The 142,271-nt window shown below is 47.1% G+C and overlaps 4 protein-coding genes and 1 long non-coding RNA gene across 10 annotated transcripts; 4 read left to right on the top strand and 1 right to left on the bottom strand.

Annotated features, from left to right (window-relative positions):
* The first annotated feature begins 40,182 nt into the window (after positions 1 to 40,182).
* On the top strand, positions 40,183 to 55,735 carry KCNG1 (potassium voltage-gated channel modifier subfamily G member 1). Of its 3 annotated transcripts, none has more exons than XM_053671261.1 (3): positions 40,183 to 40,343; positions 49,212 to 50,005; positions 54,372 to 55,735. In XM_053671261.1, the coding sequence occupies exons 2-3, from the start codon at positions 49,238 to 49,240 to the stop codon at positions 55,140 to 55,142; spliced, it is 1,539 nt and encodes a 512-aa protein (XP_053527236.1). In that variant the 5' UTR covers positions 40,183 to 40,343; positions 49,212 to 49,237; the 3' UTR covers positions 55,143 to 55,735. The 3 variants fall into 3 exon arrangements, with proteins under 3 accessions (XP_053527236.1, XP_036989551.2, XP_036989552.2); XM_037133656.2 differs by having other exon boundaries at positions 40,183 to 40,371; XM_037133657.2 differs by lacking the exon at positions 40,183 to 40,343 and adding an exon at positions 43,650 to 43,710.
* A 7,599-nt stretch (positions 55,736 to 63,334) lies between these two features.
* On the top strand, positions 63,335 to 64,901 carry LOC128628281 (uncharacterized). Its single transcript, XR_008392607.1, has 3 exons — positions 63,335 to 63,518; positions 63,923 to 63,963; positions 64,598 to 64,901. It is a non-coding gene; the product is annotated as an uncharacterized LOC128628281 (long non-coding RNA).
* An 8,880-nt stretch (positions 64,902 to 73,781) lies between these two features.
* Positions 73,782 to 77,025, bottom strand: MOCS3 (molybdenum cofactor synthesis 3). The gene has a single exon (XM_037167410.2). The coding sequence runs from the start codon at positions 76,796 to 76,798 to the stop codon at positions 75,422 to 75,424; it is 1,377 nt and encodes a 458-aa protein (XP_037023305.2). The 5' UTR covers positions 76,799 to 77,025; the 3' UTR covers positions 73,782 to 75,421.
* Positions 77,026 to 77,054: 29 nt separating this feature from the next.
* DPM1 (dolichyl-phosphate mannosyltransferase subunit 1, catalytic) lies at positions 77,055 to 96,346 on the top strand. Its single transcript, XM_037167421.2, has 9 exons — positions 77,055 to 77,263; positions 79,938 to 80,037; positions 85,510 to 85,543; positions 86,928 to 87,004; positions 87,089 to 87,114; positions 89,775 to 89,870; positions 91,742 to 91,810; positions 94,815 to 94,929; positions 96,002 to 96,346. The coding sequence occupies exons 1-9, from the start codon at positions 77,103 to 77,105 to the stop codon at positions 96,104 to 96,106; spliced, it is 783 nt and encodes a 260-aa protein (XP_037023316.1). The 5' UTR covers positions 77,055 to 77,102; the 3' UTR covers positions 96,107 to 96,346.
* Positions 96,347 to 100,198: 3,852 nt separating this feature from the next.
* ADNP (activity dependent neuroprotector homeobox) lies at positions 100,199 to 131,987 on the top strand. Of its 4 annotated transcripts, XM_037167371.2 has the most exons (6): positions 100,199 to 100,282; positions 102,366 to 102,456; positions 103,329 to 103,411; positions 121,056 to 121,168; positions 122,922 to 123,014; positions 127,844 to 131,987. In XM_037167371.2, exons 2-6 carry the CDS (start codon positions 102,380 to 102,382, stop codon positions 130,952 to 130,954), a joined length of 3,477 nt encoding a protein of 1,158 aa, XP_037023266.2. In that variant the 5' UTR covers positions 100,199 to 100,282; positions 102,366 to 102,379; the 3' UTR covers positions 130,955 to 131,987. The 4 variants fall into 4 exon arrangements, with proteins under 4 accessions (XP_037023266.2, XP_037023276.2, XP_037023285.2 ...); XM_037167381.2 differs by lacking the exons at positions 102,366 to 102,456; positions 103,329 to 103,411 and having other exon boundaries at positions 100,200 to 100,282; XM_037167390.2 differs by lacking the exons at positions 100,199 to 100,282; positions 103,329 to 103,411 and having other exon boundaries at positions 102,367 to 102,456.
* Positions 131,988 to 142,271: the final 10,284 nt, after the last annotated feature.

Below are 142,271 nucleotides of genomic sequence, written 5' to 3'. Positions count from 1 at the left end.
CAAAAAAAGCCTCCAGGAAACATAAATACACCCACAAGCATCGCATACAAATTGAAGAATCTCGGGCCCCAACCAACGATAAATTATTTGGCTCCTTTTTTTCCCTCTACACCCGCCTCCATGGAACAAAGAGAAACTCTGGAAGGTGAGGGAGCTGAACACAAGGCGCATACTGAACAGCCCCAGGAAGGTGAAGCTAACAGAACCAGAAATTATCATGTGAGAAGTGTAATATGGGGAGGGGAGGGGCCAACTGTTCGGCTTCTGAAAAAACGGGAGCTAAAAATACCCCCGCCACATGTCATTTTACAAACTCAAGAGCTGTTTAGACAATACTATGATCAGACTGCCTTTGATACATATTTTCCCCCAGCGATTAAACACAGCCTGATTTTTAAGTACCAAGCAGCTGCCTCCAGGTTTGTCTAAAAAAGCCACCATTTAATTTTGGGTTTTTTTTTTTTTTGATTGGCACAGCAGGGGTTCCCAATCACAGCTCCTTCAGCCCGAGTACCTAGAATCAAATGAAATTTGACTGCGTGAAGGGACAGCTGAAAGGAGGCAGGGAGGTCAGGGAAGGGGTAAGGCTTTAACAAAAGAGGCTTCCGATTACAATAACAGCCTGAGAGGGGCCTCCCCCTCCTTTGCTGCCTTCTTCCAAAAATCAAGCAAGATGAACAGTGGGGGGTGGGATGGGGGTGGGGGAGGTGGCCAAGGTAATAGCTTGAAAAGAGCCTGTGGGCCTGTAAATGATTAAATATTCCCTCTTCACATCGGGAGGGAGAGCAGAATAAATAGCTGGATAAAAGCAGGGGATGCTTTCTGGGACGTGGACAAGGTGTTCGATGAATGTCAGCAAAACACTCCCACTTCAGAGTCTCCCCGTGAACCCGTGGGGCCAGCTGGCTGGGGGAGGGTGTGGCCAGTGTCTCGGGGTTTCTCTGGGGAGAAGGGGCATCCAGCTTTTCTTTCTGGGGTGATGGAAATGTCCTCAAATAAGGTCGTGGTGATGGTTGCCCAACCCTGTGACTAGGTTAGAAATTCATTGTCACACTTTAATAGGTGAATTCTATGTATGTAAATTAAATTTCAACAAAGCCTCTATTAAAAAAAGAAAAGAATAGAGAAAAATCAGGAAATTACTCTGAAGGAAAGAGTTGTTTGTTTTTTTTTCCTTTAAGAAAGCGGGGAGGAGGTTTCTACACAAGGACTCTGGATTTGAATCCTGTCTCTCCTTACTCGTAGCTGTGGGACTTACTCAGCCTCCCTGAACCTCAATTGTCCCGTCTGTGAGGTGGGAACATTAGAAGTGTCCTTACCTCCTCGGGTGCCACTGTGACTACAAGAGATGCTGTTTGTAAGGAGCCTGACCCAAGGGAAGTTCTCTGAGCTCTGCAGGAGGTGGTGAATGAATGACTTCTAAGAGGCTGGCCGTGCAGGCTGGGCCTGGGCAGGTAAGGGGGTGTGAGCCAGCTTTCAGCCCACGGGGCTGGGTAACCCTGTTGTGCAAGCGAGTCTACCAGACCCTTGCACCCTCAGCTGACCAAGAGAGGCAGTGCAGATGATAGCTGACGCTTATTGAGCACATACTATATGAGAAGCATCTCATATGCATTATCCCATTTATATTTATGTCAATCCTAGGAGGCAGGGGCGATTATATCCCCACCTTACAGAAGAGGAAACAGACATCGTTTAGTCATTCACACGAAATCACAGACAGACCAAGAGGCAGAGCTGGTTCAAATCCAGGCAGTCTGGTACTGGAGACAGGCCAGGATGAACTCGGGCAGGCTCTTACCAGTTTGAGGAAGTAAATTGCTAAATTCCAGGAGTTCTGATTATTCATGACCCAAGAACTTTCCAAGCTGGTTATTAAATCATTGGTGGCAGCCATGGTAGAAATCAGCCGTGAGGTCTTTACACCAAGGAAATCTGCAGTTGTTACAAATCTGGACTCTCGCCCAGCCCCCCACCTCACCCCTGCCCGCCGCAGCCAGTTTGCCGGCCCACAGTTACCCACCAAGCTGGGAGGGCACACTCGGCCCCCCTCCCCCGCACATGATGATGGCAAACCCTCACGTTGTCCGGCACGTTAGTGATGGCACTTCTAAATCCAGCAAAATCAACCAAACGAAACTGTGAAATAAGAATTGTTATCTGCTTCGATGATGATGAAAACAGGCTTCAAGAGATGTCGACGACCCCGAGGGCCTGAGTGGACCACAGACGTCCCAAGTTCCAGCCAGGCCCTTATATTCTAAAAGGCAGCAGCCCCTGGAGCAGGGGGCAGGTTGGGTCTGTTTAAAGCGACCCAACATCTCCATGGCAACCGGCAGTAGCTGTCTCTACGGACTTTGGGAAGGGGACCGTCCCCCCTCATTCCACAGAGAGGACTCCACAGGCCCCACGGCTTCCCAGAGGAGTGAGCAAAGGCTTTTCACAGCTTCCACGTGGAGATGATCTGGAGGTAGAATTAAAGTGGCTGTAGATCTCGAAGTGAAACTTCGAAGTGAAGTTTGACAAAACCTGGTACTTTGCATAAAAGAATGGCAATGAATATTTTACAAATGAATGAGCGAGTGAGTGAGTGAATGAAATAGTCCCACTACACTCGGAGACTCACAAACTCAACCTCAGATGTTCAGTTAGAACTGTGTCGTTGAATTCTACCCATGGCCCCAGTGAAGGGCCTGCCTGCATCCATACCGTTTGCCCCACCGTCACTCCTTCCTCTCTGATGCTTGCTTTGGCCAAGGGGACATGCTAGCAAATGTGATACAAGCAGAGACTGAAAAGCATGTGGGTGTTCCCACTCGTCCTCTGGCATGGCTAGGGTGCCAGCTCTGTCCTGGATCGCTGCCACCACCACAAGAACGTGCCCAAACTGTGAGGAGAGAGGAGGCACATGGAGGAAAGCCAGCCCCTCCGGCCAAGGCCATGCTGGACCACCAGCCCCGAGCCGACCCACCTGCTGACCACAGACGTGTGAGTGGCACCGGCTGCAATCAGCACAACCGCCCAGCTTACCTATAAGTGCATGAGAAAGAGTGAAAGGTTGTGTGAAGCCACTTAGTTTTGGGGGTGTCTTGTTAGGCAGCAGTAGCTCCCTGATACATGCTGCCTGCTTTGAGATTCTCAAAAAAACTGAGCGATCCATGCCTGCTTCTTTCTCCCTCTGAATCTGCTGCCTCCTTGAGAATTCTGACGAAATGCTTCTGTGTGGCTTCTCCTCTGAAGAGTCAGGTACAAGGTCATCCCCCAGGGAGGAGAAAAGAGAAATCTGCCTTCAGCTATACGAACAAAGACACTACGAGCATCACCTGTCCCTCAGGGAATACACTCTGCACAGTTGGAAAATAAAAGATTCTTTACACATTCTGAAGGAACACCAGGCTTCGTTTGTAGTCCCACCGTGAAAGATGAGTTTTGCCCGTATCACTGCTGATCTGTCCTCTCTCTATATATACTTCTCGACATGCAGCCTGATTCTCTGCAAGAGTTGGGACATCCTCTAATGCCTCTGATGTCGCTGGTGTTTGGACCTTCCCCTGCAAATGGGCTTTCTTTTCCTGGTATGACATAAAGTCCCAAATACACAGGAACCAGCGCTGGTCAGGATGGATAGGGTCCCAAATGGGATTTTCAGACCCTTTCCCAGTCGAGGCGAAACAAAGAAGCAGCCTCCAGCCTCAAACAGTGGGCCACAGACCAGCAGCACTTGGGAGCTTGTTACGAATGCAGAATCCCAGGCCCCACCCCAGACCAGATGCCCAGGGGATGTGGCGGTACATTCAAGGTTGGCAAGCGCTGCCTGCCCTGAGCACTGGTCCCTGCTTCTCCGTGTGCATCGGAATCTCCCCTGATATCAAGGCCTCTGGGGTGGCCCCACGGGGGCGGGGGCGGGGGTGGTTAAGTGGAACATCAGCCTTTGTCCTCAGTATTCTAAAGAACACTGAACAACGAAATTCCTTCAACTTCCAATGCATGCACACATAGGCACACCATTGCACACACACACGGGCACACTCCTTCATGAGTAGGGCTCACTCATGAGCCCTACTTAAAAGATTTTCTCTTCTGAAGCACAAGGCTTTGGAAGGGTCTTTCAAATGTCGCTGAGACCCATTCATGTGTGAGAAACACTCAGTCTTGCCAGGAGATTAAAGGTTTCAAAGGATTCCCTTCTGATCCCATCAGGATAGCTCCTTGCCTAAAATGCAAGCGTTTTGTGGGAAGTAATCCCTGTGAAATTGTTAACCCACTTTATTAATGGGGGAGGAAAAAATCCCAAAGATATTTTAAACTTTTAAATATCTTTGCAAGCTACTAACAATGAAAACAAAGCATTTTTAAAACAAAAGAGCCCCTGTAGCAGAAATTAACCTCAGACTAAAACACTCTTTAAATTTTAACAATCCTATTTTAAGGTCTTCATAAACCCTGCCAGTCCAGTTAATTTAAATTGCTGGCCACACACCAGCACCCTCCCTGAAGGAACTCATAGCTTCAATCAATCCAGGGAATAGTTTGGAGCACTGTATGTTATTGTTCCTGTGCTGCTTCTTCTGAGACACAATTTCCCAGAAATATCGAAATGTTGAGAGGACAAGACAACTGAAAAACAGACCTAGCTGTGTTTCTCAGTGATTTCTGTCCCCGTTCACAATGACCTTTTCAAGAACGGATCAGTGTGGCTGAAGGTGGCTGTGCTCACACAGCTCCCGGCCTTGAAGATAAAAGACTGTGCGGTGAGTAAGATAAGACTTGGGTTTAGAATGCTTTAGGTAACATGCAAATGTATTCTGATTTTTGTTTCAACTTTCTTCAGAAGGAAAAAATAAATCTCGTTTGAAAGATGTTTTCAAGGTGGAGCTGGTAGCAGATTAATTACAAAAATAAAATGATTGGGAGAGGAAAAACCTTTCTCTCTCTCCCCACCCCCCGCCCCACCCCTCGCCCAAGCTGGCATGAAAGGTGTTTTTAAGGTCCAGCCGTCTAATTTCAGAACACAGAACAAAGGGGCCACTGCAGCAATTTCGAATCACTCACTGGAGGGACAGACGGATGCCTGGATCAAATCCATCTGCCTTTTCTCCAGCTCCACTTCCAAATGTTCTTCTCTAGAAACTTTCTTCCCTCCCTCCCAGTCTATGGGGGCTGACCTCATCTCTGACCCCAAAGATAAGCACCTGCCCCAGGCCTGGCCAATCAGCTCATTTCATTCCTTCAGGTCCCCAGTAATTGTTTCAGGCATGTAACCTAAGTCAGTCCAGGAACCATCAGAGACACTTAGCTGGAAGCCTCTGGAACCTCATGAGAAGCATCTACCTCAGAATGACACCAACACAATAGAAGGTAGAACTGTGCAAGGGAAAGCGACCAGGCTTCACTGAACCCTGGATCCAGCCATACCTGAAGCCTCAAGACTTCTAAACTATGAGTACTACTATACACCCCTACTTTTTTGTTTGTTTGTTTAGCCAGTTTTGTGTTAGATTTCTGTCACTTGCAACCAAAACTACCTATCTGGTTTTAGTAAAACCCCCTCAGGGTTTTCTCAAGGAAGTCAGGAGAAACAGCAAATTCCTGCCCCAGAAAAAGTCTCGAGAGATCATCTAGTCCAGCCCCTTGCATCTGAGCATGTGAGTGGTCAAACGGTTTTTAAATTTCACACCCTTAGTAAAGTTTCCAAGGGACTGAGACTTGGAAACTCACACGAGGACACACTAGGAGATGAAAACGGGAGCTGAACGCTGCAACATACGTCCGTAGGTGGTTTGGGAAGTATCCTTCTGGCTGACAAAAAAATCCACCAACAAAACCAAAATCCTAATATTAGATTTCATGTGCTACCAAGTAAACTTTTTCTCTTATAGAACAAATTGTTTCTATAGAAACTAATGCTTTTCTAGCAACCCAATCCCTAGTAGGGTTGCTATAGGAACAGATTGAGAAAACTGGAGAAACGTAGAAAATGGTAAATGACTGCTGAGCGTCTTTTTTCCCCTGGAAACCCACATGGAGCAAACGCCTTTGACATCTGAATATTTGGGAGCAGCTCCGGGAACACTCAAGAACATGATTCTGACTCGACTGCATTCTCCCTTCCTGGGAAGGGTTTGGTCCCATCACTGAAATTTAATCTAGAATATGGCTGGTTTTACTAAGAACCACAGAGGGGTGCCCTACCCACAGTCCATGGGCCCCATGTGGCCCAGGATGGCTATGAATGCGGCCCAACACAAAATCATGAATTTACTTCAAACCTGTTTTTTGCTCATTCATTTTCATTAGCGTTTGTATATTTAAAGGGTGGCCCAGACAATTCTCCTTCTTCCAGTGCGGCCCAGAGATGCCAGAAGGTTGGGCACCCGTAATGTTTTCAAGGACCAGGGGGTGTAAACACAGGGCTGTGGATGTGAAAGGTGGTCATTAGTGCGGACCACCACACACGTGCTCCGGGCATTGTTTTTTTGCAGAGAAACCCTTCATCTGGAGAAACATCTGAAAGTTCCATTGTACATGGTAAGACCACTGCCTAGGTCTCACGGTGCGAATGACAGACACACAGGTGAAGGCCTTTTCTTTCTTTACCGGAGACTGGGAAAGGAAAATGATCACCGTCCCTTCTCTATGGCTTTGTTTCTGGAATCATCTACTTACAAGTAGGGTATGGCAACTAGCCGATGAAAGAAGAAAATTCTCTCTCAGCTCCCACCAACTTCAAAGCCAGTCGATTAGGGGTAGAGAGAGATTGGAAGCCAAGAGTCATAATCACCAACTGAGAACCACGTGGCCTTGGGTTAGTCATTTCCTTGCTCTGAACTAGTGCATTTATCCCACCCTTCCCCACCCCCCATAAAATGGGGTTAACAGGAGCTGTAGCCTAGAAATCCCAGCAGGTACAGACTAGAGTTGGCAATACCACTTCCCACCGACCTTGTGTGTCTTCTTCTGAAACCAGACAGATCATGCAAATGAGTGAAACTGGCCATGTATGGAAAGCAATAGGGAACAGTGGGGCCTGGGACAAAACCAGGCAGCAGCACACTCCTAGAAAGGAAGCTCAAAGATTTGTAGCATCTTGTCTGCCAGCTACATTCACCCAGGAGTCTGCCAGCTGAAACCCCTGCCTCCACATCCACACTGAGGATCATGGGAGTTGAGCCTTGTCCACAAGTCGGGTTCACACAGATATGCCCCTACAGGGAGCTTCATTGCCAAGGGGTGAGGACCGGTGGCACCACTAAGGAAGATTGGAGGGAAGAGGAAATGTGTTATATGAAGCTAAGCTGGAGCTTCACCCATCTCTGCAGAGTCAGGGTGGCCCAGAGAAACAGGACAGCTACAGAAAGAGATTCAGCCTGAGGGATTGGCTCACGGGTGGCTGAGATCTGTAGGCCCAGGCAACAGGTGGTATAGTTCCAATCCAAACCTGAAGGCCTGAGAACCAGGGGGCCAGTGGAATCAGTTCTGGTTCAAGTCCAAAGAGCCCCAAACCAGGAGCACTATAGTCTAAGAACAGGAGAAGTTCACGCAGAAAGAGCAAACCAGCCTTTCCTCTGCTTTTTGTCCCTTCTGGGTCTCACCAGAGGGGTGCCGCCCACCTCCATTGGAGAAGGTGGTCTTCTTTCTCAGTCTACCGATTACAAGGCTCATTTCGCCCAGGACACCCTCCCCGCTGTGCTCAGAAGTGTTTGCCAGCTGTGCTGGCACCCACTGACCCAGAAAATTAACCTTCGCAAGGCAGTAGGCTCCTCATTGGCCTCCCTGTTCCCACCCTCACCTGCACGGTCAGTTCCCAACACACAGCCCAGAATCCTTTTAAAATGGTCAAGTCATGCCCCTCTTCTGCCCGGAACTCTCCAGGGGTCTCCCGTAGCCTTCGGAATTCAAGCCAAAGTTCTGACCGTGGCTGACAGGCCCTTCTCCACCTGCCCTGACTCTGGCACCCTCCACCCCACCTCCCACTCTCTCCACCAGCTACCCTGCCCCCCTGGGTGTTCTGCAGAAAGACAGAGGCAGGCCCCTGCCTCAGGGCCTTTGCACTCACTGTTCCCTCTGCCTGGACCATTTTCCTTCTAGATGTCCACATGGCTGGCTCCCCAGCAAGGCAGACTTCTGTTCCATTCTCACTGCTTCCTAGTGAAGCCTTCCTTTGGCTACTCACAGGCAGCCACACCCCCCACTCCCAGAACTGAGCCCCCTCCCTGCCTTCGTTCTTCTCCGGACCACCTGTCACTTGCAGACATCTTTACTTGTCTCCCTCCCCCATTAGAAATAAACTCCATGAGAGTAGGGATTTTTGTCTGCTTTGCTTCTTGCTAAATTCCTGATGCCCTGAGCAGCACCTGGCACAGAGTGGGTTCTCCACAACCCTTTGTGGGGTGGCAATTCATAAAGCCAGAGAGCTAAAGAGTGTAGAGGAGAATATGAGAGCACAGGAAAGTGACCAGAGCCCACGCCGGTCCAGTCTCCCAGAGGCCCGTATTCAGGCATCCGGCCATTCATTCAACATGTATGACTGCCCATCATGTACCAGACACAAAATGCTGGAGGCAGGACGTGGCACTGAGCGGAACAGGAAAGACGCCTGCCTCCGTACGGCCCACATTGCAGCCGGGGAAACAGACAATAAACAAGTAACCCTATAGGCAGCTAGAGGCCTGGTAAAGGAAACACGGCACAAGGTGAGGGAGGCGTGGCCAAGAGAGAAAGGAGGTCTGATAGGTAGATCCGGGGGTCCGGACGACTTCTCCGAGGAGGGTGTGCTAGAGCGGAGATCCAACAGGGGGAGGGAACCACTGCATGGGGCACAGTTCACACACCTGCCGGGTTCCCTCCAACCCTTCTGTTTTGACCCCCTCACTTGATCAGAGCCCCACCTGTGCAGGGTGCTTCTCCCCTTTCAGATCTGGATGAAGCACCACACCACAGATGAGGGACCTGGCAGGGGGCATCTGCCTGCCCAGCCCTCTCCTTCTCCCTCTTGATCAAGGTGTTCCCCACCAGAGACAGCCACTGTGTCCTTACTTCTGAGTTGTGTGCCCCTGCCCTGTTTTTCCCTTATTTTGTATAAACCCACACATTTTATCTAGAAAAGCAATGCACACAACCCAAACCTGACATTTCCTGCCCCTGCCTCCCCTGTAGCTAAGCTATGGCCTTGTGACTACAAGTTCGATGTTGTGCAAAAATTTTTAGAATATTCCTTAAAGGGAGCTGCCCTGAGAAATGGACTCTGTCAGTTTCCCTTTCTTCCTACTTAATGCCTGGAAGGCAGACATGATGGTTAATGCTCCAGCAGCCATTTTGGGCCATGAGGCAAACTTGAGGGAGATGCCACAGAAAAATAGTAAGTCCTGGGCCTGGAAGACCCAGGGGTTGCCAAACCGGCCTCAGATTGCTTGCTCTGGACTTCTTCTATGTGAAAGAAAAATATACTTCCATTCACTGAAGGTACTGCTTTTGCGAAATCTAATCCCGACTGATATAGGCCAGGGCTACAGAGTGACTTTCATGGATCTTGGGCACTTCTGCCTTCATGGTCTCCTTCTTCTATAAACAATATTAAGAATTGTATTTTACAACTGTGTTGGCATAAAGACAACTATAATCTGGGCTAGATTCATTACTATGTTTTTATTGTTATCATGTACCTATCTTTCTTCTGATTTTTAAGGAACGAAAATGGAAACATTTGTTTAGGTTCCTAAAAAATTCATGGTTCTAGACCCTGTGCCTGCTGTGCCTAATAGAGACATCCACCTTATCCCGCTGGGCCCTAACAGAACCTGGTGGGCAGGTTCTTCTTGTTTTTCCGATCGGGAAGCTGAAGCCGGAGAGGTCAAGTAACTTGCCCAGAGTTGAATCCTGGTGCAACTCTAAAGTCTAAGCTCTCCACTTTCGACCCTAGGGAAGGAGCTCTTCTTAGCAGCCACGGGCAATTCTTGGCAGAGCTATTTTTATTACTAATGCAAACAGCTCTGACTCCTTAAGAAAATACACCTGTAGATGGTGATAAAGTATATTGGACACAGAGGCCCTACTGGTAGCTGCTTCTTGTTTTACTTCTCAGGATAAACCCAGCCATGAGTCCCATCTCTGCAGGAAATGTTTTAAATCCCCATCTTTTAGGACTGGATTTTCTCATCCAGCTCCACAAAGAAAATAACTGCACTTAGCTTGACAGACTCCACAGTGAAAAGTAAATTATTTTTCTGGAAATGACCCTAAAAATAGCATGGTATGGGTCTGCTTACAGATACCAGAGGCAACAAGACTGAATATGTTAGTTTTAAGGCCGCAAATGTGTTTTGAAACACGGACTCTTCTGCAGCGTTGAGAAGAAAAAAAAATGATTTTTCCAGATAGCACAATAAATCAGGCAGGGAAACAAATTCGCAGTAAAAACAGCGTGAACTTGGAGAGGGTGGCCGGGCACTCAATCCATCTTGGACGCCTCCTCCAACGGGAGCCAAGAAGAAGCCTTTCCTCACCTCATCACCACGTTTATTTCTTCTCACGTCCTCTCAGCACAAGTTCAAAGACAAGGAAGTGTTGGTGAGCAGACCAAAGCACTGCCACACTGTGCAATCCACTGCCACACAGGGAGAGGTGTGCGACGGGTTGGTAGCTATTTCTCTCTAGGCCACGGCATTCGGTTTAGTCACTCAGCCATCCAGACTTTAGTAGATGCCTGCTGAATGCACCGAGCCATATTAGCCACCAAAGCCCCCGATGCATCCCCACCTTTGGAAAGTGGAGTTAGCATTCAAGGAGGGCTTGGACCACACACAGAAGAATCAAGTGCGTGATATTTTCCTAGGCTAGTGGTTAAGAATCAGGATACTGGAGTCAGTAGCCCCAGGTTTAAATGCTGCCTCCACCAATTACCTGCAGGAAAAAAATGGGGCAAATCAACCCAAGTCTCAACCTCCTCCTCTGTAAAATGGGCATAATAAGAGTACCTTTCTTTTAGAAGTAAATGGGAAGATTAAATGAGATGATACATGGAAAGCATTTCATGCACTGCGCATGTTCTCTCGATGTTACCTGCCTGCAAGTGTGTGGTGTGGGGAAAAACTGGGGTGGGCTCCTTCATTTTGGGGGGGGGGGAACCTGTGGGGTGCTGGAATGTTCTGCCTCTCAGTCTGGACCCTGCTTACACAAGCGTGTTCACTTTGTGAAAATTCACTCAGCTACACATTTACGACTGACTTTCTGCAGGGACTTGAATAAGCAGCTCACATCCGACAACAGATGCCTTACCATCAGTTGAAAATTGTGGGAATTTCAGCCATATGAGCCACCTTCTTATCTTTTCACAGGTTTTCTGGAAAGCCCATTTCCTGCACAAATGCCTGCTGTGAGTGAGGTTTCTTCTGAGGGCAGCAAAGAGACAGACTAGAGGCTCGGTCTGAACTGGTGCTGAGTGGACACCGTGAGGGACAGGGACAGCAGGAGAGAGTCAGCCAGGAGGGCCCTCACGACCAATGCGTCAGAAACGAGAGCCTCCTGGGGCTTCTCGGGAGCCTCAGGCAAAGCATCCAACTGCCAGGGCATAAATGGGGTTCGAGACAAACTCTAATGAGACCTTAAGAGTTGGGGACAGGCAGGCACGTGTTGTAGGCTGGGTGCAGCGCTGGTCCACAGACACGTGTTGGGGTGTCTTGGGGGACAGGTAGCATTCATTACCTTCCAGAACAAGGCACAGAGGCAGATTCCAGCTAGACCCTGCATTAAATACCAATCTGCCATTTACCAAATAGAGGACCTTGGGCAAGTACCCATCACCTCCAAGCCTCAGTTTCCCCATCTGTAACTGGGGGATGCCATCTCCCACTAGCAGGTCAGAGCGGCTGCCAGTGTCTGGCATACAGGAGTTGTTGTCCTTGAACTAAATTGAACCTGGAGGCAGACAGCTTGATGGGGCACGGAAAGGCTGTTGAAACAGCTTTGCTCTTTTCCTATATCTGGCAGAAATGTCCACAAGCAAAGACATGACCTTTCAGTTGAGAGTTCCCGGAGAGGAGCTGTTCCCACACATGCAGCACCACTGTCCTCCCCAAGAAGCCGGTGGTGGCGGGGCGTACTTAACACACCGGGGACCCTGGACAGCAGGGGCTACAGTGCACCAGGGTGTGTACTGGAAACGCCAGTATAATTAAGAGGCAGTTCATTTGCAATAATTATGCACTGGTTGGTTAATTCTTTCAAGATGCTAAACAGCCCTTCCCGGGGGCTGCAGTAATTGACTCTGGCATTGCACATGGCCGTCTGGAGACTTCTGCTCGGGCAGCCTGCTGACTCATTGTAACACACAGGCTCGCTTCTCTGGCTCATCAACAGACAGGTGTGAGCAGAAGTGGCAGCGTGGAGATTCTTGTGGGGGGTGGGAAGGTAGAGAGGGCCTGGGAGAGACTCGGATGGGAAGTTCTGTGCCCAGGGGCAGCAACGGAGGGAGGAAGGGGACACCATGCCCCGCCCCTCACTGGGGAGTCGATCCCCAGACTTGCTATCTAAATTACCCAGCAAACATACTTCCTGTTCAGTTCCACACCTTCGTGCCTTTGCACTGGCCCCTCGTTCTCCCTGTGATATCCCACCCGCCTCCTCCATCTGGAAAATTCCTCCTCGCCTAACTGACACGAGCTATCCTGTGTGAAACTTTCCAACCCCTCCCAGAGTCGGCCACTCCCCCTGCACTGCTGCTATGCTCTGGGAATCTCCATTCATTCTTTATCTACAGCGTCAGGCACAAATAACGCCCCTTTTTATTATAAAATCATAAGCATGTAATTCTGTCCCATTAACACCCTCACACTCAAGCACACCCCATGACACTTTAGGCGAAATGTTCAAATTAAAACTATAAATGATTCCACCCGGAGTATTACCCGACCGACCACACTCAGACAGGCCTTAACTTCTGCTGGGCCCTGTATTGACGGGGCCCCTGCTGCACACCAGGCACTGAGCTAGACCCTGAGGTCAGAGAAGCAGAAAGACCAGCCCTGTGCCGTGAAGCCACGGCCTGATGGCCAGAGTCCAAGCAGAAAAGACAGGCACGCCAACCTTGTCAGGGACATGGGGACAAGTGGAAAAGTACGGGAAGCCGGGAAGGCCTGGGAGGAGGGTCTCGCCATAGTCCGGGAGCGGCGACGCCCCCATGGTGTGTGGTCTGCACGAAGGGAGGAGCAGCAGGCGGAGAAAGAGGAAGGGCGAGGGGGCAGGGGAGGAAAGAGAATTCTGAGGTAAAGGAAAGTCATGGTCAAGGCCCATGATGAGGCAGGAGAGACCCTAGTCCTACCCAGAAGAGAAGGAGGCAAGGTGCCTGGTGCTCAAAGTGTGAGGGGGGAAGGAAGGACAAGATGGGGTGGAAGAGGGGCAAAAGGCCGTGTGGCAAATGGTGGAGGGTCTCTGGGGCCAGGAACAGGATCCTATCCTAGAGGCAATGGGAAACCAGGGGGATTTTTTAAATGCAGAGAAGAAAGATGCTAGGAATGGGCATTCGGGGAGGTCATCTGGCTACGGTGTGGAAGTCTGATGGGTGCGGCAGGGGGAGGAGCAGAGGTGGGAGCACAGGTACCAGACCATCCTGGTCATTCACGCAGCCGGGAAAGGGCAATGGCATTGGAGGTGGAGAAAAGTGGGTGGACCTGCTCCAGACAGCAGCTGGACACACTGGGGGGGGGGGGGACGATTCTGCCCCATTCAGAATACAGACCAGCGTCACCTGACCGGTGGGGCCCTGCTGGGGGCAGACACAGCAGCCTGCGGGACAGGGCCCACCCCACCACCACTGGAAAAGTTTAACAAATATCTGTTGAACTGAGTCCTAACCTGAACAAAGGGACAGTGTGTCCACACCAATCAGCCATAGACAACCAAACATCATCAACCTCTCAGGGGCCTTGAATAAAAGGAGATTCACCAGACGCACCGTGTGCCTGGCACTGTGCTTGTGGTCGAGGGAGACAGAGGAGGAGGCCCACGCCTCGGTTCACACCCGAGTGCGGCAGACAGACCAGGACAATAGGAGTGAAAAGGCTGTAACGTCTGTAGCCTGTGGATGAGTCTTTGTGCCAGCCCAGCACAAAGCTTGAGTTTAATAAACAATGCCACCAGTATTTTAAAACCTAACTTGGTAAAATGATACATGGTGTCATAAAGGGGGCTCTTCACAGCCAGGGCGGCATCTGAAGCAGATGGGGTTTGTCAGCCAGAATTTTCAAACCAATTAGATTTATGTCGTGGGATCAGATGACACAGACCACGGCCTGCAAAAATCCGGTGAACTTGGAACCACTACACGTAATGAGCCCCATACACCCTGTTCCTGGCCGCTGGGCTTGCTGACCTCTGAATTCTTTCACAAGGAAGGAGAGGCTACAAGGGTGATGGGGTCCCTGGAGGGCCCCCAGGCCACCTGCCAGGTCTATCTCAGTTCCAAAGGAGCAGCAGAAGCTCAGCCTCCCCACCCCTCCCCACTGCTCCTCCCAAACTCTCTTCAAAACAAACGCCTACTCCCTCCCGGGCCCCATCGGTTCCCACTGGGCGGCCTCACAGTGCCTCCGAAATCAAATGAAGAGGCTTCCACATCTCGGCTCCCACTGTTTCAATTTACTCTTCCAAGTGAGATGCACCAGAGGAGAAAGGCATTAACATTCAGTGGGAATCTGAGCGGCCACTCTCTGCCTCCTGATACCTCATTCAGGTTTTCTGGTGTCAGTTTCCCTCCCCTGGCCCCCACTGGAGTGAGCTCTGCTTCCAACGGTGGTCAAAGATCCCCGCGACCCCTCAACAGAGCATCCCTCGTCACACCTATTACACCCCTCTGACTCCTTTTCTGTTGACTGGTACCTCCTAGCAAAGAAAAGGCCTCTCGGAGGGAGGGAGAGAAAGAAGGGAACTAAGGGGGCGAGTGTCGGGCAGGAGGCAGCCATGTTGGCACAATTCCGCATTTCAGATTTAATAGCCCCTCCGACTAGACGGTGGCATCTTCCCTCCTGTACAGACTCAGGACCGAGCCTCGGAGAAGTGTCTTCTTTCACTGGGATGTAAACACCCAGGTCTGCATTCTGTCTAACACCTGAATTCACTCTCTCTTCCCTTCTCCAGGCTGCCTCTCATGACCAGGGTCTGAACGCATCGCCTCTGATATTTCTCCTGGGACAGACAGAGCACAGATAAGGATCTTCTATTAGGGATTTAACACAGAGAGCAGCAGGTGCAGCTGGTGGCCCAACGAATGAGTACAGGCACCGGAGGGAAAAAATGACCGTAGCAGGATTTTTTGTATTGAGCACCACTGCTTTAGCAAAAACTACAGAATTAACTAAATTATTTCAAACCACCAAACAAACCACCCGGTATATTTTGAATTCCCTAAATCTGTGAACATTACAAGGTTAAGCACTACAATGAGCATGTATGTCAACTAGGACTGGTACAATTTTAAAAAATAAAATAAAGTATAAGCCATACATATTATATAGTTAATATAAATTATTAGCAGATAAAATTGAATACAGCATGACAAAAATGAATTAAGCATTGAATAAAAATAAAAGAAGTTTTCAATTGCGGAATTTTGAAATGCAATATTGTTTGATTCTTCAAATGCATTCATTAAAAATGAAAATATATGTCAATGAAGTCATAGTTGGGTCTCAAGCACTTTATTGTGAAAATTTTTCAGCTGTTGCAAAAACATGTGTGCATCAGAGGAGTGGAGGGGAGTGAGCCAATCCAAATGCTTGTCCTTAACACTGTCGCATTGAAGTAACATTAAGATCTTTTGGAATAACTTATTTCTTTGTGGAGAGTGTCATTTATTACTGGTGGGAGTCTGGAGTGTTTGGGTTAATGCAGTGGGTCCCAGTCCAGCCACCACACAACCGTCTCACAACCACCACATTCCTGTTCTGTGGGGAGTTTTTACCAGTATTTTCTTTGCAACACAAGCTTCGCTGTATCGCACATAAATTTTTTTCATCTCTTGAAGACTGTGCAGGTGAGAAAGATGTCTTCTAAACAACAAATCTTTGGTTCAATGAGAATTGTCAAGGCGATGTAAAACTCTCTTGGAATATCTTAGGATGCAAATAATTCAACTTTCAGACTTCTTGAGATACAAAAATAAATACTACTTTTGAAAAAGTATTTTGGTACTTAGAAATAGCATAGTATACCAGAATGAAAAAAAGAAAAAAAAGACTGCAACCCTTAATCCCGTTGCTAGGCTGTGAGAACAAGCTTAAAGTTAGGATACTGTACTGGTAGGTAAAAGGAGACCTCTTCAAGCAAAATAAGAAAACTCAGAATTAATTTTAGCAACCGCAGATAAAAATAAATGCAAGATCATAAGATGATATTCATGTATTTAACCGTTTGTACTTCTTCAGAACACACTCTTAATTGCTTGTTCTTCTTAATTGCTCACCGCTTCTAAGTATGCAAATATTAATCATTGGAAATAATCGGACATGTTTGTTATTCTTCTAAATATAATCTGTATTGGCAAACAGCACATTTTCCACGGTCAGAGAAAGGCCGGTTGGGTCCAGCCCCACGTTGGGGAAGAACAATCTGAACTGTGTAGATCTCAAGGGGCCGGCCACGCACATCCTGACCAGTGCCTGTCACAGTGCTGTCAAAGAAGGAAAGGCTAGATGTGTTTTGCAAAGACTAATCCAAGTTCTGCCACCATGAGCGAGCTCCTATCGACTGACCCTTCCTAACCCTAATCCTAACTGCAAAGTCAGGGGCAGAGAAACCACCCCCACGAAGGCACTGGGGAGTCAACCAAACCTGGCAGGTTCTAGACCGGAGGTGACATCCAGAAGAAAAAATTGGGGGAGGTTGGTTTCCTAACTCGTTAGGCTTTTTATGTAGCCTGAGGTTGGGACAGTCAGGGCTACATGGGCCGTTAAAACTCTGATTAAAACAAACAGACAAAAAAAAAAAACAAACAAACCCTGCAAACAAATCTTTCTGGCCTAAACAATGAGAAGTCAGAGTGTAGAGCAACCACAGCTACTGAATAGTACGGGGGGAATCCTGAAAGTTAGAGGTGCAAAACCAGAGAAGGCCCCCAAATTCTGTACACGACCTTTCCCCAAATCTTTGTCTAGCCCCTGAATGGCATGGGGAAGAACTCCAAGCAGCCCAGAAAAGGGGAAGGAAAGAAAAAATGAACTGAGATATTCGCTTCCACTCAGAAGACAGGCGTGCAGTTTTAGTTTAATGAAGTTAATTACCTGCTTTAAAAAAAAAATCAACACTCTTTGGGAAAGTTAAAGAATCTAAAGGCTCCATGATATAAAATTTACAATGTCCAAGATATAACAAAATTAGTCATCATACAAAGAAATGAAAAAACGTAACCCAATTTTCAAGTGCTATTATAACTACTCAAAGCTGTGAAGGATAATATGCTTGTGAATAAAAGATGAGCGCATCAGCAGGGAAAGGAAGAGTGCAAAGTAGAAACCAGATAGAAATTCTAGAAGTGGACAATACGCGGTGTGAAATTAAAAGTTCAATGGGCAAGTTTAAGAGCAAATTGGAAATGACAAAGAAAAGAGTAGCTCGCCTTGAAGATGGATCAACAGAACTAAGCCAGGTTGAAGAACAGAGAAAAGAAAAGATTTCTAAATAAAATGAACGAAACCTCTGAAACTTTCAGGACAATATTGAAAGATCTAAGATTAGTCAGACGACAGAGGGTCGGAACACCTAAAGCCAAAGAAGGGATCTCATGGTCACGGGCACAGCAACTAATCTCCCTGCTCTACAGAGAACTTAAAAATAGAGGTGGGGGCCCTGGCTGGTGTAGCTCAGTGGATTGAGCACAGGCCTGTGAAGCAAAGGGTCGCTGGTTGGATTCCCAGTCAGGGCACACTCCTGAATTGCAGGCCAGGTCCCCAGTAGGGAACACACGAGAGGCAACCACACACTGATCGTTCTCCCCCACTCTTTCTCCTTCCCTTCCTCTCTCTCTAAAAATAAATAAATAAAATATTTTAAAAATACAGGCAGGGGCCGGGGGTGAGGACCAAATGCCTGTTAGAAAAATTGGCAAAGGAGATGAAGAGTTAAGAGCAAATAAGTGTAAATGAGGCTTAAACATAAGAAAGATGCTCAACTTTATTCATAATAAGAGAAATGCAAAGTAAAACTATACTGAGACATCATTTCTCTGCAATCCAATTGGCAAATTCAAAAGCTTAACGCCAAATTCTGCCCACAAGACTGTGGGGAAATAGGCACTTGGAATACTGCTGATAGGAGTATTTAATGGTGCAACTCTGGGGGAAGGAAATTTGGCAATGTCTAACAAAATGATAGTGCATTTACTCTTTGCCCCATTGATACCACTGTTTGGGATTTATCCTGCAGACAGGCTCCCTGAATATGAAAATCTATGTATAAGATTATTTACTGCAGCATTATTAGTAATAGCAAAAGATGGGAAAGAATTTAAATGCCCATTCATAAGAAAGTGATTGAATAAAATATAGTACCACCACGCAGTGGAATCTAAGAAGCTATGAAAAAGAAATGAGGAAAATCCATGTAAGCTGGTGTACAGCAATTTCCAGGACCTACCAGGGTAGGGGAAAAGTAATAGGCTTACAGTTATAATACAATCATTAATAAATAATAACACGGGAATAAACTCTGTGTTTCACATAATCACAACTGTCAACCTACTTTTGCCCCACCTTCTACTGTCAAGGAAAAAAGTGCAAAAGAGTAGAGAGAGAGAGAGAGAGTTTGTGTGTGTAATAGTATTTTTGCAAAATGAAGCATAGGAAGAGTAAACTAGACATGAATCAAAACCATTCGCTATATACGTAGATGAGAATGAGGTTAGAGGGATAGAGAGGGGAGGGAAACTGCTCTGAGGATGCCTTTTTGTCGAGTTTAGCTTCTGAACCACTTACTCAGATCAAAAGAGGTGGAAAGCAGCCAGCCCCTACAATTGAATACAAGCAGAAACAAAAACTCTACCTGTATGGCAAATAAATAATGCAAGCCAGCGAGAAAGCCACTGCTGCAGAGAACTTAGCGGCAGCTATTCTCACCGGATACCCTTGGTGCGCAGGACTCGAAGAGCTGCAAAGAAACCCCGAATTCATCTACTAGATTTGTCGTTGAGAATGGAGACAGTGGCACCGTCCTTCTGAAAGTGCTCTGTGAGTGTTGCATGATAGAAAAAATGAAGGAATACATTATTTTTATTGGAAATAATCGGTCCCGCTAGGGGCGAATGAAGATACAAATATGGAAGGGGTGGGGGTGAGGGAGAACTGGTGGTCTCCCTGTGAACTCAGGTGCCACTGTGCCCAGCCCTGCTCCCCACTCAAACGATCCGGAAGTCATAACACGCCAACATCATGAAAGTGCACCCAGCACCCAAATCTTCTTCCTCGCTACTGTGCCCCTACTTCAAAGGACAAATGATTGAGTCCACTGCTGGGGCAACATCTTATTGTATCAGAAAGGAAGGAAGTGCTGGAGACTGATGGAGGTACATTCCAAGGTCAAAGAAGCCGGCTCCGGCTCGACCCTCCACCCACTGACCGAAGCTTGCGGCAGGTGGGGAGAATTCACAAGGCCACGATGATACTAAAAATAAGAAATTTTAAAATGGGGGAGGGGACAGGAGGGTGAAGATCTTCTTTACACAAGAACATTAGCCAATAAAGATAGACTGAATGACATGAATGAATGACGGGATTAGAAGATTGTACCTGCGAATATATTGTAATACTTGATTCAGGCAAGGTTCTTCAACTGATGTTAAGACCCATTGGAGAAAGGCCTCTGGGAACAGAACAGTCACATGGCCTCGCGTGTTAACTTAGAGTGGAGAGATGGAGCAGACACCACCTTAGACATGTGTCCACATGTGGCCTTGCCAATAATGGACCAGGACGGACATCAGGAGTCTCCCAAGGTGATGCAAGGGGAGAAGTAAAACGCATTGCCTGTGTGTTACATTTGCCAGAAAGGTGTATCCGAAGTCTAGTCATAAGGAAATCATCAGAAAAACTCAAGTATTGGACATTCTAGAGGACAACTGTGGGAGCGACTTCTTCGCGAGTCCCTCCAAGTGCCACGGACACAAGTGAATATGGCCGAGTCATGATGAAATCTGTTTGGGGATGGAGGAGTGAGCTGTGGCCAGTTTCTCAGGGGAGACAAAGGCCCCGAGCCCCCTGCTCCATCGCCTTCTATTGGGTTGTAATACACAGGAATACAGGGCGGCAAGGATCAAACAGTAGATAACATTTCAAAGAGGTCTGAGGGTTTCAGTCTGAGTCAGAGTCTGTCAGGAAGAGAGTTGCAGAAACTTTGGGAGACATACTCATTTCCTCTCGGACCCTTATCATATGAATGAAAGCATGCTTAGCAGAGCAGATTTCACAGGTTTATCAGCAAGTCTTTGTGATGCCAGATTTTTCCCCAGGACACGCTCTAGCAAGGCAAGGAGCTGCACCCCTCCCCAACAGGTATTCAGGCTTCAGGGGATTAGAGCCAGGAAGCGCTTCTCCCAGAGAACCTGAGGACTCCGGCTATGTCAAAGCTGGGGGGCGAGAGTCCATTGCTCTTTGTTGCAGACCCCCCCCCAGTCCTTCCATGAAGGCCTCCCAAGTGATCAAGTCTGGCTTAGGTTGCCCCCCACTGTGAGGAGACTTACCTGTCATGGACTTCCGACCAAGCTTTGGTGGCAGGGAGAGGAAACTGAGGTAGCGTTTGCTACCAGAGACAAGCTTTGTCTCCTGCAGCTCGCATTCCAAAGGTCGTCCCTCGCCCTTAGCCACAAGGGGTCGAGATAAAATTCCTAAAACCAGGCAGAACAGTCTACAACAGACAACTGGTTGGTTCTTCAAAAATGTCAGTCTGCCCTGGCTGGTATGGCTCAGTGGATTGAGCGCCAGACTGCAAACCAAATGTTCGCCAGTTCAATTCCCAGTTAGGGCACATGCCTGTGTTGTGGGCCAGGTCCCCAGGAGGGGGCGCTCAAGAAGCAACCATACATCAATGTTTCTCTTCCTCTCTTTCTCCCTCCCTTCCTCTCTCTAAAAGTAAATAAAATCTTTTTTAAAAAATGTCAGTCTACCATGAGATATGGAAAGGACAAAAACTTGGTGGGGCGGAACATTCTAGATTAAAAGACCCTAAGAGACATGACAGCTAAATGCTATGTGTGATCTTTGATTGGACCCTGGATCAAGGAAGAAAAAAAAAAGACAGCTTCAAACATAGAATGAGATACTTGGGAAAATTTGAATATTCGATGTTGCATTCTATCAGGTATTCAATTTTGGAGCGTGATAATGGCCTTGTGGTTATGGGGAAGAATGTCCTTGTTTTGGGGAGACATAGGCTGAAGTATCAGAGGTGAAGAATCATAATGGTTACAATCTCCTTTCAAATAGTTTTTTCAAGAAAAAATCAAAAACTATGGCAAAAGGTCAACTGCCAATCACTTGAAATAAGGATACGAGGATGACTATTATACTACTCTTACTTTTTCGATAGACTTGAGTTGTTTCAAAATAAAAGTTGGGGAAAAGAATGAATCGGGCAGGAAAACCCAGTTATCGGTGTGGATCCAAGGGGCCTCTTTCATCAATAGGTGTGAAGGTTGTTAGAACAGCAACAGGTAAGTCGTTGTGGGCTCTCGTGAAAAAGCAGTCACTCATCCCGTCAGTGGGAAATGCCCTGTTCATTTATCCTGGGGATTGGAGACGTGGGAAAGAAAACAATTTATAATCAAGTGTTGTTGATGAATGAAACTTCCAGCTGTCCTTCCGCAGGCGGAAAGTGAAAAATTCTCAAATCTAATGATCTTACTGATGTTTGGCTTCTGGGAACTCACTTGGTGGAACTTTTCAAAGCCTGTGCCTGTGATGATCTGCCCTCACCCTGGTTCTTGAAACAGGGCACGGCACAACCCGAACCTGCCCCACCTGGCACATAAACACCACCTGTGTCTCTCAGGTGTGGCAAAAGACCGAGGCACAGAGTATACTGTGCTACCACTCGTGTGTATGCCTGCATCGGTGTGTGCTGGTACCCTGGTGCGTGCACCAAATATTTCTGGAAGAAACTAGTGACTGTTTTCTCCAGTGAGAAAAACCAAAGTGCGAAGGTCTTGGCCTTGCCTTTTATCCTGATGCTCTATTTGCGTTTTTTCCATGTGTTCACTGTTCCAAAAAGATTTCTAAATTAATGGTGAAGAAGTGATGGGCAGGTGGATGGAGGAACAACCGATGGATACATGGTTGGGTGGACAGAAAAATGAGTCTATGCAGAACTCTCATTCTAGACATTTGCTCCACAGTGTCCCTACCCCCTCCCACCCTGTGGCCCAGGTACAGTGATCCTTGCTCCCAGCTAATGTACCTGATTCACACCCTGTGTGGGCCTTTAGCGTAAGAGACATAGCTTCTCTCAACTCTGCATCCCTCCTACTTTCCGAGGGCTCTCTCCCTACCCCCTACAGCCTCGAGAACTTTCTCCTAGCCCACTGCACTGCGTTCCTAGCCAAGGGAACTTCATCTGTCAGATTCGAGCATCCAACCACTTTATGTGCAAGGACAGAACGGAATTGCAGCACATTTCTTGGATGGAAATTGCTCAACCTCTAGCGCAGAGAAGAATCCCATTCGCACCCCGGGAAGCCTTCTGATGAGTTTCCGGAGCCCCGAGCCTCCCCTGGACCGCCTGCTGACAGCCTTCTCTCCTTCTCTGCAGCAACGCGCTTTTATAGTGAGTTTGCTCATGTCACACAGCCCCAAGGACCTCATCACTCTGCATGGCCTCTGCGTGGGCAGCGTGCTGACTGCTTTCATCTCCAGCGAAAGGCAGGGAGGACCATGCAGAAGGCTGAGACACCTAGTCCTCTGCTGCCCAGTACTGCCCGGCTGTGGGAATGAGGAAACAACAGCTCCGGGTAAGTGATGCCACCTGGAGGGCTGAGTGCTCAGGATGCCAGCCCCTGGCCACATCACGGGTCATGATCCCACAGGCCTGTGCACGGAAGTGCCAAGGACCACCATGCCTCAACCTTTCAGGAATAAAGAAGAGGTGTAGGGGGTCTCACAGGTGTCCACCCAGATCCCCTTCAGCAGGCGCACCCTCACCCCTATCTACCACGGATGGGTAAGGGCTGGTTAGCACCCTGCCTCTCCAGCGAGTCACCTTCTTCCAGAAGGGAGCCCCACCTCCACTTCAGCAGAGAGCCCATGAGCCACGACTGGTGGGCACAGGCTCCCAACAGCTGGCCCCACTGTTTCCTTCCTACGCACTCCACGGAATCAGGCTGGAGCTCACCTCCAGCACAGAGCACAGCCTCACCAGCTCTTCACCGGCCCCATCTTGCTCCACCTCCCCACCCACGCCCTCACTAAATCCCAGGTCTCAGGCTGTGTCTTCGGGAGCTCCACTAAGAGCCCCTCCCACTACTGGCACCATCGCTGTGATGTGTTGGGTAGCTGACACCTTGATAAAGTTTACGAGCACTGTCCAGTGAACCCTCACCACAGGCCTATGGAAAAGGGGATGATTCTTAACCCCATTTTACAGAGGGCGACCCAAAGGCCTACAGTCCACGGGTGGTGGAACCAACACAACTGTCAGAGCCGGCGGGGGCTAGGGACCCTGGCTGCTCCTGTCACATTTAGGGAAACTGGGGGAACAGGCAGAAGAACGCCTGAGTGTCTGCTCCAGACCGGATTGTCCAGTCCCCCCGCACCCCCACCCCCCGCCACCACAGTGCTCTCCCGGTCACGCCCCACCTCTCAGATGCTAGGCAGAATCACATCTTTGAGCACAAAACAAAACAGAAATCACACACAGCCTCCCCAAGTTGGAGCTTTCATTTCAAAGCTCCCAAAACAGATACTAACCAGGCTGCCGTGTATTTCGTCCCCAGACAGGGAGTCCGCACACCTGGGTCCTGGCTTCGTCACACACGTTTTAACAATCTGACTACCAGCAAGTAATAGTTCGCCTTGTGGAGCACATGCAGACAACAGGCTGCGGTTCTCAGGAGGCCCAAGAGCTGGCGTTCCTGGGAGGAAGCCCGGCCTCCCGGGCAGGCAGAGGGAGGTCCGGGATCATGCTGTCGGGGGTCGCAGGGCTTACCTGCGCCATCCTCCCCCAACTACCCCACCCTGATCCACACTGGCATCAACAGGTTGCTAAGGTGTTGGGGAGCTGCCTCATGCACGCGGGCACCGTGCTGGGCGCTGCACACGCATCACCCCCCTGAATCCTTACGACCACCTGTGTGGTGGGCAGGGCCATCGGACAGGTCAGAACACCCATGCTCAGAAAAGTCAGGGAACTCGCCCACATTCACACAACTGGAAAATGCCGGAACCCGCGCTGGCACCCGGGGCAGGCTGAGTCCCAAGCTCCTCCTCTCCCGTCCCAGCTCTGACCCTGGGCCTGGCCCAGGTCTGCACGATCCTCTGCAGCTGACCTCACTGCACTTTCTAACAAAATGGCCCCGGGAAGCCAAAGAGATGGAGAGAAGCGGTGGGATCACCCGGTCCCTGCAGGATACAATTCTCAGCCTGCAAAGTACGTCCCTTTGCAACCCCACGGCGGAAACAGAGTGGACAGACAGAGCTGAGCCTGTTCACCGGCCTGTCAGCTATTTCCATAGGAAAAGAAAGAGAATAAAGGGAGCAAGGCTATTTTTACCATTTTTTCCTTTTCCGGGAAGGCCATTGGTGGGCACTTCTGCCCTTGCTGGCGATAAAATGTTCCTTTAATTATAGGTTTGGGGCTGAGTCCAGAAAGCTCTTTTCTTCCACTATCGTCAGAAGGAAATGAAAGACGCCAGCCTCCCAGGTGGCTGTCACTTGGGGCCACAGGTGGTCTCAGACGGGCTGCTTGTGTGAGAGAGTGGGCCGTGTATCATGACCGATGCCGCCACAGAGACTGTCCGAGCTGGAATGTTAGTCTTGAGCCTCTGTTACGATCACAGAGAGCAGGGCCAGCGCCAGAGGCCGCCTGTACTTCACCTTGCCTTCCCTGAACCCGCATGCCTCTTCAGAAAAGTATGACGGGAAGGTCACCAAGGCTGTACTTCTTTTTCTGCCTCTGCCCCTTAGCTCAATGCCTGAGAATATTCCCAGGTCTTGCCAGCCTGCCCTGGTCTCTCTGGCCACCAGGCAAGCATAGCCATGATCAACTAGGATCAAGACATTTGACTCGGGAAGATGTGGGCTTCCCCCTTACCCTACATCACCCCCAAACCTTCACAGCTTCCCGTTGCCTTCTTGAAAGGAGCTTGGGGGCTGAGCATGTAGAGCCGCAATGATGCAAACTCTAGAGGCACAGGGGTGGTGATGAGAGAGCTGAGCTGAGGATTACTATTCCAGGTTTGCAAACTTAGCTGTGTGACCTTGACCAGGTCTCTTCACAGGCCTCTCTGTTTCTGTATTAGTTATATATCGCTGTAGTTCAAAGTTACCCCCAAAATTAGAGGCTCAGAACAACATGTGGTTATTATCTCATATTTTCTGTGGGTGATCGATCCAGGTGTGGCTTTACTGGGTCCTCTGCTTGGGGTCTGTCACAGGCTGAGGTCAAGGTGTCAGCTTGGGCTGCAGTCTTATCTGAAGGTTCACATGGGGGAGGAGCCACGTGGAGCTCCCTCCTGTGGTGTGGGCACATTCGGTCCCCCGGGGGTGGTCTTCCTATAGGAGGTGCCCATGAAGCTCAACCTGGAAAGATGGATGGGACTGAGAGAGAAGTGACTGGGAGGAAGGAATGACAAGGCCAAAGGCCAAAAACAAGAAAGTGGGGCTGTGTGCATGTTTGCCAGCAGCCAGATGCAAAAGATAAGGGGGCGGGGCCAAGGTCAAGGTTAAAGAGGTAGGTTAGAATCATATTGTGGAGAACCTCCAACACTGAACTTAGTTCAGATGTTTATCAAAGGGCAACACAGAGTGAAAGAATCCGAGCTGCAATTTTGGAGGAGGATGATCTGACTGCATCATGAGGAATGCATTTGGTTTGGGTGTGAGGCCAAATCAGGGGAAGTAATTGCAATAATCCAGCAACAAGTTCAAGGGGAGCTACAGTAACAGAGAGGTGAACTTCAAATTCCCAGGGAAATCTTTAAACGCATACAGTGCGCCAAAAGTCAGCCAGCGATGAACAGGGCAGCCTGCCCCTCTCCCTGGAGACGTTGCCTCCTGGCCTTGACTCTGTGGGAGAAACTTTCTAGCACCAGCACGCTCTGAAGCCAATTTTCTAGCTGCCTCACACATGGAAGAAACAGCTGGCCCCCTGCTGCGTGATCGCACCTGCACAGAAGCACGCAAAAGGCAGCTCCGTTCCACGCGTGAGCTCTGCCCCCAGACCTTCCCCAGGCCCCAGCTGGGCAAAGGGAAGACTCTTTCCTGTGTAGTAACCAACACGTTTCCATCTGTGACCATGAAGCTAAGCCCTGTTGCCTCCAAAAGTCAGTGTCCCGACTCTAGGCCACCACTAGTCCATATTAATTTCCCAAGACACTCCTCTATATTTTCTTAATTGTGGTACAATACATATAACATAAAATGTATGTCTTAACTATTTTTAACTGTACAGTTCCGTAGTGTTAAGTACATTGACATTTTTAGGCAACCAACCCCCAAAACACTTTTCACCTCTGAAACTCTATGCCCATGAAACGACTCCCCAGTCCCCGCCCCTCTGAGCCCCTGACAACCCGCCTTCCACTTCCCATCTCTGTGAGCAGGTGTGACCGCTCCAGGACCCTCAGAGAGGAGGAACGGTGCCCTATGCACCTTTCCATGTCTGGCTCGTTCCACTGAGCGTACTGTCTTCAAGGTTCATTCACGCTGTAGCACGTGGCAGCATTTCCTCCCTTCCTGAGGCTGACTCATAGTCCATTGCGCATACACACCCCATTTCATTTACCCATTCATTTATCGACGGACACTCAAGTTGCTTCCACCTCTCGGCTAGTGTGAATTAGGCTGCTGTGAGCACATGTGTACAGATATCTGTTCAAGACCCTGCTTTCAGTTCTTTGGGGGAATATATGCAGCCGTCCAGTGGCTGGATCCCGTGATAATTTTGATGTTTAATTTTCCTGAGGATTCACTATTCTGATTCCTCAGCAGCTGCACCATTTTACGTTCACAAGGGTTCCAATTTCTCCAGCAAGTGGTATTTTCTGGGTTTGGAAAGTGGCCTCCAACTGGTTTGGAGGTGGTACCTTGTTGTGGTCGAGAATTGCATTTCCCTAGTGACTGGTGACAACTGAGCGTGTGTTTGTCGTCCATTTGTATAGCTTCTTTGGAGAAAGTCCTTTGCCCATTTTTAATGAGGTTGTTTGGTTTTTGTTGTTTCGTTGTAGGAGCTCTTTATATATTCTAGCTATTAACCCCTTATCAGGTATACAATTTGCAAATATTTTCTCCCATTCCACAGGTTGAGCGCCTGACTACATTCTTCAGGACCACCATCCCCAAGCTGTTTATATCAACCCTTACACATCTCGATCATCTCTGAAGCTGCTCTTTTCTGAGAAGCTCCATCCTAGGTCCAGCTCCTATCATTTCTCATCTCTCCTCCCAAGATAACTGACAGGAATCTGTTGCTCTCAGGCGCTGCTCCAACCTAGCATGGCTTCTACTGATAACCACAAAATAACCTAAGGTCAAGATCATTCCTGAAGCCTGAGTAATTTAGGTGTAGATTTATTCAAGGGCAACTTATTGAAATATACTCTTGAAATTTTATTGTGTGTTGGGCAGGAGGTGGGGGGGGGGTAACTTCTTTGTCAACCACTTGAAAAACATTGGAATCTTGTGCTTAGTTTTGTGGGAAATGGCAGCATGAGGAGTTTTCCAGAACAAGTTTGAGAAAGCAGTGTATAACGTTGACAGAAACAGGCTGGTTCAGTACCATTGATTTTTCAGAAGGTTCATAACCTGCAAAAGTTAAGTAAATCTGAGTGCTGACTGAAGAATACATCACTGTTGACGGGCATTATCGAATTCCTACATTCCTGGTGAAATATGTCAGGGATTATGAAAGAGGAATGTTTCATAAAGTTAATAAGGAGGGGGGGAAACTTTGTTAACCTGAAAACCACGCTACATTTCATGATAATTTTTCTCTAAGTATCATGAACTGCTGAGAAATAATTAGGTGTGATAACCACGTTATTTATGTCTGATTTCTATGTCAGGACCCACTGCGGCACTTACGAATCTCAGGCACTTCTTAGGCTTTTAATTTTTTTCACTACGCACGATTATTTGCTAAGCACAGCACAGGGACAACTGCGGGATGCAAGTGATTTTAGGTGGCACGCGAATGAATAGTTTGCTCTGATTGAGTAACGTTAGGTCGTCTAATATCGCATGTATATTTTGGCTATTTTTTGTTTATGCCAAGTGACGTTGGTTTTCCAGTTATCATAGTCATACAAAGTTTCCTTTTAAAATAAGTCTACTTAACCAAAAACGAGTAAGTTGATGTAAAGAAAGACATTAAGTCAATAGTAGTACAGATATTGTTCTGCTATTACTATAGTCCAGTGACATAGTAAATGAATATGGCAAATTTACGGACAGAATGCAGAAAACTGGCTTGCAAAATACTACTCTGAAATAACAGGGAATCTTGATGAGATCTAGCAACTTCTTGGCTATTGTTTCCTTCTAATCCTGTTCTTTTTCTTTTTTAAATTAAATTTATGGTGGTAACATTGCCTGATAACATTATGTCCTTCTAAAACAATTTCCTATCATTTCCAGTGTCTTAGGATGGCAGGTTCTAATACGTATTTGTCGGCTAATTGAGTAAACAGTTCATTGATAGAAGAAATTTGCCATCTGATCCACAACATCATTCCTTATTAATTCAGTTTACAGGGGCAGTAACAAAGGCATCTACAATACATTGAATATTTAGTACATGCCAGGCACTTAGTCCAATTTGCAAAGAGTCACGATTTGAACAGGGCTGGAATCCTGTGCTGAATTTTGCAGGAAACTGCAGCACGAAGAGATTCCCACAACAAGGAAGAGAAAACAGTTCATAACTTTGACCGTCACAAGGGCTGGTTCAGTAACGCTGATTTTTCCGAAGGTCTATAGCCTGCGAAAGTTGAGTAAATGTGAATCCGAATACAGAGTGAATTGCTACTGAAAGGCGTTATTATTACTATAACTAATAATCAATGTAAGCGTCACTGTGGATTCCCAGGTTGGAATGCTGGAGGGAGAAAGGCGGGGATGCTGCCTGTGAAGGTTTCCTGGTCTCCCCCTGGGACTTGCCCTCCTCACACCCCCTCCGCCACGTGGGCTTCGCTGGCCACAGGCAAGTTCGTCTTGCTCAACTTTACGTTCCGTGTCTGGCACAGAGCACAGGGGATATACGACTTTATTTGGAAACAGAGTCTCTGCAGATGTAACCGAGTTAAGAGGAGGTCACGCCAGATCGGAGTAGGCTCTAAATCTGCCGTCTTTGTACAAGAAGGAAGAAGGATTGAACAGGGACACACAGTGGGCACAGGGAAGAAAGACACGTGCGGACCGAGGCCCAGGTGTGGACATATACATATATATATGCATGCACGTGCACATGCATATACACACATGTACACATGCACCCATACACATGCATACACACATATGTGCATGTTGAGTGACTAATAACGACAAAAATAATGACAATAATTTACCCTCCAGAGTAATACGGGGGGAAGTATTTTCCACAACCTGCACATTCTCAACCTGTCCCTCAAACAGTAGTTCTCAAACAAGCACAGCTTCGCTATCCAGGGGATCTTCGTCATCCTTTCGTATTGGAGTCATTTTTGTTTATTACAACTTTCAGGCATTTACTTCTGGCCGTGCCAGGGCTGCTGCTAAACATCCTATGACGTGCAGAAGACCCCACAACAGAGTCCTCCGATCCAAATGCCAGTAGCTCCCAGGCTGAGAAACCGGCCTACAACAACATACTCAAGTTGGAAGAAACATCTCATACGGCAGGACAAGTGCCCCATTTTACTGATGGGTAAACTGAGGCCTAGAGAAAGAAGCCGTTTGTCCAATCATATGGAACAAGGGGATGGCAGAACTCAGACTAACACTCAGGTTTCCTTTACCCAGGCTGGCATTTGGGCCGCTGAGCCACAGGGCCCCATGGCCGGAAACAAGAACGGATTCGGAGTTGCCAGAGAACAAGAGGGCCTCTTTCCCCACCCCCCACCACAGACATGAGTCTTGAATCACCAAAGCCAGAGACCGACAGCAGGCACCCCGGGCTGGCTGAGAACCGCCTCTAACCCTGCACTTGGTACAACACATGTTCTCAGCATTGAAGGCCAAGTCACAGCAATCACCGGCGTGGTGCCCACCAACCAACTCCACACTGGGCTAGTGGCCCAGATTGCTAAAGAGACGCCCCTCTGCCGCCAAACGCCGTGGCAACGCCAGGCAATGTTCTCTGCTCCCTGGTACCACAGTGCTGCAACCATGGGGGCGTCTCCTACCCACTACAGAATGGCAGATGAGTCCCCAGACAAGGAAAGGAGAGACTGTAGTTGTCGCCAGACTTCCTACAGCATTGCAGGAAGCACAGACCCTGCCTACCTGTGCTTAGCACAGAACCCTGCCTACCTGGGGTGAAGGAAGACACGCTGCCGTCTTCCCTCACCCCAAGAGGGAAGGAGGAGAGAGGAGAGCAGGTCCCTGCTGGACAGACGCAGTAAGCGGAAACCAAGATTTTATCTACAGCCCTGGTTGGGTTGCTCAGTCGGTTGGAGCATCACCCCCATGCACCAAAAGGTTTCACGTTTGATTCCCAATCAGGGCACAGACCTAGGTTGTGTGTTTAATCCCTGGTCACGGCATGTAAGGGAGGCAACTGACCGATGTTTCTCTCTCACATCAATGTTTCCCTCTCTTTAAAAAATCAGTGAGTATACCCTAGGGTGAGGTTTGGGGGGGAAAAGGATTTTACCGGCAGGTCCCCAGCACAAACTGGTTATCTTGCATACTAATGAGTAACAGAGCTACTGTCCCCACCTGGGATCTTCAGAATTTTGTACATTTTTCCAATTTAAGGAGATCGACTGGGTTGAAAACATCGGCCTCTTCCCAGGCCCTCACGGTGACCACTGACCCAGTCTGCACAGACACTTGGAATTTCCGAGTCAACAGTGGAAATGCACTGGCAGCCGACATTGAAACAGCCGGCCCCGTCCGAGGCTCTGCGGTGTGCAAAGCACTTCCTCATCCTGGACCTCGCTGGACCTCCGCAACCACTGAGAGCGGCTGCAGGGCAGGGCACGTATCTGGGCTCAGAGGGCGCAGTGATCTGTCCAAAGTCACACACCTAGAAAGGGGGAGAGCTGAAGTTCAAGGTCAGGCCTTGTGCTGCTCTGCTTTCTCTCCATCACAAACACACTCGTGGAAATGTTGGTGGCCGATGAGAGTCCAGTTCCCTGGGCCACCCCTTGCTCGCCATGATGGCCCCCACCCTAGGGCTCCAAACAAGAGTTTGAAGGCTGCCCCAACTTCAGCTCATTTGCTCCACCCTTCCCTGTGCCCTTGGAGGCTGGCATGTGCCCGTCCCCTTCATCTGATCAGGCCTGGCCAGTGGGAGTCTCGGCAAGATCAGAGGACTGGAGAAGCATGGCCTGGCATCAGGCTGCCTGCGACCCTCAGCTGAAGGTCGTTGGTGCTCTCAGGACAGCTCTCCGTCTCCACAGTCCCTCCTCTGGACTCCGGGACTGCTCCCTCCCCTCATCCCTTCTGATCTAAGACTAGTAACAGCCAATCAAAATATACAGTCCCTCAGGTGATGATAAAAAAACTGGGGAGAAAAACAAAACAGGGAGGAGAGGTCTGGTAGTGGGGGGAGTTGCCTTCTCTGACCATCCTTCCCATACGAGACTCACGTAATTCAAAAGTTGCCACACTGCGTGGATGAGAATTAAAATAATTTCAGCAGAAATGAAAGAAGAAATGGATGCAGTTCTTTTTTTTTTTTTCCCTTCTCATTCACAAGGAAGCGCTTAAAAATAAACGGGAGGCCCCAAGAGGAATGAGGCATCGTCGGCACCATCATGCTGATATGAAAAGAGAACAGAGCACTGCCAGAGGCCCACACTCATCCCAGGGACGGCTCACATAGACATGGAGCCTTTGGGGACCAGACATGAGGGGACCAGGACTAGGATTCGAATGAGCATCAGGAGAGCTCTGGAAGCCAAGTCAGTCCCTGCAGACCACCCACCACCAACCAAGCAACCCCCTGAGCTGTCCGGAGCCAGACAAGGGCCTTCCATCCGCAACTGCTCAGCAGCCCCGCAAGGACCACCCAGCAGGATGACGCCCAGCTAACTGAGCTGCTGTGGGCCAACCCTCTTGTCCACAGTCTCAGATACCTCTGGGGGCCACTCCACGCCACCGTCTTAACATCCAGAGGGCTGCTGGCAGTGTACAGGGGCAACATTTACTCACAGCAGTCCGTAGCTGAAAACCCAAGAACTGGGGTGCGCTTGCGCAACGGAACACTACTCAGCAGTAGAAAGGAACGAACCGCCCGTGATTTCGCCAACTTGAAAGCTCACAGTGAGCACCGAACTGTATGCTGAGCAATGGAAGGCAGACGCAGAAGAGTGCATTTCACTCACTTGAAATTGCGGAAGACACGAAGCTGATCTGTGGCGAAGGAAACAAACAGTGGTCGCCCGGGGACGGCAGGGCGGGGGCTGGGGGCGGGGAGGGAGGAGCTTGGCGGGCAGCAGGAAGGAGCTTGCTGCGGTAACGGAAGGGGTGTGTACCCTGGCAGGTGTATGGGTAACACAGGTGCATGCCTTTATCAAAACTAATCAAACCCAGTACCCTGAAGACCTGTGGGTGTCACTCCGTGGAAAGTGTGTAAAGACTTTGGAAGGAGCTTTTAAAGAGCATGGGCTTTGGAGTCGGGCAGACCAGGCCCCTAGACTTTCAACCAGGTGAACTCGATAGATTTTGCTTTGTGTTTAGGGCAGTTTGAGATGGTTCCTGGCTAATCCGGCCTCTCCCCGTCTCCACATATCCCGCACCTTGCACAGAATATGGCGCACACCTTTAGCTCAGCAAATGGGGCCAGATAAACCACCCAAATGGTGCTGGATGTACGGTCCTTGGGGCATTTTTAGGACTGGACTTTGTTCCCACAAAGAAAACCTTATATAAAGCAAACAAAAGCGATTCCTGAAAACCGCTTCCTTGTTTAAGGGTCATCTGAAGCTCCCAAGACCCACCCGTGACTCTCTGAGAGTCACAGAGAACCTCTGTGTGCCAGGCACTTGAGAGGGAGCCGGGAGACAGACACCTGACTCATCCTCGACCCTATGGGTCTTGCATTCTAGAGGGAGAGACAATAAAAATGCAAATTAAACTCTGAGGATCTGAGGTCACTTCAGATACTGATCAGAGCTGTGAGAACAAGGAAACCAGGGATGTGAGAGAATGTGATGGGGGGCAGGCTTTAGACAGAGGCTTGCAGGGGGGGTGGCTCTCTGAGGAACATCTGCACCAAGACAAAGTGGGAGAAGAAGGAGCCCCGTGAAAGGCTGGCTGAAGCAGCCCAGGTGATTGGTGCACGGGGGCTGAGTCCCTTAAGGCTTGGCCCTCAGATTCTGAAGAGGCAGGCTGGGATAATACAATAAGGCTGGGGCTGAGCCTGACTGTGTTGCCCTGCTGCTCACTTGCTGGGCAATCCCCACCAGCCTCTTGCCCTCTCTGGGCTTGGTTTCCCGATCTGAGAGAAGGTTTGACCACACAGTCTCTTGGAGTCAGTCCAACTGTGATGATCCTGGGGCATTTGACAGGACACTGGCAAAGCACAGGCTGTGCCCTCTCAAGACTCCCAGTCCCAAAGCACAAAAGACCAAGGGGCAGAGTCCCTCCCCCCACCTCCAGCAGTGTCCTCTGGGCAAAGGGGGATGAGGACGGAGGCTCTGAGGCTCTGACAGCTTTGCTGCTGCAAAATGAAGATGTTCTCTCTCCCAGCCCTGTCTGCAGGAATAAAACCAGGTGGCAAAAACCCAGAGTGCTCCGCTTAGCTATCGGCAGCCCTCTGACTGGCTGCAGCCCTGGAAATAAATGGTCCCGTCAGCTGCTGAGGAGGGTGAGCTCGGGATTTCAGATGAAAATGAAATAAGAGGGAACGCAGCCCAGAAGCAATGCAAAGTAACGACGGGACACTAAAATCTTCCACTGCAGCAAGAGTGGCGCGTGGGGGTGCTGACCTCAGGCGTGGGGACACAGGGGATGAGCTCATACCCAGGGCTGGCTGGCGGGCCAGAGCTCCTGGGGTCTGTGGGCTGTCTGAGGGAGCCTGGTCCGGGCTGGCAGGGCCACTGCTTTCTTGCCCCACTCCCACCCTGTCGTCCTGCTACAAAGCCTTACAATCTTGCCTGTCCCCAGATCAAACAGCCTACAGTAGCCAACTGGTGGGGCCTGCCTTGCACCCTGTGCTGAGGACAGAAAGTCTCAAACCTTATACTCCCAGCAGGAGGGCCATAGGCTGCAGTCCCCGAAATGAGACGATGCAGAGAAGACAACCATTTAAAAAACCATCATCTACCGGCAACTCCAGTCCTGCTAAAAGTGAGGTTCAGGGTCATGCAGGGTTGCAATCACAGCTTCTTGTAATTTTGAGCAAATCACTTACCTGTGTCTTGGTTGTCTCTAAAAGGGGGGAGGGGGGTAGTAGTCCTGACCACACCAGGTTATTATGAATTAAACGTAAAAATCTGAGAACAGTAACTGGCACATAGTAAGTACTCTCAATGAGATCGTTTATTTGAATGTTTATAAATTTACTGTTTCATATTCATATTAAACGCATCTCTGTATATACAAGTCAAAAGTAGCATAGTACCAACCAAGTTCAAACACCCACCCGAGTTCATTGATACTAAGAAGCTACAAAAATGGATTCTTAGTAAGCAACCTCCTCACTCTCCCCTCCCACATCTACCCAATAAGCTTCAGCAATGATGCCCAGCCTCTCTCTGGGCCTTGCTAGTGCATAGAGGCTGTTAAAGAAAAAAGTTGAGAGCCAGGGTTAAAATTTCAAATGCTTATAGGAGTCAGGAAGGAAAAGTAGAGGAGTAGAGGGAGCCTAGTGATATGCATTAAGGAATAGTGGGGACTGTGGCAAACTGGAGAACCCAAGCCTCTTCTAATAGAAAAAGTTGCTACCAGCTTTAGCCAATTATACCAGTAGGTTCAGGGTCAGCATATCTTCTAAGTTGTCAAGGGAAGCCAGAAATCCAGATTTTTGAAATTTTCAAATATTGGTACATAATTTGTTATTTTAAAAACATGACAGTTGGAGCAAGATGCATCTGTTCGTACCCTCTAAGTTGAGGGGCAGGGCCTTCCCTGCTGTTAACTGACTGCCAGGCAAGTTTTCTTTCCCTGCAGGAGCCAGAACATTCTGGCTGGGCTGAAGCAACAAGGAACTCTAGACAGAGCTTAATTAAGCTCTGCTCTATTGCCTATTAGTCGGTAAAGGCTCTGGAGAGAAGAGTGAGGGACAGAGCCGCCTGAGGGCTGGAGCAGTGGAGGAAAGGTGGACGACGGAGGTGGGCTTTGAGGGTGTCAGACCGAGGGAGGGGAGGCGTGGAAGGCACTGAAAGCTGCATCTCCGAGCTTGGCCTGGGCAAGTGCGGGTCCAGGAAGGGACCCTGCAGCACTCTCTTCTCAGGAAAGTGCTCCAACGCTGCTCCAGGCTGATGGTGCATGTGGCCTCCCGGGAGAAAGGACAGTGCACACTTCTGTGGATGTGGCATTCGCTGGGCTGGAAGTCCTCCACCCCACGCAGACTTCTGGCAGCTCACGGGTCTGCTGGCCTGCAGGCTTCCTGGTGAGAATGGATATAAGCTCCCTGGGGCTGGACATGCGACTTTTGTGTCCCAAGTGCTTGCTCGGTCCTCAATGAACATGTGTCCCATGATCCAATGAATGAAACCAAAGAACAGAAAGCAAGGCATCAAAGAACAGAGTGCTTGACCACACTTCCAAGACTGAAAATTTCCCCCAAAGCAGGGAGAATGAGCAAGGGCTCCAACGTGCCTGGCATGCTGCAGCCACGAGGACGTGTTTGCACAGAGGAACGCCTCGCATGGCATGCTGGGAAAAGGGCAGGGACATCCCATGATGAGCAGAGTTGGCGAGGCCTAAAGCAGCCCCAAAGTGCCCAGGAAACAATGCACAACCTATCTAGCAGGTGTCCTGGATAGTTCTAGAACTAGAGTCGACTATAACCCCCACCCTGGTAGATGGCACAGCTGAGAGGCTCAAGGCACCAAGGGGACTGTGTCCAGTCACACAGCCAGTCTAGTGGCACAGGCTGGACCATAACCCAGATGTTCTGACTCCCCGCCCAGAGCGCCCTGGACTGGGAGCAAAGCCGGGGCTGGGGTGAGGCACGTGGGGTCCCCAACTGGGATGCACAACTCGAGAAGGTGCCAAAAAGCTCAGTAATCACATTAAGTAACACTGGGTGGAGAATTTGAGATCTTACTCCCTGGCATATGTTGTCAGTTTGGCACAAATAAATGCTTATAAAAATTTTTTTAAAGATAAACAACATTTTGGTGGAATATTTTTAAAATCCAAATCAGTGCAAAACAAATCCACAATGAACAAATTATCAACTTTTAAAATAAAGCTTTAGGTAAAGTTGCGCCCTTGCATGCCTCGGCCTCACCCCCTGCACCCTGATCCCATCCCCAGTCAAGAGTCCCAAAGGGACAGCTGGCTGAGACCTGAAGGAACTAGTTGTGTGGAAGTCCGTGGGAAGATCACAGCAGACAGAAGGACAAAGCTTGCTTGGGGTGTCGGAGGCACAGGGACCAGGCGGAAGGCCTGGAGCAGAGTGACTGCGGGGGAGGCAGTAGGCAGAATCTCCCCATCACTGCCCCAAAGCGACCAGCTTCAACCCTCCCCCCACACACACATGCCCAGTTAGGTTCACCTCCCCCCCACACCAGGAGAGCTAAAGAAGTGGAAAATGCCACCCCACCCCCCTCCCCAGACTGTCCTCCTCACTCTAACCAGGTGTCTCACAACCCCATGCACCTTTTCATCCCAAGGCAGCGGATGGATACAAAAGTGTGGACAGCCCCGGGTAACCCTTCATGCCAGAGAAAAACAACCCAGCACTTTAGGGCTTACTGTGACGGTTGGTTATGAATGGGAAGGAAAGCATATTCTTAACCCTCTGACAGCAACTCCTTTTTAAGGCATTTCCTTGGGCCAGAGACGCCGCATCCTCCGCCTGCCCCTATACTAGGGGCAGCACGATTTTCAGTGACAAGCTCCGGCTTTTAGGTCAGACAGGCCTGGATTCAGGTGCCCCTTTTGCATTTACTGTGTGACCCCAGGTGAGAGGTCAGCAACTCAGGATTCCCTGGGCCTGGTGGTCACTTAAACAACAATGCGAGCTGAGGCGCAAACTATAGGCCGAGGTTGGGGTGAGGAGGGGCATGACCCAGAGCCAGCACCTCACTCCCCCGAGGGGTGTCAGCCAGATCTCCCAATGTTTCTAAAGAAAATAATGTATGTGAAATCTACCAAGTGTTCAAAGGTGGCAACGAATTCAAATTTAAAAGAATTGTTTTTAAGCCAGCAGGGCCAAATGCAACAGGCCTGCGAGCCAGAGTCCACCTGCCGGCCCAGCGCATACCTCTGCCATCTACAAATCGCCCAGCCACACCCCCTCCAACACCCTGTAGGTGTCAGCAGGCGACGGCCAGTCCCATCTGTGCAGAAGATGTTCGCAAGCGCCACCAACATCCACCGGCTCAGGACGGCTTGGGAGGGAGTCCTTCTCGGGCGGAAAACAAAGCTACAAAGAGCAGAGGATCTGGAAGGCTCTAAAGGGAGGGAGGAACCGAAAAGAGAGAATTCCTTAAAAGGATTTAAAAGAATTTTATTGGACATAGTTTAGCACAAGTCAAGGATAAGATCGGGCAGTAATTTAACTCCTGGGCACAGCAAGTGAGTCTGTGCATGTGAGGCGGATGGGGGGAGGGGCGGGGAGGGAGGGGCCCTTTGTGGATGATGGCTTCCACCCAGGGTCTCAGTGTCTTCTGTTCATGGGTCACCCCAGCCTTTGACTCAGGTACAGAACGTTCTAATAGGCCCAGCTCTTGACCATAGGGGTGCTCATAGGCTCCGCTGGCCCTGCACAATAGGTAGCAAGGCTTGGACCCCGCAGTGCATCTGGTAGCTCATGTGGGCTTTGAAGTCAGACGCAGCTGGGTTGAGTTTCAATCCCTGGACCAGCAACATCAGTCTCACCAGGGAACCTGTTAGGAGGGCCCCTCCCCAAACCCACTGAATCAGGGGGTGGGGGGGCAACCACGTGGGTTTCCACAAGCTCTCCAGAGGATTCGGACGCACATCCTCATCTTCTGGTGTTTGGCAAGTTCTAGGTCTCTCTAAGGTGACTGAATGTACCCCCAGAGTCCACCCAGCCATTATTTCGGAAGCCCGGTCTGTCTGTGCCGGGCAGTGTGGAAGATGCTGGGAGGGCAGCGCTCAGCGCTCACCCTGGTGGAGCGTGACGTCCAGTGGAGAGACGGACGACGAGAAAGAAACGTGTATATAATAAGCACAGACTTCAGACGGGAGAAGAAGGCACAGGCCTGATGCTTCACACCGAGCTGTGCGTCTCAGTATCCTCCAGGAAGCACCTGACCACCACAGCCCACAGGGCTGGGACCTCCTGTCCTCCACGCCCTCCCCAGCCCGCCTCCCCAGTGTCCCTGCTGTTGCTCAGCTATGACTCCCTCTCTCCGGCTTCAAGATCATCATCTTTGCTGTCCCATGCATCTGGAAAGCTCTCCCCACACATCTCAAAGATGGTCTTCTCCTTGTCTGGGGCTCAGGCGCCCCCTCACAGGTTAGCTAAGTGGTCTGTCTCCCCTCACCCTGTACCCACCCTTCTCCACCTGTTAGCAGTGTTGCTGGTTCTGCCCCTCTCCCCACAGCAGGTGAGTTCTTGGGGGCAGGTGTGGTCGTCTCCAGGGCACCATGAGCCAGGGTTTGCCGAATGAATGAACACCCCAACCCTATTCCTCTTCACGAAACCCCAGAAAAAGTGGGCACCCACCACTCCAGAGCCTGATCCCCTCCCTTAAGGAGAAGGCCGCGGGCAGGGCCCACAGCCAGCTTTCCTCACGCCCTTTCATGGTTCCCTGTTGGGGAAAGGCGATAGAGACTGGAAGGAAAAGAGGAAAGCAGGGTGCAAGGCAAGGGATGTTAAGAGGCTGGTTCTGCAAAGCCGCCCTCTCAGGTCCAACCCTACCCCCGGTAACAGTGCAACTTCTAACAATTCTGATGCCGCGCGTTGCTCCCCGCCAGCTGCCCGCGCACCGGGTGTAGGACCCCCGGACCCCAGGTCCCACGGACCCCGGGACAGTGGAGCACGCGAACCTGGAGGGAAAGGCACCTAGCCCGGCTGTCCCTAAGACGTCTACGCTGCCAGGCGCCTGTGGTCCCTGGTCCACAATGGCATGAGGGGCCCAAGGGCAACGGTGCACTTGGACTCCAAGGACAAGCACGAGACAGGGCGCACATGGCCCTCAGAAGGCGGAAGCGTGTGGAGCTTGCAGCCCCGGTGCAGTGGAGCGTGGGGACTTTACGTGGCCCTTGGAGACTCTGCAGCAAAGACGCAAGAGGCCCAGGACCTTGGCCGTACTTGAACCGCCAGGGAAGGCACGCACGACCCCAGGAAGCTGGAGAGCCAGTAGCCCCACGCAGCGGAGCGCAAGAACCACCAGGGCCACGGAGCCGAGGGGCGGCGGGGAAGAGCAGCAAGCCGTGGCGGGGGGCGCTGTGCGCTTGCAGGGCCCGGAAGGGGCAGAGCGGAGCACTGCCCTCAGAGGTCCGCGGCCACGAGCTGGACGCCCGGACGACAGGTGCCTGTGTGTTGCTCCCGCTCGGGCTGCGGGCACGGCTGCCTGCCACCGCTCGCTCTCCCCGCCCCGCGCTCAGTCCCCTCCTTCCGTCCCGCCCCCCGTCCGCCTCCCTCTCTCCGCTCTGCTGCCGTTCTGCGCTCCCGGTGCACTAGGAGCCCGGCGGGACCGAGAGGCAGAGGCGGGTGACCCTGGGTCCGAGTGCGGGAGCTGAGCGGGGATCCGGGGCCGAAGTTTGCCCGCGGCGGCGCGGAAGCCCCGGGAGGCCGCCAGCCCCTTCCCTCCTGCGCCCTCGCTTGGGACCCCCCAGCAGCCCGGGCGACGCTGCCCGGCCAACTAGGAGGTGGGGACGCCGCGACGGGCAACTTGAGGTGGGAACTTTGCGCGCTGTAACCTCGCCGGGCGCCACCGAGCCGCTGACTGACCCCCGCGCCTGCGAACTCGGGCTCGGGAGCAGCTCGGGGCTCCCCTAGGTGGACCCCAAAACCTGCAGAGGACGGCGGCTGGGGCGACAGAGGACCTAGGTTCAGGTGCGGGCAGGGTGTGGAGCACTCGCCGCGGTCACAGTGCGGTGCCAGCTTTTGTTTTCCCCCCAGCCGGTCACCCACCGGAGTGTGAAGTAGGGGAGGTGACTGGGGAGGGGAGTCACCCCGGCCGGGGCCGGGGTTTCTCGCTGCCTTGCGGAGGGAGTCGGAGGAGGAGGGTGTGTTGGGGAAGATGGAAGGGGCGTCTGTCCCTCGCCCATTCACTCTATCCGTAGGCATGGATTGGAGCTTCCCACCAATGGGCTTTATTGAGTCATTCATTAACTCAACAAGCTTGTATTGAGTGCCTACTGTGTGCTGGGCCCTGGGGATCCCGGGACAACTCTTTTCACCTGAGGGAAGGTGTGTTGTCACCACCTCAGCCTCAGGGTCCCCATACCCAGGAGGGGCTCAGCCTGGATGGGCTGTGGAGTTTGGGGGTGAGAAAGGAAAAGAGAGCATTTCATTCATTCATCCATGGATTGGACAAAGATTGGCTGAGCACCTACTATGAGCAGCTCACCATGCCAAGAGCCGAATAGTCATTATTTCATTCATTTAACAAACAGTTTTTGAGGCCTGTACTGGGGAGAGAACGTGGAAGGAAAGGGATGGGGTGGGGCCCGGATAAAATGGAAGGCGGCTTGCCGGTTAAAGAGAAGTAAGAATTAAGATCCAGCCCCTCCCCGGAGGAGACCTCAGCCAGTGGGGGTGGCTGCTCTGGCAGCACCGCCCGCCCCACCAGGCGTGTAGGGCAGAAAGTCACTGGATGGACAGGTGTAGGATGGCCCTTCCTTGGTCATCTACTGCCTTCATTCTCCAGGGGAGAAGGGGATCTGGAACAGGTCGTTGGCTAGAAGGAAAGGGTCTTGAAAAGGCTGGGGCAGGGTGGATAGCGAGGAGGGCTGAGATGATCTAGCATTACGGATGAAGGCAGGCGCCCACCCATGGGGTCTGTGGGTTAGTCGTCCATTCAGGAGGCATTTCCTTCAGCACTTGCTGTCCTTGAGCACTTACAGGGTGCCGGGCAGCAAAGTCACCCAAGTGCATGAGACAGATGCGATCCCCCTTCGCTGACACCTTGAGATAAGTGCAGGGGGAGGTGAGAGGAGGAAGCAGGAGCTGCTGTGATTCACTGGGGGAGGGGACACGGGGGAGGCTCCCACCTCTATGAATCTGAGCAGAGGGCTGTCACTGGGGTGTGTTTCATACCCAAGCACATGACAGCAGTCGGAGTCACTCGGGGTCTGGCTCACCGGAGTCTGTCTCCAAGGAAAGTTTGACACTTCAGGAGACCAGCCCTGATGCTGGGGGCCTGGGCAAGGACTTCCCAGGCTCTGCTGGGCCAGAGCTCCACCCTGTGCCCTGGAGCTCTGCAGAGGCCCCTGCTGAGTGGGGACAGGGTCTGCAAGATGGGCTGGGGTGGCCCATGGGGACTGCCCTCAGCAGTTGTTCCACTCCCCGTCACAGCCCTTTCCAGCAGAGATGTCTGCCTTGGGACACACTCCTAACCCATGGGGAGCCATGAATGTGTTGGAAACAAGAGAGTCTTCCCTCCTGCGCTGAGGCTTGAGAACTCAGGGTGCCCTCCCCCACCACCCCCGAGCTGCTTGGGGCAGTTCTGGGAGCCAGACTCTGGCTCCACTGCCACCTTAAATTCTCTGCACCAGACACACACAGCCCGGCTCTGGCAAGAGGTGAGGTAGACGCCCCAGGGAACGGAAGAAGGAGAGCAAGAGAGAGATGTGTTCTGAATGCAGGGCTAAGAGACCGGGAATTAACCCCTCTGGAGCCCCGAAGGGCTGTCCTTTCTCCACAACCCTTTTCTTATATGTGATGAAGAGTCAACATTTCCAGTTGTCAAACATACGGGGGCCTGGGAAGCCACTCTTGGTTGAGTCATTAAACCCAGAAATGGAGCCCCTGAGTGGAAAATGGCAGCTGGAAGAGCCACTCCAAATAAAATTAACAAAAAAGGGAGAGGCAAGAAAGTCTAGCTGCATGCACTCCATCACTGCTGGCCATTTCTATTACAGAGCAGGCTGGGTGAGGGTGCTGCCCATAGGATCCAAACTGTGCCTCCGATTCTCCCCTGCTCTGCAGGGGCCTCACCCCTGCACCTCCCCGGACAGGCAGGCAGGCCCCGTGCTGTCCCTGCTCCCTTGCTCACCTCCCTCCACCATCTCACCCCAGAGACTGCAGCCCTAACTCTTACTAAGGGAAAGGAATTGAGTGTTTAAGCAGGTGTCCCTTTCCTATGTCCCAAGGTCCCCACTTCTCCCCCAAGCCTGCTTCTCCTTTGCTTGCGTGTATGTTCCCAAATTTCACCCTGCAAGGAGGCAAATTGAAAAGGGCTGTCTGGCTCACACCCCAAAACACCTCCTGGTGAAAGGCAAATATGCATTTGGTGTTACTTTGCAGCAGCTGAGTAGGGAAGCCCCAGAGGCTGCCTCTGTCTTTTTTTTTTTTGGGGGGGGGGGGCATGACTCTGACATGTTTACTCTTGTGACAGCAGGTGGGGGGTGGAGGGAAGAGTCCAGCTCCCAGAAAATATACTACCCCCTGCCCAGAATTTGGGCCTCAGCACCGAAGAAGCTGGACTGAGTTCCACCCTGGTTGGGTTATGATGAAGATGGATGATGGATGGCAGGCAGCTAAGAAAGATTCTCCACGTGGGTACAGCATCGCTCAGAGAGATTCAACATGCCAGGAGCTGGGCCAGGCTAATGGCTGAATCCATTCTGATTAACATTTTAATTGGAGATTAATGCAGCCTCACCCAAGTCTGAGTCATCCCAACCAGGAGCCCCAACCCCAGGTGGGACTGGACCAAGGAAGCCGCTCTGTCAGAGGAATGTCTCCAGTTTTTGGAGATAAGAAGTTCAAAATGTGTCTCACTGGGCTAAATTCAAGGGGTCAGCAGGGCCATGGTCCTTCTGGGGGGATCCATTTCTTGGCCTTTTGCAGCTCCTAGAAGCTGCCTGCATCCTTGGCTCCTGGCCCCGAATCACGCCAACCTCTGCTCCCATCATCCCATCCCCTGTGACCCCGACCCTCCCCCCTCCCTTTTATGAAGACCCTTTTGATGACACAGGGCCACCCAGATAATCCCAAGTCACCTGGATCTTCTCTCCATCGCAAGATCCTGAATTTAATCACACCGGCCGAGTCGCTTTGCCATGTAAGGTAATTATTCTCAGTGTCCAGAGGTTAGGGTGTGGACTTTTTGGGGGAACCATTCTTCTGCCGACCATAGGGGCGTGGCTCGTCAGTTTATGTGCCAGGTGGCGAAACTGAGGCTTGGCTATGGAAGGGACTTGACTTCAGGGCCAGGCGAGAGGGAGAGCCAGCCCTGAAGTCCAGTCCCTGGAAGGTGTCTACTCTTTCTCATTCCTCCTCGAAAAAAGGAAATGCAAGGGGAGAATGGGGAGGCAGGCTTGCTGCACAAAAGCCATTCTAACAAACACATGTGTGGGGCACAGCTCCAAGCACCTGCAAGGCTGCTTGGAGCTATGCCCCCTCCCAACTGTCCCAGAGCTCGCCCGTTGAAAACAGAGAGGAGAGACCTGGGTGGTGGTGACATGCATCCCAGAGAAAAGGACCATCTGGCTCACAGCCCCAGGAGACCTCCGGGGAGACAGGGAAATGCAGAGTCAAAGGCATGTGGTTCAGAGCCCCACAGACTTATTAGTCAGATTTTGGCTTCATCACTCATCACCAGAGTTATGAGTTTTCACTTCCTGACACCTCAGTTTCCTCATCTGCAAAACGGGGGAGTTAACGGTAATGCCTGCCTCTTTGGGAAGGGCTTCTGCAGCACCTGGCACTTAGCGGGCAATTCAGGGGGGCTGCGATCGCCGCTCTTACAGTACTCGGACTGTTCAGCTCTCTCCCTGCAGCCTCCCTCCCACTTAGAAAAGGGACAGAGAGCTAAGGATGGGCATAGGACGCAGAGTCCCCTCCTGCTCCCCCCTCTTACCCCGACCAGAGTCACACCCTGACCACAGAGCAGCCTCATGGTGAGGCTGCCACTTGGAACTCCTTACAGTTTAAATGATCATTTGTCTTTGGAAATGGATACTCAGCCCTCAGCCACTGCTTGTGAACATCGCCTTTCTCCCAAGAGGGAGGACAAGAGATTGCGGAGTGTCAGCAGATCTGCTGGCTCACAAAGGGGAACTTGATTGAGACGTTCCCAATGCAGAAGCCTTTCAGTTCTCCAGTGAGGCTCCCCAAACAGGGGACCCACAGAGCCTTCCAGAACCCCAGGGACATCAACAGGGTGGGCAAGGGGCTCCTCTCCAAAGCCCCGAGCAGCTTGTGCGCCCCCAGCTCCTACGGGATCTCTGGACGATCATGGCACCCCTTCTTTCTCTCTTGAGCATAGGGGAGACTTTCTAAGGGACCTGTCGAAATGCCCATTCCGGGGCCCCCCCTCAAGCACTCTGAGTGAGAAGGTCTGGGGAGAGCCCAGAAATCTGTATCCGCTGAGCACCAGAGTGATTCGGGACCTGGCGGCTCGGCTGTTCTTGTGTTCGTTTGTCTTTTTGTTTACTTGGATTAAAGCCCAGACGGAGTTGTGTTAACCACGCTCCCTCCTTCGCTCTCCCTCCTCGGCCTGTGCCGGGCCGCGTCATTCATTGGCCCCTTCATTCCAGTCCCCACTCCCCGTGCTTGTTCCCCTTTCCCTCCGCTCCCCGGCACTGTCCCCGTGGTTGGTACAGATCCTTACGTGTACACGGGTCTCTGTAAGATATGTAATGTTGTGTGTGGTCATTTATATCAAGGGCCAGCGCTATAAACTTCTGTTTCAAAACCCACATGGTTTTGAGACCTTAATGTGTCGCTAAACCTACATCTAGTGCGTTGCTTCTGATTCCTGCACCATCAACAGGACTCCCTAGTCCGTCCCCCAACCCCACCCTTAGACCCTAGGGGACCTAGTTTGACGCGCAGTTGGGGATGCACGACCTTGTACCTTGTATCTCTCGTACATCTGTTTCCCCGGAAGCGGGTCCTGCGTCAAGGGTTTGAGTGCCAATAATTCACAGCCAGCAGTGTCTGCCAAGACCACTGTGAGTCCAGAGCCAGGAGACCTACCCCACAGAGGGGTTCCTGGGTCCCAAGGCACCAGCACCCTCCATGTCCCTCAGCACCCTGGGGGCTTTCCCGAAGGCTGCACCCGGCCACACTCCCTCCAGCAGTGGGCTCCAGGGGTCAGACAAGGCTGGGTTCAAATCCCACTGGGTCAGGTCAGGAAAGGAGTCACCCTTGGCTCTTGGAGGGGAGATGACAGGCAACCCATCTCATAGCTAATAATATAGCAGGTGTCCGTCACGTGTCAGGCATTGGGGCAATCACGTCACCGTGTCATTTGCTTTAGTCTTCACCACAACTCAAGAACGTGGGAGCTATTCACATTCCCACTTTACAGATGAGGAAACCGAGTCTCAGAGGTAGGGACGACTTGCCCAAAGTCACAGTAACTGGCCTGGATCCTAGGTCTCCTGATTTCGGAGCCGGTGGGTTCTTCTGCTTCCCCTGCTTTGGACGGTCAACAAGTTGTCCCTCGAGCTGGCCGCTTCTTCCCAAACATCCATAGACCCTCAGAGGTCATTCAGCCTGATCCACCATGCTCTCAGTGATAGACCTTACCCTGAAGAGAAATGTTAAAAGACAGATTTGTCGTAAGGGTACCAGACTGGGTGAAAAGTGGTGTTATTTTTGCAGAAGCTGGACTTCGGGATGTGTTTGATTTATGACCTTCACCTGAGACTCTGGAGTCTAGAGGATGTGGAGTCGTCGTCCCCCCCCCGCCCCCAAGCCCCACACACCCATCAGACTGGATACAAGGAGAAGCGTGCCTGTTGTGTGTTTAGCAAATTCCGGTGTCTGGCCCTCCGGGTACATGGGGACTGAACAAAGCGCCCTTCTCCCCTCTCCTCCCTACCAACCCGTCCGCTGAGACAGGATAATTCTAGACACCACACGGGACGCGTAGGCTTTAACTCACAACCGACGTGAGTCAGGAGGGAAAGGAAGGAAGGATCCATTGCTCATCGCGGAAGCTTCCTGCTGGAGGGCGAGCGAGCGGGCTGGGAGAAATTCCTCAAGAGAAGAGGGGATTGTGCTGTGGGGCTGGTACGGGGGCTCTCGGGGGCTTGCAGGACCAGAGCAATGTCCCTGGGCCCCATCACTACTCCTGCCAAATAGATCGTTGTTGGTTCCCCTTGATAAAGGTAGAGCAGCAGAGCTGAGAACGGTATCGCTGACGTGAAGTTGCCTGAAAGGGACCCTGTGGCTCCTGCAAGGGGCTGCGGCGGCTTTGCCCAAGGAGATGGGTTGAAATTTTAGGGCAAGTTAAAGACATCCCCAACACTCTAAAATCAAATCATTTTTTAATTTCAAACACAGGTACACCCTAGTTCTCCAAAACCCAACCTGTGAAACCAGTTTTCCCCCAGAGATGAACAAGTGACGGTTTGCTTTTGTAGAAGAGTCGCAGTTAGGAAAGACCCCCTCTCTGATGTGGAAACGCTCCTGGCTGCTGTTGTACACCCTCTCATCCAGACAGGTGTCTGTGTGCAAGTGTGTGTTTTCCTGGAATTTGTCCAGAGCACAGACTGACACTCGAGTACCGGAAATGGGTGTCCATGTGGAACTGATGGATTTTGCTGGTACCACGTGCTTCCATGGGGGACTGGGCCGGGGGAGGGATGGTGCTTTTAAAAAGCGAAGTATCAGACTCTTACTGCTTTTCCTATGGAATGGCTTAATTCTGGAGGGCTCAGCGGCTATAATCTGAGGGTCTCAAACTCAAATGCCTTCAGGGGCCAGGAAGGAAACATGTACCTGAGTAAAGTAGAGTGGGTGTTAGGAAGATAACAAGGAGAGGTGGGGGCGGTGGTGAGTGGCATGTAGGCAAGCCCTGCCTCAAGGGGACAGACATCTCTCTGCTGGAATTTGGGCCAAATATTGCCGGATAGTCCAGTTTTCCAGAGAAACCAAGAATATGAATGCTTACATGAAAGTTCTCCTTTTTGAAATCTGCTCTAAGCCAGGCAAAATATTTGTGAACCAAACCTGGCCTACAGGCTACATTCTGGCCCTGAGGGTTGGGAGGGAAGGAGCCTACGTCAGCTGATATTCTGACCTCAGTTTGTCAGAAGTGCCCTCCCCATGTCAGCCTCACCAGCAGGAAATATACTTATTTAGCAGGTACTTCTTTGAGTTCCCGTGCGGCTGGGCACAGGGATTCAGAGAGGGACCGAAGCCCAGCTCTTCCTCTCAAGGAGCAAGGAGTCCAATGAAGGGGCCAGGCTTGCACACAGATAATGCTAAAACTGGGTGAGAAGTGTGTTGAAGATAAATGCGCCATGAAGAGGGATGGAGGGAACTCCATTTAGCTGGAAAAGCCCAGGAAGGCTTCCTGGAGGAGCGTGATGCCTGTCCTGGCTCACTCCTGTATCCTCAAGATGATGCTTCCCGATCTGTGAATGAATATGGCATTGGTGTCATAATTGCACTTTCCTTCGGATACTGTTATTTATGGCAAATGATATGGGTTTTCTGCTTATGGAAGCTACACCAGGTATTCCTTTAAGATAAATACAAATACTAATCATAATTATTTCTGAGCACCTACTGTGTACCAGGCACTGTATTAAGTGCTCGTAAGCACATAATTTGTTGAAGTATCTTGATAATTCTGTGAAGTAGGTCATGTGGTTGTACCCATTTCACAGATGAGGAAACTAAAGCACATGAATATTGAGTAGCCTGCCCGGCTGGGGCTCCAAAGTCTGAGCTCATACTCACAACACCAGGGCTTTTCCTCCTGGGCACCGTGCCGTGGACCTTGGGGGCCGGATAATTCTTCCCTGTGGGGTCTGGCCTGCACATTGCAGGAATTTTAGAAGCATTGTTGGCATCCACCAGACATGACCATCAAAAATGCCTCCAGAATTGCCTCCTTTCTCAGCTGCATTAATACCGAAGAAAAAGGGGGGCTAACGCACAATAAAGTGTGCGGTAAATGGCAGGACAGCGGTCGCCCGGCAGCCCCACGGGCTTCCAGCTCCACAGGGTCAGGGCTGGTGTCTGGTTCTGGGCTCCGCTGCGAATCCCCAGTGCCCACAGCATTCCTGGTACCCAGTAGCTCTCAGCATATTTATATAAATGAGGTGGGTATGGAAGGACTGTAACATTTAGGGGATGCTGCGGGATGGTGTTGCTATTTTCACCGTGAAGTGAATGTTTTAGTCAGCTTGGGCTGCTGTAACAAAACACTGAATGGGGCGGCTCACAGTTCTGCAGGGGGGACTTCCGCTCTCAGGGCGCCAGCCTGGTCAGGCTCTGGGGAGGACCCCCTTCCTGGCCTGTAGATGGTGCCTGCTGACTATGCCCACACAGGGTCTGTCTGGGGAGAGGGCTCTGGTCCCCCCTCCTCTCCTTGTAAGGATACTAATCCCATCACGGTGGCCCCACCCCATGTAAACCCAATCACCTCCCGGAGGCCCCTGCCACGAACGCGGTCCCATGGGGGTGGGGTGGGGAACAGGTAGGGCTTTTCCCTATGAATTTGGCCGACAGATTTCAGTCCCTAACAGCAAGTATCTGCAGAATTAGCATCATCGGCTGACACACTCAGGACTCACTGAGGGTCTTTCCTCCCTTCTCCCCTCCAGGCCCGAGAGGCATGTGAAGGCCCAAAATGACCCTCCTACCGGGAGACAACTCTGACTACGACTACAGTGCCCTGAGCTGCACGTCGGACGCCTCCTCCCACCCAGCCTTCTTCCCGCAGAGCCAGTCACTCAAGGGCGTCTTCTACCGCCGGGCCCAGCGGCTGCGGCCCCAGGACGAGCCCCGCCAGGGGGGCCTGCCGGACCGGCGGCGCATCATCATCAATGTGGGCGGCATCAAGTACTCGCTGCCCTGGACCACGCTGGAGGAGTTCCCAATGACACGGCTGGGCCAGCTCAAGGCCTGCACCAACTTCGATGACATCCTCAATGTGTGTGATGACTACGATGTCACCTGCAACGAGTTCTTCTTCGACCGCAACCCCGGGGCCTTCGGCACCATCCTGACCTTCCTGCGGGCGGGCAAGCTGCGGCTGCTGCGCGAGATGTGCGCCCTGTCCTTCCAGGAAGAGCTGCTGTACTGGGGCATCGCCGAGGACCACCTGGACGGCTGCTGCAAGCGCCGCTACCTGCAGAAGATGGAGGAGTTCGCCGAGATGGTGGAGCGCGGGGACGAGGAAGACCCGCTGGACAGCGACAGCCGCGACACCGAGGGCCCAGCGGAGGGCGAGGGCCGCCTGAGCCGCTGCATGCGGAGGCTGCGCGATATGGTGGAGAGGCCGCACTCGGGACTGCCGGGCAAGGTGTTCGCCTGCCTGTCGGTGCTCTTTGTCACCGTCACCGCCGTCAACCTCTCCATCAGCACCTTGCCCAGCTTGAGAGAGGAGGAGGAGCAGGTAAGAGCCCCTGACTGTGTGCAAGGAGGCGCGCTGAGGTGGGGGAAGGTCTCTCAGGACAGGAGACAAAGCTGCCTGCTAGGCCACGACCTCCCAGAAGTCCACATCCTTCCCAATGCACACTGTCACCTCCTCCAGGAGGCCTTCCCTGACTGCGCCCGCCGAGTAGCATGCCCAGTCCCTCCGGACATCACCCTTGCATGTGGTCATCCACCTCCACGTTCAAATACGAGCTCTATGCCTGTCCAGGTCTAGATTCTGTGCCTCAGTGTCCAGACCAGTGCCCAGCACCACCGGGCACACCGCCACTCTGCCGAATAAATGAAGGAACGGGTGACTAAACAGATGGCGTGATTTATGATGTGTCTGGCCCCGCGCTGAGCACATGACATGTATCATCGACATTTATTTCACTGACTGAAGTCCTTTCTCAGCCTTCCTAAGTCCTTTGTATAAAAATATCCCAGACGCACTTTCTGGGTCCTGAATGTAACTTTTCTGATAGGCGTGTGCAAGTGCACGGATATTCAAACAGTGAGCGTTTCTCTGTGTTAAATAAGAGAAGGCATGGATTGTGTTTGCTCGGGGGCCCGGCGTGGGGCGTGTGCTCAGCTCTCAGGGGCGTGTGCTCAGCCACTTAGTGGGCGGTTCAGAGGGGCCAGGGGTGGGGCTGCGGCCTGGCATGCCCCCCCCGTCTTTTAGGTGAGTCTTCCAGCAGCCCTGTGTGGAAGGTGTTCTCTCACCCACCTGACAGATGGGGGCACTGAGGCAGAGCAGCTGGCCCAGACCCAGATCTGCGTGAGTCCAGAGTCTGTGTCCTTCAATGTGGAACGACGGGTTCCCAATGGCAGCCCGAGTCCTAGTATACATAGCCCCTGAATGGCAGGTCACTGGCCCCTACTGCACCCCCCAAAATCTTGACGTGGTTGCCAACATTTAAAAGTAAGGTATTTTTCATTTAAAAATTCAAACTCCGCCCTGGCTGGTATAGCTCAGTGGATTGAGTACAGGCTTACAAACCAAAGGGTCGCCAGTTTGACTCCCAGTCAGGGCACATGTCTGGGTTTCAGGCCAGGTCCCCAGTAGGGGGCGCACGAGAGGCACCCATGCATTGATGTTTCTCTCTCTTTCCCTTCCCTGCTCTCTAAAAATAACTAAATAAAAAATCTTTTAAAAAATCAAACTCCCAGCTTCTCTTAAAAATCTGTATGGTTGGGCCTCCTGGCCTGCTCCCCGCCCCCATCCACGCACAGCAACTCTCCGTGGGAGCTGAATCCACAGGACACTTGCTCCCCAGGTCGAACCCCTTCTGTGTGAGACCCTTCCCCCAAGGGGGGTTTCTGGGAGCAAGTTTGAAGACAGATGGGGAGGTTTAGACAGGTACACGTTGTATAGGCATTGGAGAAGTAGATATGGCGGTACAACTGAACCTAAATATCATGCCAGCCAGCACTTATTGAGCGCTGACTGTGTACCCTGTATGGGACCTTAGAGCTACTGACCACGTGCGGGGTTTTCCACACACCAACAGTATGGAAGAAGGAGCAATACTCGTGCATCTATAACCCACAGAGGCTTTCTGGCACGTTTTTATGTGTTGAATTTTAGAAATGAGCATTAAGACAACAGCCGTCAGCAGTAAAGTTAACTGTTCGTAGTCATAAAGGGAAGCGAGGCAGAGAGCAGGACAAGAGTCAGACGGCCTGAAATCTCCCCCACTCTGGCTGTGTATCTGTAGGCAAGTTACTTAACTTCTCTGTGCCTCCGTTGCCTCACCTCCCCCAAAACACTAAGAAAATGCTCATCATTTGAGACCTGTCTGGAAGTACCCAGACTTTGATCAGTATAGATTTCATTTCAGCTCCAGCGTACCCAATGCTGATGTCACCAGGAAAATACAAGTCAAGCCACTGTTTTATCGACCTTTTCCAGGATTCAGTGGCAATACTATTCTCTGACTCCCTTTGGGGGACCAGTGGGGCTCCGTCTCCCCTCCTCCTTGAGCACATGTGTGATTGCCGGCTGCATTCAGGCACCCCAGGGGAGGTAGGGCGACCGAAACAAGGAGCTTCAAGTCCAGTGGGGGGAGGACAGTGACACCCTCTCCCACCAGCCACCACACTGTGACCATAAGCATGAGACACAAGCTGAGAAAGCTGTTGGGAGCTTTCCATCCCAGAAGTCTGGAACCCCAGGGCCCCTCCAAGTAGTCGTCCGCCCCTCCAGCCCCCAACACTTTTCTAGAGAGAGAGAGCTGTCGGAGCAGGACTCAGGGAGCCCAGCTGCGCCCAGGACCACAGGACGCCCCCCCCCTCCGGTGGCACCGTCAGTGCCTTCCTCCTTGCCGAAGGCCCCTTGGAACTTGAGGCCCACGGCCACCCAGTTACGTTCCTCGGAGACCAGCTGACGGCGCACCTGCCGAACGCAGGCGCACGGATGTGTCTGCGAGGTCCGTCATGTGTTTCCTCCGCACTGAATTATCCCAACAGTTAAAACTCAGGGGCTTTCAGAGAAAACTCCAGATTTCCAGCCTCTCTCGAAAGCTTCAAGGAGGCCGTCTCAAGCCTGAATTACCGATTTGGAGGCGGCGATTTGGGGGCATGAGTGATGGCCATGCTCTCCGGCGGCCTCCTCCCCCAACCGCCCCCCTCCCCCATTCCCGTTGCCCGCCGGGCCCTGAGTAGCCACCCCTGTCTGAGCGCCGGCCGGTGCTCTTCCATCCATCCAGGTAGCAAACGAGAACTGATCACCCAACACACACCGGACCTTTTCAGGTGAAAGAACTGCCCCATCCTGTGGGGGCACAGTCTGCTAGGACAGGGAATGGGGGCGGGGGGCAGAGACAGACAATAAACATGTGTGATGCCCCTACCAGTGGGCTCAGTTGGTTGGAGCATCGTCCTATACACCAAAAGGTCGTAGGTTCAATTCCTGATTGGGGCACATGCTTAGGTTGCGGATCTGATCCCCAGTCTGGGCGCACCTGGGAGGCAACCAATCCATCCTTCTCTCTTGCATCAATGATTCCTCTTTTCCTTCTTCTCTTCCTTCCTCTTTGTGTAAAAGCAATGAAAGAAAATGTCCTTGGGTGAGACAAAAAGAAATGAAAAGATGATAAACTCTATGAATAAACAGAGCACTGTAAAGGGAATCAGGTGCAGGACAAAAGGAGGGGCGATTTGACGCATGGGGGTTCAGAAAGGCCCCCCTGGGGTGATACTGAAGCAAAGAGCTGGAGCCAGGAGGGCAGAGCCGTGTGTGTGTGCGGGGAAGAGGGATCCAGCCAGGGGAGAGAAAGTCCAGGACGGGCTAGGGGGTGAGCCCTCGCTGTAGGAGGGGCAGTGAGCAGGCCCACGAGGCTGGAGCAGACAAGGTGGGAGAGGTGGCAGCTCACTATGTGTGGCCTGGGAGACTCATGCTGTCCCTCCGAGTCGTGGAGGTGCTGAGCACGGGTGGCCGGGACCTGACTCCTGCTCAGCGTCGGTCCCTCTGGCTGTGTGTGCAAAATGGATGCGCGGGACAAGGGAGCTCAGGGAGGAGGCGCCCACACGTGTCCAGGCGAGAGGATGGCGGCCAGGCTGGGGCAGGGACATAGCGGGAAGTGGCTTGCTTCTGGAACCACTTTAAATAAAGAGCCAACAGGCCTTCCGGAGGATTACCTGGGAGGTGTTGGGAGGAGGCCAAGTCTCCTGCCCTGTATAGGAGGTGGGGTCGCTAAGAGGGGGAGGCACAGGCGGGCGGGTAAAGTCAGGAGCCCAAAGAAACTGGATCTTCTCTCATTTTTATTGAATTTACTGGGGTGACATTGACTAATTAAAATTATACAGGCTTCAAGTGTACAAACCTATAAATTAGATCTTAATTGTTCCCACCACAAAGAGAAATGCTAATTACGTGGTGTGATAGAGGCTTCGGCTCCGCGGCGGTAACCATGTTGCACTGTGTAGACGGATCTGATCAGCATGCTGATACCTCAAGCTTACACTATGTTCTGTGTTAATTATACCTCAATAATCATAAATTTTAAAATAAGTCAGGAGCTGGTTTAGGACTTGAGGAGTTTGTGACTCCCATCAGATACCCGAGGGGTGACATCAAGAAATGCTCAGCCCAGCCTATCCAGGGTCTGAAGTTCAGGGGCAAGGTCTGGGCTGGAGAGAAAGATGGTTGGCCTTGAGATGGCACCTCAAGCCCTAGTGACCACCCGGGCGTGAGTGTAGCTAGAGAGAGGCCCCAGGGCGGGACAGCACAGACGAGCAGGGTGGCCGTGCCCAGGCCACACTCTCCTCGGGTAGCACAGTGACCCGGTGGGACCGCCGCTGACCTCTCGGGTGACTGACCTCTCCGGTGACTCTCCCCGCCCCAGGGCCAGTGCTCCCGGATGTGCCACAACGTCTTCATCGTGGAGTCGGTGTGCGTGGGCTGGTTCTCCCTCGAGTTCCTCCTGCGGCTCATCCAGGCCCCCAGCAAGTTCGCCTTCCTGCGGAGCCCGCTGACCCTGATTGACCTGGTGGCCATCCTGCCCTACTACATCACCCTGCTGGTGGACGGCGCTGCCTCGGGCCGCCGCAAGTCGGGCGCGGGCAACAGCTACCTGGACAAGGTGGGGCTGGTGCTGCGGGTCCTGCGGGCACTGCGCATCCTGTACGTCATGCGCCTGGCCCGCCACTCCCTGGGGCTGCAGACGCTGGGGCTCACGGCCCGCCGCTGCACCCGCGAGTTCGGGCTCCTGCTGCTCTTCCTCTGCGTGGCCATCGCCCTCTTTGCCCCCCTCCTCTATGTCATCGAGAACGAGATGGCCGACAGCCCGGAATTCACCAGCATCCCCGCCTGCTACTGGTGGGCTGTCATCACCATGACAACTGTGGGCTACGGCGACATGGTACCCAGGAGCACGCCCGGCCAGGTGGTGGCGCTCAGCAGCATCCTCAGCGGCATCCTCCTCATGGCCTTCCCGGTGACCTCCATCTTCCACACCTTCTCCCGCTCCTACCTGGAGCTCAAGCAGGAGCAGGAGAGGGTGATGTTCCGGAGGGCCCAGTTCCTCATCAAAACCAAGTCGCAGCTGAGCGGTATGTCTCAGGACAGTGACATCTTGTTTGGAAGTGCCTCCTCAGACACCAGAGACAAGAACTGAGCCCTGAGGACACCCCACGCTGCCGCCAGGACACCCCCCAGCCCCGCCTGCCCTCTGTGGCCTGAAGCCATCACTGCAGAAGCCTTCAAAGGCACGTGCTGATTCTGAATGTGTCCCTGGCGGAGGACCAACCCAATCCACACCCCAGGGTGTTCACAACACCCACAGAGGGGTGTGGACTGCCCTCCTCGGCCAGCCGAGCTGGCCATGAGCCGAATGCACAGCCATGACGGTCCCCCCCACGCGCCCCAGCCCACCAGCCTGTTTCCCCAGATAAGGAGAGGGCTTATTCTCTCCACCATGTAAATACGCCCAGCAAAGACTCGCTTTATGGCTGTGCCTGGAGAAAAAAGCGCCGACGGCCGCAGCAGCGTGTCTGTCTGTACTGTGGGTCATGTGCAGTTAAAGAAAACCGGTGGCGAGGACTGGGAAGCCTGTCACCACGGGCCCTCTGAGGACAGGAAGTTGCATTTTCCAGCAGAGCCAGCCAACATGGGAACCAGGAGTAAAAGGGCCTGTCTCCTTGGGCCCCTCAGGCCTGGTGGGGCCCCCGTGGGGTTGGAGGGGAAGGGAGGGAGCAGACGCCTCCGGGAAAATTGTCAGTAAATACCGATCTCCCGCTCTCTTGTTTCTCTCTGACTCGTCCCACCTCCGCGCCCCTCGTTCTCCCTTGTCCTTCTCCCCCACCCCCTCCTCCCCCATGTTGCATGGCCTGTGTTCTCGAACTTGCCCCCCGAGGAACCCCTCCCAGCTGAGTGCACGCCAAGGGGCCCGCCAGCACTGCTGACTGCAAAGGTGAAATTGCTTCATGTTCTCTTTAAAACATACTGTGTGTGTTTCATCCTATTCCACATTTATTTGCATATATTTTTTTAAAGCTTTAAGTTTTTTTCCCCATATCTAAATTCAAACCTAGAATGGGGCTGAGGCTTCAGCCACATGGCTCACCGCTGACCTCTAGCACCCAACACAGGGCCTGGCACCTGGTAGGTCCTCAGTAAACATTTGTTGAGTGAATGAATGAATGAATGAATGAAAATGAAGGGAAATAGGAAGAGGGCCAGGAAGTGTAAAGGCATCTGCCTCTAACTTCGGGGGCTGTGCCTTCCGGCACCTCTCTTCTCTGTCTCCGTGGGGGCAGGGTGGGCGCCTCCCAGCACCATATCACAACACACATTCCACAGTGATGCGGAGTGGAAATATCACTTGAGTCACAAGGGCCTCGTTAAAAGCTCCCCTGACACCTGCTTCCGTGAGTCACGCCTGAAAAGTAAGTTCCCCGACTAATTAGCTCTACCTTCCCAGCCGGGGGGCCGTCATAGCGACTGGCACTGTGCTGTCACGGTAACAATACCTTAGATTTACGGAATGACCTTTCTGTCCCCTGCAACGTGGCTGTGAAGGGCAGGAGACCATTGAAAATGCTAAATAGAAAGAAACATGGCAAAAAGGCATAAAATGGAGCCCTTTAAAATTCAAGGGAGTGGAAAGCCAATACCGTTTGGGGTGAAGAAAGATCTAAATGTGGTGAGTAGGGCAGCGCTAGGAAGGGACCCCCCACCCCCCACTGAGAACAGAGGCCATGGCTGTGCAGGAAGAAGCTGGGGTCACCAATAGTCGAGATTTCCAGCATTTTGCAAAGATTCTGATTGGAGCTGGTGACTGAGGCAGAGGCGCGGACTCAGGCACCTCTCAAGGCCTCCCTTGAGGGACAAGGAGGCTCTGGGCACTGACTTGCACAGCCAGAGCAGGGCTGAAGGGCCCTTGGCCCTGATGAAGAATCAGGGGGCCTCAGGACACCTAACTGGCCACTTCTGGGATCATGGCCAGCTGGATGGTGATGGCTTTTCCACGTTTTTTCAATGGAGGAGGTAGAAGGCCCAGCTATAAATCAGATAGAATGAGGACTGTTCTGCTTGACGTGTGGGGCGCAGTCCCTTGGCCTCTCTTCCCACCCTGGCACAGGCGACTGACTCCACAAAACCGAGACAGTGTGTGAAAATCACTGCTCTAAGGAAAACAGCCATCTCCAATTTGTTTTCTATTGGGCTGGTCAAAAACTCCGTTACATTTTTTCCATACGATGGCTCCCGTAGCGCTTAGTTGTCTTGAACTTCATTCAAAACAGTTGTGTTAGATTGTATTGTGACAGCTGTCCTATCAGCATACATTAAAAAAAAACTTATCAAAATTGGTGAATTTTTGTGCAGCATTTTAATACTGAAGATGAAAGTAAATATACAACACTTTGATGTATTATGCTTTATATTTCAAGAAAGGTAAAAACACAACAGAAAGACAAAGAAAAGATTTGTGCAGTGTACGGAGAAGGTGCTGTGACCGATCGAATGTGTCAAATGTGGTTTGCGAAGTTTCCTGGTACTATTGACATTTTGGCCAAATAATTCTTTGCTGTGGGGCTGTCTTATACATTGGGAGATGTTCGGCAGCGCCCCTGGCCTCTACCCACTAGGAGCCAGTAGTGGGAGATGGTCAACACACTCAAACTCTCCAAATCAATGAAATTATTGGTAAAATGAAAAATGTGTCTTTTACTTTACAGAAAAACATAACGGACTCTTTGGCCAACCCAGTATTTTAGGTAACACTCCTCCATCCCTGACTTGTCCCATCACCTCTGTTAAGACTCACAGAGGGGACTTGGGCATGTAGATCCCTGGACTCCATCTCTGAGCCAGGCTGGGACTTTTGACCTTTGGTTCAGAATTTCAGGTGGAAGAAAAAAAAAGAAAACCTCAGTGATCAAGATAAATCATATTTTCATGTAGCATTTTTTTTAAATCAAGGTTAGTGCCTGAAATCCATAATGAACAAAATATCAAAAGTTTATGTGAAGACAGGATCTGCCTTTGTCTTGCCACTTCCTAGTTCTGGCCCTGTCCCGACACCCCGGGCATATCTGCTGAGACAGGGCATCTGCCGGGAAGCGCAGGTGGGGTTTGGCACCTGCCACCCACAGCTGCTGGGCGGGAGCACTCCATCCACGGCAGGGAGCATCCTCAGAACCAGGTCCCTGTTCTCATGGACCCACACCATGATGGGGAGAGAAACAAGTGAATTAAAGAAAGTAATTTCTGACAGTGAGCACAGGGTGACCTGGCAGAGACCGGCAGGCCAGGGGGAGGTGGAGAGCAGCCACTTAAAAGAGCCAGGGAAAGACTTTCTGGGAAGGTGGCATTGAAGGGGACCTGGAGGAGGGGAAGGGGCAGTGACCCAAGCAGAGAGAACAGCCACAAGGAAGGCCCAGAGATGGGGGAAGACCCAGACATTTCTCCAGGTGCCAAAGGAGCACATGGGTAGAGAAACGCATCCCCCCAGGGAGAAAATCCAGATGACCCAAGTAGACACGCTTTGAATAAATATTTCCAGAAACCTACCCTAAAACTGGTGCTATCAACGCAGCTGGGGACAAAACAGACACAAGGGAACTGGACTCAGTCCGTGCCCCAGAGGTGCTGGCAATTTGATGGAGAAGACACAGAATAAAATAGTCCTGCACATGTGAAACGGCAGGGGGCGCACTTGCCTCCTCCTCGGATCCAGTCCCATCCTTTCCTACCTGCATTGTGGCGGGAGCCTCCTCCCTGGTTTCCCTGTGCTCCTGCCTCCCTCTCCATCCATTCTTGCACAGCAGCAGAGGGGCCCTGTTAGAACCCAAATCACTTCATGCTTATCCTCTGCTCATAACACACGCCCCACCCACCCCAAAACTGATGACATCCCATCCCATTCAGTCACAGCCAGAGTCTCCTTCAGCCCCACCTCCCCGACATGGTCTCCTTGCCTCCCCTCCCCTCCCCTTTCAGCTATAGCAACCTCCTCTCATCAGGAAACAGACCATGTACAGTGCCACTCCAGGAGGACGGAATCACTGCTAAGTGGGTAGAAGGCCTATCTCACCTCCTCCCCGCAGCCCTGCATAAAAGATCATATTCCCAGCATCACCCCAATGTATCAGTCAGCTCTCCTGTTTTCTGTATTTCAATGCTTTGACATCTGGGGCCTTGCAGACCCCAAAGAGACTGCCCTTCCCAGGGTTAAAAACACTCAGCAGCAACAGTCAACCAAGGTACCTGGGGGGTGTCTGCAGGGAAGGGAGGAATCCTGCAGAAAAGAAGCAGCCCCTTTCTTCTGTCGCCTCCTGCTACTGGATCTTATTCCATCTGGGGCTGCTGGGCTGGCTCTGAATGAGAGGTCAGGGAGCGGCCCTGTGAACTCCAGCATCTGTCAGGGCCCCTTCAACAGCACAAGGGTCTGCAAGCTGAACTTACCACTCTTGCCAACCAGGCACAGCTGGTCTTAAAAAGAGTCAGCCCACATAGTTCTTCACTGGAACCTCCCCAACGAGGCACATGCTATTCTGTGAAAGTGACAACCTGGAGTAGCAGAAAGTGTTGCAAGTCTCGAACAAACACAATGAGCTTGGGCTGTGGGGCCAAAGCATCTCAAGTATCTCAAGTTCAAGTCCCTGACAAGCCACTTCCTTGGCGGGTGTCAGTGGGCAAGTTGCTGAATCCATCCTCCATTAAAAAAAAAAAGACCACTAACACCCACCATACTGGGGGGACATGGAGAAGAAATGAAATAAAGAATAAAGTACCAAGAACTGGCCCATAGTAAGTGCTCAATAAATAATAGCTGTTGCTATTATTGTTCATTACTCCCCTCACTCAACGGCAGTGACAAAAAGATTTGATAAAACGCATACACGGGATGGGGGGGCAGGCCCTCAGCCTGAGTTTTGTATCGCATGTCAAGGGCCGGTCACACATTTCTCATTGACTGCACAGCAGCAGCTGCTGATGACAAGTGTGTTTTCGCAGGTCCCTACCACAGGCACGCCAGAATCACGACTTGGAGATCTTACTCATTAGCCGTCGGATAATGAATGTGGGGGAACGCACCGCTATGCAGGTACTCGGGGGGTCTGGATTTCGCCCCTGCCCTCCCCTGCGGCCAGTACGTGGCTCCTCTGGTTTCAAGCAGAGCTCTGGCTACTTAAGAAGGCGGACGACCGCCTTCTACTCTGCTGAACAGAGTTTTCCTCATCCAGAAAAAAGGGAGTGATGATAACGCCTTCCTCCACTCGCTGTGTGAGGACCGGAAGAGGATTAAATGAGATAAGGCGGTAAAGTGCCTGGCAAAGAGGAAGATATTTAGTAATAGTTTCCTCCTAAAGCCACTCTGTAAAAATCAAAATGGATATTGCGTCAGGCAGGATTATTATGTCTCCGAATAGCAGAAAACCCAGCTCCAACTCTGTCTTGGAGTGGGGCTTGGGGGAGTGTGAAGAGAGGACGTTCATAGGCTCACGTAACTGAAAAGCTCCAAGGCCAAGTGCAGTCATGGGGAGTCAGCTTCCTTTTATCTTACACTCTCCACCTTGGTGGCTTTTCTCCCTTTCCACTGGCAGTTCTTGGTGACAACAGCTCTTCAGCAGCCCAGCTTCTCATGGTCTCAAGTTCACGTCCAACAGGAAAGCGCAAGATACCTTTTGGTTAGCTCCTGCCAGTTCTGAGATTCATTTTGATTGGAGTAACTTAGACCACATGACCATCATTGAGTCTATAAGTGAGGCTATGAGGAGGCAATGCTCTGATTGGCCGAGCTCTGCTCTACCACGTGGTCTGAGAGGAAAGAATGAAAATAGGCTGAGCCAGCAGTGGCCCTCTAGCGCCCTCTACGGACAAATCTTAACATTGCACTCCGGGCAAAGAAGAGATGCTTAATAAGGAACTGTCCGTTATAAAAGGGCAGGTATCGGAGGGTGAATTTGGAGCTGAGAGGCAGTAAATTGGCAATTGGCATACATCCCCAAGCCTGGAGCCACAGATGCATCTTCCTAGCAAGAGCTGTGGTCAGAGAGAAATGCACAGAGACAGCCTGGGGCAGGAAGGAAACAGGTTAATACGTTTCCCAACCCCATCTTCTGCCAATGCCCCCTTTGCAAACCCAACCGGAAGCCGGGAGGCAGGACGCCCCGGTGATGCGGTCCCTAACAGTCAGCCTCCCTGGGCAGAGGTGGGTCCGGGGAACAAACGGGGTGCTCAGCTCAGTAGGCGCGGTTGCTATCCGCACTGTACAGATAGGATAAGAGGGCACACGTGACCCAGATCCACTGCACTGAACCACCCGGCCCTGGAGCTAGCCTCCATAAGCAGCTGAGAGAGGGAGTAGAGGCAAAGGGGGCGCAGAGGGGGGACGGGATTAGCTAGAACAGAGACTTCTTTAAAAAAGAAAAAGCACTCCTAGATTCCTAGAAGCTCAAATGTCAATGTTGTCCCTTCTAGCAATTTTAAAAACCTGCTTCTACTTGCTCCAGAGAGGGAGAGAAAGAGAAATAACCATTTCAATCTCTCTCCAACAGGAAGACCAGCAAGAGTTCTCATCTTTCTCAGGACTGTCTCTCATTTGCACGTTGAAGCAGGCTGCTGTGGGTGAAAAGTAAGTGGGGAAAAAAGGAGAAGAGAATAATGCAAAATGCAGTTGCACTGCACCCAAGCAAGAGAGACTGAAAAGTTGGAAAGTAAACCCAATAAACGGTGCCTATGTTGGGTGCCGTCTGCCAGTGGTGTGCATGGTTTTAGACAAATATATATTCAGCAGCTGATTTGCACCACAAGCCTGAACCACCCAGTGGAGAGGGGACTGGGTCGTGTTTGCCTCAGGAAACGCAGATGTGCTTTTTGGGTGACTGCAGCCTCTCTCTCCTAGTTCTGGTGAATGGTCCGGTAGCTGGTTTACAGTCTCCTGAGTGCACTCTCAACCCTGGCTACTCAGGCCGTGGTCTGTGGACCAGTGGCACCCACACCCCATGGAAGCCCATTAGAAATGCAGACTTTGTATATAGAATTGCTATAGAAACTTAGTATACTGAAATACAGTTATCAAAATATTTTTAAAACAAATAACTGGTTCATCATAAACACACTTCTTGATTAACCCCATTAATTAACAAGATATAGCAGTGGTTCTAATAATTATCATAATTTGGAGATATCACACATAAACAATATTTTAAGGTATCTTCACGCATAGCCCTGGTGGGTGTCTTCGTTGGTTGGAGCATCATCCCACGCTAAAAGGCTGTAGGTTTGATTCCCAGTCAGGGCATGTACCTAGGTTGCAGGTTCCGTCTGCAGTTGGGGCATGTACAAGAGGCAACTGACCAATGTTTCTCTCTCTCCTTCTCTCTCTCTAAAAATCAATTAAGAAACATATTCTCAGGTGAGAGTTTTAAAAATCTTCATATATATTCAATAAAAGTAATGTAACATGAAAATATCTGGGATTATTTGGGTGATAAGTGATAGTGGAGGGGAGGAGAATGTCCTTTTCCTTCTACCCTCCTCACTTCTAAGGTGAACTCTAACAAGAGACAGAGGAAAAGAGAACAGCATAAAACTTAGTAAAAATGTTAGGGGACACAGGAGCTCTCCCAGGGAGAAAACCCAGAGCAGTGACTCTACCTAAGTGTTTATATTCTTGGTTGAACAAAGATTAGCGATGATGGAAAAATAACTAAAACATATGAGAAGACTAAAGGAAGATGGGTTATTTTCACAAGCCTGTTGGTACAGATTTTCCTTGGCCTCAACCCCATGTCTCTGGTGATAAGAATGTCTCCTTCCCCCGGTACGGGGAGGGCATCTTTCACATGGCAGCCCGAATCCAGCTCGGAGAAGCGTTTTATTTGAGCCACGCATTGTAGGGTGGTTCACTGACATTCTAAAACCTGGAGCTTTTACACAAAAATCTAGATTTCTGGCTTCTTGGCATCACGGGTGCTGCATTCCCACCGGGTAGCTGCCAAGACAGCTTTGGGTGCGCATGCGCTCTCCTGTGCTTGACCCGGAAGAGGCAGACCAGTCACTGCCTGCCTGACCCCCAGCTAGAGTGTTCATTGCTATGCTTCTTATAATAGAAAAACATTTCTCTGTATTTAGGATGCTTACCCCAAGTGGGGAAGTGAGAAATTTACGAAAGGGCACCTGTTTCTCACACCCCCGGCCTTCCCCCCTCCTTTAGGTTTATACAGAAGCAGGAAAGGGGTGGAGGAAGTTTGTGTGCAAATAAGCTTTGAGGTTCCTTGGCCCATAACAGAGGCTACGTTAACGTTCACTGATTTCCCTCCTTTGGAGCCCATATGTACCCAGACAGACTAACGCACCAGAAGCTGGCGTTTGTCAACAGAGTACTTCTCATCTAGATTCAGGCAGTGCTGGGCTCAACCGGAATTGCTGGGTCTGAGGCCGCCACAAACTGCTGTCTGTTCTTTGTCCTCCGGCCCCACCTACTGGTCTTTCCAAGAACTACAACCTGGAGTCAAGTCAGCTCTCCCCACTGCTCTGCTAGGTAAGACATCCAGGTTTGGAAAATTCCCTAAAGGAGGTAAGAACCCTAACATATCCATGTTCTCGCGAAGGATCCCCTCTATCCCTATGTTCGTCTGGATCCTTCCATGATCCGCTGTCTCTAACATCTGTTTTACGTCAGGGGTATGGATTCGGTGGGCGCTCTTCACAATTGTGTTATGGCTTCCATCTCAGGTTAGAAGTCAATCCCAAATTTGGATAACGTAGGCATGAGAAGAATATAAATCATTCCCATATATTCACGCCTGGCTACTTGTCACTCTTCAGTCCTCAAATTTAAATGTCATGCAACCTGCCATTCTCCCCGCCACCCCACCCAGTCCCTCCTACCACATTACCAGGGCTGATTTCCTTTGCAGCTAATAAATATTATTTATTGTTTAGGTATTTTCTACCTGTTCATCACCTGTTGACTCCAATAGAAGGTAAGAGTCCTTCTATTTTGGTAGAGTGTGAGCCTCACTACCACCCTTTAGGACTAACAGTGTTGTTATAAACACCCTTTTCTATGTTAAGACAGTGCTTTCTCATGGTATAAAATTAAGATCTTTACCCCAGCAATTCCACATCTACAAAGTTAACCTACATTCATTAGTAGGGATGTGTACTCAGGTATTCATTACAGCATATACAAATTCATGTTTGGACAGTGGGACCTTGGTTCTGCAACTTAATTTGTCCCGGAGGGCTGTTGGAGAAGCAATTTGTTTGAAGACCGAATCTCCTCCGTTTGGTGCCTCAGAGACACGTGACTGATCAGACAGGTGTCGGCATGAAAGGATTGCAGCATTGAAAACCAAAGTTCTGCTCGACAATTAAGACATATTTTCCATGAACAACTTGGTCTAGAACCAGATTGTTTAAGATAGGAGGCCTGTGAGAACCGAGATTTGACTGTAGCAGAAAACGGACTAGAAACTAGATGGGGGTCCCTATCCTAGTATCCGTAGACTCCCAGAGTGTCCGTGGATGGAACTGTATTTCCATTGAATTGGGTTCCCTGTGTTCCTGTGCATTTTACTTTATGCACATAAAAACCTATTATTTTTCCCCCCTCAGAAGTCCATGGATTCCTGCAGCCTGCCACACGGAACTACGGGACCAAAAGAGAACTCTTTCATCAAAAGCGACTAGTTCATTGGATCATGGTGCATGTATACAGTGCAACTTTAACTGAGCTGTCAGGAAGGGTTAGGTTTATGTTCATGTGCTGATCTGGAACAATCTCAGACGTGCCCCGCTAAGTGAAAAAAGCCAGGTATGGGATGGTGTGGAGAGCATGGGTGCTGTGTATGTGAGAGGAGGAGATGCTGTTGCATCTTTGCCTGGGCCCCTTCTCAGGAGGGAGGCGCAAGAGGAGGAAAATCAGGGTTGCTCTGGGGCAGGGAGAGCAGGGAACCTGGGGGGCTGCGGTTGGGGTGGGGAAGATCCTTACTTTTTACTCTTTGGGGATTATTTAGACACCTTAAAAGCATGTGTAAACATCTTATTTCTAAATTCAAGTGGGAAAGTTTAAATAAATCTAAAGTGGAATGCTTAAAGCCACAGTTAGTAGGGTCTCATTACATTTGTTGGGAGAAAGACAACTAAATATATGAAAAGTGACTACATACTTACTTTAAAAAAAAAGATGTACAAGATCAAGGTCATGGTCCACCTGCTCAGAATCCTCTCTCAGACAAGGGCCCAGGCGACACCAGGAGAGCAGGGCGGTCGCAAGGCGGCCTGAGAGGCCCCCAGCCTCTGTGCTCTTCCTCGGACACCATGCTGTGGGGCCCACGGCACATGCCTCTCTTCCTACCATCCTTGAACCTGTATTTTGTCTCGGAAAATATGGAATAGCAGAACCTCAAAAAATTTACCTTTTAAAAAAATGGGGGACTTCCATCAAGATGGAGGCATAGGTGGAAATACCTTGCGTCTGCGCACAACCAAATCTAAAAACAATAAAGTTTTAACAACAATAAACACAACCAAACCACACAGAAAATTGACAATACAGAGTCTGAAGACAACAAAATGCTCAGCTAAACCGGTAGGAGGGGCGAAGCCAGCAGAGGAGCGGGTTGACCAAAAAGATCCCCAACCAGGGTGGTGCGCAAGCAGCCGACGGTGTGGATCCCAGGTGTGGGCTAGCTACAGGCGGACACAGGGAAGAGGCATGTCTGGCTGTCTGCAGTTGGTGGAGCATTTGCAAGCAGATAAACCAGTGAAAAGGCGAGCATTGAGACTGCACGGCACAGGGCTTCGGGCTCGCACATTTCTGCTCAGATAAACAGGCAGGGGCAAGTGGTGAGGCGGACCCGGCGAGCGGAGAGGACCGCCATTGCTCCCTCTCTGACCCCACCCCCACACATAGCGTCACAAACCAGTGACCTGGGTAGCCCCACCCTGGTGAACACTTAAGACTCTGCTCCTCATACATAACAGGCACAAACACATCAAAACATGGCTCAAGAACAACTCAGAGCCCCAGAGCCCCAGAGCCAATAAATCTAAGTGATGAAGAAATAGCAAAACTTTCAGATGCATAGTTCAAAACACTGGTGATCAGGATGCTCACAGAACTGGTCGATTTTAGCCACAAACTAGAGGAACATATGAAGGCTAAACTAATTGAAATGAATGGAAATGCACAGGAAAGCAATAGTGATGGAAAGGAAACTGGGACTCAAATCAAGGGAGCAGACCAGAAGGAAGGAAAAAATGACCAAACAGAAAAGAATGAAGAAACAAGAATTCAAAAAAATGAGGAGAGGCTAAGGAACCTCCAGGACATCTTTAAACATTCCAACATCTGAATTATAGGGGTACCAAAAGGGGAAGAGGAACAGTCACGAGTGGAAACCTTATTTGAACAAATAATAAAAGAGAACTTCCCCAATCTGGCAAAGGAAATAGACTTCCAGGAAATCCAGGAAGCTCAGAGAGTCCTAAAGAAGTTGGACCCAAGAAGGAACACACCAAGGCACATCATAATTACATCAGCCAAGATTAAAATGAAGGAGAGAATCCCAGAAGCAGCAAGAGACAAGGGGACAGTCACCTACAAAGGAGTTCCCATCAGACTGTCAGCGGATTTCTCAAAAGAGACCTTACAGGCAAGAAGGGGCTAGAAAGAGGTATTCCAAGTCATGAAATCCAAAGACCTACAACCAAGATTGCTCTGTCCAGCGAAGCTTTCATTTAGAATGGAAGGGCAGACAAAGTGCTTCTCAGATAAGATCAAATTCAAGGAGTTCATCATCACCAAGCCCTTATTATATGAAATGTTAAAGGGACTTATCTAAGAATAAGATAAAAAAGATGAACAGTGAAAGGACAGCAAACTCACAGTTACTAACAACCACACCTAAAACAAAACAAAAGCAAATTAAGAGGACAGCTAGATCAGGAGTGAACCATAGAAATGAAGATCACATGGAGGGTTAGCAACAGGGGAGTGGGAGAAGGAGAAGGGGGGAGAAGGTATAGAAAATAAGTAGCATAGACCACAGATAGAAAATAGACAGGGGGGAGGACAAGAATAGTAGGGGAAATACAGAATCTAAAGAACTTGAGACATATGGTCATGAACTAAAGGGGGGGAATGGTGGGGGAGGGGTGTGCAGGGTAGAGGGGAACGAAGGGGAGGGAATAGAAATGTAATGGCATAATCAATAAAATAATAAAAATAAAATAATTATAGTAAAAAAAACCATAACGTTAAGTTTGCTCTGTGAACCACTTCTCTGTGTGTAGTTAATGTTAAGTGCATTCATGTCACTTTTCACCTGGCAGGACGGAACAACTACACCCATCTCCCATCCCCACCCCCCACCCGTCCCTGGCAACTTCCATTCAACCTCGTGTTTCTGTGGTTTTGACCACCCCAGACACCTCAGATCAACACCTTGAACACTTGCCACAGGGCAGGACAGCTCACTTCTGCCTCCACTTGGTTATCGTTAAAGGACTAATAGTAATAGTGCTCACCTCGTAATGCATGTGAGTTAAATGAGGCCATACTTGTAATGCTGTTAGAACAATGCCTGGCTCCCAGGAAGTGCTATATAAAAAAATTGCTATTGTGGTGATGGTTGAAATGGATTTATTTCATGTATATTAGGGGGAAAGAATTGAACCAGTACAGAAAAAAAATCTATGGTTTAGTGGGTAGTGTTGCTAAAAATATAAGACTAAAGTGTGTTTTTAATTTTTAAAAGTTGATTTAAAGAATGTTACTTTTTTATTTCGTAGGTTGGCACTCAATCCACTAAGCCACATCAGCCACTGCAGAATGTTACTTTTTAAAAAAATGCAAGTATGCACACAAGCTTTTTAAAGGGATCTAGCGCCCCCTCCTGGTAGCAGAATGTAGCTGTCGGGCTGACCCTGTGTTTCTGCAGCAGAAAATCAGAAAAGCTGATGAGGTCAGCCTTCTTCAGAGACTGAAGACAGGATGCTCCAAGGGCCATCCCAGAGAAATGTGGCCTCGCAGTGTCGAAGTGGCTTACCATGTGCCCACCCACCATGCCACTGTTGTTCACGACAACTCACCGCTCAAATGCGGCCCAGGTTGAAAGGTGACCCAGACTCAGCTAGCTGCCCTGCCCCTTCTCCAGGATCCCCCTCTGGCTTCTCGGTATGACTCTGCCTGGGCAGCCTGGTTTCCTCCTGGAAATGTCTTCAGGCTTGAGGAAGCCCACGGGAAAGCCCACCAGGAGGTCTTGGGGGGCGGGGGTGGGGTGAGAGGTCTAGCCCCAGCTCCACCTCCAGCCACGGCACACCAGAAGGAAAGACTCACCTTACTGCACTTACACTCTTTGTACACCAGTACATTTTGTCTGTAATGGACCCATAGGGCAAATTACTCGCCATGCCCTCTGCTCTGACCTTGTTGGGTCCTGTCACCTCCCTCTGCCCCCAACTCCAGCCACCCTGACCTCTGTCCTCAAATGCACTGAGCTTATCCCCCGCCTCAGAGCCTTGGCCCCTCCACCCAGATTTTCACACGGCTGGTCCACCTGGTGCCATCGATCCTGATGGCCCTGCTAACATTGGTCCCCAGCTGGCTGGCCCTCAACCCTTCACACCACCATTTTGTTTTACTCCCTACCTGACATTCTCAGTGGTGCCATCGTCTTTCTTCTCTTCCCTGCTCATCATCTGTTTTTGCACCAGCTGTGAGCTCCGAGGCATTAGGTGCCCGTCTGCCTGGCTCACTCAGCTCTCCAGCCCTGCTTCAGTGTTCACTGAGTACTGGCTCAATGAATGAACGAACATGAACATGAGCATCACTCCCACTTTACAAACCCAGGGTAACTCAGAGAAGTGGGGTGACTTGCCGGGTAGACAGAGGTCTCCCCGAAGGCCATGCCTTTGCCTACGCCACACTGCTCGGGGCTGGTGTGGCCACAGTGCAGGATGGTGCAGGCATCTCCAGTGAAGCTGCTTTTCCTCTTGTGTGTGTGCAGAGGGGGATCATCTCCGACTCTGGTGACATCACATGGAGGAGATTTAGTCATCGGGTTGGCTCACGGGCCAGCACCGTGGTGCAATCCCTTGGCCCATGATTCATCCCCACTGACATTTTCAAAGAATGTGTAGACACAGTATCAATGGAACTTCTCACTCACAAGGAAGAGTAATAGGTTACTCATTCCCTCGGTCACCAAATTAGCAAGCGAACTGCCTCCAAGAGATCTGGACAAAAGGGGACCCTTATGCATCTTCAAAACTCAGACACATCACACAGATGTTTTTTAAACAGTCACCAACAATTCCAAACCCTTATTCAGACCATATGATGGTTGCCAGAGTGATTTGGTCAATCATTTGACAAATATTTATTGAGCATCTACTGTGTTCTAGGCACTAGGATACAGCAGGGAGCCAAACAGACGCAAGTCCCCGCCCTCCTAGAGCAGATGTTCTAGTGATGGAGACAGACAGTAAACAAATAAACAAGGAAAATGGTCTGCCAGACAGTGATTCCCCATGTAGAAAAATGAAGCATAGAAGCCTGGGAGGAGATGCAATTTTAAATTGCATTTAAAATTTTTTTAATTGTTTAAATTAAATACTTAGGAAAGGCCTTCCTGAAAAAGTGGCATTTGGGCAGAGCAGAAGGCATAGCCTATGCAAAGGCCCTGAGGCACATGTCTCATGTGTGGGAGACTCAGCAGTGAGACCGAGTAGCTGGGGCCAAGTGAGCAGGAGAGAGCGTAGGAGACCAGGTGTAGAAATCGGAGGGCAGTTTGGTTGTTACTCTGAATGAGATGTGGGAGCCAGGGGAGGGGTTTGAGCATCGGTGCAATAGAACACCACCTATGTGTTAACAGATTCCCCCTGGGTGCTGTGGAATAACAGATGGAGGTGTGCCAGGGAGGAGCAGGGAGAGCAGGATGTGAAGATGCATTCTAGAAGCAGTGTGCTTGGCCCAGAGGGGGTGAGAAATGGGCACGTTCGGGTATATTTTGAAGGCAGAGCCTACAGCGTTTGATGCCAGATGGGATGTGGAAACAGGAGGCAAGGAGGAGACAAGGGTGATTCCAAGGTTGTGGCCTCAGCACTGGGAAGGATGGTGATGCTGTTTCAGAGCCAAGGTCTACTGGAGGAAGGGCAGGTTTGGGAAGGAGGGTTTGGGAGCAGATCAGTGTCACAGAGCAAACTTATCTGGGTTCATATAGATCAAGATGATCCCCAAACAGCCCCTGCCCAAAGCGGAACTTGGTCCAGAACCGGGGATGATGCTCAGTTTAAGCACTTTGCAAGCAGCAGAGAAAACAGCTCAGAGGGTGTGCACAACTCCCGCTGGAGTAAGACGACAGGAAAACACAGGCTGCCAGAGAAAAGGGAAGAGCTGAGAGCTGAGCACGAAGCCTCCAGCTCGAGGAAGGAGGCCCCAGCCCTCTCTGTTCTCACAGAATCCAGGACCCAAGCTCAGGGTCCCCTGGATTCATCAGCCCCTCCCTCCTGGGATTCGACCACAAAACCACAAAGGAGGAGCCTTCGAATCCTCGGCTTCTAATGAATGTCCGGCTCCCTGGGGAAGGATCTCAGTGAATGTGGAGGGGGGACAAGAAGGGCAAAGCCCCCAAACAGCCCAAAGTGTCTCGAAACCTGACAGTCTTCTCTCAGTCCTAATGGCAGCTGTCCTGATGGCGTCTCTCACTTTGCCCAGCGCTGTGCCTCGGAGGTGGACTACCAAGCCTGTGAGCAGCGCCTGAGGACAAACATATTCAATTGCTCCAATTACCCCCTGCTCCTGGCGACAGCAGGCAGTTTCTGGGCGGTTTTTAATAAAAACAAGTAGGCCTGGTGCCAGGGGAAGTGAGAACCACAGCCGCTGTCAACTGTCAGCTTGTCCCAGCTGATCAGAATGAGTGGCAGTGGCAGATGTGCCCTGTGGACCCAGTGACATGGGACCGAGATGTCTGCAGAAGTCTGGACATACAGTCAGAGATCCCAAGATGGGACTAACCAGGAGGCCTGTGGGTGCAGTAATCCCAGTGACAAAGAAAGATGGTCCACCTGGGAGGGGAAGGATGACAAGTGACCAAGCAGAGTCCCAGTTTAGGGCCTTGAGTGGCTGGACTTACATCTGGGTAGTGGATCTCATTTGTTTCTGGCTGCCTGGCATCTGCCTCCACTCCTGGCCATAGGAAGTGGATTTGCATTTGGAGAATTGTATTCATCACATCATTTTATTATGTATTTTTGATGCTTTGGCATCTGGGGGCCCTGCGGGCTCTGGAGGGGCCACCCCTCCCTGAATTACCAATTCCTAGAGATGGTAAACAACAAACCCTGGAAGGCACTTCTCATCTGCAAACCAACCAATCTACAGCCCATGGCCCAGCCTCCTCCTTTGCTGGCTCTCTAAACCGGGCCCCTATCCACCTGCCCTAATCACACTGGGCCAGGTACCAGGCAACTGGGGTCAGCCTCAGGTCGCAGAGCCTCTGAGGCCATTTATCCAGCCCATCCTAAGCCTGCTTTCCGTGCCTCCCGATATAAAACCAACTTTTCAGTAGCAGTCGTCTCCTGATCCCCTGGCCTCACCATTCCTGAGTAATAATAAAACCTGCCTCTTAAAACCAGAACTGCAGATTCCTCACTTATAGTCCGTGGGACAGAGTTGCACCCAGCCCAGCGGTGGGCATGTGACCAGACCTGGCCAATCAGAGTGTCCCATCCCTGCTCTCCAGAGTTAACTGCATGGTGACTCCACTTTTGAATAATAAAGCCTGTATTATGTTCTCCGGGACAAATAAATGTCCAGAGTCCTTGTAAAGTCCAGAAGAATTAAAGGCTGAGCTCAAATCCACTTGCCCTTACGAGCTGTGAGATCAAAGCAGTCGGGGCCCCTTTTGTCCCGGGAGCACAGGTAACCTTATGACCTAACGCCTGCTGCGCCATATTGGGCGACAAGACTGGCCCTCGTTGGGGATGGGAGAAGAAACAGGGGATTTCCTTTCAGTGAGGAGTACCAGGTGGGCTTTCTGTTGATTTAGAGAATGTGTTTTTCCCATCCCTGCTGAGCCAGTCGGTCTGGAAGGATCCACAAGGAGTCCTGGCTGATATTGGGGTTCAAGAAGGCATACCCAGGACTAGCCTGAAGGACAGCTGTTCCCTTTGGGGACCACCCACCCCAGTTGTCCACAGGCTTAACGGTTCTGCTTTAGAGACAAGGGGACCAAAGGAGGGATGAGGACACCTATTCCCCACTCTTCCTGTTTCCTTGGTTCAGTGCTTCTCAACCTTGGCTGCAGGGGGAAGTCACATGGGGTCCCAGGGTTGCCTGATTTAGCAACTAAAAAATACAAGACTCCCACTCATTTGGCATTTCAGATAAATAATGTAACATAAGCATGCCCCATGCAATTGTTGGGACATACCTGGTCTGAAAAATGTATTTGTTTTTCTGAAATACAAAGTTAACTGGACATCTTTGTAGTTTATCTGAAAACCCTAGGAGGAGCTTTAAAAAACAAACAACAAAAAATAAACAAAAAACAATCAATGCCAGGCCCCTGAAATTCTGGCTTCATTGGGGCTGGAGTGCTGCCTGGGGACAGGGCTCTTCTAAGTCCCCCAGGTGACTTCCTCAGCAGCCAGTGGAGACCACTGCGCTGGGGTGACAGTGTTTGTCCTCAGACCCACCCTTGTCCTCTCACCCTCTCCAGGGAAGATGACCGAGTTGGGGAGGAGGAACTGGGATATAAATAAACCATGACCCCTTGCTGCCTCCTCTTTGTGAGATTGGTGGGGGCGTACTCTGATGAATGGCAGGCCAGATCCTGCAGGCTGGGGTGGTCAGGTTCATGGGGGTGGAGACAGCATATTATTGTACCTAAACACAGTCCCCAAGTGGCTTCCTTAGAAAGGTGGGATTTTCACTCGTCTAAATCCTGTGTCTCTTTCTCACTTGGTTTTGAACCTCTGCAGAGAACAAAGAGGTGTTATGAAATGACCCCCTAAGGCCCCAAGTATGTTACTTCCTCTCCTCCTCCTGGGTGTGGCTCATTCATACTCATTGTCCCTCTCAGCTCACAGGGCCTTTCCTCTGGGAAGCCTTTCCCAGACCAAGGCAGGTCCCTGGCTGTATGTTTTCATAAAACCCCTGATTTTTCTTTCTGGCCCGTATCAAAATTGTCATTGACTGAAACAGGATTCTGCAACCTTGACACAACTGAGACAGGGTCGAATATTTGTTGTGAGTCTGTCCTGTGCCTTGCAGAATTTTCAGCATGACCCTGGTCTCTACCCATGAGATGCCAGTATCTTGCTCCCCTGCCCATCCCAGCTGTGGCAACTGCATGGTCTCAGACATCAATTAACTATCCCACACACTGTCACTGTGTTCAGGGCCCCATACCATACAAGGGGCGGTGCAAATTACCTGGCTGATTCTGGCTGATATTGATGTGAAAAAGAAAACATCAACATATGCGCCCCAATTGGGGATCCAACCCACAACCTAGGCTATGTGCCCTGACTGGGGATTGAACCCACCACTTTCAGTGCACAGGAGGGTGCTCCAACCCACTGAGCAACTCAGTCAGGGCCTGTATCTCCTTCTCTTAATGGTTCTTTCCCAGTACTACATGAGCTTTGGGATCAAAGACCTACCTACTCACTGCTGCACTCCTCAGTGAAGACAAAGCCCTGAAAAAATACTTGAAGACAACAGGAAGGGAGGGGGAGGCTGGAGCCCTGCAGCTACCCAAGCTGAGAACAGAAGGGGAGTATAACCTCTGCCGCCCTGTGTGAGCCGCTCTATTCAATAGCCTTCCTTCCTGAGGCTGCTGAACATTCCTCCCCATGGCTCAAGCGTGAGGGGCAAGTGTGCCCTGTGTGGTCTGTCTTTCTCATGGCCCTCCATATGCCAAGTCAGCTGGATAAAGCCTTAATCCCCAGATGTAAGAGGATAAGGCCCCAGGGGGAGAGTTTTAAAGCTTAATTTCTGAGCTCCGTCCGTTCAGCGCAGGCCTTCACTTTACATTAATTCTGGCCAATTTACCTCATGCTCCCATCCCAAAACCTGAGTCCGCGAGGCTGCAATTCTTAGAGACCGATGAGCTGAGGACCACAGGCCCTAGCTAGGCAGGTACAACGAACACTAGGAAAAAGATGTTTATGGTGAATCTACTTAAAATGGCCAGGGTGGTTCAGTTAGTTGGGTGTCCTCCCGCAAAGAACTGGCTAAGGTCACCAGTTTGATTCCCAGTCAAGCACAGGCCTAAGTTGAGGGCACACACAAGAAGGTACATAAGGAAACTGATCAATGCTTCTCTCCCTTTCTCCCTCCCTTCTCTCTCTAAAAATAAATACACTCTTTTTAAAAAAAATAATAAAAAATAAAATGGAGACCCAAACTTCAGAGAGAATAGTGGAGAGGAAAAATGTTTGCAAACTGGTAAGTAAATCTGACATGTAGAGGGTTTTGCCTGGCCCACAGTGCTTTTTAACTTTCTTTAAACAGCTGTAGCCACAGATGCAAAGGTATTTCACATTTACATCTGTGATTTCTGGCTGTAGGTAAGCCTGCATGCAAAAGTCAGCTGGAGAGTGGAGGCGCCCTTTGACAAGGCATTTCCTCTTCAATTAACCACTGCTACATACATACCAAATTTTTACTTTTGATTTTGTTGTAGATATTGGAAATTGGGCAAAGTAGCTGCCATTTCATGGAAATGTTGTTTATATCAGATTGGATAGGGAAGGACAGGAGGAGGGCAGAAGGTTGGAACTTGGACTTGAAGATTCCAAAGCAAGCCAAACCATAATACACAGTTTAGAAAATGTTATCAATACAACATAAGGTGGACCCTGAAGCCAACTTTAAGAAAATAATCAGAAGTTTATAAAAGAAACTGACATACTATGAAAGTGGCTTCTATTCTTGCTAACCTGTAAATTCTTCACTTTGGATATGAATTCACAATATTTAATATATAACCACTTTCCAGGTCATTAAAACAATGTACCCCTTAACACTTTTTTCTCTAGTATATATTCTACCACTTGAAGTGGAAATAAGATCCAAAGAACATCTTTAGTAAACAATAAATTGATCTTAAGTGTGCCATCTGTGATCAATTCAGTAAGACTAAGGTTACAACTTAACTGCAGGCATAACAGACCATTTTGAGAGCTTTTGAATGGGGGGGGTGGGTGGGAAAAAGCAGGACCGGCAAATGATCAGCAGATTAAAACACAAAATCCTGTCCCTTACAATGCAGCTCACAAGTTCAAGACGCCCTCCAAGTGCTGCAAGCACAGTACTCATCCTGCAGTTGTAGATTAACAACTACATCATCCAATAAATCGCCATGATCTTAAAGGTGATGTGACAACTCGCACCCTTCTCAGGTTAGACTACGTCTACCAGCCCCCTCAGTACTGCGGAAATGTCCCGTCGATTTTGGCGGCCCAGGCCATGAGCCCCCCCACCACATCCTGAACTGTCAGGGAGCCTAACTCTTGGACTGCTGTCAATGTCTGCAGGATCTTCACAGCTTTCTGGGATTCATTGCCCAGCTTGCAAATCACATAAATGGGGAGCGCTGCTCCTTCCTGTGTGTCTTGCTTCCCTTTCTGGATTGCTTCCCCTAAGAGTCTCAGGCTCTCCGCATCCCTCCGTTCCAAATGTTTCAAAGGGATGTGCAGGGCATGGGGCAAACGACAAATGTCCACTTCCACTTGGGGCCTGACATCCAGCAACACGTGGGGTGACCCAGAATCCAGAAGCCGCTTATAGTCGGTGACAGAAACTCGCTCCTCTGGGCTCAGCAACTGCAGGCAGCGGCACTTATCGGTGGCTGAGGAGCCACAGAAGGCTTCGTAGTCCTGCAGGTCAGTCACAGTGGGCTGCTCCCCGCAGGCCGCACAGTCGGGCCTGCGGCTCCGCAGCTGAATACAGCGGAAACGTCCTCTGAGAGCGTCAAAGAGCATCAGTCGGCCACTGTAGGAGGGGCCCAGGCCTGCGGCGATCTTCAACACTTCCAGCGCCTGCAGGCAGCCCAGGACCCCAGTGACTACACCGAGCACCCCGCCATCCGCACAGTTGGTCACCGTGTCCGCTGGAGGTGGCTGGGGGAACACGCAGCGATAGCAAGGCCCTCCGTCGTAGTGGTACACTGTGATTTGGCCCTCGAAGCGCAGGGCGCTGGCGGATACGAGAGGTCGGCCGGCCAGCACGCAGGCGTCGTTAACGAGGTACCGAGTGGGCGCGTTGTCAGAGCAGTCAGCGACCACGTCATAGCGGCGGACCAGGTCCAGAGCCGTGGCGGGCGTCAGAGCCTGAGCGTACGGAATGCACTCCACTGCCGAATTGAGACTGCGCAGCGAGGCGGCGGCCGAGAAGACCTTGGCCTGGCCGGCCAGTGCCTCCCCGTGCAGCACCTGACGAGGCAGGTTGCTCATTTCTACCACGTCGTAGTCCACGAGGCCAAGGCGGCCCACGCCGGCCGCTGCCAGGTACTGCGCCAGCGGGCAGCCGAGCCCACCACAGCCCACGACTAGTACGGAGGCAGCGGTGAGCCGCAGCTGCCCCTGCACGCCGAGCTCGGGCAGCACGAGCTGCCGGCTGTAGCGCAGAATCTCATCCCGGGTCAGGGCGGCCTTCGGCGGCAGGGGCGACACGGGAGTCGGCCGCTCTGGCTCTTCCTCCGCCAGAAGAGCCGCCGCCAGTCTCTGCTTCAGGGAACTCAGTTCCTTCTCCCGCCGGGCGACTTCAGCCTGCAACGCCCGGACCTCCGCTTTGGCAGCCATAGCGCCCTCTTCCCGTAGAGGTCTCGAATGGCATTTCCGTTTCCGGTTTACCGTCTCCTAGCGACTGCAGTAAACTAGACAATTTTACGGAGCTTTGGAAAAGCTGGCAAAATAGATACCTATTTCCAGAAACAACCTGTAGGTTCAACTTTAGAGATTCACAAGATCTGATCTCTCCAACGGAACTATACAGAGGCCTTAGGAGAGGGAGCACTCACCCGGACAGGCCCGCCCCCTGGTCCCCAATTTGGCACTGTCCCACTCGTCGCGTCATTCCGCTTCCGACGTCTTGCGCAGTTCCGCCATGGCCTCCAAAGAAGCCCGGCGTACCCCTCCGAAGTCTCGGCGGCGGCCTGAGGGGCGCGACCCGCGACAGGACAAGTACTCGGTACTATTGCCCACCTACAACGAGCGCGAGAACCTGCCGCTCATCGTATGGCTGCTGGTGAAAAGCTTCACGGAGAGGTAGCATGCCCTGCCCGGGGAAGGAGATGAGCTGGCTTCCCGGCCTGGTGGCCTGCCGGCAGTTGGCTGCGCTAGGCGGCCCTGCGGGGTCGGTCTGCGGCTGCGGGGGGAAGTCGTGGGGAGGGGGCCACTCTGCGGGGGACGCCGAGGCGGATTCTTCAGGGGTTCAGTCCGTGTCTCGGTTCTCCTTGCTGCCCTTGGGTTTTGCGAGACAGCCTTTTATCTTTAATGTACACTGCCCCCCCCCCCCATCGGTCACTGCCTTTTTTTCAAAAGGACTGATTCCTTCACCGAGGGCGAGGCTGTGAGCCTGACCTCACTCCGCCGTCTAGGTGGTCGGGATCGGCGGCGGGAGCCGGGAGTCTGAGCGAATGCACGCACTCCCGCCCGGGTGCCCAGTGCTTATGTAAGCATGAGGTTGGGTGTCTGCTGCTGGGCCGGCAGAAGGGCAGCTTCGCTGATCATTGGGGATGTTGTTGTGGTCGTTAGAACCTGGGGCCTGCAGTTTGAATTTGAAAGCGTTTATACAAAAAAAAAAAGGACTTTGGTAAATTTTGGTGTCGGTGCAAAGCAACTCGTTTCTATGATTACAAGGGTGGGACTGTGTTGTAGAAATTGTGATGATCCCATGTCATCAGCACCTACAAACTTAGCAAATTATTTTGAAAGCTAAGTAATATTCCATATGGAATATTTTATCTAACTGGGTCGTGTCAACGAACACAGATTCTTTTCAAAGATTTTTTTTTTTACTTCTGCTTCACAAATGAGAATGGGGACTTTGTTCACACCAGTTTCCCGCATTTTGAAAAGTGCTCGACACATAGCGAGTGCTCCTCTATTAGGTGAATGTTGCAACAAGCACTCGTACTGTTCCTGGCACATTGGGATGAAGTCTTCGCGGTGATATTGTTGGATCAACAGTGGTGTGCTAGAAGTTGATAGTTATTGCCAAATTGTTCTTAAAAAACGATTGTGCCAGTTTACGACTCCGCAGCGCTCTTCAGAGAGTGCCTGTTACCCTACAGCCAGTCAACCTGAGTATCCGGAAACTTCCATCATTTGAAATGCTAGTTGGTGAAAAGTATTGCTGGGTTTTTTATTTTTTCAGCTGCACCATTATATTATTTTACTTTATTTTTCAATTACAGTTTATACTCAGTTATTTTTGTATTAGTTTCAGGTTTATATCATAGTGGTTAAGAAATAAACATTGCCATTCTGGGGTTTTTTGTTGTTTTTTTTTAATGAGATAACTATCTTAACATAGAAAGCTCTTCAAATTTTTTATTCATCTCTTTTTATATTATCTTTTTATTTTGATTTCTACAAGCTCTTTCCAACTTAGAGAAATTGTCATGTAGCTGGTCTTGCTCCTGTTTGTTTTCTGATTATACAGTATTTTTGCTTCATTTTAACATTTTTGTAGTGCAGTTTATCTTTTTATAGTCTGGGTGGATTTTTTAAATCAAAATGAAGATTAAGGAAGGAACAACTGTTTTCTTGTCAGATGCAGTCACATTACCTTATTGATGTCTGATCGGCTTGATGCCTTTAAGCAACCTCACCCTCTGGTGGTAAGGGTGCTTTGAAGTGGGAAAGAATGATTTTGCTTACGAAGTATAGCTCTTTCATCACAACAACTAGAATCCACATCTTACATGTTCTGGCATGTAAAGCACACGCCCAAATGTAAGGCACAGCTGGGAAGCTGGAGTCACCCTACCTTCTGGTAGAGAATAGATAGGCTGAGTTTTGCTTTCTGGCAGGTTCGCTGGGGCTGACTTTCTTAAGCCTTCGGCGGAGTGTGTTTTCTGGTTGCACCTTCCTTGCATGTTTCCTGAAGTAGGACCAAGAAGAAACAGAATGTTGTGTGGGAGAGAGTTTGGCTGTACCTCGTTTTCTTTCCGCTTAAGTTTCCCAATAAGGTTAACAAAAAATGTTTTTTTCAGGGAGTAGGGGCAGGCATGCCAGTGTCTCAGGGACATCCAAGTATGGGCTTGTTCGTAGAATAGAAACTATGTGGTAAAGAAGATGGAGAACAGCAGAGAGATGCTAATTTGGAAGCATATTGAACTCTCGTAGTTCTGTACCACTTCTTTTTACTTGATAGTGTGGGATAATGGGTACAATGATTTGAAATAGTGGTGTCAAAGGTTGTACTCTTCTAAAGTGGGGTTTTTTAAGGGTGAAATTAAGTTGGATTTGCTCCTGATTGTGTTCTTTAAATCATTTGGGAATTAAAAAGAATAATCACTCAGAGCTGCTCAGTCATTTTGAGTTGTCTTTTAAGGATACTTTTGAAATAGCATAAATAAGGTTATTACTAAGATTCCACAGTTCTATTTCCAAAGCAAGTAAAACTTCATATGATATCCAGTCATATATATTACATATATAAATCACTAGGTTTTTTTTTTTAACTGAAAAGTGTGGTTTCCATCAGAATATTTTAACATCTTAGGACTTTATAATAGCATTTCCAGCAACATGCTGAGTTTGGAGGTGACATACTGAATATTTGACATTTCATTTGTTAGTTGACGTTTTCCTTGATGATTAATATGGAAATATATTTCCACTACTGGTTAAGAATTAGTAGTTTTAAAATTAATTTTTTAATTTGACAGTACTGGATTCAAACAATGCAAATTCCATTTGTTTTTCATTTTAGTGAAATCAACTATGAAATTATCATCATAGACGACGGAAGCCCAGATGGAACAAGGGACGTTGCCGAGCAGTTGGAGAAGATCTATGGTTCAGACAAAATTGTAAGTCACGTGAATTTTTTTCCGTCTTGCAGTCTCGGTTTTTTGTAGGGGAAGGATGAGAGATGAACGGTGCTCAAGTTCAGTCCTGAACGGTCCAGGAAGACAAAGAGCAACTTAGACAGTTGGGGTTTCGGTGCATTTCCGTTGTGCTTGAGGTTTCACATCTTTCTGATGTGTTGGGTCAGTAGTGGTAGAGCAAAATAGTCTTGGGATGAACTGTTTTTATGACTCATCCTGCAGACAAATTTTCTGGAAGGACGAAATTAAAGCATGACATTGACTTGACAAGGTAATAGAATGAGGCTGCGGTTGGTGTGTGTCTTGGTCTTTCCTGCTGCTCCCTTTTTCGGGGTGGCCTCGTGCTTTTGGGAGCAAATACTGCCTGCAGGTGAAAGCTTGTAACAGAGGAAAGTGGCTCTTTTCCTGGGGACTAGGAATGGCTTTTCAGGGGACTTGGAATTTTTATGTTTATTTTTACTGGTAGAATAGTCTTGTGGGAGTAGGTTGACTTTCTGAGTCTTAAACTTTAGATTTTTCCACCACCTCGACGCCTGTTCTTCTTTGGGAGTAAGTTAGGCAGATGTAGTGTTCATTTTATAATAGTTTCATTCCCTTGGTTTCATTATATATGTGGCTTCATATGTACATGAGTACCTAAATATGGCTTCTTATATATGTGAATACATGTATGTATGTGTTTTTAGTCACTGGCTTGGATTTTAATATGTTTGAGAATATTAGTGAGCTTGACTTCAGCTCATTCTTGGGCCAAAGCATACAGTTAAGTCCATGTCTAATTAGAAGACACATTTGAAGCGTACGGCATTGTGACTCACATAGACCAGAGTTGCTCAGCCTTGGCACTGTGGACATTTGGGGCCCAGCGTTCCTTGCTCTGAGAGGCTGTTCTCTGTGTTGTGGGATGTTTGGCATCAACGCTGGTCTCTAGCCACCCTCCTTCCTGGAGCGGCAACCAAGAATGTCTCAGGACTTTCTCAGATGTCCCCTTAGGGGCAAAATTGTCCCCTCCTCCCAACAAAGAACCAGGGGGTAGACATAAAGAAGTCTCTTGGAGAACCTTTATTGATATTTGCATTTCAAGAAATGGCACTTGCATCATAAAAAATAGTCACTGGGTCCCAGCATTCTTGATTAGTCTAAATTAATTTGTTTCATGGGAGGAGATCTTGGTTGGTGGGAAGAGTTGAGGGAGCTGTGTTTCTGGTTACATGCGTGGCAAACCTGTCCTGTAGCCAGGACTCTTGGTCTCTCACAGATCGGTCACTCCTCCAGCCTCCCCAGTACCTTCCGCTGAGGAGGGAGGACAAAGGGAGGTGACAACTGGCAGATTTTCAGCCTTCCAGCAGTGACTTCAGTGATGGTTCATGGTTTTGGCAACAGTTCCCTGGCTTCTCCTTCAGAGCCTCTGGGCCACGGCCAGTGGGGCACGCTTGTCACCCACAGAGTGCTCTGAAGCTGCATGCTGCTGTTTAATCTGGGGGCATCAGCCTGGCCATATTTTGAATATTTATGTCATAGAAGCTTAGCCTTGAGATATAATTGATTGATGAATTAGTAGGGACTGCCCACTAAATTGACCTTCGCAAATTCTAAAACAACATTTTTATTTGCCCCATCATTTTCCCCATCAACCCAATAAAATTCAAATGAATAAGGAAAAAATTTGCATTTACTGTGGTGATTTTCCTATAGTACCAGGGCAATTCCCTATTCACTCATTATTTTATTACTCTTTATTTTTTAAGGTTTTTTACTTATTTATTTTTAGAGAGGGGAAGGGAGGGGAAAAGAGGGAGAGAAACATCCATGTGTGGTTGCCTATTGCATGCCCCCTACTGGGGACCTGGCCCACAACCCAGACATGTGCCCTGACTGGGAATTGAACCAGTGACTCTTTGGTGCACAGGCCAGCACTCAGTGCACTGAGCCACACCTGCCAGGGCTGACCTTTGAATCACTTAAACTGGAAACCGTTTTTTCAGGGTGAGGCCTTGCCAGGGCTGGCACTTACTTGCTTTTAAGTGACTCATGCGTGTTTAGTTGAGGGGAAAGATGGATAAAAATGATTATTTTTCTCAGATAAAGTGGTTCAGCCCAGATACTTGTCAGCTAGCCTGTCAAACTAGTTAAAATGAATGTTTCAGGAAAAAGCCAAGGCAGATTTTTTAAAAATAAAACAAACAAACTCTGTAATGAGGAAACAGACAAGAGGGCTAATTCACTTCCCGAGACTGCACGGCTAACTCATAAAGGGCAGAGGTGGGACTGTAGAAAAATCAGGAATATATGATCTGAACTGCTAACCGGGGTACAGGGCAGGGAGACCTGGGACTGTGGAGGGCTCCACCCTCTCCGTGTTGAATGCCTCCGTTGTGTGGGGTTCGCTTCACCCCCCGACCTGAAGTCAGCAGCAGCCAGCAGTTCTGTGCAAATTACTCTGCTGATACCACTCAGGCACTAAGGGCCGAAAAGACAAAGGGACAAAGAATGCAATAGCACCAGGGGCCGTAACCGGCTGGTGGTCGGGCACTGTCCCCGGTTTGATGCTCATCTCAGTTGTCGTCCTGGCCGTCACCAAGAAAAGTAAGGAACAGAGGCCGTCACTGACTAGAAGGCTGTGCTGTGCTTCTTAAGGGCTGTGAGGTCGGTCATAGGCCACAGCACGAAGGAACAAGAAGACGGACCTGGTTTTTGCTCGCATCTGCGTCCGTACAGTACGATGTGTTCATTACTTTAGAAACATCAAACATAACTGTATAGGATTGAGAGGTCTAAGTTATTACAATAAAATATTTTGGTCATCCCCAAGTACCAAATTTTCTCTAACAAAAATATCAAGTGTACAAATATAGATAATTCATGAAACAAAAAACACACACAGCCAAAAAGTTGGTGTGGGGGTGTGGGGTTCAACGATAAGGACTGCAAAGGAGGAGCAGAGCACAGTTGGGCTTGGGGAAGGCCCCAGTGCCTGCGGGGGGAAAACTGGGAAACCAGGGACCGCGCCTCCAGGGTGGCCTCTCCTCCCCTGGCCTTTCCTCTGCAGAGTGAACGTCTAGGCTTCAGTTTTTTCAGCTCCAGGCCCAGAAAAGCGGCGAAACCAGGTAGGCCATGCCAGGACCAACAGCAGTGACTAAAGACCCCTGCCCGGTCACCGACCAGTCAGCAGAGACCATGACCCTGAAAAGGCACACCTGGAGAACTGATGCTTATGCTGCTGAGACTTCCCCTAAGATTCCCACCTTCGAGAGAGAGAAAAGCCTCGAGACAAAGAACCCAGCGCGAGCCTTCTCTCTCAGGGGAGCAGCCCACGCCGTTTTCTTTTCCTCCTTCTGCCCCCACAGGCAGGTGTCTCCTAAACTCTAAGGCACAGGTGGCAAACACAAGGCCCACTGTCCAAATCCTGCCCTCCACCTTGTTTTATCTGTTTCTACCCGGCGGCAGAGCTGAGCTCCTTGCCCCTAATTAAGGAATAGTTCCATTTATACAGTCCTAACATTACATTCGGCCCTTTGAAGGCAACCGCAAGGCTGATGTGGCCCCCAGTGGAAATGAGTTTTGACACCCCTGCTCTAATTGTCCCAGGCTAATCCCCTGAACGCATCCCCAAAGCCCCCTTTTCTCTGACTTCCAAGTGTGCTAATAAGGCAGCCCAGCCTTATGCTGCTTCTTTTACTCGAAGCCCCTCCTTGTTTCACGGTCCCCAGCTTTAATGAACGCATCCTCCTAGTCACCCGGACTCACGTTGTGAAATCCTTCCTACATGGAGTCAAGAACCCACGCGCTACAGTCGGCCAGAGGCAGACCAGCTCAGGGTCAGGCCCCGTCCGGTAACAATCGCTGCTCCTTCTCACAACAGCTGGGCCAGGCCAGGTGGGCTCTGCTGTGAGTGTCCACTGCCTGGGCCACACAGCGCACTAGCAGGGTGGCTCCGGGGGTGGCGGCCCAGGAAGGAGAGGAACCGAGGGGCTGAAGGTGAAGCACACTAAATGAAGCAATCTGAACTTGTCATTACACAAGAAATGAACAAGCGCATTCCTGGTATACAGTGTAAATGGCACCGATGAAACCGAGATGGACCAGGAGCAGCTTTCCTGGGGAAGCGTCGCAGTGCCTCCCGGGGTGAAGCCCAGCAGCGGTCGGCGCATGCTGCCGTTCTGCGTGGGTGTGCGTGTGTCCCCCTCTTAGAGCTAGGTGTCGTGCTCGTGTTTATGCTTTTAAATATGAACGTAGCCTTTCCGTACCGTGGTTACTTTCTAGTGTCCAGGAGACTTTTTGTCACCGAAAGGCCTCATTCTTTTAGCTGCCCCGTAGTCCTGTCGTATGCAACATACCTGACAGTTTGTGAACTTCCAAATGTTCTAAACCTTGTAAATAATAAAATTATTTTTTATTTGAAGCACAAACTTTCCCAGCTGAAACATAGGGTTATGGGAAATCTAAGGTGAACTTTAAAAGTTTGGCTTTTTCAGGGCCAAGATCAGAGGGGCTCAGTATTTTGTCACTGTGACAAAGTCAAGTAAAATCTGACATACCTTGTTTGACTCTGCTCAGTGAATTGTGATTACAGGGGATTGACTGTCTTGCTGTCCAGCAGGAATATATTTTATCTATATTTCTTCCTCTTCTCCCCCCAAGGCCTAGAGCAGCGTACGTGTAGTACAAAAATTTATCCAGGGTGACTGGGACTGAAAAGACTTTGTTTAGAGATCCGTGGTCTGGGGCACCCGCTTGTACACTAGCAAAGGATGAGAAAAGTGGTGTTGGGTCTGCCCGAGCTGTTCATCCCAGAACCTTACAACAGAGTCGAAAGCTTGGTGTTCTACCCTTTCAAGAGTTTTCAGATAAAAAGAAACATCAACTAAGTTAGGGTTTATATATAAAATAAAAAATGTAGGAAGACTAAGTAATTGAAAAAACTGTAAGAAAAGAGAACCTACAACCTTCTCGCCATTGGCGCATAGAGAATGAGATGGGATCATTGAAGCATGAAGTTGGGATAAGTTGTTGGAGGAAGAACGATACAGACATTTAAAATCACAGAGGGGATCAAAAAAGCAAACCGGGCCACCGAATGTTCCAAAAACGCATAGAGTAAGTGAGACCCGCAGTTTTCCTGGGAGGGCATTAATAATGTTCACAATGATAAATCAACGTAAAAACATTGTTTACAGAGTTTCCTGGATAGCACCAAAAAAATTTCTCTGTAAATTTGGCTTTTATTTTGAGGTTGAGCTGAAAAAAAGTTGCTTTCCCTTAAAAGCTGTTAAACTAATTTGATTACTAAATGCTTTTTTTAGTTTGGCAAACAAATGTTAAATATACTCTGCTCTAAGGTCTAAGAAATGCAGCTATATTTCTGTTAAAATGAATAGCACTTATATGAATAAAAAAATAATTTTAATAGACTTTTTATCATTTGTACCAAAATGTTGTTTCTTATCCTTACAGCTTCTGAGGCCCCGGGAGAAAAAGTTGGGACTAGGTGAGCCTCTCACCCCTTACACCTGCCTCTTGCCTGGGGAAGTTTGTTCAGCGTTTTCCTATTTTGGAGCAGGACGGAAATAACAGCAACCTCCTTTGATGGTTCTCAGTGATCTTAATGACATTTCAGTGGCTTGAGTTGCCCATATCAGTCAAGGCCTACTCGGGAAAACACTGTATGTAACCTTTGCAGCATGGAGAACTTAACCCAGAGAATCTGGTTACATGGGTGAAGGGACTGCTGAGAAGCCAAACAAAACAGTGAGGCTACTCAGACATTACCCAAAGATGGAGCAACAATAGGAGGTGTTGGTTTTAGAATCCAGGAACCAACCCAGGCTGCCCAGAGGGAGCTAGAATTGATGGTGCTGGGCTACCTGGCGGGAGTTGGAGCCATTGAGGATACACAGTCAGCGCTGGGAGGCAGAGCAAGAGAGGGAGGCTACCCAGACGTTCCCCTCCTCCCCCTCCCCCTCCCATAGCTATATGGAAGCCAGCTGACAAGAGAGCCTGGGAAAGAAATGCCCTGCGATGCTGGGAAATGTTAAGTTGTAAGTCTTAAAAGGGTATTCTTATGTATTAAAGAGAGAGCTTTTCTAGCTTTTAAACATAAAGAAAATCTCAACTGAGCTGATCCATTCTGAGACAACCTAAAGGCCCTTATTTCTGTTGTTAGTCACAGTTGCTTATGTTGAGAATTGGTATAATTTTACTGAAAAACGGGGAGCACAGGGGAAGCACAGTTCTGAAAATGTGGATGTCTGGTGTCCTGACATCTGTTAGGTAGCTGGCCTCATCAGATGTTCTGAATACCCCCATGCCTGAGTCCAGAAGGTCGTTTGGGATTGAAGGAATTTGGACACAGCCATGGACGTGACCAAGGATTACTAATAAGTCCGAGGTGTTTTCAGAAAGCTGCTACGGTCACTTCTGAACACAATAAGGCAGAAGAAGTCAGTCTTGCTAGTGAGACACTGAGGGGCTGGGGTCAGAGCGTGCAGAAATAAGTAATTGATAGCTGTGCCTTTGGCCCCCAGTAGCAGAGCAGGGCTCTAGTGCTCCAGGCTGCCCCTGGGGTAGAAGATACTGACAGGGTGGGTAGCGTCCGTGGAAATGGGCAGGAGAGATGGGGAGAGCGGAAGTGGGGACACTTGGTAGGGAGAGATCATCAGAAGATGGTGCCTGGGACTAAGGGGAAGGTGGGGACAGAGAATGGAATTGAGAGATGTGTTTGATTGAGAATAAAACTATTTAATTATAGTTCAGGATCACCTTTAGAAGACTAACTGTACTTTTCAGTGCTTAATAATTTCTTCTCTGTTCAAATGTATATGTAAACATTTTCAGTGATTTTCTTTAATGGAGATCAATATTTTCATTTTTAGGAACTGCATATATTCATGGAATGAAGCATGCCACAGGAAATTACATAATTATTATGGATGCTGATCTCTCACACCACGTAAGTGGTGTATTTCTTTATTAGTAATTTATCGTTGTCTTAATCTGTTTTACTGACTTACTCTTTATTTTTTCTAAATTTCAGCCAAAATTTATTCCTGAATTCATTAGGTAGGTAATTCTAATATTTGGAAAAAATGTCCAATTCAAATCATTTATCTTATATTGATTTTGGACTTATTTTCACTCATTTCTTTTAAAGATCTTATTTATTTATTTTTAGAGAGAGGGGAAGGGAAGGAGAAAGAGAGAAACATCGATGTGTGGTTGCCTCTGGAACGTCCCCTACTGGGGACCTGGCCCGCAACCCAGGCATGTGCCCTGACTGGGAATCGAACTGCGACCTTTTGTTTTGCAGCCCGTGCTCAAGCCACTGAGCTGTACCAGCCAGGGCTTATTTTCATTCTTTATTCTTCATTAATTAAAAACGAACATGCTATTTTATTTGCTATCAGAAATAAAATGTATAGACTTTGAATCTCAAACTCACAAGTATTTAAGATGTGGGACTAAATGGTGTGTTTTCGGAACCCTGAGGGACAGATAATTCCTTTACCTAGATTATTCCAGACATAAAAAGATAGCAGGTGACTTCCTGTTACGTGGAATTGAGACCTGCATCATAAGGGTAAAGCGCCATGACCAGATAGGGTGTACTCCAGGAATGCCAGAGTTGTTCATCTTCAGGAACTCATCAACCTAATTTATCACGCTAACAAAGAAAGCAGTGTGATCAAGTCTGTCGATGCCAAAAGGTATTTGATCAAATTCACTAGCTATTTCCAGTAAAAACTTTAAAATAGAAATAGAGGAAACTATTCAACACAATAAAGATAACCCAGTCCTAATATAAACATTTCGCTAAATGGTGAAAGACGGAATCATTTCTAATAAATTCATCAAGATAGGCGTACCAGCTACCATTAAACATGGCGATTTTAAGTAGTAAGACAATCTAGTACAAATATCGATAAGGATACAAAAATTATATTGCAGGTGCTATAATTATATTCCTAGGAAACCAAGAGGCCACAGAACCTTCCTCTCAATAAAAATTTGGGAACTGATTTGAATATAAGCTAAATACACAAAAACAAAGTCAAATCATGTCACTCCACTGTTTAGAATAGTTCATTAACACATGGGGAAAAAATCCACACTGCTTTTCTTTGCCCTTGAAACTGCCCTGTGATCTGGCCCCCGCCTCCCTTTCCGAACTTGCCTTGCTTCTCTCCCCTCGGCACTCTCTGCTGCTGCTCTCTATGCTGCGGGCTCACTCTTCCCATTTCTAGTTCACCCGAAGTGCTGTGTCCCCTCTGCCTGCTCCCTGGTGGCCCAGAATTTTTTGTCTTTTGATCTCTGCGCAGAGATAATTCACCTCTGTGTATATTTCCAGTACACAAAGCCTCTTTGACTTGTTAAGGAAATAGAACCAGGGGAATAGAAAACGGGCGAGATACAAACAGGCCATCTGTAGGAGAAATCCAAATGGCTAATAAACCTAAGAGAAGATCGTCACCATGGGATGTCGTCAGGGCGATGCACATTAAATATAATTGCACGTTATTATGACCCATTAGTTTATCAAAATTAAAAGCATCCAGCACCCTGGCCAGGCTGCTCAGTGGTTGGAACATCGTCCCGTACACCAAAATGTTGGGGGTTTGATTCCTTTTCAGGGCACTTACCTAGGTTGCGGGTTCGATCCCCTGTAAGGGTGCATACAGGAGGCAACTGATGGATGTTTCTCATATTGATGTCTCTCTCTCCCCTACCCCCTCTGAAAACCTATCCTCAGGTGAGGAATTAAAAAAAAATCCAGCAATACATCCAGCACCAGTAAGATTGTAGAAAATGAGCACACTCAAATACTGCGAGGAAGTAAGTTGCTAAAACCTTTTAGAAAGTAATTTCTGAGATCTGTCAGAACTGTTTTACGCCCTGCCATGCTCTACTGCAGGTGGTCTGAGCACCAGGACGCACACTTAGGAGGGTGCTGCCGCACAACTCACTGCGGCTGTGTTCCTGGAAGGGGGCGCCCACCTCGGAAACAAGCATAGGAGAGCATGGGTCCAGTGTTCTGCAGAGTATTTCCGCAGCTTTTGAAAAAGAGGAGGGAGAGCCTCTGTTGTCCTGCAGGGCAGGGTGTCAAACTCATCTTTGCTGGGGACCACATGAGCCTTGAGGTTGCCTTCAAAGGGCCGAATGTAATCTCAGCTCCTTAACAGTTAAGGAGTAGCTACATTTACACAGTCCTAAAATTATTTCGGCCCTTTGAAGGCAACTGTGAGGCTGATGTGGCCCCCAGTAAAAATAAATTTGACACCCCTGCTAGGGATCTCCATGATTCCATGTGTATTATTTACTGATAGAAAGCAAGTTAAAAATGTACTGTTTTTGGATTCCAGTTTTGTAAAAGCGACCTAAAACCCTAGAGGTGTGCTCATTTTTTGAGTTCTTATAAACAAAGAGGTCTAGAAGGTTACCAGGCTGTTTTAGTATTGCTCACTTCAGGGAAATTTAATTTCAGTCCTACATTTTAGGGTGGTTTCCCATGGTGCAGTCAGCAAATGTACTGTTAAGTATTAATAAAGGGAAACAGGTTTGAGCTTCACTTGGAAAGATCATGCGGCAGTATAGTTCCTCTGCTTTCTTGGCATTTTTATTTTCTAGCTGTAAGTCTTAGAAGTCTTGTTTGTGTGGCTCTGGAAAATAACTATTGAAAGCTCAATAGCTTTCTCTGATTAACAGCTAATTTATTTGTTCTACAGGAAGCAAAAGGAAGGTAATTTTGACATTGTCTCTGGAACTCGCTACAAGGGAAATGGCGGTGTTTATGGCTGGGATTTGAAAAGAAAATTAATCAGGTAAATAAAATACTTGTGCTATGTATGATTTCTCTTTTTTAGTGTAACTACTATACTGTAAATATGCTTAAAACTGGTATTTAGATTAAATTACCATGCTGCCTTGGGATTTGTGGGATCAGAGTACAACACCCAGTAAATATTTCCATGCAGCTTCTTACCTACAATTTTTCCTATGATTATAGTATTTTATTTTGGATATTTTTCATTAAGGAAAAATCAGCATAAAGCTTTGAACCTGTGGTAAAAATGGTGTGATTGAGCCCAAATTTATTCTATCGGACCTTCAGCTTTGATTTTAAGTGAGCTATTTATGTATATTTTGGCACTATGTAGGTAGTTTTTTCCATCTGTATTTTTTATTATTTTTAAGTATGTAAAACACTTTATGATTTCAACTTTTATAAAGTAGTGAGGCTTTGGAGTCAGGGGGTTAAAATCCTGATTGTTTCATTTACTTACCTGTGTCACTTTGCATGTTTTACCTTTTCTAAGCATTTCTTTCCTCGTCATAAAATGGAAATAAATCTGCTGTTTCAGTTTCTTCTTGCTGTATAACAAACCACTCCAAGGCTTAGTGACTTAAGTAAAACAACTGCTTACAGTTGCCCCTGGCTCTGGAAGTGGCCGGTGGTTCTGCTGGTTCCCCTGGGCTCCTCCTCACAGCGCCCCAGCTGGAGAGCCAGCTGTGCTGGAAGGCCCGAGATGTCCTCACTCAGCCAGTAGTCGGAGCCGGTTGGCGGCTTGGCCCTCTTGGTTCTGCATTTGGTGCTTCACCTTCTGGAAAGCGAGGCCGGCTTCTTTAAGTGGCATCTTAAGGGCAGTGTGCAGGTCACCAGTTTGATTCTCAGCCAGGGCACATGCCTGGGTTGCAGGCTGGGCCCCCATTTGGGGGCCTGTGGGAGGCAGCCACACATTGATGCTTCTCTCCCTGTCTTTCTCCCACCCTTCCATTCTCTCTTAAAAAAAATCTTTTTAAGAAAATAAAAATACATGAAACAGATGGACAAATACATACACATGCACTCACATTCCTTAGATTACACACATTTTAGGTGTTAATGTCCTGGATTTTTATTTTTATTTCATTTTATTTTTTTGGTAGCCTTTAGGAGCAAATTGAAGGGGGAAAAGTTTTTGTTAGCCATTATCCCAGCTATATCCCTAATGATGTTGTTTATGTAAAAATAAACAGGGCCTTGGTGGTTACCTTGGCCCTGGAAACTTTCTCCCCTGGGAACTTTTCTGAATCTGAGCACAATAAAACAGCTGCAATACCCAAGTCCTTCTCCAAGAGCAGGTCACACCTTTTTGAAATGTTAATAATAGCTATTGGTCAGTAATAGCTTGTAATTGGTTGATACTTAGTTGAGTTTACAAGCCCTGAGCCGTTGTTAGGGCCTCTAAAAGTTCCTGTTAGAGGCCTTACCCCAAGAGTGGTGGAGGCCACTGGGTGTGGATGAGGTCCTGAGAGTGGGGCGGGGCTGGCAGCATTCCTGCCCCTCGAAGAGAGACAGAGCTTGAGTCTACTCGTCAGCCCCACCCTCCCCCTCAGGAGGCACAGCTAGAAGGCAGCCACAGTGAGCAAGGAAGATTTTCTTCGGTGTCTCAGCCTTTCTGGCCCCCAGGGATGTGGAGAGGAAGTGTCTGCTAAGCCACCATGTCTAGTATCTTGTTATGGCAGCCCAAGCAGACTAAGACAGATCTCTTTTCACTGACTAAAGATTTCTTTGTCCTATAAAATTAATATTTTTGTAAACTTGTGGTACATTTATTTATGAAACTGCTGTAGCATTTTTAGTACTTTGCTCTTGGATGTCTTTCTCTTGCTTAGAAACGATTTTATAAAGAAAATCTGTTTTATTTGACAGCCGTGGGGCCAATTTTATAACTCAGATTTTGCTGAGACCCGGAGCATCTGATTTAACAGGAAGTTTCAGGTACAGTGAAAACTGTAACTTTCTATTTCTACTATTTATAACTGCTTGCCTAAATTTCTTGCTTTACAATGGCTTACTTTAAAAGAAATGCTTTTCATTTCTACCCTATTTTTGTTCTGGAACACTAAAAAGGGTGAAGTTCCTTAGAAGCTGCTAATAAAACCTAAGCATCTTCACAAAAATACTGTGCTTCTTCATTTTAAAGAGGAGCCAAGGCGTGGCTCAGGTCGGTGTGCTTGTTTGCGTTAGTATCAGTGTCCAGCCCGAGAGGCCCAAGGTGCCCCCTCACTGCTCGCTCTGAACACTGTCGCCGGGTGGTGCTCTGGAGGCCGCCGCTTCTTCCAGAGGTCTCTGCCATTCCCATGGACATCTGCCACGGTGGCCCCAGAAAAGTTTAAAATCTGCACTGCTTATGCAGAGCCATCTGTCACCTTGCTCTCCATGTGTGTTTTATAAAAATTCTTACGTGATGGGTGCAGAGCCTCCTGCTAGGTCCCTTGGGGGTTCTGTTTTTGTTTATTGGGGGGGGCGGTGCAGCAGGGTATGTATGTGTTTAATTTTAGATTTGCTGCGGTTGAGGAATTGTTTTATATGACCACGCCAAAAGATTAGAGCCTGCCAGATTTTTTTTAAATCTCTGAAACTGTAAGATGCCTGTTTATTATCTTTTAAGGCCCAAACCCCGTGCATTAGTTAATAATTTATATTACTTGATATCTACTTTTTCCATTAAATAATGTTGATTTTTGATCCTTTGTTAGAATTCACACACACCGTTGGGAGCTGGCTATTGGAGGCAACCGGTGCCCGTAGCATGACTGCGAGTCTAGAGCAAATCAGTTCAGGGACAGTAAGGCCGAGAGGGTTGGAAGGAACATTTCTTTTTTGTGTCCTTAGTTGGTAAAATAAAAATGGTCATGAGGCCAGGGCAACTGCCCCCTCTTCCCCACCCTCACCCCCAAAAATGAAGAGTGGAGCCATCACAAATTAGAGGTTAAATAATGAAAATGAAGCCTCTCTAGAATTAAAACGTAGTGATTAGAAAGCAGAATTTGGTTTATAAAAGACAGACGGAGCCTGTAAATGTTTCCCTTTTGTTCTTCGCTTCAAGGCAGAGGAATAACGTGTTACCTGAGTGCTGTGCAGCTACGGTGCACAGAGCAGCGGCACTCACAGAATCTCTGCAGCCAGAGGGCCCCTGTGGACTTCATGGGCCACAGGCGTGATGACTTGGAAGACCCAGGGTGGCTGCAAGGGTTGTGGCGATAGGGGCTTTGTTTTTCAGCCTGCTTCCCCTGTTGAAAGCTCTGCAGGTGCTTTCCAAAGAGCTAAAAGGTGATTCGTTTTAGAGTCGGCCAGTATTTATTGCATGCCCAGCACTGGACAAGAGTCAAAGTCCCTGTCCTCGTGGCATTGACACATTCTGATGGGACAAGACGTACAACTACATAAAATAGGTGCAGCAGCAGCACATGGGGACACTGCCGTTTAGAAAAACGGCAGAGAACGGGTGGTGCCGCTGCACTGCTACCAGATATTAGGCAGGGGCGAGGACCAGGGGTGGCCTGGAGCTCCGGGGGTTTCTCAGCGAGAGCAGCGATTGGGTGTGTCCTCTGCAAACTTCAGAGCAGACAGAGCAGACACAGGTACACGCACAAGTGAGCCCATCAGTTTCACTACTTTTAAATAGTTCATTGTCTCTTCCAAGAGTAGTGACTTGTTAAATGCATGCTTTATTAAAGTTCAACTTCTCCTTAAAGTTTGTTAATTGTCACTAGATTTCCCAGTATTTAGGGGCCCTGTGCCTTTTACAAAATAAGTGGAAACTCAAAAAGACTGCAACTTGAGGTTAACCACACCTCCCCGCCTTGGGCATTGCAAATCCAGGTGGCCTTTACCTGGGAAGAGAACGTAGTTAGGCCAAACTGCCTCCCCTAACTTGTTCCAAAAAGACCAAGAGAAATTGCTGCCTGCTTTCTCAACGGAGACTGTGGGGTGGGGAGGAGTGTTTGTTCGTTCACCTCAGTGACTGCAAACAGGGAGCTCCTCAAGAAAGCCACTGGGTTCTCTCACTGGACTTGCCGCTCCGGTCTGCCTCTGTAAATGCGGTGAGCTTTGTGTTGGACCGGCAGTCTACCTGAAGTTAGAGCGCAGCCACTCAAACGTTTTAGGTACCTAACGGTGACATCAGGCGGTGATAGCCGTGTCCCACCAGGAGTGCCCGAGTCCTGTGATGCCTGGTTCCTGTCTTCACCTAGCTTACCCAAGCACATCCTGGGGGAGCTAGTGTATCCCAGGGAATTTATTTAGTGGATCTGCAGAAAAAGATGCTTGTCACAAATATTTATGAGGAAATGCTTGTTAATTACTAGGTTCTTCTTGTCATCTACTATATATTGTTGCTTCATTACCTATCAACTCTCTTGTTATGTTATTTGGAACCATTTCTATTCTTTCAACTTTAAAAGTAAATTTTAAGAAAATTTAAAAAGTAAAACAATAGGTGCTTCTGCTTTGAATGATTCACCTTACTATATTTTTATAATTTCTGATAGTACAGTAAGAGAATAGTTCTATAAACAGTACTAAGAATTCGCCCCCACTGGTGTGGCTCAGTGGACAGAGTGCCAGTCTGTGAATAAAAGGGTTGCCTTTTGATTCCCAGTCAGAGCACATGCCTGGGTTGCTGGCCAGGTCCCCCAGTAGGGAGCGGGCGAGAGGCAACCACACATGGATGTCTCCCTCTCTCCCTCCTTTCCCCTCTCTAAAAATAAAGAAAATATATTTTTAAATACTAAGAAATCATTTTTTAATTATTTACAAAATATTTCATGACCTTTCTGGTTCAAGACAAATGTAAAATCAACTGTGAGAACTTTTCTGTATACAGATGGCTAGTGAAAGTTTCAGGTTTTAGAAATACCAGTGAACTTTTTGAAAGGTAAGGATACATGCAGGCAAGTATATTTATCCAGGTGCTTATATATTTTTTAATTTTACACAGGTTATACCGAAAAGAAGTTCTACAGAAATTAATAGAAAAATGTGTTTCTAAAGGCTATGTCTTCCAGATGGAAATGATTGTTCGGGCAAGACAGCTGAATTATTCTGTTGGCGAGGTATGCAGCTGATGGTGAATAGTATGTGTATTCCTCATAAAGAAATAAGGTTTAGGTTTTTTATAATAAAAAGTTTAATTTTGATAATTACCAAATAAATGGGAAAGGCTTCCAGCTTTCTAGAATGCCCGTGCACTAGCGGGTGAAAATTCACATCCCTTTCACATTAATACATTTGACCTACCAAGATTTAAAACATCAGCCCTGGCTGGTGTGGCTCAGTGGATTGAATGCCGGCCTGCGACCAAAGGGTCAGTTCAGTTCCCAGTCAGGGCACACACCTGGGTTGCCGGCCAGGTCCACAGTAGGGGGCGCACGAGGGGCAACCACACATTGATGTTTCTCTCCCTCCCTGCTCCTCTCTCTAAAAATAAATAAAATCTTTAAAAGAAACAAACATTAACTGAAGGCAGCATTCCCTTTTAGACACTTGAAGTGACTGGTATGTCTCCATCCTTGCCCTTCTGACCACTCAGCATTCTGGGATGAGCCTGTTTCCTGCTTTTCCTCTTGCCATAGCCCAAAGCCACCCAACTTTAAAATGAATGATGAGTAGCCCATATCCTATGAGCAGATGAAAAGCTAAGAATTGTGGGTGGGGGTGCAGTCTGTAATATTCACAGCCTGCTAGTGAACTCTCTGGAAGACTCTTCCTTGTTTAACAGTAAGACTCTTATTCATAACAAGAAATGGCTAAATTTGACAGACTGGTGAAAAAAATTAAGTGAAAGGCCTTTTTACTTTTGGAGTATAATTTTTCCTTGAAATGGTGCAGTCTGAAACTTGAGTAAACCAACTTAATATGCAGGATCAATGCTTTTCAAACAGTTGTCAATTTGTTTATGTGTATAGCCTACTTGTGAACAATAAAGTGCTTGTTTAATTGTAAAGACTTGGAGGTACACACAGATGCTGTAAGAAATGGAGGAATCGCTTCATTCTGAAGGAATTGCTGTCATAGAACTAATCTTGTTACTATGGTGTTAGTAATTTTTGTATGCCTGCTATGCTTCCTTTTTCATGTTTTTGAAGACTGACTTAACGTGGTTTTTTTTTTTTTAACTATTAATAGGTTCCAATATCATTTGTGGATCGTGTTTACGGCGAATCCAAGTTGGGAGGAAATGAAATAGTCTCTTTCTTGAAAGGATTATTGACTCTTTTTGCTACTACGTAAAAGAAAGTTATTCATTTCTATTTATCATGTTCATTTCAAGTTGAACGTAAAGGAAGCCTGGTTGCTGATTTTTATGCAATGTACTCTTAGAACATAAATCATAGGTAAGGTGAATTTCATGCAAATCTCTTTTTCTGAAGAAATTCCATTTTGTATGTCAAATTCAATTAGAGAAATGAGCAGTGTTCTCAATTCTCTGTACCACTCTGCTGTATGAAGTAAGACCTATAAATAAACACACATGGGGTTTTGCATAAAACATTGCCGCCTTCCCATTAGAGTGTTTGAGTGCAGAGTTTCTCACATGAGGAAAACTGTGAAACACTCTCTGTAAAAACTGAACTGATAGCCCTTTGTACCTATTAGATGTTGGAAGAGGAATGCTAAATATAATCATACCGATGATTATATTTACATGACTTCATATACATTTACTTCATATACATGACTGTTCCTATATGAAGTGAAAAAGAAATACACGCCTTTGCCCTCTCTTTAAAAGTGTATCTCACATTTCTTAAATCAGGTTAAACAGCACACTTAAAGCACCGTTTTAGAGTTTGGTGCCATGTAGCTCTTGAACTGATGAAGCAGTTCCTCTGGCAAAGTGAGTCTCCTTAAAACACTGTCCGACTTGGGGACCCCGGGCAGCAGTTGAGAGCCCAGCTGCCTCCCCCTTCCACGCAGCGCCTGCTGCCAGTGGAGAAAAGTGCCGACATGGAAGCCAAACGTGGCCGTTCCAGCAGTTCTTAAACATCTTGCAAACTATATCAGTATTTTTCTCATATTTATATTTCATATAAATATGAAATATTTCTTTTCATATTATTTCAGGATCCTGAACAATGCATATATCTTTACTAATAAAATAAGATAAAAGTTCCTTTCCGATAGCTTTTTCTCTCTGTTTAGAAAAGTGTTCTTGATAGTTAAAATGCAAGTTAAGTTGTTCAGTCAAGCCAGTGCAAACATTCTGTTTACTTTGTTAAAGTAGGTAATTAAAAAAAAAATCAGTTTCTAACTATAACAAAGCTTTTGGATCATGTAGCATCTTTAAAAGGTTGGGGTAAGACATATGAGGATATAAGCTTAAGCTCCAGTTAACTTCCTTTCACAAGTAAAAGGAAGAGGCGTCTCTAAGTTGTTTACTAACCATTTAGTGAACAGTATTCCTGATTATTACATTTTCCTGGCTTGATTTGGTTGCTAAAGTCAAGAAAACCTCAAGTCTGACTCTCCCGTTTCTGTTCCTAGCAGATCCGACCAGAGTATTAAATGTTTGGTGGCATTTTGACATTGCCTGTTCCCACAGTTGAGTCCATAGGACACGGTACAAAAAGGGCCTCACTACCCCACCTCCCTTTTACATAGAGCTGTGCGGTGGCCCAGCAGGGACCCCCCTTCCTCAGATGGGGAAGCGACTTTTCCCATCTTCAGTAACTATGAAATTCATCATTGTTTGATGTAAAATTAGTTTTAAGCCAACCTAATAGAAATACAACACCCTTTTTATAAAGTGTTTAGAATATTATCCTTTTTCATGCAAACCTAAAGTTGTTTTCATAGTCAAGTATATGGAGCAGAGACAAAGTCACTGCCTCAGAGAACCCGCTGGTATTGCCTTCTCAGACCTCAACTGGAGCAGATACCTTTTGCCTTTTTAATCTTCTCAGTTTTTATTTCCACAGTCATGACTACACTGTAACTGTTGGAGTTTACAGTAAAGAAAGTGTTTAAGCAGTGAAGACTTTTCACATTTGGAAGTTATTTAGAAAAGAATCCAGGCTATTTAGATGCATTTTTGTAGTAAATGCAGTGACTTAAACACTAAAATCATTTACATGTGAATCCAGTACCCCTTTTTACTTTGTAAATGAGGCCAAGGATGAAATCCAGATGTTTTCCCTTTGTATTATCACTGTGTGAAATCTAAGTATATCTAAGGAAATCTACACTTAAGATAGAATTATTTTGTTTACTTCATATTAGCTTTCGCCTGTCTTCTGCAACATATAGTCGAATCATCTTTGTCTTTCTAAACCAGTGATTTTCAACCTTTTTTCATCTCATGGTATACATAAACTAATAACTGAATTTTGATTCATTCGCACCAGGCAGCTGTTGTTGTTTTGCCTGTTGTCTCCCCCCCCAACTTTGGACAATCTAAGGGGAAAGCGTGCCCCTGACTAAATAGATCCTGCACGTTTTTAGAATTCTTGCAGCACACTGGTTGAAAATCATGGTCTAAACCAAATGCTTTGCCCCCTCACTTTCTGTTTTCTTTGACAACTTTTTCAAACTATCGTTTTTCTTTGAGATACTGATTGGGCTTTTAAGGGTGTACTTTATCACAATTTCTGAAATTAATGAAATACTCTGTTGGATGAAACACCTTGTTAAATCTACTAACTGAAGGTTACATTGAGCAACATATAACCACAATTTGTACTATTTTCAATTAAGGTAAGATTCCTTCGGGGGTATTAAGTATAGTTTGAAACTGTTACCTTGAAATTTACAGTAACAGCAAAAGATAGTGTATTTACAGAATGTATCTTAAGAAAACAAGCTTGGTTAATGCCTCACAATTGGCATGTACTACTTTTCAGTATGTTGAGCCAGTGGTGTACTCTCAGATGTGTTCTATTAAAGGTGGGTTTTAAAATGTTGAGATATGTTGGCCGGGGTTGACCTAACTTGACCAAGGCGGTCTGCCCGTATGCAACATTTCTCATGCTTAGGCTTCACAAGTCCTCCACAAGTGGCTTCAACACCCTAGGGATCCCATTTGTTTTCTCCAGGCCAAACAGAGGAGGCCATCCCTGCCTTGGAAGAATGTCAAGTCCAGGGGCAACTATCCCCCCTCTGTAAAACACAGCCCCTGTCTACTGAATAACCCGCCCCAGTAGGAAGGCATCACCCTTGGGGTTCTGTCTCACCTCAAGTCCGTGTGTGAAGCACGAGGCCCTCACACCTCAACTTAAGACTGGAAGGTGTCGGGCAAGACCGGCCAGGTACCTCTGCCCTTCTGGCTGCTGCCCAGCCAGTGAGCGCGCGGGCCTCTCAGCACGTGGAGCCGCAGGGCTGCCCACACGCCCCCTCCCGCCAGATGTAGTCCAGGCCCAGCTGGGCCCGCGCAGGGATCCCCAGCACGGCCACCTGAGTGCAGTGGGTGCTACGGCTCTCTACATGTGCCTCCGCCGCTGCGGCCAGTGGAAGGCGCCCTCCGCGAACCTGGGCCCTGGAAGCGCACTGCGGCCATTATTCGCGGCGCCTCCTAGTGGGTCAGTGGCAAATCCTGCTTCTCGCGAGAGCTCCCCCTCAGTGGGGATTATATAATTTTCCCTAGGCGGGGTCGGGGGTGCTGGTGCCACCCTCCCTGAGAAAAAGTTAGGTGCAAGCACAAGTGGGAATAACGGAGTTGTCCCTGGGGGACATATGGGGAAGGGGTATTGTGCCCCCCCCACTTAGCTGGACAATGAGTCCTCTTATGCTAATGAGTACTTACGTCACTTCCGCTCTTTCTCAGCCGCCATTTTGGCTAGGGCAGGTTCAGGGACTCGCTCTGAGGCGCTTGTATTGTCTGCTGAGGGGAGACGCGGGATCAGCCCCCTCCCCCGCCCGTTGCCGCCGCAGCCTCCGCCGGCCCGGTCTCCCCTCCGCCGCCCGCCGAGATCCATGAGCTGAACTCCCGCCCCCCACTGGCCGCCGCCATCTTGTGCCCCCTCCCCCTCCCGCGGGCAGCGCTAAGGGGGATTTTGGCGTCTCAGGCACAGCTCCCTCTCTCGGTCCCCGCAGCTGAAGAGCGAGAGGAGCGCGGCCGCCGCCGCCCGCCTGCCCGCGCCGGTGAAGCGGCCTCTCCCACACCCTCCGTCTCCTCCCTCCGCCCCTCCTTTGTCTGCACCGCTCGACGACGCTGCTGCCGCCGCCTGCGCGGGTACTGGAGGGAGCTGCTCGCGCCGCCGCCCGCCGCTCTGTTGCGCCCGCCGCGCCCCCCGGCAGCAGCCGCGGCCGCGGCGCGAGCCGGAGCCCGCCGAGGCCACCGAGCCAGAGCGCGACGAGGCCCCGGGCGCGCCCTCGCCGCCGCCACAGCCGTGCCGCCGCCACCCGCCCGCCGCTGCTATCGCCCGGCCCCCGAGCACGCCGGCCCCGCGCTCGCCTCGAGGCCGAGTCAAGGTAAGCCGCGCGCGGCACCGCGGCCCGGCCCTGCTCCCGACCCTCCGTCCTCGAGGCTTCCGCCGAGCCGACCCCAAGGGCGACTTGTTGTTTAAATTGCCAGCCCTCCAACCACACACGCTCCTTTGCATACTCCGGGTCTGACGGACCGCCCGCCCCGTTAGGACCGTTCCCCGACTTTGCTCCGGGGGCTAGGCGCCGCCTCTTGCAGCCTGACCGCCGTTCCGAACCTCGTGAGTCCGCGGAGGCCAGCAGCCAGGCTGGCCCCGGAGCTTTAGCCGCTAATGGCATCTCCCTCCACCCCGCCCCCAGCAGTAACCTAGCTTCTCCCATCCCTGGAACTCATCCCTTCCTCCCGTCCCCCACTCCCAACGAGCCCCCACCCACACCCCCAAAGCCTGGGACGAGCCTTCTGTCAGGTCTACCCATTCTTAGCTAGGGGAAGGGGGACAGATTGGGGGGCGGGGAGCGTGCATAGCACGGAGTGAAAGTCTGCCTCTCCTGTGCAATTCTTCCTCCCCAACATGCTAGCTCCCCTCCTATCCTGGCCACGGAGTCCACCACCACCGTCTTTACTCAGTCGCAGTGCCTGGTTAGCACGACCTCTTAGGAGCATTGTGAGCTCCAACTTTGCAATGAGATGGTAGAAAATGGGAACCCAGAAAGCTGCGAAAAGATTTTTTTAATGCAATGAATGGGAGTAGTTCTTTGAGTACCCTTTTATTCACCTCTTTTTTCCTCGGCTCTGGGCTGCCTGCCTGCCTCCCCCCCCCCCCAACCTGGATGCCTGTCTGCTGGAAAAGGCGCGATTGCTTCTCTTCCTCTTCTGCCCAATATCAGGCGCTAAGGTCTAATATCCTTTTTAGCCACACACACCCACATTAAGTGTTCTTGATGTTCTTTCATTCACCAATTCCTCTGGACAGTTCTTACCATAACCCCATTTCTCAGACAAAGGCTTAGGGAAAAAGAACCAAACTGTTTCTCTTGCTTGCCATTTTAATGCTGTCCATCCCCACACACCCAGTTCCTATTCCTGATGCTTCTCGTGCAAGTGCCTTGAACCTTCAAAATGAAAAAAGAAAAGAATCTCCTGGAGACCTTGATACAGTTTCTTTGTAAATCTGCATTGTTGCTTCTGGTTTATGGCCATGAAGAAAATACCAGCCCCCACCCAAAATGCACCGCAGCCAAGTCAGCTAAAGGCAATGAGCGTTGGAGTCAGTAGGGGGCGCATTCCCTGCACTGGGTAAGGCTGCAGAGGGGGGGAAGGGCCCCAGAGCTAGAACAGGATGTGCTTTACAGCGCCTTCTACAGACCATGGGAAAATGGGCTCAGCAAGGCACACTGCACTCCTAGTTGGTGAGCTGACAGCAACATGGCGAAGGACTGAGTCAAGAGCAGTGATTTTCTGTCTTTTAAAGAATCCACCTTGCCTTTTAGAAGTTCTTTCTTTTTACTTTTCGAAAGTGTTGACCCACAGTCTACTTTTGGTTCTTGATGAATCACCTTGACACATTCTTGATACATAGATTCTCCCTTCTCTGGAATTCTGGAATTCTTCTGCCTTAAGCTTTGCATGTGTCTCCATGTCTTTCCAAGGTCAGATGGTAAAGGAAAAAGCTTCAAACCTGAGAGTAACTGGTTTGGGGTATTGCTGATTACCTCCCTTCTTCATGGCCCAAATCTTTCCAACTCTTTGAGAGTTAGTCATTCTTGAGGGATGGTAGATGTTAGTGGGGTAGTAGTTTTCATTAGCATGTAGCTGGGTGTCATGATCTGCAAGGCCTTGTTGGTAAACATCAAGCCCGTGTTGAATTCTTCATTGTCAAACTCAACAGTTGATTGTACACTTTTCTTTCCAACTTCAGAATTGTAATTGCCATTCATTATCTTAGCAGCCAACCACCTTTGCAAAAGCATTGACACCAGTCTTCTGTGAACACCCGTCTTCTTGGGGTGTGTTATTTCTATAGATTTTACTCCTCATTATTTCCTAGGTGTAAGATGCATAATGGGAAACCTAGGCCTCAGCTTTTGCACCATGATGCACAGGATTGTACTTTTTGTTCTGAACTGATAGGTGGCCTATTGGTTATGCCCTGTACTACCATTTTGAGGATCTGGACTCCGTTCCTGCTTTGCTCTTTGGACCACATTATCAGCTCACACCGGTGGGTATATTCATTTTGGTGGGTGGAAACTGCAGCAACAGGGAAGCCAGAGACTTTCCCTCCTTGGTCTCCACCAAAGCCAACACTTCCAAAATTTCAGCCTAGCCACATTCCTCAAGGAACCGGTTAGAGCTGGTTGCAGTCATGGGTTCTGAATAGAGAAATGACTTACAACTTAAGAGAAAATTTTTAAGTTGCTGATGTTGTTTAATAATTTGCATTCTGTACTTTTTTACATAAAATATGTTAAGTTCTCAATTATGATATTTTGGTGACCCAATCTCAAGAGTTGTTAAGCTTCTCAAAACCTTAAAGATTCTCTGATCAGAACAGAGTTTTTCATGAATATTTACTTGCTACCAAAGATTAACAGTGGTTGATACCCAAGGTTACTTTTAAGACTTTGTTATAGGTATTTTATATAGATACACCAAGGTAAATTTATGGGAAAATGAATGGGTGTATTCCATAGTTAACCACTTGGTGCTTAAAGGAGACTTTTCATTGAAGATTTGCTGCCAAGTAAAATTTGTGAGTGAGAAGGAGGCAGTTAGGTGAGATATTACATTAGAGGCTTAATTATCTTGCTTTTATAATTATTTAGCAATTACAAGGATGAGATACTTGTTCTAAATGGGTATTATTTGTAAGTTTTAAATACTGTTTAGTATTTGTTAGATAGAGTTTTGACCTGTATTTGATCTTTGATATATAGTTACATGAGTTTTAAATGAATAATTTGAAGACAGTTTCATATTTGAGGATATGTTTGAGGTGAAGTTGAAGATCCTTTTGTTTGATTTAGCAGATTATACATAAGGTATAGTGTTAACTGTTGTCCTAAGTGGTAATAGCCATTTTCCCTTTAACAGGAAAAGTTGCTGTGAGCTCTTAGAAAAACGTGTATTCTGTGGTTTCAAAGGTTTCCTGGTTTTGACACTCAAAAATAAAAAAGGTGAAACAATTGGGCTTGAAGGCTGGGATTTAGGTAAATTGTGAGGGTTCATTATAGTATGTAGTAAGACACCTTAATTAACTAGAGGGCAGGGTATGGGTATCCTGAACTAAATCTTTGATTTGGTTTCTTCATTGGGCTGTGAATCTCCAAAGACCCCTGCCCGCCCTACCTATCTAGGAGTTACTGGTTTTAAACATACCCACTGTTAATTTGTTTTGCTTAAATTTCTAATTTTTTCCTTAAGCTGAAGTGCAGGAAGAGTTCTAATACTATTTATATTAAAATAAAATGTCACCATATTGAACAGACTGTGTCAAGTAATTTCTCAGTTACTCGTATTTGATGACCCAATCTCAAGAGTTGCCAAGCCTCTAACAGCTTTAAAGATTCTGATTATAATAGGCCTTTCCATGAATGTGTACTTGCTACCAAAATAACCAACCAATAAATAGTGTTTTATCAAGTAAAATGGCTTTTGATTTTCATTACAATATGCATGCGTAGATGTATTTATTACTTATATTTGATTACTAAAAGCATAATTACAGAAGATACACTGAGTTGTTGCTTTCCTTATAAATTTTGGGAAATAGCTATTAAAATAATTGCCAATATTTTGAAATTTTAAATAGTAAGCTGTTGGTTGTACATATGTACTGTTAAGATGTACATATTCTGGCTACACATTAAAATTACAGTTTAGTAAGGAAGGTGGAGCTGTTATAAAAAGCAAGTAGGGAATTAATAGAGGAAGTAAAAGAAAATCTTCAGAATTTAACATGTGTTTTTTTTTCTTTTGAGAAACATATAAATAACAAAATTGCCCACGTTGTAATAGACTGTAGCAGGTTGATTTCATCATTGCATGTGTGCACATATACATAAAATACAGTCCACTGTTTCAAGAGGTGGCCGTATGAGTGCAGAGAAAAATGTGTCAGAATGAAACACTGTAGATAGTTTTAAATAACCTAGCAGAATCTTAGTGAAATAAACCTTTTAAAAATGTGGAAGTACAAAAAAATTCTTTTATAAGAAGTTAATTTGTAGTCTACATCAAGATGCCCAGTACTGTTTTGTAATAAGCTACTTGTTCAATTTTGACTTCCAAAGGACTTTCACTTTAAAAGAATGTCATAAACCCTGTTGTGTCTTCCAGAAGACAGAAGACATTTCCATGAGAATTGAACTTTCATTTACTTGCCTAAAAAGGCAAGAAGATTAAGAAAATGTTGTTCCCCTATGTAAATAATTTAATTGTAGTTAGATAATGTATTGTTAGCATCACATAAACTTACACAGTTTTTCCTCCTTTAGTTTAGTAAGAGCTTGTGGTGTTAAATCTGGAGTCAAGGCCATGTTTTGCTGATGTGCACCACTGTCAATTACACCTTCTGGACACTTGGCATTTGAAACTGATGAACCAAAGCCCCATACTAACTGAATTGATATCTTGAGTGTAAAAGGTGTTTCTTGTTTATACATTGGTATTTTCCACTTTGACTGTTGAGACACTTTGTAAGAGAAGTCATCCATGTTTTTGCCCAACATGAATGGCCTTGGTTCCATCATGATTTCGTGGTTTTTTATTGTTTCTGTCCCTGACCCTGTTAATGAGAAACTGATAGGCAGGATGATTGTGCTCCCTCAGTCTCTTAGTGTCTTAGTGTTCCTTCCACCTGGGTGTTGGTCATGCTCTACCTTTGATACCTGTCAGGGTGGGGGTCAGCCTAATGAGAATCCATATTCTGCGTCACCGGGAGGAGAAAGCTCCCTTCACATGTTAGGCTTTTCAAATTGGGGTGTGTATATATCCAACTGGTTATGTTGGGGGAGGTATATAAAGCCACAGATAAAATGGGAGCAAACTACATAAAGTGCCTGTTTTGGTTGAGAGTACACATTTTTATTCTAATCAGTGTAAAGTGCAAAACTCTTAGCGCTATTTGTGTTCTAGATTCCCTTGTCTGCATTTACATATTCACTGTCCTGTCTTCAGGAGTTCTTCGAAGTGCACTCACAAGCTTCCTCGGTTTTATTGATTTCTAGTATAGTTTTAAGACAGCAGCTAAACACATTCTAAAACCTTAAGAATTTCAGCAGTGTTCCAGAAATAAAGGGGAGCATAAAAGATTTTTGGCTAAGAGTTTGCTAAGGGAAGACTGCCCTGAACATACACTGTAGATTAAGATTTAACTCGGAAACATGCATGTCATTTATATGAGACTCTTGCAGTGTTTGATCAGCCCATAAAATTGAAAATAAATCCATATATATTTAAATTCCCTTTCAGTAAAGATAGGTAGATTTGTAGTTGAGTTGCTCAACTTCGGGTTGTTTTTGTTGATGTAACATTTCTCGTATGACTCACTTGATGCCTTTAATAAGGGTGACTGTAAGTGTAAAGGCCCCCTTCCTGGCCTTTATGGTATTATAAAATACTATCGATGGCTTGCCTGTTTATTTTCCAGGTACTTTTATAAATTATTCTCAATTCTCCCAGGACCGTCCTTGTTTCACAAGTAGGGAAATTAAGGCACTACCACATGCAGAATATGTCTGGGCTGGTTCCCAGGCCTGTGCTAGGAACACAGGCTTTTATAATGCTCCTTTTAGCTGTTTGGTTAATGAGGGCTCAAATGAATGCCTCATAACTTCATAGTGATGTTCTGTGCTTATATGTCAGCTAACAGCCAAGGATCCCAAATGGGCTCCACAATGAAAGAAGTTAGCCACACCCCCATCAGGAACAGTACAGATGAAAATTGTGATAGTATGGTTAGTTGAAGTAGCACGGGTCTGGTTTGAAGTTACCTGAATAAGGATCTGAAAAGAAAGTCCGATTATGGCCCTGTTGCTTTTCCCAATATTTTGGTTTAGGACAGTCATGTTCCTTCTCCCTTGTGAGCAGTTATTTTTGCTTAGACAGGTAATTGCTGGCTTTGGCCATTTTGCCATTTCTGTCTTTTTCTGAACCCATTATACTCCTTTTAAAAGCTCACAGAAACTGCTTCCCTCGAAAATCTATAAATCTTTCCTTTGCTGGCAAAAGCTGCCAACAATTCAGAACTTTTATGAGTAGTGTCTTTTGAAATCTGGTGTATCTGAAGAAACTTCTCTGTAGTGGAAATACAGCAAAATGTATCACGATTTTAAATTGGAATTATCTAAGTCAACAGTTATAGATTTCTTGCTCTTGTGAAAGGTGAGTTAAGATTTGGAGTATCCAAATGTAGTGAGTGCTCAGAATCCTGTTTCAAGATCAAGTTAGATTTTAAAACAAAAAAAAATAAATAAAACAAAACTGCAGATAATGTCAGGATTGACCATTAAGTGTCAAAACCTGCTGTAAGAATAAGAATGTTTTGGCTAAGCCTTGACTGTAGGAGAGAGGTTATAAAAATTTGGTGAGATGATTTAAGTGTATTTTATTTTTCAAGAAAAGTGCATTTCCTGTTACTGTGGGGAAATGATTTCTAAGTAGTTTTGATAGAGTGTGGAAGATTTTTTAAGGGGTTGAAAATAACCTACTTTTGTCTTGCGCCATTTAGATGCAAAGAAAGACTAGCCGCATGCCTCTGGAATGATTCCAGAGGACGTATCTCAGTGTCTTCTTGGGCCCACTTGTGAATCGGTTTCCTTTTTTCACATTTCTCTTAGGGCAGGTTTTCCACCTGTATTGACAGCAAGCAGCCTATGGAATTCTTATACAGACAGCGGAGTGTTGGAATCGCTTCCCACAATGTGAAGTAGTAAATTGTTAAATGCTCCTCATCTCTTACTCCCTAAAGCTAGATTGAGATGTTAGAGTACTCTCAATCTTTTTCCTTATTAAGCAGTGAGGCATCTTTCCCCCTTTCAAACAAGGGGGAAAGTCACATATATATAAAAATACAACTCTGTGTATATGTGTAAGTTTGAATGCACATTGTAATGTGTACAGGAACAGATGTATGGCAGACACATCTGATTCCCAGAAATAAAGTTATATACTGCAGTATAAAGTTATATACTGCAGTTGCTCAACTTTTATCTTGTGCCACAGGCATTGTCTTCCCCTCTGTCCACATTTTGTTCCTTATGTAGTCTCTCAGCATGCTCTCAAAAGTACACCCTGAAAACTATTGGTTCCATTGGTGTTCTAGAAATTCTGGTGGTCGTAGCTAGGATTCTTGTCTGAAGTCTGAAAGTAACAGAATAAGCAGTAATATAATACCATTTTTACTAGTCTTTTAGCCTGAAAGTCTTAAAAAAGGAATGACTCCCATATTTTTTAATAAATATACACAATCTAAATCACATTCTGCGTTTCTACGCAACTGTAAGTCACGTAGGTTTATTTTGGGTATTTGCAGATGTTCAGTTGCATAAGCATTTTAAGTGCCACAGAGCTTGTAAAGTTAAGAATATGCTTACTCTGCCCCTGTTGGTGTGGCTCAGTTGGTTTGGAGCGTCATCCTATAACTGAAAAGTTGAAGGTTCGATCCCTGGCCTGGGCATGTACAGGAGGCAACTAATTGATGTTTCTCTCTCACATTAATGTTTCTCTCCCTCTCTCTCTAAAAGCAATAAAGAAATGTCCTTGGGTGAGGGTTTAAAAAAAAATGCTAACTCTGACATGAGTGGTTCACATATATATAAAAATACAACTCTGTGTATATGTGTAAGTTTGAATGCACATTGTAATGTGTACAGGAACAGATGTATGGCAGACACATCTGATTCCCAGAAATAATAATTTATGCTTTTTAAAAGTATATTCTGGTGTGGACTCATAATAGTCAAAGGGATATTCCAGTATCTGATCTGGTTTAAGGTAATAAATAACCCCTTTTGAGCATTAACTGGCATCATCTCATTTAATCCCGATGTTTAAACAATAGTGTCCTAGTTATACCATAAAGAAGACAGACCTCCAGGGGTTAAATGACATTTTTAGGGTCACAAAGATAGTAAGCGGCAAAGTAGGTATTTAAACCCTGTCCAACTCTCGCACTGTATTCTTAGTCACTGTGGTCTTTGTTTTCTGACAGAGGAAAGCTTTACTGTGCTTGTCACCTTGTTACAGAAATTGGAAGTTTTGAGGTAAAAATTTTCACATGTGGCTGATAGGTCAGCTAAATTTTTGTCCATGAAAATAAGTGTTACTGGAAAGCACAAATTTTGGTGTAGACTATAGACTTTACCCTTGAACCTTTTTTCTCCTTCCTTTTGTTATCACATCAACATCACTATCTCATACCTAAGGCTCTGTGATTCTGCAGACCTTTCAGTTCAGTAGGTCTGGAATGAGTGTGGGCTTTTTCTGTACTTCTGCATATTCTAGAATCATTTCAGTTTTGCAAAACTAAAAAATAGTTGAGCTCATTAAAGTAACACCAGCTGGATTAAATCTATTAAGTCAAGGCAGAATTAATTGAAGCCTTTAACATTGACAAAGTAATATATAGCAGGTCCTCAAATAATAAGTCATCTTGCTTAATGTGGTTTCTGATGAGATGTCAGCATTGTAGGAACTTAACTCTTGTCCATATCAGTCAGCCTTTGGTAAAATTGGTTTTGTTACATGTCGTATCACTGCAGTTCCAAGAACCTATCAAGAATAACTTTTAAGTGAGGACTTACTGCATTCCACTGTCCCTGGCCTCTTGGAGTGGAGATTTGCTGGGAGAGTGAACTTTACTAAGATTTTTTTTTAAGTACTTAATAATTTGAGGACTATTAATATGTTACCATATGGTCTCATTTAATACTGTCCAACATGATCTGGAAATTTGTAAAGGCCTTCAAAGTTTCTGTATTGCATTCAGGACTCGCTCTTGAGTATCTGTCCTGTTCAAAGGAGTCTAAACAAATACTTAAAATTTGTAGTTTTGGCAAAGAGACCCAGGCTACCCTGCTCATAAAGTTGCAAGCAAATCAATCTGGTTTCAAAATTACTACTGTTGCTTTAAATTTTCCAGTAGCTACATTTTTTAATTTTTTTTATCTGCTTTTAATTATAGAATACACATAACATCATTTTAAACAATTTAAGTGTGCAGTTCTGTAACATTAAGTATACTCGTGTTGTGGTGCAGCCATTACCATCATCCATCTCCAGAACTTCTTGTGCTTATAAAACTGAAACTATACCAATTAAACAATAATCCCCATCCCCCCTTTCCCCGGCTTTTAGATTCCACTACCCTTCTACTTTCTGTCTTTATAGATTTCACTATTCTTAATGTCTCATATTGAGTGGAATCATACACTGTTTGTTCTTTTGTGACTAAGCTGCTTTTATTTAGCCTGTTTGGGGGGGTTCATCTATCTTGCAAGTAGCCACATTTGAAAAAATAAAAGTGAAATTAATGTTAATAATATTTAACCCATTATATATAAAATATTGTCATTTTAATATCAGTATTTTTGTGGAGGTATTTATGAGATACTTGGTATATTTATACTAAATCTTGGAAATCCTGTGTGTGTTTTATACTTAAAAGTAAGTGTATCTCAAATGGGTAAAGGACTTGAATACATATTTCTGCAAACAAGACAGACACAACTGCCCAGTAAAGCATATGAAAAGACATTCCATGTCATTGGTCATTAAAGAAATACAAATCAGAACTACAGTGAAATACTATTCATCCCCATTAAGATGGCCACTATTTAAAAAATGAGGGTTGATGAGGATGTAGAGAAATTGGAATCCCTGCGTACTGTAGGTGGAAGAGGTGGAAACGTTAGGATCTGGAAGAGATACTAACTTGTACAGCCAAGTTCATGGCAGCATTATTCACAATAGCTTATAAAGGTGGAAGTAGTCTCGGCATCCACTAAACAGATGAATGGATAAGCAAAATGTGTGTGCGTTGTGGGAAATATTATTCAGCCTTAAAAAGGAAGGAAACTCTGATATATGAATAAAACTTGGGGATATTATGCCAAGTAAAATAAGCCAGTCACAAAAAGACAAATACTTAATGACTCTGCTTAAAGGAATGTACTTAGAGTAGTCAAAATCAGAAACAAAGTAGAATGGGAATGGTTGTTGCCAGATATGGGGGGGGGGAGATGCGGAGTTGAATGGGTATAGAGTTTCAGTGTAAAAGATGAAAAGAGTTCTGGCAATGGATGGTGGTGATGATAGCACAATATTGTGACCATTTAATACCACCGAGCTATGTATGTACACTACAGAATTTACTATCTTAACCATTTTTTGTTGTGTATTTTACCACAATATAAACAAAATAATTTTAAAACACATCTCAGTTCATTTTGGACTAATCACATTTTAAGCTTAATAGGCATTTGAGGCTAGCATTTACATTGTTGGAAAAACGGTTCTTAAAATAAAAATTTACAAAATTTCTAAGCAACATTTTCTTGCTACATGTATAAACTCTGAAATACAAAGATTTTGTTTCTTTAAGAGACAAATTCTGAATGCATGAAAGTCTGCAAGGGTAAATATTATCTCAGTGTTAACTATTGTCTTTATGTAAAATTTTAAGTTATTTTGTGTTCTTTTGCCTTTTCCATATTTTGTAATCTTATACTAGGCCTAATTGCCTTTTTCTTTTTAACAGTTTTATTGAGATACAGTTCATATACCTTAATAATTTTACCATTTGAAGTGTACAATTAAATGTTCTTCAGTATATTCAGAGTTGCGTGACTGTCACCAGAATCGCTTACAGAGTATTTTTTATCACCCCATAAAGAACCTATTAGCAGTCAGTCTCCCTCTCTTTTCTCTTCGAACTTCCCAAGCCCTCAGCAACTTGTCTCCTTTCTATCTCTGTAGATAGGCCTTTCTGGGCACTTAATGTAACTGGAATCATACAAAGTAGACTTTTGTGACTGAGCATAAAGTTACAGGGTTCATCCATGTGGAGCATGTATCAGTACATCATTCCATTCTATGGCTGAATTATCCCATTGTGTGGATAATACCACATTTTGTTTATTCATTTATCAGCTGATGGTTTGGGTCGTTTCCCCTTGGGTATCAAGAATACTGCTGAGAACATTAGCGTGCAGGTTTTGTGTATGTATGTTTTCACTGCTCAGTTGCTTTTGTAACAAAAGTAAATGGAGCTTGATTTAGGAAAAGGAGCTAAAGAGGCAGTTAAAGAGCTGACTAGCCTCCTGCCTATCCCTGCCCTCCAGGAAAAAAGATCACCGGCGACTCTGCTGCTTTCCCAAGCAGTTTTGGGAAGAACATGTCCTGCGCATTAATAATAGGAAAATGATAAAGGAAAGATATGCCATGGCTTTATTTTGTGAAATGCTGTTCTTTAAGAATATCAAGGTTGTGATTTTCCTTTTACAAGGTATTACTATTACAGATTGGGTAAACTATCTTTCAGATGTGACTGACCAGTGACCGTTGGCATCCACGGTGATGATAAAGAGAACTTTAGGGCAGATGGTCTCAAAGCTGAGTTCTTGGTTCAGTTCTTCTCTGGATGTGATGTGATTGGACTGTCTGACCACAGAGGAGTGTATATTCTTAATCTCCCTTTCACCACTTGAGCTACTTTATAGTGTGGCTGAACTTTTTCAAGGTCATTTCATCCTGGTGGATGTATACATATAACATGGCTGTTGTTTATTTACTTTTTTAAAAAAGATTTTATATTTATTTTTTGAAAGAGGGGGAGGGAAAGAAAGACAGGAAGAGAAACATTGATTGGGGACCTGGACCACAACCCAGGAATGTGCCCTCGCTGAGAATCTGACCATTGACCTTTCAGTTTGCAGGCCAGCACTCAATCCACCGAGCCACACCAGCCAGGGCTGTCGTTTACTTTTAATTAACGTCAGATCAGAGCTTCATCTGTGTGGTTAAGGGGAAGGAGGGGAGAGTGCTTCATCCTAGATCTGGAAATAACCTTGAGACCCTGCCTGCTCGCTCTGTCACCAACCAGCTGATCATCTTTAGACCAGTTGCTTCACCTTAATTGCTAATCTGTAAAATGAGAAGAGTTAAGATTAGGCAATGCATAGGTACTTTCAGTGGTTCAAAGTGATGCTTTTCTATAACATTGCAATTGATGTTGTGATTTGGAATATGAATCTGTCTCTCATCTTTCCTAAGGCCTGTACTGCTGGACACTTGTTCCTTTTCATTTTGGCATCAGAATGCTCCTCCTGCCCCTTCAATGGAGAAGATACTTAAAGACAACTGATGTTACTGTCCTTCTTACCAGACCTGGATTCAGTATAGAATCTTTTTTCCACCAGCTGAACCAACTAATACTGAAAAGGGCAGCACATACCCAAAAATGAAAAAGATTTGGGTTGATCATATGTGTGAAGTGGCTTCCACCAACACAAATGTACCTTTCAGGAGATTAATTTAAAAATAATGGCCAGCTCTAGCCAATGTGGCTTGTTGGTTGGTCATCACCCAAAAACTGGAAGGTCCCAGTTCAATGGCCTGGGTTGCAGGTTTGGCCACCAGTTGGGGCACACATGTAAGGGGCAACCAATCAATGTTTCTCTCCCTCCTTCCTCTTTCTCTAAAATCAGGGTTTTTTTTTTAAGTTTAAAAACTTTAAAAAAATAATTATAATATCCAGAGTTAAAGAAGTGTTGTCCCACTTGACCTTCTGATTGTGTCACATCTAGAATAACAGTTTATTCAGGACATCAAAGAGATTATTGACAAGCTAGAGACCATTTATTGGTGGTTGGGCTTATGCAATATCAGAAGAAATGAGAATGGATACCTTGGAGAGGGGGCAAAACTTGGGAGGGAAGGAGGAAGTAGCTCAAAAACTTAAAAGACTTATGTGACCAAGTAATTAGACTTCTGTAGCTGAGTTGTGGGCAGGTCACAAAAACTTGTAGAAAGTAAACGTGTGAGCAGAGCTGTCCGTTGTGAAATGAGCTGCCTGGTGGGGTTTGTGCCCCTCTCACTGGAAGTGATCAGGCAGAAAAATAGTCTCTTAGAGCAGGGCTGTTTGCGGAAGGGATTCACACACTATGAACAAAAAGTGGGCAAAAAAACGTGTGTATGACCAAATGGTTTCAGATGTACAAAATACTATGTTTAGGTAAACATACTCATTTTGCCTTCATAAATATAGTCTACCCACCAAGGAAATAGGAAAACTTAAATATACAGAGTTTAAAAATTTATTTGGTTAAAAAGTGAAGGAAATCAGAGTTTTGTTTTTTCCTGAAGTGAAAGCAGTTTTGTATTTCATGTTTTACTCAATTGTGGGGGGGGGGGTGTTTGTTTCATTATCAAACAAACTAGTAAATGTCAATGCAGTTAAGTAAAGAATAAAAGAAAACAAATACCATATGGTCTCACCTTTAAGGGGAACCTAATCAACAAAACAAACAAGCAAAATACAACCAAAGACACTGAAATTGAGAACAGGCTGACAGGGACCAAAGGGTAGGGAATTTCAGGGGGAAAGGGTGAAGGATTTGCAGGACACATGGACGACGATAAGGTGGGGGTAGGGGACTGTGGTGGGGAGAAAAGGCAGAAAACTGTGCTTGAACAACCATTAAAATTTTGTCTTCATTTGCAAAGTAATTTTTCTTTCTGATTCTCCTGGGCTTCTCAGAACCTTTTTTTTTTTTTTTTTTTTAGCTTCAACACTACTGCACATTGAGGGAGGAGACTAACCTTTCTTTTCTTACCTCTGTCATGCTGCAGTTTTATCTACCAATCCAGAAAAGCATTCTGCCCTGTATAGTCAGATAGTATTTGTTCTATGGTATTTGGGACTTGAGAAAGAGGAGACTGAGCTGCCTTTCTATGAAGAGCTTCTGGCATCTGGAAGGTTTTTTGCCCAAGTTTATAGGAAATTGAAAGATCCGCTGCTTCTGTTCAGGACCATGTTTTAGAAAAAGACTGAGTGATGATTGATTGCTTCCGGACTGAATGCAGGGTCTGGGTGTGCTTACTTACTGGAGGGTTGTGCCAGCATGGCTGTACAAGGTTCATTTTTTAAAATACAAATATCAGTATATAGACCTTTTCACAACAGGTTCAATTTAAGTTTAGGACTTAGTGATACCCTCAAAAGCAAATGAGGTGTCTGTGTTCTCTTCAGATCCCAGAATAGTCAGGAAAAGTAAGCGAGTATTGCTTAGAAAGTGTTTTTATGATGACCACAGTTTTACTCAATGAATGGTGTTGACAGATATTAATATATTGCTGAGAAGAAAGAAGGAAAAGAGGGTTCATGAATATGGGAATGATCTTTTCTTCCTGCCTAAATAGTACTTACCTTAACCAGGTCCTAAATGTTAACATAGAGACATAAAATTTGTCTAAGTGTCATGGGTAGCAGTGAAGTAACTGATGCTTAGATTCTCTTCATGAGAATCTTCTTAAAATGCCTAGCTTTTTAGAAAATAGCATGGCTTACATGACTTAACAATTTTAGTTGCTTAAAGAAACTTCAAATATCTTAAGCCCCAGTGTGGATTATAAGGTTGTTTGTTATAGACAGAGTACAGTTGACTGTGGGCCCACACTTATATGCAGATATTTTATTATAAGACTATATAATACATATTAACATACAAAATACGTGCTAATCAACGATTTATGTTATCAGTAAGCTTTCCAGTCAACAGTAGTAAAGTTTTGGAGGAGTCAAAAGTTATTCTTTGGTTTTCAATTGCACGGGGGTCAGATGCCCCTTAACCCCCATGTTGTGCAAGAATCAACTAACTATACTTAGTTTTTAGTTAAGTATCAAGGGTCTGGATTTCTTAAATGTCAGTTTGGGCTGATGATGATACCAAAACTGAAATTGTTTATATTACAGTAGCTTGAATGTCTTTCTAATTTTTATTAACTTAGCAAATATATAGCAGACCTTTTCTTTACTAGTAATTACATCAATCCCAGTCTTTGTTGTTTTCCTCCTCCCCCAGGTAAAAGATATTTCTAGGGAAACTGTATTTGTCTTTACAGCTTTACTGTAAAAATGTTTAAAAGGCAACATCAAAGTATAAACTATGTTCTAATCCTTAGGCTTACTCTGGGCTTCCTATAACCATGTTCTGAGCAGACTAATGTTTACAGGATACCTTTACCTAACTATAGGAGTTCTGTTACAGCCATCAAACTTCCTGCTTTGGTTGATTGCCCAGTTAGGTCTAGATTTTTACATTTCAGTAGACAGCCACCTTGGCATACATTTGCGTTATAAGCTTAGTTTAGACAAGTAACTTTTTAAAGGAGCTATTTGGAGACAGAGAACTCTTTCTTCCTTTCTTCATTTCAACACCAGCCCCTCCACTACTTTTTGTCTTTTTTATGTTTCAACTAAGATTTCTTTAGAGACAAGGGTTTCACCCCTTTGGAGGGTGGGCAGGGTTAAAAATCACTAGTTTATACTAAGCAGTTTACATTTAGGTGTTACCTGGAAGAAATGTAACCATCTCAGTCCAGTGTTAGAATGTTTTCCTTATGATAATTGTCGAGTTTCATTTACTAGTATAACTGACGCGTTAGTCACTCAGGTAAAAACGTTCAAATTTCATTTCCCAGGTACAGGGATGGAGAAGAGAAGTTTTATAGTTGTGAGTATGAGAAACAAACTTCATTCTCTTATTATTGTAAACCTACTGTATTTTTTGGACTATAAGATGCACCCCCCAATTTGGGGGGACAGTGTGGGTCTTACAGTCCGAATGTAGCTTACCTGGCTCACTGTGGGGGGCGGCAGAGCAGGGTCACAAGTTATTAACTATTTTACCACCACCACCACCACCACCCACCCCCACCCCCGCATTTTACCCTGAAGCCTAGGTGCATCTTACAGTCCTAAAAATACGGTGCTTTTGCCCATCCAAGTAGAATTATACCAGCAGGTGATGGAAACTAGAACACACAATCATACTCACCTCTGTATTTTCTGGCATGTTAAATTAACATGGATTCTGTTAGAAATTTGGGAAACATCACATAAGAATGAATAAAAATATGAAAAATTATATACTGGAAAATGCCATGCTAGATCCACACTTGTAGTAGCTTAAAATACAGCCTGGAGAGGTTTAATTTGGAGGCTTTTTTTCCTTCTGGCTTGATTATCTGTGCCTGGTCAAAGGTTTATGGTTAGGTTTTATGGGGGGTTTTGTTTTGTCTTATTACTTTCTAATGGCACAGTTATATGTGCTTTTTCTCCTCCCCGCCACCCTTAAAAACGGACTAAATTATGTCGTCTTTGATCCAGCAGCCTTGAGGAGGGACTACCATACAGGGACCAGCCCCACTGATTCTGTGTGACAGGTCCTTCAGGCCTTGCCTTGAGCCTGCTAGACTAATGTACGATATGTTGGGGTTCCCTTCATCTTCCGGACCCAGCAGCTCCTGAGTGCACCTGCCTAGATCCAAGCCTTTGGCAGAGCTATGTTTTCATAAGTGATTATAATTATGTTCCCCAGTTAATGACCTTTGCTTAAGTCCACAATCACTGATGTATCATCATCCTTCTACAAAGAATCAGCCTGTGAATATTCCTCATGAGACAGGCTTTGTCTGCCTTTATTTACCCTCTTGGTAGATGGAGTTAAGGGTTATTTGAGTGTGACTCGGTTATTCATTCAACAATAAAATTAAGTTATTCTGAAAATAAATTTAAGTCTTGTTCATCAGGTGTTAACATGCTTACACAAAAGCTTCTTACCTTCAATTGCCAATAAAACACCTGTAAATGTTACCTTCTGCTATTAATAGGTTATTGAGCTTGCCCCCAATTCTTAGAATTTAAAAATGTTTTCCTGTGTGGTGTTTTAGATTAATGAAACCAGGGGTCAAAGCATCCTTTAGAATAACTACATCTTGGCAAACTCCTAGTCTGCTTTTAGACCCAGTTCACAAATATAATTATTTTGCATGAAATTTCCCCATCTTCTCTCTTTTACTCACTTTCTGTGTCCCACTTTAGCATTACCAAGACTTTTGGTTACAAATAATATGAACCAAAGCTTAAGCAAAAATTAAGTGTTTGTCTTGTTTCGAAAAGTTGGGATGGTGGGACTGGCTTTCAGGCACCAAGTAGATTGAAGACCTTAAGCAGTGCCAGTAGGAATCTTCCCCTGCCTCCTCTTCCTTTGTGTAGTGGCAGGTCCTGACTCTGCTTTTCAGTATCACTGTCAGCCTTGTTTCAGGCACATGTCCAACTGTGTACTAATCAGTGTCTACAGAGACAGACTACCCTGTTTGGTCGACCTGAGTCATGTACAATTGAGCTCCACAAAGGGCCTAAGTGACTGTATATAAGAAGTAGCAGGAGTGGTACCAAAGGGAAGTTGGGCAGGTGAAACAATCTCTGTTCCAACAACCTCATGACCACTGTGTGCTCTCAATTCATCCCCTAGAATTGATAGACTGTTGGAGGGTAAAAATTGTGTCCTATTAATCTCTCTATTCCTAGTACATTGACTGGCAAAGTGTAGGTGCTCTGAAAAGGATGAACAATGGTACCATTCCATTAAATTGGATAGTTTTCCCTTTTTATGCCATGATCTGAGAGGTTTATGGTTTGGCTAAAGGGAGTGCTTCTTGGTATTGTGATAGAGATGCCAACATTGGGGAAAATGGTTATTCTGATAAGGTGGCTCAAGAGAAAGGATTATCAAGCTACTGGGCACGAGTCTACAGGAATATAAGCCCACCTCTACACAAGTTTTTGACAATATTGTAAGATGGCTTTCTCCCTAAGAGTACTGACTGTAAATACTGTTTTTAGCTCTCTCTATTCAAAAGAGAAGAAACTGCCCTTAATCTTAGGCAGTGAATTTCTAATTTACTTTGTTCCTACCCTTGAATCACTAGGTATGAGCACCTTGTTTAGATTTTTCTTAATTCAAAGGGCTTTTGAGGGGTAGGGAGGAGGCTGGGGGTAATTCTTATAAAAGTATTTAAACAAGAAATCAAATAGATGACATTAACAAAACTGGGAGCCAGCTGTTGATTTGAAGATGTCTCTTAACAGCAAGCAGGGGGCTAGGAAAATACATATTAGGCCCTTATGTCCTTATCATCCATAGAAATCAACATTAACTAATAACTAATGTTCGTTGGATGCTTGCTTTCAGGAACCTTTGGCTGGTTACAGACATAGAAAAGCCTGGGGTGTATACACAAGAAATGGTAATGGTGGCCCCCTTCTGAGAAGGGGGGCTGCATGGCCAGAGGAGTAGGGGAAAGCCTTCTAACTGCTTGTATTCCTGTGCTGTGTACCTGTTCTATAGACTCAGGAAGGTGTATAATACTTTTAATTATTTTCTTCTTTTCTGGATTCATGGGCAGGGGGGTTGGGCCAGGGAAGAGGGAGAGAAACATCAATCATTGGCCTCTTACATGCACCCTGACTGGGGACCAGACCCATAACCTTCAGTCCGTAGGACAACGCCCAATCAACTGAATCACACCAGCCAGGGCAAAAAGTGTTTAATTTTAAGGAAAAGGAAGGGGGGGGAGGCAACAGAAGAATCTTTGTAAATTATTTTGAGAATGCTAACATACATGAATGTGTTATTCTACCTCCAAATGAACAAAGCCTTGGAAAATGGACTCTGTGAGCAAATACATAGAAGACACACCCATCTGGGGAAAGGGGCAGATGATAGAATTCCCAAGATTATTAGAAATGTCATGAAGACAATTATAATCTTAACTCAGAATATTCTATATCTTTCCGTGTAAACTCTTAACTTGGGTTCCTCCTAGTTACTAATCATAGAACAAAGGACCATTTTTGTGCAGCATTTTCCCATACATAGCGTCACTATTTTATTTATAAGCCTATTTAATTCGGCCCAAGTAAGTAAACTTGAGTCTTACTCTGGCAGATATGTCACTCTTTGTAAGTTGTTTGTAACAAAGCATCCTTATGAACATACCACATTCTCATAACAAAGGTAGGTGGATAAGTTGGATACCTACCTTGCAGTGAGGTGCTGCTTTTGGATGTCTTCAAACTTCTTTGTTAGCTGTGGGTGGGCACTCAGAATGCCTGGTGTCATCCATTGGAGAGTGGGTTTTCCTTTATCCTGAGCTACAGTTTGACAGGGATGGCAACATGTCCAAATATTTGTGTATTTGTTTTGCTGAGATACTGAGCTGCTTATCCAGGAAGTAGAGAAAACCAGCCATGGCTACCTGCTGGGCATGTCTCTGCTCCAAAGTGAAGTAGAATTAATTTGGGAAGTTCAGAAAGAACTGCTGGCTTTTGGCCCGCAGACTTTATGAAATGACTAGAAAAACAAGATGTCTCTTTAGCAATCAGATTTCCATAAGGTAGAGATTTGGCCTTGAATGCACATTAAATTGTATCAGAAGTGACTTCTAAGTCTGCTCTTAGCTAAGTGTTATACAAATTATTGGATGGCAGAGAGTGCTGAAAATACCATAGTCATGCTCATAAGTAGTAGGGGTTCCATCTTGAAAGTGAGATAGCTGATAAGTTTTTCTCAGTGAAATAACATTTCTCTTCTGGCCTCAATTTTGGTTCTTCATATAGAATATTTTGGGATTTTAAGTTCTGGTAACTTACAAGGTTCTGAATTTCTAGGAGTTACTGTTCTGGTAGTCTTCACCCTTTTTGTTTGTTTCATTTTTCATAGTTTAATAAATGTAACATGATATAACATTTGGATTAGTTGACTTTATGATTGTGGTTTACAAATGGTAGTGTTATAGAATAACAGCCTATATTAGAAAAGCAGGTTTGCATGTTTTTTAATTTTTCATGCTTTTGTGGGGTTTTTTGCCTTTGTTTTTGGTTTTTAGAACTACTTTGTCCTAGAATATTGATTCATATTACTAAATTGATGATAAATTGTTACTGTATTTTATAAAGAAACATTTATTATCTCATTGGAAGATATTCTCAACCACCCAAGTTGTATTGATTTTATTATCTTAACCTTTGTTTTTAAGGAACTTGGGGGAGTGGATCTAAATTTTCTTTTGATGTTATGTCATTTAAATAATTTTTCAATCCCCTCACACACATGTAGGCTTCCCCTAAGTCATACAACCGTTACCGTTATTTGCTCTGGTGCTGAGTGCCCAGCTTTTCCCCATCTCGGCTTTCACTCCATGACTACAACTGAGTGCTTCTGTCCAGGTACAGATGGTTCTGGCTGAGAGGCAAGTTATACACAATTATTAGTGTCTTTTGTTCAAGTAGTATGCAGAAACTTTTAAGAATGTTTCTTTCAGAATACCATAGGACAGTTCCTAGACAACAACAGCTTTTTTCCCCGGCACTCAAAATTACTCAAAATTATGTGGTAATGATGCTGAAATGGTGAGCATTTTCTATTTTCAGAGGTTCAACATCACAAGGGGAAAAGGCACTCACACTTGGTTTTAAAATAATCCATTGGTATTATTAACCTAATTCTCACCTTTGGAAGTCCATCACCAAAAGTTTAATCAGAATTGTGCCAGGTTAGACTCATAGTTAATCTACAACGAAAAAGTGTCTTAACAATAGAAAAAATCAGAGCACTTACTTTGCCTGCCTGCTTTTTTTTTTTTTTTTTTTGTCGTCAGACTGGGCCAGGGTTTTTGATCCTACCATCAGTGGAATTAGTAAATATTACAAGTTGTACATGTTTTTGACTTGACTTAAATTTTTTTTTCCAATAGAAACTATGTTCCAACTTCCTGTCAACAATCTTGGCAGTTTAAGAAAAGCCCGGAAAACTGTGAAAAAAATACTTAGTGACATTGGGTTGGAATACTGTAAAGAACACATAGAAGTAAGTAGCATGCCATTTTTTAATTTTAACATGACTCAGCTTCTGATCCATTACTTTGTGTCAGCGGCCAGGATGGTGAACTTAGGTATGATTCTGATTTTGAACCTCAGCTTTAGCTTCACCAGAGCTTTCTCAGTTAGCCTAACTTACTCCCTTCTCACTAAAATGGGCTTTTCATCTTTGCATCCTGAGGCAAAAGCAGTTATCATTGAGAGCATACACATGTCAGACATTTCACTAGGTGCTTTAAAATTGTCTCTAATTCAAATCCTTAAAACAACCCCTAGAGGGATGTAGAAATCTTATCTCCAGTTTACAAATGAAGAAGCTGTAAGGAAACAGGTCCACCTCACAGTCAGTCCTGCGGCAGGCAGGGTCTGTCTTTGGGACTCCAGAGCCTGCTCCCATTCTGATACACCTGAGTGTTCTGGTTGACCTTCTGATTGTTGAGGCTTGGTGGTTTGGGTGCTTTTGTTGTCTCTCTCTATAGGATGTGAGCATTTGTTAGCCCTTTTGACCCATCATAGACTATTGTCTTCCCTTTGTGTAGCAGTTTGGACTTTACAAACTGTTTTTCTAGCCTTTTATTCTGTGAACTTTATGTGTAACACCCCTGTGGGATAGCCAGTGCATTGGTTCCTCCTTTTCCAGATCTCGTTGCTCCAGGTCTTACAGTTAGTTGGTCAGCAAAGCCTCTGATTGAAAAGAAATGTTTGAAGACATTTTCCCCTCTAGGCTTTAAGTTCCAGCTGGTCAGGGACCAGGACTACCTTGTCCATCCATGTATCCCCAGCACCTAGCACAGTGCTAGGTACAGAGTAAGCACTCAGTAAGTGTTTGGATGGAATTGAAAATAAAAAAGCAATTTCCTTTATTCAACAGGTTTTCTTTTCCTGATTCCCACCAACAGTCTAGGGATTTGTCGTGGAGACTAAAGCTGCTCTAGTTATGTTGTCCCCAGCACAGGAGGTCACTTCCTTTCCCACCCCTCGAGTTCAGGTAGATCTGCCTGATGACAGTCCGTTCACATCACACTTAGTGGGGTCATCTTCCTGAGAACAAATAGTGAAAATACTCAGGTACCTTTTCTATCCTGCATTTGATTTTTTTCTCCTCCCATTATTAACACCAATTACATGTCCTGGAATTTATATGTACTTGATTTTCCCACACTGGATTGTGAACCTCTTAGGGCCAAGGGGAATTATACCCTAATACTTTTTATCTTCCTAGCCTGGGGGAAGCAGGCCATTAAATTTTTACATAAGAGTATAAAATTTAACTATTGCCTTTGAAAATCTTCCTTTCATCCTTTTAGGGTTCAGAAATCTTTTGAGTTTTCTTCCCCATCCAGTCTTCCCTACCCCACCCCCAATATCAAGAGTATCACATCTGTAGCACTATAGTGAACATTACACTCCATTCTAATACTACCACTGAGAAGTTACAATACTCTAATGAAGGGTACTTTGGTATTAAAATTTGGCTAAATTTTTTTTTAATGAGAATTTTAGCATTTTTCTTGGAAACCTGTCAGACCATTAGGGGAATGTTGAGGTGATAAAATGTTCAGTACAACTTCCATATGCCTTTTGTATTTCCTAAGAGCTTTGTGACTCCTGGTTTAGTTCTCAGCCGGGTTAACTTTCCAGTATATCACTCCAACCCTAGTTAAGAGAAAGGATGTATAAAATAAGATTGAGGTAGAGTTGATACCACTATGTTTTTGTAAACTTCTTTCACTGTTTTCTAGGATTTTAAACAGTTTGAACCTAATGACTTTTATTTGAAAAACACTACATGGGAGGATGTAGGACTGTGGGACCCTTCACTTACAAAAAATCAGGTAAGTGGCACAGGTATACATCTTTCAGCTGTAGACCTTCCATAGTGATGAATTATTTGTAGGGGACCTAAAGTGGGAGATGTCAAAATGATTCCAGTCATGTGCCCCATAATGACATTTTTGTCAGTAATGGACTGAACAGTGGTGATCCCGTTAAGATGATGACAGAACTGAAAAATACCTGTTGCCTAGTGATGTTGAAGTTGTCAGATAGGAGTGTGACGCATTGCTCACATGTTAGTGGTGATGCTGGTATACACAGACTGCTGCTGATCATACAGAAGTATAACACTGTTACGTAGGGTACATAGGATCTGATAATGATAATAAATTGTTACTGGTTTATGTTTACTCTTCTACTTCTTCATTGTTATTTGAGAATATATTCTTTCTACTTAACATTTTTTTTAAAGTTTGCTGTAAAACTGTATGTTTTGTTATGCCAAAAACGGCTTCGTTCATCTATTTACCACGTTTCAGTTGCATTATTATTCTTGTGCTTGATTTAATCTTGTTTATTTTGTTCATCATTGACCCCTGAGCAACCAAATCCACTGCTAATGTTGACAGTGAGAAGCCATGTCAAGATATTGACCTGGAAATGAAATTAGAGTGATTAAGGACTACAGAGCTGGAAAACCAGTGGTGGTTATTGCTCAGCAGTCAGGCAGGTCCCATTCCACCATAGCTATAGTCTTGAAGAATAAGAACAAAGTGACAGAAGCTGTTGAAGAAACTGCTTCATTAAAGGCAACGAGATTAACAAAGATTTTGTGAAGGGCCTATATCAGGTGTGGAGAAATTTATAATGACCTGGATTGAAAGCCAGACACAGAAGCCTGTATCTCTCCACACCTTGACAGTCACGGCCAAGGCAAAATGTTTGTGATGCTGAAAGAAAACACTAGACCCAACTACGATGTTGCATGTACTGCAAGCTCTGGGTGGTTTAAAGGATTCAAGAATGAATCATTATTCATTACAGAATGTGAAAGTGAGTGGTAAGTCTGCTAGTACAGATGTGAGGGCAGCTGAAGAATTTTTGGAGACTCTAGGTTAGCTGATTGTAGAGGAAAATGACTTGCCAGTACAAATATTCTATGTGGATGAAACCTCCCCACCCTGGAAAAGGATGACTGGAAGGACTTTAATCCATAAGGCCAATCAGTATCAGGTTTCAAGGCTTCTAAGGACAGGATAAGAGTCTTGCTTGGGGGGCAGTACTATAGGCTACAAATGGAACCTCTGATGGCACAGTGAGAACCCCAGGGCCTTCACCCGTATCAGCAAGCACATAGTGCCAGTGCACTGCAGGAAAATGGGTCACAGATGACCCACCTCCTCACCCAAGATGCCCCCCTGAATTGCTACTGCAGCAAAATGGAGAAGTACTGTTTGGAGAATGACATGTCTTTCAACATTTTATTGTTGGTAATGCTCCTGAACATCCTTCTTTTATTGGTGATCTTCACCCCAGTACCATAGTAGTATTTCTCCATCCAAACACCACCTCTTTGATCCAGCCAGTGAATCAAGAAGTTACAGCAGTTTTTAAAGCCTTGACCTTTGCCCAGGCTATTGTTGCAACAAGAAAAAGTCTGAGAAGACACTAATGAAATTATAGAAGGATTATAATATCTATGACTTTGTGAAAACACCCTAGCTTAGGGTGAAGTCACCTAGCAGTGCGTGTAAGGCATCTGGAAGAAGACACTCAAGAGGTTTGTCCATGACTTAAAAGGATTTGCCAAGGATGAAGAGGTTGCAAAAATCAAGCAGGCTTTGGTTAGGATGGCAGCCAACCTTAACCTGGGTCTGGATCGAGATGACCCAGAGGGGCTCCTACAGGTGGCTCCTACAGGTGGCTCCTGAGGAGCTAATGAGGAGCCATTCGAACTGAAACAGGACCACACAGCTGAAAAAAAGACAAGAGAAAATGAAACTGAAAAAGAACTCCCAATAAACTTCACAGTGAAAGGTTTAGCAAAACTTGTGCAGACTTGAATAAGCTCCTTAAAAAGTTTGAGAACATGGACCCCAACACAGAAAGGTTCTCATAATAGGAATGTTCATGGTGCAGTATCTGCTAACCAGCAAGTCTAATGAAAAAAACAAACCAAGGAAAATTACCAAGGTCTGGAAAGAGTGAAACCTCCTCCTGAAGAGCCTCCAGTCCTTCATCAGGAGGAGTGCCAGAAGAAAGTGTCATGCCCTCAGAGCTGACAAGACAGCCCCAGGCATCGGAAGACCAGACCTTCTGATGCAACAAGATTTGGAGGTGAAAGACAGTGATATTGATGATTTCAACCCTGTGTAGGTCTAGGCTAATTGAATGTGTCTGAGCTTTTAACCAAAAAAGTTTTTTTTAAAGTGTTTTTAATAGAAAAGCTTATAGAACAAGTATATAAAGAAAAAAATTTTTTAATATAGCTATACAATGTGTTTATGCTTTCAGTGGTTATTATAAAAAGTCAAAGCATCTTAAAAACAATTTATAAAGTGAAAGGTATAGTAAGTTAAGATTAATTTATTAAACGATGCCCCAGCTGGTGTGGCTCTGTGGCTTGAGTGCTGGCCAGCAAATCATGGGATTGCAGGTTCAATTCCCAGTCTAGGGCACGTTCCTGGGTTGTGGGCCAGGTCCCCAGTAAGGGGTGTGTGGGAGGCAACCAGGCATTGATGTTTCTCTCCCTCTATCTCCCTTCTTCCTCCCTCCCTCCCTTAAAAATGAATTTTTTAAGTTTTTTTTTTCCATGAATTTAGTGTAGTCTACATGTATAGTGGTTTTTTAAGGTCTACAGTAGTAGATAGGAATGTCCTAGGCCTTCACATTTACTCACCACTCATTTACTGAGTTACCCAGAGCAACTTCAGTCCTGCAACCTCCATTCATGGTAAGTGTTCTCTATGTATAGGTATACCATTTTTTAAATCTTTTATACCATGTTTTTCCTGTACCTTTTCTAGGTTTAGATACGCAATACTTAACCGTTCTATTACGATTGTCTGTAGTATTCATTACAGTAACTTGTACAGGTTTTGTTGCTGAGGAGCAACAGGCTGTAAGTACCATATAGCTCAGGTGTATGGTAGGCTGCGTGTACCATCAGGTCTGGGGTGTTCACACGACGAAATGCCTTAATGATGTATTTTTCAGGACATACCTGTTCATAAAGTGATGCATGACTGTATTTCACATTTTCTTAGTGGTAGGGAAAACTAAGAGGAACTTTGTCTTTTGGTCATTGGACTAAAACTTCAAGTTTAAAAGTTAGAAATGTTGTTACTTAAAAATTCTGAAGCCCATTGTATACTAACACTCCCCTGCTCCCCAAAAAGGACTACTTCTGTTTTTAAAACCTTCAACATTCTGTTCATCTAGGTTATCCATCATTTTTCTATGTGTTGCAACCCTTGTTTTATGGGGAGAACCAGACTCATTCTTCAAGTTTTTTAATTTATGTTGATGCCACGCACCTCTGTGGGAGGCGGGGGTTGGTGGCTCTATAAGATAGCAGTGACAGAGAGGTGTGACTTAAACTTTTACAAATTGGAGTTAAAAACTGAGTGCAAAGCACTAGGAATACCAACAAGTATTGTTAGGTGAAGCTATGACATACATAGAGGAAGTTAATGGGTAGCATTTCCTATTCTGCAGGGAGAACTGACTGTTGATTCAAACTTTATCATCATTATCTATTTCAGTAGGGATTATAATTCTGGATTATTGATCTCTTCATCTATTGGAACTTGCCAGGGAGTTAGTACTTTTAAATTTTTCCTCAGAAATTTGATTGATACTAATTCCCCAGAAAATGGTATTAACCACAGTCTTAGTATAAAAAAGCTTCCAAGTGGGACACATTACTCAATTTTTTGAATCCCAGAGTCTTATATTCCAAACACTAAAGAAAGGTTGAGATTTAAGGAAAAGCACACTATTTCATTTTGATGGAAACCAGTATCTAAAGTAGATTTCCAGGGAGAAAAGGTCATCTCTGGCCAATCTTGTGTTTTCCCCTGTCCTCATCAAAAAAGGCCAACAACATGAGTGGTAACAATGAGCAGAGTGCTTCTGGCTTTTTGTAGCACTGTGGGCTCCTCACAGTCTATAAGATATTATTTAAATTCTTAATTTGAGTCAAAGAAGCTGCCAACTTCATTACTTCTTTGAAAAGGTTAAAGTTGCTCTTGGTTAAGAAGGGATAGCATGACTTGTAGAAGAAAGTCTACTTTTCAAATCAGTGTTTGGATCAGCACTGAAATCTGAATACTATACTAGACTTCTGTCATAGGAAAAAATGTTTGAGATTTTTGAGGATGGGCCCTTTTGTGTGGAAACTTTCCCATGATGGGAAGGATAAAAGCTGTATCTTTATATTTTATTGCCTAATTGTCCTGCAACTGTGGGCTATGAATTTTACCATATAAAATCTGAAGCCATGCTGAATCACAGTGAAAGTGATTGCACATAGTTTGTTCTCATCGTTTCTAACTGTAGAATGTTGTATCTTGAAGCCATTTGTCTTTGGTTTGTCTAAAACTAGTCAGAAAATGGGACTGTGGTCTTTTCTAAGCACTGAGGAAGAACTTAGAATTGAGTTTTTTATTTATACTGTGGGATTCAAAAGTATTTCATTTAAAACAGCTTTCTCACTTGAGTATATTTCATGAATTTATTTTGCAAAAGAAAAAAAAATCAGTGCTTTAGAGAGCTTAAGTTCTCAAAGTAAGTGGTCTGTTAAGAACAGAGAATGCCTGAATGAAAACCTAGAACCTGCCACTGCCTGTCTGGCGGCATCTGACCCCAGCTCTCGTCTTCTCTTTAGGACTACCGGACAAAACCCTTCTGCTGCAGCGCGTGTCCGTTCTCCTCGAAATTCTTCTCTGCCTACAAAAGTCACTTTCGGAATGTCCACAGTGAAGACTTTGAAAACAGGATTCTCCTTAATTGCCCCTACTGTACCTTCAATGCAGACAAAAAGACTTTGGAAACACACATTAAAATATTCCATGCTCCAAACGTCAGCGCACCAAGTAGCAGCCTCAGCACTTTCAAAGATAAAAGCAAAAATGATGGCCTTAAACCTAAGCAGGCTGACAGTGTAGAGCAAGCTGTTTATTACTGTAAGAAGTGCACTTACCGAGATCCTCTTTATGAAATAGTTAGGAAGCACATTTACAGGGAACATTTTCAGCATGTGGCAGCACCTTACATAGCAAAGGCAGGTGAAAAGTCGCTCAACGGTGCTGTGCCCCTAGGCTCGAATGCCCGGGAAGAGGGAAGTATTCACTGCAAGCGATGCCTTTTCATGCCAAAGTCCTACGAAGCTTTGGTACAACATGTCATCGAAGACCATGAACGCATAGGCTACCAGGTCACTGCCATGATTGGGCACACAAATGTGGTGGTTCCCCGATCCAAACCTCTGATGCTGATTGCTCCCAAACCTCAAGATAAGAAGGGCGTGGGACTCCAGTCAAGAATTGGTCCCCTTGCTTCTGGAAATGTCCGATCTTTGCCTTCACAGCAGATGGTGAATCGACTCTCAATACCAAAGCCTAACTTAAATTCTACAGGAGTCAACATAATGTCTAATGTTCACCTACAGCAGAACAATTATGGCGTCAAATCTGTGGGGCAGGGCTATGGTGTCGGTCAGTCGATGAGACTGGGCCTGGGTGGCAGCGCGCCCGTTTCTGTCCCTCAGCAGTCTCAGTCTGTGAAGCAGTTACTTCCAAGTGGAAACGGGAGGGCTTACGGGCTTGGGTCGGAGCAGAGGTCCCAGGCACCAGCAAGATACTCCCTGCAGTCTGCCAATGCCTCTTCTCTCTCATCAGGCCAGTTAAAGTCGCCTTCCCTCCCCCAGCCACAGGCATCCAGAGTATTAGGTCAGTCCACTTCCAAACCTACTGCTGCCGCCACAGGCCCTCCCCCTGCCAATACTTCCTCAACCCAGAAGTGGAAAATATGTACAATCTGTAATGAGCTTTTTCCTGAAAACGTCTACAGTGTGCACTTCGAAAAAGAACATAAAGCTGAGAAAGTCCCGGCAGTAGCCAACTACATTATGAAAATACACAATTTTACTAGCAAATGCCTCTACTGTAATCGCTACTTGCCCACAGATACCCTTCTCAACCACATGTTAATTCACGGTCTGTCTTGTCCGTACTGCCGGTCAACATTCAATGACGTGGAGAAGATGGCAGCGCACATGAGGATGGTTCACATTGACGAGGAGATGGGACCTAAAACAGATTCTACCTTGAGTTTTGATTTGACATTGCAACAGGGTAGTCACACTAACATCCATCTCCTTGTGACCACTTACAACCTGAGGGATGCGCCAGCTGAATCTGTTGCTTACCACGCCCAGAACAACCCTCCAATCCCCCCAAAGCCACAGCCAAAAGTTCAGGAAAAAGCAGATATCCCTGTTAAAAGTTCACCTCAAGCTGCGGTGCCCTATAAAAAAGATGTCGGGAAAACCCTTTGCCCTCTTTGCTTTTCAATCCTAAAAGGACCCATATCTGATGCACTTGCACATCACTTACGAGAGAGGCACCAAGTTATTCAGACAGTTCATCCGGTGGAGAAAAAGCTCACCTACAAGTGTATCCATTGCCTTGGTGTGTATACCAGCAACATGACCGCCTCAACTATCACTCTGCATCTGGTTCACTGCAGGGGTGTGGGAAAGACCCAGAACGGCCAGGATAAGACGAATGCACCGTCTCGGCTCAATCAGTCACCAGGACTGGCACCTGTGAAGCGCACTTATGAGCAAATGGAATTTCCCTTGCTGAAAAAGCGAAAGTTAGAAGATGATAGCGACTCGCCTGGCTTCTTTGAAGAGAAGCCTGAGGAGCCTGTTGTTTTAGCATTAGACCCCAAGGGTCACGAAGATGATTCCTACGAAGCCAGGAAAAGCTTCCTAACAAAGTATTTCAACAAGCAGCCCTATCCCACCAGGAGAGAGATTGAGAAGCTGGCAGCCAGTTTATGGCTGTGGAAGAGTGACATTGCTTCCCACTTCAGTAACAAGAGGAAGAAGTGTGTCCGAGACTGTGAGAAGTACAAGCCTGGTGTGTTGCTGGGCTTCAACATGAAAGAATTAAACAAAGTGAAGCACGAGATGGATTTTGATGCTGAGTGGCTATTCGAAAATCATGATGAGAAGGATTCCAGAGTCAATGCTAGTAAAACTGCTGACAAGAAGCTCAACCTTGGGAAGGAAGATGACAGTTCCTCAGACAGTTTTGAAAATTTGGAAGAAGAATCTAATGGAAGTGGCAGCCCTTTTGACCCTGTTTTTGAAGTTGAGCCTAAAATCTCTAACGATAATCCAGAGGAGCACATACCGAAGGTAATTTCTGAGGATGCTTTCGAGTCTGAGGAGAAGCTAGACCAAAAAGAGGGAGAGGGTTCCAAATTTGAAACTCTTCATTTGACTGAGGAACCAAGCAAACTAATGCATGAAGCTTCTGATAGCGAGGTCGACCAAGAGGATGTCGTAGAGTGGAAAGACGGTGCTTCTCCGTCTGAGAGCGTCCCTGGCTCCCAACAGGTGTCAGACTTGGAAGACAACACGTGTGAAGTGAAGCCAGGAACCTGGTCCGATGAGTCTTCCCAGAGCGAAGACGCAAGGAGCAGTAAGCCAGCTGCCAAAAAAAAGGCTACCATGCAAGGTGACAGAGAGCAGTTGAAATGGAAGAATAGTTCCTATGGAAAAGTTGAAGGGTTTTGGTCCAAGGACCAGTCACAGTGGAAGAATGCATCTGAAAATGATGAGCGCTTATCCAACCCACAGGTGGAGTGGCAGAATAGCACAATTGATAGTGAGGATGGGGAGCAGTTTGAGAGCATGGCTGACGGCGTGGCTGAGCCGATGCATGGCAGCTTAACCGGAGTTAAACTGAGCAGCCAGCAGGCCTAGGTGCCAGGGCCTCTGGCATTGTACGTGCTGCAGCCTGGACTTCAGTTCTCCTTTGAGTATGACTGCAAAACTACTCTTAACTGGTACGGCCTTCCGAGCGCTGGGTCCTCAAGCTCTGCGGACCTGTGGCCGCTGCGACCCCAATGGTTACTTCTGTGCCAGGTGATCTTGCTTCAGAACTTGCTGTGACACAGTAACTCAGTGTGAAAAACCAGTAAGCTGGTGGCTCACATATGCACATGAGAAAAAGCAAAGGTTTATTTTATCTGCCTTCTCAACATTTCTTTCCCTCTGTAAAATGTTTGGTTGGATGTCCTTAAGAAGTGTTCTGATTCGCATGGTAGCGTAGGGCCAACATACAAGCTACCAGTGCGACGTGTACAGTAGACTTCGGGGAAGTTTGGTTTTTTTCATGTATTCATTCTGAATAGTTGAATTGTATATTTGTACAGTCTTTTAGACCTATTCAAGTGATGCTTATGATATTGTTACTGTGTACCCATCATAGGTTTTTTTTAGTGTTGCCCTTGCTGTGTAATAAACGCTGTATCTAGTTTACCTAGCAAAGCCTGAAACGACGCTAGTATGGACTTTTGAACAGACTTAGTTTTTGCACATAACCTTGTACAATCTTGCAACAGAGGCCAGCCACGTAAGATATATATCTGGACTCTCTTGTATTATAGAATTTTTCTTGTTCTGAATATTCTTGACATTACTGCTGACAAACAAAAACCGGTATTTCAGGACCCGTTTTCTGAAATCTTTTAAGCTAAAATCACATGCAAGAATTGACTTTGCAGCTACTAATTTTGACACCTTTTAGATCTGTATGAAAGTGTTGTGTTGACGCAGCAGACCAACGCGTGCTGCATTTTGGATATTTAGTTTTATCTTTAGTTAAACACCACCTGGTGTATTCATTTATACCATCTAATATATGACACACTGTTGTAGTATGTATAATTTTGTGGTCTTTATTTCCCTTTGTATTCATTTTAAGCATCTAAATAAATTGCTGTATTGTGCTTAATGTAAATACTCGCTTTATTACACATTACAGTCCGTGTCCATGAGTCTGTCTTGTGCCATTTGGTGCCGTGGCTCCCCTTCATCAGGCAGGGAAGCCACAGCCACCGAGGACGCCTGTGGAAGACCATGGTCTGCCACTGACATAAAGATCTCTCTTGTGGCACCTGTTAACATTCTTTTGGTTTTATCTTTTTCCTTTTTATCTGCTAAAATAAACATCCTTGAGTTTTTTAGTTCCCCTTTTGTTAAGGAGCAGGAACTTGCTTACATATGTAAATGTTCAATGATAAAAGGATAAGAACATAAGTTGACATTAATTTGCAAGCAGAATCTTAATGCCCCAGTGTCCTTTCTTCTAAATGAAATGAATGTTACTTTTCACCTTATGGGAACAATTGTACTGAACAGGTAAAACTACTCTGTTATACAAACTCTCTTGACCATCTTGCTATGAAGAAAAAGGCTTTGGAGATCACACGTTGGGAGGGCTTTCACAATGGAAGGAATTGGTCTATTTTACTATGCAAGGATTCCCAAGAGCAACTGATACTAAAGAACAGTGAGTTACAAGGAGGTAGTATTAGCCAGCATTTTCAGCAATTATAACAATGATGGGATCCTCCGATCCATGCAGGGATATTGGCCTAAACTAAGAGTTATGAAGTGGATGGTTTCCATAATTTCTAAGACTCCAAAAGATTCATCTTGTTAATGCTTTTGTTGCCTGAGTAGAAATTGAAGCAACCTCCTTCTAAAACGTTCAAGCTACTCAATACAGGAGAAAGCATAAGAGAATCTTAAGGCTACTCGGGGTTGGCATGAGGTTAAATTCCGTTACTGTTAGGTTATAAGTTCTGTGGACACCAGCTAATAATTAGGACAGACTGTCCCCAAATACCAAATTAAAATAGCATTGGGAAGGATAGTGGTATTAGCTGAATTTAAGCCATCTCACATTTGTTTTGAAATTGCTCTGCCTAATTAACAGGTGGGAAGAATTGGGCCTGGGCTTTTTAGTCCTACGTGGAGTACTAATGAGGGGTGTGCAGAATAGCCCGGGGTGGTAGGGGGGAGCAGAAACCTGTGAATGCTTCCTTGCTGGGGTGGTGGGAGTGGACCTTGTCAACATTCAGAAAAGAGTTTAACCACCTGAGAAGTGGACCTAATGAAAATGTTGCAGAAGCCCTAAAAGTGTCTCAATAAAAGCCATTTTTATTAAAAGAAAGCTGTTGCTACTGTTTGCTTTTGGAATGATCTGAAAATAAAAGCTGTGGCAAGCTGCTACCTGCTGGGTAATTAGAGAATATAACTGGAATTTGAGCAATTCTGTAGATGTTCTTTTTAACAAGGAAAAACAATTCCAGGGAACTGGTTGTCCTTCAAACTTCTTGTGGCCGTGATTCCAGGGTCAGACTGATGCACTTGGTCTCTCTCCCCTTCCAGCACTCCAGAGCATTGTCTTTGTCCCTCTTTGAGATCCAAGCTGTGGCATATCTGTGCCTTTTATCCCCTGTAGTTGTGTGTGTGGTCCAAATGCCTGCCTGTTTGTAAAACGCACCATTTCAGAAGAGAACGGATGAGTGCCAGATCTGAGAACAGTCAAGCGAAGACGGGAGTGCCCATCCGAAACACTTCACTACAAGCCATTAAAGTGGCTCTTGCCAAGTGAGCATTGCCACATGGGTGTTTCCCCTACTTCCACTGTAGGCTGCCAGCACCCGACCCTCCAGGGGGGCCCCAAGTCATCTCTAGGTGATTCTGCCACTAAAACTTGAGAACCACTTAGGCCGAGTGATGAGAAGTGTATTCCTTACTAATGAAGTTTAGTAGGACAATTATATTGGGCATCATGTGAGCCTTCTGCCCCTTCCCTCAGCAGTGGACTTTCCTACCCATTGTGACCCTCATTTCTTACCTACCCCAGTTGCTCATTGGGTTGGCACCAGCTGCAGGCATGTTTCGCCAATGTGTCATGTAAAAACAAACCCCCCCGGAAGACACAATAAAAGGAAGAGGCAGCACCCACCAGTGTGAAATGCTGTTCCAACTATCAGTCAGCCACCATACGGTGTTCTAGAAAAAGCCTTTCAGCTGCGATGAACTCTCAACAGTCAAATTAGGAGGTAAAAACAAGGCCTCCACCAGCTACCACTGGGAGATGAGCTTGAAAACATCCCAACTTGCACCAAAGGAGGGTCACCCTTTGGTGATCCTTTGTGTCCTGCTACTTCCCATTCACTGTCGCAAATCCAGTGGGGACTGGGTGCAAAAGCCAGCACACAGGGTGAAAACTGCATGTCCTGAAAATCCTTCAGTTGTAGTTTCAAAGTGCCCCAACTAAGGACCCAGGCGGGGGAGGTTTATAGTCATTTCCAGGACAGATGCCCTACGAACAGAATGAAGGGCAGCGTCTTTGGTTCTATTTAAATGAGTTGTGGCCGGGGTGTGTGTTTCAGAACACAATGTTTGTGCATCTGAGACAGGAACCAATTGCCTGCCCTCCCCCCGCCCCGCCTCCCCAGTACACCATCAGGTCTTAGATGTACAGCCATTTTGACCCAAACTGGTTTTTGCGATAAAAATCTTGTATACTCGTCTCATTACTAAATGAATCAAAACAGATATCCTAATAAGTTAATTGTTCACCTTTTCTAAATTGATAAAGCGGCTGGAAGAAAAACGCTTTTCTGATGTCCTAAATGGCAGCTCAGTCTCGGCTCCATCTAGCCTGAGGCGCAGAGTTGTGATGCTGGGTAAGGCAAGCAGCCATCTGGGCGCCTAGGAGTGCAGCGACCCCGCAGCATGCCTTGGAGCCTGCAGCATAACCTGCTGGTGGCTGCGTCTGCCAGCACAGCTCTGTGGGCTTCTCTGGGAAGACAGCGCCCAGAGGCTCAAAACTCAGAGCCCTGTCCTCCAAGGATGGGACAGCCAGGCCAGCGGCGTGACTACACCTCCCCTAGGAATGTGACATTGTTCCTAAAGACACCTGGAGCTCACATCCTGCCCGAACATCATGGAAGTGTTCTGGAACTAGCCACAGGGCACTAGATTCCAAGGTAATTTGAGTCCTCAGAACAGGCCAGCCCAGCCCCACCCCAAATAAAAGTCCTGTAAGGGAAGTATTAGCGCCAGGTGTAAAGACACGAAGGCTCGGAGAGGCCCTCTCAAACCCAGGCCATCCGAGCCCAGACACCCGGATACACAACCACACCACGCAGCCCTGGTCCTGGCTGAAGACTAGCCTGGAAAGAAAGGCTGCCAGCTGTGAACGCAAAGACAAATGAGCCCCCCGTTTCTAAACCAACACAGTCCCTGGCACAGCGTTTCCAAACAACACTCGTTCACGCTGTCGTCTTCATCATTTTTGCCCCATCTGCCTAGGAACTGCTTTATGTACTTAGTACAGTTCAAGTCGCCTTTTTGAAAAGGAAACGCTACCCAAAAAAGGGCGGGGAGGGGGACAACCAGTATAATTTGGCATTTAGTAAAAGCCCTCATCCATAAAGAGAGATCAGAGAGACCAAGCATTACACTAAATTTTTGCCACCTGTAACTGCTTGCTGAGCTCTGTGAACCTGAGACTGGCTCTGTTTGTTAAAAAGGAGAATGGGCCCCAGCCGGTGCATCCAGGTGGGCATTACCCCGCAAAGCAACAGGTCACCGGTTTGATTCCCAGTCACCACACATGCCTGGCTTCTGGGTTCGGTCCCAGGTCAGGGCACGTAAAAGTGGCAACCGATCAATGTTTCTCTCTCCTTCTCCCTCCCCCTCTCTCTAAAAATAAAGAAAATCTTTAAAATATATTCATGAAATGTTTTTAAACATGTTTCCTATTTTTTTAAAGGAAAATCAGAGGGGTTCAGGACACACTAGCATCAAAACGAGAACTTCTCCTTGGCCCAAGAGCCTTAGATCCCTCTCAGTGTGGCTTGTGTCACCTAAAGCAAGCCAGTGACACCCAACTTTAAGTCACAAGTTGCAAACACAAGGCCCATGGGCCGAATCCGGCCCGGCACCTTGTTTCTACCGGACGGCAGCCCTGAGCTCTCACTGAACTGCTAAGCAGTAGTTACATCTGCACAGCCCTAAAACTGCATTTGGCCCTTTGAAGGCAACCTCAGTGCCAATGTGGCCCCTGGTGAAAATGAGTTTGACACCCACTGCTCTGAGTAAAAGATGGCTCTGGTCCAGATTGCTTCCCAGGGAAGTCTGTGATTACCTAATTCTGGCTTTAGACTCCTTTTTTATGAAACGAGTCTCACTGGCAGATAACAGGAATTCTAACTAAGACTGGGCCTAATAACGGGGCACACAGATAACCCACTGTGGCTGAGTAGGGGCAGGCTGCTCAGTGACATCAGCGAGGGCTCAGGTCCTCTGTCCTTTCATCCTGACACCCACGTGGCCACCTGCATCCTTGGCAGGCACCCTGGTAATCACTGGGCACTTCGTCCACCTTCCCTGAGAGCGCTTCCGTTCCTCCTATTGAAAAAGACTCTTCAACTCAGAGCCAACCGGACCATTTCAGAACAAATTTCTGCGGCCAGTGGTTCAGGCCAGAGCTACCTTGGTGAGCTGCTGCGCTAGGATGACCTTGATTGGCCTACATCAGTCGGCACACATCTCTGGACCTGGGGTGGAATCTGACAGACCTAGGCAGGCCTAGGAGGAATGGAAAATCACCAGGCGGGAAAACTGTACTGCGGGAAACTGGCCTGGGAAAATGCCTGCGGACCGTACCCAGGACACACAGAGGCCCGGCTGAGATTGGGGTCTGGGGTCGGCCTGTCCAGCATAACAGGATGCAGCTTTAACTAGAGCCTGACAAGATGTAGCAAGGACAATGGTCAGCAGAAATGGCACCCAGCAACCGGCTCTAGCCAATCAGACTCTGACGCCCCAACAACTGAGCAAGTCTTCACCTCCCTTGGTTGGCTGGCTCCCCAACCTCCCTAGGTCAGCCCCACTTTCCCTCTTACTCCCCCCTAATAAACCCTGCTCCTTAGCTCACTGCGTCCACCTGGTTTCTTGAGCAACTCCAGCCTAACAATTCAACCCAAGAGAGAAACCAGCTGAAACCCAGCTAAGGTAGAGCTGAGACGGACGTTGAAGCCACTACTCTTTTCAAAAGAAACCTCGTCAAGCACAGGAAACAGAAGGCAAGTACAGTTGTTACAAGTGGAAAAGAGGTAGCAAATCCTTCTTTAAAAACCTGACTGCCCTGGCCCGGTCGCTCAGTTGATTAGAGCATCATCTCAACTCACTAAGGTTGTGGCTTCTCCGATCCCCAGTCAGGGCACAAACAAGAATCAACCAATGAATGCATCAATACATGGGACAACAAATCGATATCTCTCTCTTCCCTTTCCTCTCTAAAATCATTTTTTTTTTAATTCAAAATCTCTTGACTGCTGTTCTCTAAAAGCACTGACCCCCCCCCCCCCCCCGGCCCAGCCCCTGGCACGTTACCGAAATCACCAAACCTCGCCGCACTGAGGCCTCTCCCCCGGGGCCTCTGATGCAGCTGGTCCGGGGTGGCCCAGCTGATTCCAATGTGCAGCCGAGCCTGACCACCACTGTTTTAAAGGCACACAAGTGAACCTGGGCTACAGCACGAGACTTCTTCTGATTAATATTGTAGATTTGCTGCCAGTGGCTTCCCATGTAAGACCATTTTTTTTTCTATTTCCCCCTACTCAACAAACACCAGTCAGCGACAGCCTTCAGCGACAGCCTTCAAAGAACCCATCTCCACACTCACGATGCCAACAATTGCCCTCATGTCTCCACGGTTCACCAGGACAATGAGACCACACAGCCGGCCAATAGAAGAGAAGCACATACCTGGTTCTTGGGGTGCCCCTCCAGGCCTCCTCCGTCGCCTGCACCTCGGGCCTGGCTTGCCCAGAAGAGTGATGCTGATGAACCACTAACTGTTGCCTTTGTAACGGAGCAGCACCTTGGCAAGCCCAATGAGAAAGTACTTCCAGGTGAAGGGGCAGGCCTCCAGCATTCAGGCTGGGGTGTTGCTTTGGTTCTTCAAGGGAACCCTGCCTTTGTCCCGACCCAACACATTTGTCGGCTGCAGCCTGCTCTGAACCCCTTCTTCCAACTCCCACCATGTGCAGCCAGCAAAGCAGACTGGCCAGCGAAGAGGGTGGAAGCCAGCATCCGGCCCCCCATCCCTCCACAGTGGCTTGGAGTCAAGAGGGCTTTGAATCTTTCCAAACCCCCACATGGTTGTGCTCTTAACCGTAAGACAAAGTGGAATTTTGCTTTAAGATGGGGAGGAAGAAAATGCCGGCTGCCTGGGTCCACAAGCCACCTGACCCCCCCTCTCTGAATAGTACCCTTTCCACCTCAGAAGGGCTTTGATCACAAAGGGTGTTGGGTTTTGTCGAAAGCTTTTCCTGCATCTATTGAGGTGATCGCATGGTTTTTGACTTTCGTTAATACAGTGGTTACGCTGATTGCCAGCTGTTAAACCAACCTTGCATTTCTAAGAGATCCCACTTGGTCACGGTGTACAATCCTTTTCCTAGGTCGCTGGATTCAGTCTGTTAATATTTTGTTGAGGACTTTTGCATCTATATTCATGAGGCATGGTAGCGTGCAGTTTTCTGATATCTTTGTCTGACTTGGTATCCGTTACTCCCAAAATGAGAGCTGTGGAAAGTACGCATTTCTAAGGAATCTGAAATTGGGCACAGAGGTGCTCACTAACCTGCCGGTTGCTTGAATTGCAATGACCCTGAACATACCCCGTATCCTGGAAGTAAATTCTCCACGGTTCTAAGGCTCGCAAATGCCAGACAGGTAAAGTCAATTAGTGGACCATCTGGATACGAGAGAACCCAGAGCGTTATGCCTTCCACAGCAACTCAGCTGTAGCCCCTTGTTGCCTCACAAGAATGTGAGCCCAGGATCGCCGGGTAGTTCCAGTTTTTGAAAAGAAACTGGAAATCCAGTTCTTTGCCTGTACCATCCAAGTTTTTAATAGCTGGCAACTGATTTTAATTGAATTTTTGGAATAGGTGAACACCAAAATAGCCAAAAAGTATACAAAAGAGGAAAATCCACTTCTCACCCAGAGTAGACGTTCGCCACGCTCAAATTTCTGTTTATCCGCCCAGAGGACGCCCATGCCTTTCTTTTGCACACAGGTGGTGGCATATCATGGTCATTTTAATGCACTTTGGCTTTCTTATCTTGGTGATATTTCTATCTTGATTTGTTAAGAATTCCTGATCCATTCTTACAGCCTCAGGGCGTTCTGTCTATCCACTCGCTCACAGACATGCTATAACTAAACCAACCCCGCACTGACAGACGCTTGGGTTCTTTCCAATCTTTTCCTAGTTCCACATGCAGTGAATAACCCTATGCATTTATCATTCCTTTTACGTGTATATTGGGAGGCTGACTCCCTGACAGCGGAGTTACTAGGTTCCAGGGTATACACATTGCTGATGTTCCTAGGTACAGCCATGAGAATGGTTCCCCCAACAATGTAAGGGAATGAACCTTCCTTCAAAATTCCCCCAGCGCTATCTTCAAAAGACATTTCATCTTTGCCAGCCTGGTAAGTGAGAACTGAGTCATTTCAATCTTCTTTCATACTTACGGCATAGATTGTGGTCGGCAAGCTTTCCAAATATTTAAAAGCCAACTGCATTTTCTGTGAAATGCCTGTTCATATCCTTTGTCCATTTTTCTATTTTTTTTTTCTCTAATTTATCTCTAGGAGCTGTTTATATTTTAGGGAGATTATCCCTCTGTAATAGGGGCTGCAAATATATTCTCTCTGTCATTTGCCTTTTGAATTTGCTTAGGATTTTGTTGTTTGGGGGATTTCTCTGTTTTCTTTCTTTCCTTCCTTCCCTCCCTCCCTCTCTTTCTTTCTTTTTTCTTTCTCTCTTTTACCATGCAGAGGATTAATTGTATATGTGTGTGTGTATCCAATTTTACCTAGATCTATGGCATCTGGATTTTGTATGATTCTGTACTGTTTCAGCCTCCTCGTAAGTTATTTTTTATACACTTAACTCCTCTTCAACCCACTTGGAATTTTGGAACTGTTCCTGGTGTGGAACAGAGTGAGGTGTGGAACTCACTTTTTTCCCAGATGGTTGCCCAGTTGTCTCAACATGAATACAATTTAAAAACGGTTCAAGGCAAACCATACACTGTTAGCCCAGGGGCGCCGCCTTGAAACCTCTGGCTTTGACAGACGCCAAGTTCACACTCACTGGAGAAGTGGGGAGGTGGCTCGAGGAAGCGCTTCACTTATGGAAATTCCCAATGGCCTTTCTGCTGGTGTCTGGGCCCAACACCCACCACAGAAGAAAGAAAAAAACTGCCCTTCCCTGGGCTGTGAGGTGACCCTTGGCAACGGGCTTGGGACCTGCTCCAGTCGGTAGTCAAGGTCTTTATTTACTTGACAGGAACAAGTCAGGTACTTGCTTTAAAGGGGACATCTATCAGGTCACCTGGCACAAGGACAGGACTTCCAGAATGCCAGCAGCTCAAAGGACAGAGGTCAGGAAGTCCTGGCAGGCCTTGTGTCTGGCCTTCCCTCCCCCAGGTGTCTCCCAGTGTCCTTGAAAGTTCAATGGGCACTGTAGCCCCCAGGGAACTCGGAGGGACCAATCTTGGTTCACTAGCAACCATTTCCCCAAAGATGTTCTTATGCAACCCTCATTGACTTGGGGAAAGAGCTAGTTGGCCTTTTGGTAGTCTCACTCCTGACTTGTCTTTACTCTTAAGTTCAAGAGCGGTTCCTAAGTCACTGCTGTTCCTAAGAGTGGTTCCTAAGTCACTGTGGTTGAGGCTCTTAAATGCCCTGGTCAACCAAGAAAAGCGGCACACAGCCCTCTCCCCACCCAGCCACCCATTACCGAGTGCTGGTCGCCAGGCCCTGCCAAGTGCTCACGCTGGTCCTCTTGTTTCATCCTCACAACCAACCAACAGGCAGGTGCCATTGTTCTCTGCATTTTTACAGAGGAGGAAGCTGGGCTCAGAGAGGGCAAGCAACTAGTCCAAGGTCACACAGTAGAGGCGTACAGGAGATGAAGCCCCCAAGACAGGCTGACCTCAGAGCCTGTAAGCTCACAGCCTCTATCCAGCGGGTTTCTATTTAAGGACATGTAGGTTGCTGTGGCTAGATCACATAACATTGTCTTTCACCCCCCTGCCCCCCACCCCCACCCCACACCTGGTTGAGGCTCTGGAAGGACGGAGGCCTCGAGCTTCTGGAAACTGCTGTCCTCACCACTTCTCTGAAAAATTAACTTTCCATCAAACCCGTGCTCCCGTGGAGAAGATTGGGGCACAGCGAGTATGTAAGTGCCCTCATTGAAGACAGTCCCGATCGATACGACACAGCCGTGAGCATTAACGATCACACCAGCACACCGTCAGTCGGGAAGCCAGACGTGAAGACGGCGTACTGTGTGGACATCCTTCCGCCGCCCTCCAGCCTATAGAGCGCCAGAGCCCGCGAAGGGGGCCGCACTGCTAGGTGTCAGAGTGGGATTGGCCCGGGGAGGGGGGGGCGGGGCTTCTGGGCACTTGCCTTATTGGTTGGTTTCTCCGCCTGAGGGTGGGGTCAAAGATATGATGGGTGAGTTTGTGAGAACTCATTGGACCTTAGGCCGAAGCGCACCTTTCTGTACATGAATTAGACTTCCGTGATCTACAATAACATACAAAATTTTAATTAAAAATTATGGTTACAAAGGTCATCGCCACAGAAAATGATCGGCTTTTCTTGAAACACGGGGTCCGCAGTTATCTTTTAATTCCCAAAATGATCCTAAAATTGGCAAGACTTGATTTCCCTTTCCTTCATTTCACCGGAGTCATTAAGTTAGTTTTCCTTGAAATTCTAGTGCAGGTCTGCAGGGGCGGTGGCGGTGGCGGTGGGTGTGTGTGTGTGTGTCTGTTTTCTTGGCTCTATGAGGAAGTCCAGAAAAACTAGAAATATCCATTGTTAACGTGTGGAATCTGGACTTTCAGGATAATAGAAGGAAGCTCATCTACATAAGAAGCAATGAGCCCTGGCTGGCGTAGCTCAGTGGATTGAGCGCGGGCCTGCGAACCAGAGTATCGCAGTTCGATTCCCAGTCAGGGCACATGCCTGGGTTGCAGGCCAGTTCCCAGCAGAGGACGCATGAGAGGCAACCATACATTGATATTTCTCTCCCACTCTTTCTCCTTCCCTTCCCCTCTCTCGAAAAATAAATAAATAAAATATTTTAAAAAAAAAAGAAGCAATGAAAGCAAG

This window comes from Artibeus jamaicensis, unplaced genomic scaffold (assembly GCF_021234435.1).
Source record: "Artibeus jamaicensis isolate MK-2021 breed Jamaican fruit bat unplaced genomic scaffold, CSHL_Jam_final contig_685, whole genome shotgun sequence".
In the NCBI taxonomy this organism is placed as follows: Eukaryota; Metazoa; Chordata; class Mammalia; order Chiroptera; family Phyllostomidae; genus Artibeus; species Artibeus jamaicensis.
This window is presented reverse-complemented; position numbering and strand designations above follow the sequence as displayed.

Excerpts from the sequence above, each read along its gene's own strand:
- KCNG1 (XM_053671261.1), top strand. The coding sequence starts at position 49,238 with ATGACCCTCCTACCGGGAGACAACTCTGACTACGACTACAGTGCCCTG. Across the intron at positions 50,006-54,371 it reads TGAGAGAGGAGGAGGAGCAG|GGCCAGTGCTCCCGGATGTG; the intron begins GTAAGAGCCCCT and ends TCCCCGCCCCAG.
- MOCS3 (XM_037167410.2), bottom strand. The coding sequence starts at position 76,798 with ATGGCTGCCAAAGCGGAGGTCCGGGCGTTGCAGGCTGAAGTCGCCCGG.
- DPM1 (XM_037167421.2), top strand. The coding sequence starts at position 77,103 with ATGGCCTCCAAAGAAGCCCGGCGTACCCCTCCGAAGTCTCGGCGGCGG. Across the intron at positions 80,038-85,509 it reads TCTATGGTTCAGACAAAATT|CTTCTGAGGCCCCGGGAGAA; the intron begins GTAAGTCACGTG and ends TTATCCTTACAG. Across the intron at positions 87,005-87,088 it reads ATGCTGATCTCTCACACCAC|CCAAAATTTATTCCTGAATT; the intron begins GTAAGTGGTGTA and ends TCTAAATTTCAG.
- ADNP (XM_037167371.2), top strand. The coding sequence starts at position 102,380 with ATGCCCTGTACTACCATTTTGAGGATCTGGACTCCGTTCCTGCTTTGC. Across the intron at positions 103,412-121,055 it reads GACACTCAAAAATAAAAAAG|AAACTATGTTCCAACTTCCT; the intron begins GTGAAACAATTG and ends TTTTTCCAATAG. Across the intron at positions 123,015-127,843 it reads CTTCACTTACAAAAAATCAG|GACTACCGGACAAAACCCTT; the intron begins GTAAGTGGCACA and ends TCTTCTCTTTAG.